This window comes from Nelumbo lutea, chromosome 5, assembly GCF_056320005.1.
Source record: "Nelumbo lutea isolate HS-2025 chromosome 5, American lotus-T2T, whole genome shotgun sequence".
Taxonomy (NCBI): domain Eukaryota; kingdom Viridiplantae; phylum Streptophyta; class Magnoliopsida; order Proteales; family Nelumbonaceae; genus Nelumbo; species Nelumbo lutea.
In genome coordinates, this window is record NC_142688.1 from 7,479,729 (window position 1) to 7,613,216 (window position 133,488).

At 37.5% G+C, this 133,488-nt stretch overlaps 11 protein-coding genes, 1 long non-coding RNA gene, 1 other non-coding gene and 1 pseudogene across 44 annotated transcripts in view; 6 read left to right on the top strand and 8 right to left on the bottom strand.

The window, feature by feature from the left end:
- LOC148850108 (protein SHORT-ROOT pseudogene) overlaps nucleotides 1-1,092 on the bottom strand; it is a 2,439-nt pseudogene extending 1,347 nt beyond the window's left edge. Inside the window, exon 1 of the transcript XR_016098866.1 lies at nucleotides 1-1,092. This exon is cut by the window's left edge and continues 1,347 nt beyond it. The product of XR_016098866.1 is annotated as a protein SHORT-ROOT pseudogene (transcript).
- A 13,829-nt stretch (nucleotides 1,093-14,921) lies between these two features.
- On the bottom strand, nucleotides 14,922-30,135 carry PUB49 (plant U-box 49). Of its 5 annotated transcripts, none has more exons than XM_088947234.1 (11): nucleotides 29,531-30,135; nucleotides 29,332-29,394; nucleotides 29,081-29,184; nucleotides 25,695-25,786; nucleotides 25,502-25,591; nucleotides 25,323-25,398; nucleotides 24,855-25,228; nucleotides 23,261-23,517; nucleotides 22,899-23,187; nucleotides 15,429-15,542; nucleotides 14,922-15,334 (listed from the first exon to the last, which is right to left on the bottom strand). In XM_088947234.1, exons 1-11 carry the CDS (start codon nucleotides 29,656-29,658, stop codon nucleotides 15,125-15,127), a joined length of 1,797 nt encoding a protein of 598 aa, XP_088803360.1. In that variant the 5' UTR covers nucleotides 29,659-30,135; the 3' UTR covers nucleotides 14,922-15,124. The 5 variants fall into 5 exon arrangements, with proteins under 5 accessions (XP_088803360.1, XP_088803359.1, XP_088803361.1 ...); XM_088947233.1 differs by having other exon boundaries at nucleotides 14,922-15,364; XM_088947235.1 differs by having other exon boundaries at nucleotides 14,922-15,364; nucleotides 25,502-25,619; nucleotides 29,531-29,896.
- A 2,516-nt stretch (nucleotides 30,136-32,651) lies between these two features.
- Nucleotides 32,652-39,521, top strand: LOC148850110 (uncharacterized). 23 transcript variants are annotated; one of them, XR_016099263.1, is made up of 7 exons: nucleotides 32,883-33,369; nucleotides 35,635-35,782; nucleotides 36,216-36,286; nucleotides 36,389-36,604; nucleotides 37,128-37,385; nucleotides 39,173-39,303; nucleotides 39,410-39,521. XR_016099263.1 is itself a non-coding variant. In XM_088944752.1 (5 exons), the coding sequence occupies exons 1-4, from the start codon at nucleotides 33,124-33,126 to the stop codon at nucleotides 36,602-36,604; spliced, it is 681 nt and encodes a 226-aa protein (XP_088800878.1). In that variant the 5' UTR covers nucleotides 32,652-33,123; the 3' UTR covers nucleotides 37,131-37,785. The 23 variants fall into 23 exon arrangements, 8 of the variants coding, with proteins under 8 accessions (XP_088800878.1, XP_088800870.1, XP_088800872.1 ...); XR_016099255.1 differs by having other exon boundaries at nucleotides 36,389-36,592; XR_016099257.1 differs by having other exon boundaries at nucleotides 36,389-36,592; nucleotides 37,131-37,385.
- Nucleotides 39,522-40,262: 741 nt separating this feature from the next.
- On the bottom strand, nucleotides 40,263-40,334 carry TRNAG-UCC (transfer RNA glycine (anticodon UCC)). The gene has a single exon. It is a non-coding gene; the product is annotated as a tRNA-Gly (tRNA).
- A 93-nt stretch (nucleotides 40,335-40,427) lies between these two features.
- On the top strand, nucleotides 40,428-49,888 carry LOC148850112 (Pentatricopeptide repeat (PPR) superfamily protein). 3 transcript variants are annotated; one of them, XM_088944756.1, is made up of 3 exons: nucleotides 40,428-42,944; nucleotides 45,555-45,700; nucleotides 48,368-49,888. In XM_088944756.1, the coding sequence occupies exon 1, from the start codon at nucleotides 40,466-40,468 to the stop codon at nucleotides 42,839-42,841; it is 2,376 nt and encodes a 791-aa protein (XP_088800882.1). In that variant the 5' UTR covers nucleotides 40,428-40,465; the 3' UTR covers nucleotides 42,842-42,944; nucleotides 45,555-45,700; nucleotides 48,368-49,888. The 3 variants fall into 3 exon arrangements, with proteins under 3 accessions (XP_088800882.1, XP_088800880.1, XP_088800881.1); XM_088944754.1 differs by having other exon boundaries at nucleotides 48,405-49,888; XM_088944755.1 differs by lacking the exon at nucleotides 48,368-49,888 and adding an exon at nucleotides 46,985-47,358.
- Nucleotides 48,225-52,129, bottom strand: LOC148850113 (endo-1,4-beta-xylanase 5-like). Its single transcript, XM_088944159.1, has 7 exons — nucleotides 52,060-52,129; nucleotides 50,646-50,692; nucleotides 50,324-50,546; nucleotides 50,055-50,218; nucleotides 49,747-49,845; nucleotides 48,870-49,652; nucleotides 48,225-48,714 (listed from the first exon to the last, which is right to left on the bottom strand). The coding sequence occupies exons 1-7, from the start codon at nucleotides 52,127-52,129 to the stop codon at nucleotides 48,364-48,366; spliced, it is 1,737 nt and encodes a 578-aa protein (XP_088800285.1). The 3' UTR covers nucleotides 48,225-48,363.
- Nucleotides 52,130-58,304: 6,175 nt separating this feature from the next.
- On the bottom strand, nucleotides 58,305-61,144 carry LOC148850114 (endo-1,4-beta-xylanase 5-like). Its single transcript, XM_088946690.1, has 6 exons — nucleotides 60,686-61,144; nucleotides 60,365-60,587; nucleotides 60,083-60,246; nucleotides 59,902-60,000; nucleotides 59,024-59,806; nucleotides 58,305-58,906 (listed from the first exon to the last, which is right to left on the bottom strand). Exons 3-6 carry the CDS (start codon nucleotides 60,137-60,139, stop codon nucleotides 58,553-58,555), a joined length of 1,293 nt encoding a protein of 430 aa, XP_088802816.1. The 5' UTR covers nucleotides 60,140-60,246; nucleotides 60,365-60,587; nucleotides 60,686-61,144; the 3' UTR covers nucleotides 58,305-58,552.
- Nucleotides 61,145-66,343: 5,199 nt separating this feature from the next.
- LOC148850115 (adenylyl-sulfate kinase 3-like) lies at nucleotides 66,344-72,088 on the bottom strand. Of its 2 annotated transcripts, none has more exons than XM_088945602.1 (7): nucleotides 69,642-72,088; nucleotides 68,922-69,062; nucleotides 68,035-68,184; nucleotides 67,684-67,802; nucleotides 67,439-67,523; nucleotides 66,949-66,990; nucleotides 66,344-66,761 (listed from the first exon to the last, which is right to left on the bottom strand). In XM_088945602.1, the coding sequence occupies exons 1-7, from the start codon at nucleotides 69,955-69,957 to the stop codon at nucleotides 66,721-66,723; spliced, it is 894 nt and encodes a 297-aa protein (XP_088801728.1). In that variant the 5' UTR covers nucleotides 69,958-72,088; the 3' UTR covers nucleotides 66,344-66,720. The 2 variants fall into 2 exon arrangements, with proteins under 2 accessions (XP_088801728.1, XP_088801727.1); XM_088945601.1 differs by having other exon boundaries at nucleotides 66,944-66,990.
- Nucleotides 72,089-82,540: 10,452 nt separating this feature from the next.
- LOC148850116 (Galactose oxidase/kelch repeat superfamily protein) lies at nucleotides 82,541-84,170 on the top strand. Its single transcript, XM_088943567.1, has one exon. It carries the CDS (start codon nucleotides 82,599-82,601, stop codon nucleotides 83,727-83,729), a length of 1,131 nt encoding a protein of 376 aa, XP_088799693.1. The 5' UTR covers nucleotides 82,541-82,598; the 3' UTR covers nucleotides 83,730-84,170.
- A 2,296-nt stretch (nucleotides 84,171-86,466) lies between these two features.
- Nucleotides 86,467-87,916, top strand: LOC148850117 (uncharacterized). The gene is made up of 2 exons (XR_016098971.1): nucleotides 86,467-87,302; nucleotides 87,419-87,916. It is a non-coding gene; the product is annotated as an uncharacterized LOC148850117 (long non-coding RNA).
- A 1,362-nt stretch (nucleotides 87,917-89,278) lies between these two features.
- VDAC2 (voltage dependent anion channel 2) lies at nucleotides 89,279-94,407 on the bottom strand. The gene is made up of 6 exons (XM_088946585.1): nucleotides 94,114-94,407; nucleotides 93,943-94,010; nucleotides 90,723-90,833; nucleotides 90,530-90,616; nucleotides 90,229-90,437; nucleotides 89,279-89,856 (listed from the first exon to the last, which is right to left on the bottom strand). Exons 1-6 carry the CDS (start codon nucleotides 94,160-94,162, stop codon nucleotides 89,550-89,552), a joined length of 831 nt encoding a protein of 276 aa, XP_088802711.1. The 5' UTR covers nucleotides 94,163-94,407; the 3' UTR covers nucleotides 89,279-89,549.
- A 4,210-nt stretch (nucleotides 94,408-98,617) lies between these two features.
- Nucleotides 98,618-106,836, top strand: LOC148850119 (cyclin-like protein). Its single transcript, XM_088946588.1, has 4 exons — nucleotides 98,618-98,907; nucleotides 101,865-102,135; nucleotides 103,177-103,237; nucleotides 105,916-106,836. The coding sequence occupies exons 1-4, from the start codon at nucleotides 98,840-98,842 to the stop codon at nucleotides 106,521-106,523; spliced, it is 1,008 nt and encodes a 335-aa protein (XP_088802714.1). The 5' UTR covers nucleotides 98,618-98,839; the 3' UTR covers nucleotides 106,524-106,836.
- A 573-nt stretch (nucleotides 106,837-107,409) lies between these two features.
- Nucleotides 107,410-110,908, bottom strand: LOC148850120 (pentatricopeptide repeat-containing protein At2g33680-like). 2 transcript variants are annotated; one of them, XM_088946586.1, is made up of 2 exons: nucleotides 110,292-110,908; nucleotides 107,410-110,197 (listed from the first exon to the last, which is right to left on the bottom strand). In XM_088946586.1, the coding sequence occupies exons 1-2, from the start codon at nucleotides 110,700-110,702 to the stop codon at nucleotides 108,908-108,910; spliced, it is 1,701 nt and encodes a 566-aa protein (XP_088802712.1). In that variant the 5' UTR covers nucleotides 110,703-110,908; the 3' UTR covers nucleotides 107,410-108,907. The 2 variants fall into 2 exon arrangements, with proteins under 2 accessions (XP_088802712.1, XP_088802713.1); XM_088946587.1 differs by having other exon boundaries at nucleotides 107,410-110,114; nucleotides 110,292-110,602.
- Nucleotides 110,909-116,512: 5,604 nt separating this feature from the next.
- Nucleotides 116,513-118,236, top strand: LOC148850121 (uncharacterized). Its single transcript, XM_088942738.1, has 2 exons — nucleotides 116,513-117,731; nucleotides 117,887-118,236. The coding sequence occupies exons 1-2, from the start codon at nucleotides 116,748-116,750 to the stop codon at nucleotides 117,962-117,964; spliced, it is 1,062 nt and encodes a 353-aa protein (XP_088798864.1). The 5' UTR covers nucleotides 116,513-116,747; the 3' UTR covers nucleotides 117,965-118,236.
- The last annotated feature ends 15,252 nt before the right edge of the window (nucleotides 118,237-133,488 follow it).

Genomic DNA, 133,488 nt, shown 5'->3' on the forward strand with positions numbered 1-133,488 from the left:
AGGCTTGGAGGAAGTATGAAGCGAGCTTCTGATCAGTGTCACCGTATGGGGAGCTGAGTTCGTTGAGCATCCATATGAGCTGTTGGACACGGGAGCTGTTCTTATCGGCGATCGCCCTAGCGGTCTCGAGGAGGAGGTTGGTTGCCCATTTACCGGACGTCGTAGAGGTGAATTCAAGGTTGAGGTCAGGAGCAGGGGAGAAGGCAAAGTCGGAGGGTTCAAAGCCATGAGTGGTGGTAGTACTCGTGTTAGTAGTGGTGGTATGGCTTGGGGTCGTGGCGGTGGATGGGTAGTGGTGATGCTGTTGATAAGGGAAAAAGTGTTTGGAAGAAGAAGAAGAAAAATCGTCTTCATCCATGAAAAGGTTGCAGCATTCTTCTTCTTGGTGGTGGTACTGCTGGTTTTGTCTAGAAGATCTAGAGCTGCTGGAGGTTCTACTAGAATTGAAGGATTGATCAGATTGAAGACTAACCAGCCTAAACAAGGTATCCATTTAACCAGAGATCCACATCAATAAGCTCTGCAGAATACTTGTGTGTGAAGCCCAGTTCTGCTGAGGAGGAGAGATGGGTCTTTTGTGTTTTAAACAACGAAATGGAAAAGTGAGTGTTTAAAGGAGGATCTTGAATAGGCTGGATATTAGTAGAGTTTTCAGAACACAAATACATAAATAGAATACATACATACGCACACACAGACGCTGAAATAGAGAGAGAATAATTTTCTCGGTGTAATCGATGAGGAATAAGTGCGGTTTCTTTTCTGGTTATTCTTTTGTTGTTGCTGGTCTTTTATAAAAATTTATGAGGGATTGACTGATGTGGGTCTTTCTGTTAAACTTAGAAGGTGGCACGGGAGTACCTGGTTTTAGAATTGTATCTGACAATGGAGAGGAAAGTTAACAAGGTCGAGGTCAAGAGAATGGTTTAGTGGGTTAGCTTTTTATTTAGAGAAAGAGAGTGGGAGCAGGCGTGCCTAATAGATTTATGGGGAGAGGAAGGAGAGAGAGAGAGAGTGAGAGGACGTCAGAAAAGCTGCCGGCGTGCATCATCACCATCAAACCCACCACCACCCCCCTACCCAAACCTTCTCACATTCCTTGCCTCCTAATCACTCTCCAAACTCTGCAAAAAATTCCCCACTTTTCTTTTTTATATACAAAATAAACCATACATGTGTAAACATATAATAATGCTTATGGCTTTTGAATACAAATACCTAATCGTACTTTGTACCATTCTCCCAAAATCAAGGGCATGCTTCATATAAATATGAACTATTGAAACACTCAATACAAGCTATACAAATCATTCCAACACCATCAATCGCTATAAATTGTAGGTAGGGTATTCGGTATTCCCTCTAGGATCTAGGCTCTCTTCTACATTCAAGTCCTCTCTTCCATCTCCCCATCTGAAATCTGAACCAAGTTGGCCTGTCTGTCACCTATGAGGGTTAAGCCTGCAGCTCAATCTTTCATATCTCACCCTCCAATCAACCAACTGTGAAAATGGTTAATTCTCCACAGCTGCTTCATTTGGTGGTTTTTGGAATGAACCCAGTTGCTGCTTTAATAAGGGCAATTAACACTTGGATCACACTACTGAAGAAGCTTTCTTTGTATTATGACATGGTGAGTTCTGTGTATCACATGTGGGAGGAAACCTAGTTAGGGTTTTGTTATAGTTGGTTTTTTTCTTCAATCATTAGCAGTTCAGTATTCCATATTCCAACTCCTTGTCTCTTGTTTGGGAAATTTGTACTGGGTATTGTTCCTTAAATACTATCATATTTGTCAGGGGAGGAGGGTTTTGCCCTTCTTCCAATCCAAGTAAGCCCGGCCCACATGATAAGGGGCAATTTGGTCTCTAAAAAGGACAATGTGAGGACGGCTTCTTGTCTTTCTATCTACTCTTCCAACTCCATGACTATGACCTCTTTCTTCTTTATGTGCAGAAATATTGATTTCCTAATAAGTTCAAATCCACAAACATTTAATTAACCTTATTGCCTATCTTTTTCTTTCAACTTCAAGACCCTTTTGTCTTGGTAAACAGCTAAAGCCTAAGACCTAACCATCTGTCCTTAGATTAGGAGTTGTTGGAAGGATACGTAGGCCTCATCTCACCTGGACACAAATTTTGATTATGGGATCAAAACTAACATGTACAAATGGCCGGAGTTCTATTTGGATTAGGAGACAGACATTGCAACTAGCTTGTTAGGTTTTTCTTTCTTTCTTCTTTCTTTTGTTGGGGGGGGGGGGGATTTAGTTTTTTTCAAACATAATGGGTTTCTTTTAATCCGTTATTTCTATGTGATGATGGGTGGATTTGAATGCTGTCCAAGAATGATGTTTTATTTGTAAACAAGAGGGAATTGAGGTCCCCCCACAAACCAATTCCTGCTTTTCCTAAGTCATGCTTGATTTGAATATTCTTTTTCTATTTTTTATAAGAAGAGGATTAAGTTTAATATTCTTATTAATGGTGTTGATTAGGACTTTATTCAGGGTTGTTAATCCGAGAAGATTATAATCAGATAAAGCCTGGAGAGATCCTTGACACGAATTTGGGCACGTGCCACATGTCCAAAGATCAATCACTGGGTCCATTGCTGCAAAAGAAAATGGGCCCTGCCTTGTGTTCTGCAGCCCATTCCCCGGGTGGCTGCCGATTGAATGGTGTTTGAAGGCACATCTTTTGATCTTTATGCTGTAAAGGCCTCTTCTTGGCTGGGGTTGATGGGGGAGAATCCGCACTTTTCGGGAGTTAAATCAAGAAAGCAGTGGTGAAGGCAAAATGAAAATTGGAAAAGCTGAAACCAGCTCCCTAAACACCTGTCCAAACAGATAGTTTAGATAACTTACAATCAAGGTTCAAAATATTGATACATTTGCTATATCGGTAGAGGTGTATTGGGCAGTATCAGTTTTTTTTAATTTTTTTGTCTTTTTTTTTAATCCAATTCAAAGAAGCTAGTTTAAGATCCATCTATCCTCTAAATCAGTCAAAACCCTAATACACCCTTTGTAAGAATATATCGAAAAACTCCTGATATGATACTTATCGATCCATATCAGCCACTACATATTGATTTTTTGAACCTTGTTTACAATGCATCAGTCCTTTCTCTCTCCCATCCGGATTACAGGAGGGATGGTTGATGCATAATTCTAGGTATTTAAACAGTTAAAATGGTAACGGAATGACTATTGTCTATTTGCTTTTGCGGGTAGGACTCTTATTAATTTTTTCCAAGGCCTACAAAAACCTTTCCAAGCGTTCAATTTCAAAGTAATTAAGCCTACCTTACATCTTTTCAATTGAGAAGTGGCGTCAAGTTGACATGTTCGTTATTAGTTTATTAGCAGAGTTTTTATTAAAGAATGCGTTTTGTAGTTAGGTTCTGAAGAATGTTTTTATTTTCATTTATTTTTGTAATCGTCACAGCAGATAAAAATAAAAATGCGTTCTTGAATTATATCTTTGTTTGGAAAAGTAAAAATTAGTTGCTTTTGTTGTTTTGATACGAGTTTTAGAAACCATCAATATGATGATTTTATAAGCAAAAACAAATTTTGTAATGAAAAGGTAAATTGGGTCAAAATTTTTTTTTCATGAGTAAGACATTGGAGAGCAACTGAGCAACCTGAAGACTCCTTTTCAGTTTTCACCTCCAAATCAAATTTCCACATGCGAGGTCCTTGGCCCGCCATCTAAGAAAGTTTACCAAATGACTAGACTATCTAAACACTATTTTTTGTTTTGTGTGCGAAAGACATGTCTAGGAAGCTTGAGAGAGAATCTATTTGTTGGAAAAATTGAAAATTTGATTGGTTGTAAATTGTCACGTAGAGATTCTTTCCCAATCTTTTAATTTGCAAATGATCATCTCATCTTTGCTAAGACTTATGTAAATATGTGCCTTAAAATCAAAGAGACTATAGATAATTTTGCCAAGGCCTCAAGGCAATTAATGCCTTAATTATTCTAAGTCTGTGCTATGTTTTTCCAGGAACTTTCATTCTAGACTTAGAAAAATTATGCAATATTTCTAAAAATCCCTCTTCAATCCAAAAAAGATTTGTACTTAAAGTGTTCCTCTTATTAATGGAAGAGTGTCCAAAGAAATTTTTAAAAATTTCAAAAAGAGGATTGAGAGAGAACTAATCAGATGGAAAATGAACTCCCTTTCTCTTCCAAACAGGTGAACTCTAGTCAATTCTACTACTTGCATGATGCTCCAATTGATAATGAGATCTTTCAAAACTCCTAATAATATGATTGAGGGACTTGATAAGATGCAGAGAAACTTTATTTAGTCTAAATCACATAATAATAATAATAATAATAATAATAATAATAATAATAATAAAAAAAAAAAAAAAAAAAAAAACAATTCACCTTATTAATTGAAAATGTGTCTATACACCTAAAAGTTGGGGTAATCTTGGGATCAAAAATCTCAAAGGGATGCACAAAATTGGGTTGGCGTATTTTGACTAATTAAGAAAGTTTGTGGGTGAGGATGGTATCAAATAAATACCTTAGCCCCATTCGCTTTTCGGTAAGTTATGTATTCGGGTAAATGTAATTACCTGGGTAAGTTTTTCCTAGGAAACACTTATCCGGGTAAGTGCATTTACCCATGTTCTTTTTATTTCTTAGGTAAATAAGATAATGACCATTTTAACCATAAAAATCCATTATTAAAAGGGGCATTTTTGTCTCATTCAAGTGTTAGCAACTTTCCCCCTATGTGGGAAAGTTATTTACCCACCTAGGAAATTGGTATCACTTGCCCAGGAAAATAAACTTTCTCTAGTCCCTACATAAATCTGAAAAATGAACATGGGATTCTTGGTCAATGGGAACCAAAATCCCATTGACCAACTTTCCCCCCTCCCAAAATCCAAAAAAAGAACACCCCCTAAAAGATAAAATTTTTTGGAGGTCACAACTAAAAGGATGTTTCTTGGGCTTGGAGGGGTGTCCTCTTTTAGAGAGATGTGATTAAGAGCTAGGGTTATTGGTTGGGTCATCAACTATGGTAAAAAGGCTAAAATTTGGATTGATGTTTGGGCCGACAATACCCCTCTTGTTAATGAGGTGGAGCAAGATCACATTGAGAATATGAATCTTATGATCAATGATCATATTGTTAATAAGAAAAACAATTGGAATAAACAATTGATTCGGTCTTTGGTGCCATTTTCGACTTGGTGGAAGATTAAACCTATTATTCTTCCATCTATTCCTTTGGAAGACAAAATGATTTAGAGACTTACTTCAAGTGGTAATTACACAGCGGATCTTGCATACAAGAGTGAGTATTTAGCAAATTTGGAAAATCCTATGCCTGTTAATTTTCTCAAAAGTATTTAGTGAATCCTCTGCCCCCGTATTCTTTTTTCTTGTTTTTAATAATAAACTCCGCACTAAAACGTTTATTATTGATATGGGTGGTAACACTGATATTTCTTGTGCCATTTGTGGTGAAGATGAAGATATAAACTACATTTTTCTTAAATGTTCATGCTAAACAAGTGTGGATGACCATCGGCTCTAATGATGGTTTCCCTAATGCTGATGATAACTCAATTTGAGAATGGTGGATTAAAATTTGACACATCTAATGGTTATTGTAAGCTGTTAACTAAAGAAAAACATACAGTTTTCTTGTGATTCTTTTGGGAAAATAGAAATAATGAAGTTTTTAATAAGAATCTGATCTCCCCTACATTAATTTCCTTATGGATATGAAATCTTGTTTGGGTGAGGATCTTGTTTATGGGAATAATCATGATAAAGAATGGTTGCCTACTCAGTGGAAAAATTCGAGTGAGGGTATTGTTAAGATTAATTTTGATGTTTCATGTGGGTTAAATGGATTATTCTCTATGCACGCATATTGCTAGGAACCATTTTGGCAGGTTCTTGAATGTGAAAGCACGTTCTATTAACGTTGCCGAAGCATGGGTTGGTTGGGAAATTCATAATGCAAGGTTCAAAAAATTAATACGTATTGGTCTATATCGATCGATACATATTATATCGGGAGCTTTTCGACACGCCCTTACAGAGGGTGTGTCAGGGTTTTGACCGGTTCAAGGGTGAATGGACCATAAACCAACCCCTCTGAACTGGATTTGAAAAAAAAAAAACAATTGATACTACCCGATACATTTCTACCGGCATATCAAACATATTGATATTTGATGATTCTAAACTTATCATCAATTGTCTTCTTCAAAAACCTCGCGTGAAGATTGAGGAACATCGTTAAGTAGTGTTATCATCTTGATATGTGGATGATTCATTATATCAGGTACTATTTTGTGTAGTCCCTTCCGTTTTATCCAAAAAAAAGAAAGCAAACCTAGTCCATATCTATGTCTACATGTTATAATCATCAAGTTTTTCATGCATTATAAGGTTCAAAGTTTCACCTTAGGTACTTTCAGCTAAAATTTCAACAATGAAAAGAGGCTGGGAGTTTATGTTATATGAGTTTGTATTGTTTACTTATCAGGTCAAACGGGGAGTCCTAGATGATTTATTTTGTTTCTACCACGTGGAAAGACGATGTGGTATATTTGAAGTTTCCATAATATAGGGGCCTAGGAGACCCTCTGGATTTGCCAAATGTGCAATCCTATAATTCACGTCAGCACTAGACTTCACTTTGTATTAGTGGTTTTCTCCAAAAAGAAGAATATGATTGACAGGTGGCTAGTGGTCGATTTGGGGCTAAATTTTGCCCCCATAAGTAAAGTCGTGCAAGAAAAACATGGAGGGCCCTTTTGAGTTCGCGACTGTATTGCCACGTGACAAGGATAATGCTTCCACAATTCTTATTAGTTATTTTTTTTAATGACTTTGCATTTTGAATTTTTTAGCATTGATGATGTTAGGGGTAGGGGTGCAAATGGAATCGATCTGAGATCCGATTCTATTTGGCTGAATTTGAATCACCCATGCCCAGATTTTTTGATTGGATTGGATTCAGATTCGGATCACTCCTATCTGATTCGAGAAGATCCGATCTGATGTATTATATATTTATAAATAAGTAAATAATATATATATATATATATATTTTTATTTATAAATATATTATTTATATTATATTTTACAAATTTGTTATATTATTTATTTATTTATAAAAACATGTATATATAATGAAAATAATTAAAAAATACTTGTATTTTTTGTTTTTTTATTTAAATTAGTATATTTTATTTTTTTGATAATTTATTAATTTTTAAAGAAAATAAATCAGATCAAATCAGGCCCAGAGATCCAAAGATCCGATAAAATTTGAATTCAAATTGAGTCCTATCATATCTGATCGGATCATATCCGACATGAACAATACTGTTGAATAGGATTCAAATATACCCTTGTTCGAATCTGATTGGGTCCGTTTACATCCCTAAATAGGGGACCGTATAAGAGAGCTTCGGACTACAGTGTTGAACCGTTTGTTGAGATGCCTTGAGTGAGACGCTGCGGACATAACCCATCAAAATAGCTTTACCAGATATCAGATCATGCAAGTCTATTTGTGGTTTTATGGGTTTTTCACTAAACACGGCCTTGTGGCTTTTAGGATGTAGCTTACCTTGTAACAGCAGAAGCCGCTGCGTGAAAAGCCTCCCAAACGCAAACGGGGAATAAATGAATCTGATCCTTGCTGTAAGGCATTTGATAGAGAACTAGAAACTGCATATTCACATGAAATATTCATTAAATGCTTACAAAAAAGAAAAAGAACTAAACCACCTGGAAAGCTGGCCATGTAGCAGGTCGGAAGGTTCAACCGGGCGGTCATCCGGGCAAAAACTGAGAATCAGTTCAACCGCCAGGAATAAATGAAGAATGACTGGTTGAAAACACTGGTGAAGGTGGACTACTTGATAGTTGTTTACAAAATCAAAGAGGTCAGGACTCAGGGTTAATAGCTTTTGGCCTCGGAAGTCAGAACGTGGAAACAATTTCTTAACTTTGCATTTCCCACTTTTTCTCCTTTTTTCCTCGAATCGTATCTTTTAACTTCATTCTATGATGAAATCTATTCTCGACAAGGATGCTTGTCGATGGCAGACATAACCACGCTTGTAATCGATGGTCTCTTTCCAGTCCACAGCTCTTCAAATTACCATATTTGCTGCACTTTTTTCCTGCAATTGTGAAGTCCCGAGGCCTTTTCTTTTCTTTCAATTTTACAAATAGAAATAGGGTTACTTTTCTGGATCGTGGAAAGAAGGGTTTCTGGTTCTAAGTGTTACCTTTTTTTTCTTTTTTATTTAGCACAAAGAATGGACCCATTTTGGCACTGGCTTCCAGGCCTGAGCCCTGACTGTTCCGTCTAAACAAAGATCTCAGTCCCAGAAAAACGCATAGATAAGTTCTTTGGATTCACGTTGCATCTTGAATTCTGTAATGTCAGATCACTTTATATTATTCATGAATTTTATTTCTTGCTTTTTTTTTCGTTTTCTTTTCTGCAACAAAAGTTCGGAAGCGTAATTATGTTCCACGGATTCACACTCCAATAGCAATAGGTGATTTGAAGGCTGCAATGTGTACGTAGAAATAGAATTATATTCCTGAAATTCTTTCGGAGCTCAACTAACGCAATGGGGGAGATCTACTAAGCCAAGCGGCCAGGAGTAGAATGCAGTGTTTTCCAACAGCTGTTTATTCGGAAAATTGGACCATTCGGCCCGGGAACGTCCAGATAACTGGTTCTGTGTTTTTGTTAAAAAACCGTTGGTCTACTGACCCGGGTGGTTGATCAATTCAATGGTTTATATATAAATTTTTTATTTCATTTTTTTTTTATTTTTAGAATTGGAATGAAACATCATTCCAACCATCAACCCAAAAACCAGCAGCCAGAACAATAACCGTTTCGGACCGGTTTTTAGAACCTGGTAGAATGGAATCAATGATCTAGCTCCTCCGATGCACTGTTCAAGGAAGCGCCTCAAGAGATGAAGACTAAAGAAAATTTTATTTTATATTGGTCTGTTTTATTTGTCATTTTTTGACTCAAGACTGAGAGATCCTTCCAAACATTGTACGTTTTATCAATATTGATGGAGGAAGATTTGATCCGACCCCTTGGCCATACGACACGTGAAAGCAACCGAGAGTGACCTGGCAGAAGCGCCAGCTAGGCACGACAGCAAGCCCACAACCCGAGCTCCAAGAAAATAATTCCCGAGCTCCCCCAAAGGGGGAACCTACAACCCGAGCTCCAAGCTGAAGAGTCCTGAGCTCTCCTTTCGAGGTCCTGAGCCTTACAAAAAGCATAAAAGGCAAAGACCCAAACTGCCCACCTAGAGGCAGTTCGGGCCACACTTCTATCTGAGCTCAAGGCTTCACCTCATACACCACTTCGGCTCCAAGTGTCCTGACTGAACAACCGTACTTGACGCCCAGGAGACCCGTACACGGAGGCAGCGCACCTAACTGATTAGGGGTCCGACACATGACAACCGCCATCCAACGGCCACCTGTCACCGCCATCTCAGACGGACAGAAGCGGCCCTGGCAGCTGGCAATGGAGGTTATGACACCCGAACTGGTAATTGGCAAGGAAATGACACCCGATCTAGCAGAGGTATGGAAGTAAGTGTGCAGAGTGATTATAAAAGACCCCCATCTCACAAAAAAGAGAGTATGTGATTCTTGCGCATTCTGGTCTTAGAATTTCTCATTTCCCTTGCCTTTTGAAGAGCACTAACTTGAGTTTCGGAGTGTTCCAACCGGGTTCCTCCCCAGAAGTCTCCATTTTCTTCCTTGTTTCAGGCACCTCCAATCTCGTCAGAAGCGAGATAACCGGCAGTTAGGACCAACCGGATTGTGCAGTATCAAGTATAATTCAGCCTAGCTATTTTCTTAAATATTAATATTCATGAAATTTATATTGCTTCTCCAAGCTATTAATGGTTTAAACATTTTTTGATTTTTCATGGTTTCTTAAGACTGTGTTTGGAAGTGGTGTAAAATTCTATCAATGTAAAAGCTTATCAATGGAGTTCAACACGATAGTTTAAAATCTTTGAATTATTGTGCTTCTCCAATGGAGTTTATATCTGCGTCAGCGCCCCACAAGGAGTCACCCCACAATGCCCTATAATACATCCTGACCTTGTATTGGGAATATCTTCCGATAATAATACGGAAGATAATAAAACATTATTGGGAGAGATATTCTCAATATAAGATTAGGATGTGCTGTGGAGCACCCTCTTGTAGGTCACAGATGTGAACTCTTTCCAATGTACACTGTGATGTACGTGTGGGGCACCTTCTGTATAGTGTACGTGTCATCTTTCCTCCATCGGATCAGCCTAATCAACCCAATTACAACATTTTAAATTTTAATCATCTCTTTATTAAACAGACATGTAGGTGGAATTGCATTACATGATAAAAGCCAACCCCTCAACCCAAGTGCAGGCAAGATTCAATTTGAAGCTTTTGTTGGCAGGAGATCTTACCAACCAGCTGGTTGGCACCTTACACTATAAGTCCAAATCTTAGGATTGGCCTAGGTTGACCTTAACCCAACCCAACCCTCCCCACTTTCACCACTACATATGTGATACTAGTATAAGAACACGCATTATGCATATGTACAAGTAATTATTAATCATATATCATATATAATATTTGGATTTAAGAAATGCATTGAAACCATTAAATATTAGACAAAATTTTCTCAGTATATAAAAACTAATATTGTAGTACATAGGTTTCAAATAGGAAAGTCACGATTGGAGCCAATGACCTCTTGCTTCAAGAGTTATGCCTTATGCGGCATCTGATTCATGGTTCAGAGTGCCGCACTATATGCTACTGTATGTAAGTTTTTTTTTTTTGAGTGAAAGATACACCAAATATAGGAATTAGAGACATCTGTCAGGTTTGAATAATGGCAGTCTAATGGATGTGCACAGAAAAATAGCAAAAAAACAGAGCGTCGATGCTTTGAATCGCTTGGTACTTTGGTAGGTGATTTTTCAAATATCAAGTATATTGTTAATTTGAACCATGAGTTGAGGTACGCCAGCTCTGAACCACAGGACTGTGGGTTTAAGTATTTCATGGGGTGGATATGTGCCTTCTTCTGTAAATCCCAACCGTGTTGGTCCAGCATTGTTGTCCAGTATATTTTCTTTTTGGGGAGTGGAGGGCTGATGTGCCACCTACAAATGGCCCATTTGATGGGGAATCAAGGGGTTTAGCTACATGTTTTTGTCCTTGATTATATTATATCATTTGCTGTACGGGGCCAGTATTCGGATCAACTTGCTTCCGAACATTATTTATATTGTAAATTTAGGTTAGTTTTTTAACCCATTTCATGGATCTTAAATGAAATTATTTTGTTTAGTTGAAAGTAACCGCTATATGATACATTTGGTAAGTACATATCTAAAGAATTTGATCCTCTTTCTTGAAAAAAGTAGGGTAAAATTTTTAAAATATTCTTATAGTTTTGCTAATTGATTATGTGTTTTTTTATTGTATTAAAGCTGGCTGATGCTATCTCTATTATTTCTAACAACTGATTAATTTATCTTTACCATTAGCATCCGTTATTATTCCGTCAAAACCTGTATATATATATATGAGGCCACAGGGTGAGTAAAATTCTTTTAGAATTCAAATACTACCCCTCCCTCGTCCCGAATTCACTTTTGAAAACTGACAAAACACTGTTCATCATCTTCGGTGAACAGAGAATTACCACAAACGAAGGGACCTGGACGAACAATCAGGCCATATTCATCCCCAGGCGATGACACTGGTGACCATATTCGAATTCTAGTTGAACCAAGGGTTTCAGTGATTCATCACTCTTCAATAGAGGTAAAGAAACGATGACATTAGGCTGTCCGTGTTTACCTCTTGCGATGGCAAGTATTATCGCTGCTTCCCTTTCGCGTAAAACCTCTAGATGGTATTGCGCTAGGAATTACAAAATCCCGGCTCCCCTGTCCATCATTCATTTTGAGAACAAAATAAGATTAGGTAAGTCCAATCGTTATTAATTTTTCCCTTGTTATTTTCTTTTGTTTTCCGTTTATTTTTTTTTATTTTTTTTCTTCCGATCATTTTGGTATGAGGTAACAGGTATTGAGTAGTCGTTGGAACTCTTTGCATATCAAGAATTCACTGAAAAACCAGCCCAACTGAGATAAGCCTTTTACACAGATTATAAAAAAAATAAGAGTAAAATAATAACGATGAGGATAATTTAATCAATTTTCAAATAGTAAAGATACATTTAATCAATTAACTAAATTATAAGGATAATTTAAAAATTTTATCCAAAAAAATTTAATGCCATTTATCTAAAAATGAAACCCTTAAATATCAACAAATTAATCAAATTTGAGTCTACCTAACATCTAACATCTATTTGCAAACTACCCCAATAAGTATTCTTCATGTTTCTATCAATAACCTCATGTGAATAACATGATACAAAATGTGGTGCAATCATATCAAATTAAATCACCCACGATGTGACCATATCAAATTAAATCACCTGTCTTGTGCCATATCAAATTAAGTTGCCTAGATGTGGTGTGCCCACAGCTCTTCAGCCTAATGCATCTAAACCATCACCGTATATGGTTATTCTCTTTATTATGAGAAGGTGCTAGGCTACAATTTCAGAAAATCACCTTCATTCTTTTTAACCCTCTCAAGGAATAAGATCTGCACTTAATAAAAATAAAAAGGGGTAAATTACATGAACCCCCTGTCCTACAGGGTCAGTGAGAAAGACCTCCTTAACTTTTTTTTTTTTTTCTTTACGATAAAAATCTCTGAACTTTTGGCAAGACCTCCTAACTGTTAAGTCAGATAACGAACGCATTAAATTATCAAAATACCCATCTGAAATTTCTGTATTTCTTTTTATTGCCCTTCTCTCTTAAATCCTAATCTAACGACCTAACTTCATGCGTTACCTTCATTTTATCGTTCTACAAATCAGGCAAGCGAATCAAACACAAACGGCTTCTCAAAAACCGTAAATCCTAGAAGCAAACCTGCATATCGTAAATTGTTCTACAAATCTGCAAATCACCCCCTCAAGTTGGAAGTTATCGAAGCAAACCCATAAACTACATCTCCCTTCTTATGAAAATGTAAATCAGACACCAGCAGTGGCTTCTCAAAAATCGCAAATCGTAGAAGCAAACCTGCAAAGATACAGATCTCCAAATCGTAAATCGTGAATCATTCTGTAAATCTGCCAATCACGAAGTTATTGGAGCAAATCCATAAACTGCATCTCCCTTCTTATGAAATCCTAAATCAGACACCAGCAGTGTCTTCTCAAAAATCGCAAATCGTAGAAGCAAACTTGCAAATCGTAAATCGTAAATCATAAATGGTTTTGCAAATCACCGCCTCAAGTTGAAGTTGTCGAAGCAAACCCATAAACTGCATCTCCCTTCCTGTGAAATCGTAAATCTTCATCTTCTTTGTATCTTATATTCCTGTCATCGATTCCTATAACAACGGTTCGGAACTTTTCTTTATCTGGCTCCCAGGCTTTACTCTCTACATTCCTCTTTCTCTCTCTGTTTAGGTGTTCGTCGGTTCTCTCAATGCTTTGATTGAAGAAGTTTGGACTTTGGGTACTCTCCCCCAAATCAGATTCAGTCCACCCCCTAGAAATCTTTGCTCCACCCCAGGGGTGGACTGAACGGTTAAAACCCCCAAAAAATACTGTTTTGATAAATCCTTAATTTACAGAACAGGGTTAACCATGAATTGCTGAATGCAGTGTTACCGGTGAACCCCCAAAAAAAATCCCTAATTTACAAAATTCCTAACTTACAGTGTAGGCTTACCATGGATTGTACTTGAATTTTGAATATCCTTGATTGGTGAATGTTTTAGCCGTTTGAGACCATCTAAATCCATTGTACATCATAATAGTAAACGTCTCATCCATGGCTTTTCATATTTTGAGTCACCCTAATGGATGCAACAGTGCCAAAAAGAAATATGGGTGCTGGTTCGAATTGGTTGTTCTCTACAATCATCGATGATTGTTCCCAATCTTCGTCGTAAGTCAGATCACCTTCAACAGTTACTATTTCGTTTCCTTCCTCTATGATGAAGGAAGAGGCCTTTGCGTGGCGAGTGGGAGCAATGAGATGGCTTCGGCCTTCGAGAACAAGGAAGCAAAACAGGAAGTCAACGAAGATGAGATTGAACTTGTCGTGACGGAGGAAAACGAAGATGGTTAGGGCATTCAGGCGAGTATTGATGGTGTTGAGGATGGCATTGACCATGGGGACGATGAAGTGGAGCTCGTACATGGCTGGAACATTCATAGCTCTACGACAGAGACCACATCTCTCTTGATGCCAAGTGAGTGAGGGCTGAAGCAAGTTGCAAGCACCGACGGGACTACCGGATTAGGTGTAGGAGATGGACAACAGAGTGTATAAAAATGATAACAAGTGTAAAATTGTTTGAATAATTATCAAAAGGCTAATTTAGGGATTTAAAACTCTTTAACAGCGAACTGAGAATCTTTTTTTATTATCAAAAGGCTAATTTAGGGATTTAAAACTCTTTAACAGCGAACTGAGTGTTTTTTTTTTATGATCACCAATGGAACACTAATGAAAGGGGGTCTTTGTCAAAATTAATGGGGCGGTTTTGATTGATCAAAACTCTTTCCATACTTCGGGCAGACACGTGCATACATTATAGTGGGAAGTGGAAACTGGGAAATCCCTGCTGTAGTCAGCCTGCTTTCCTTGATGTAAACAAAGCGGAAAACAAATTTTCCGCTCCAAAAGGGGCAAAAATATTCCAGTATGAATAATCGTCCCTTTTTATGTTGGAAACAAATGCATCAAACTGGAATTGCTAAAACAAAGAATTGATAAATGGACAGAAGCTAATACAGATGTATGCTGTACACTCAACACATTATCATATCAAAATACATTGTTCCTAGGGAAAATTTTCATATTCAAGCCATATTATACAATACATAAAAGCAAGGATCAATTCTTTGGTGAATAAGATCTGCAGTACTGCTAATGGTACAAAATCTTTGGGAATTCTTACCAGGCAGAGAAGTCCTTCAATTCCCCCGTAGAAACACCTAATTTCCTTTTCTTGGCTACAACATTTTCCTGCAAACCAGCATCACCAACAGAAGCAGCAGCTTCCACTTGAGCATTCCTTGCTTTCAGATACTTGCCTACACCACCCACAGTTGTTGATCCCATTGTTCCACTACCTGGATTGCTATACCATGAACCTACTTTATCCTGAAATGCAGCAAAAACAAACAAAAACAACTGAAAAAAGATTATCCTGAATATAGATGCCAATACTCTGATACCAAAGTGTTCTAAAACATACATTTTCATCATCGATGGCATTCTTCTCATCTTTACCCTTCTCTTTCTCTTCTTCATCATCAGATTCTGTGTAAGGATTGACAAATACCGTGACGCTATTTATCTTTATTTCTTCCTGCAGGGGGTAGATGGATTAACAGCACATATGAAAATATACAAAAACAAGATGGAATAAGAGAAGATTGACATTATTTGTGTGTAAGCAACTTGAACTCATTGCGAGTTAAACTCTAACACACTACAAATGCAATGAATAAAAGGCAATGCCACTATCAAATGAATAATCACAAAAAGAAACAGGACAGTAAGGAACAGCAGAAATTACAATAAAAAAAGGTTTCATAAATAATTGCACCAATAGGTGCTGTTATTTAGTATTTATAATATTAGGCTTCTATTTCCATAAAACAGATGAAAAGCTTTTACCATTTTCTGTATTTTTTTTCACATTTTTCTTAATTCCCAATTTCAATAAAACTGATAAACTGGGGAATATTCAGAAAGACACCTTTTAACAAAACTGATAATCATGGGTCTTTTGCAGGATGCAAAGTCCAACCTAGGGCACCAAATAACTTGCTACTGTGGCATGTTTAGAGATCCCTCCCAGGAACCTGGGGCAAAGCTGAGCTGGGTTTGATTGTAGTAGGGTATAGACAGTATGGGCTAGGCCCAAGGCATAAACATTTGGGACCAAGCCCAGCCTGGCAATGATAAATTCAGCACTTTTTATGTTCAAAGCCTGTCACCATTAAGGGTCCATATCATAATGACAGGGTCTTTGAACACAAGAAGTCATTAACTCAAATTTTTTGGTCAGGGCCTTCCAGGTCAGACAGGTTTTGATCACCCCTAGCCTGAAGCTATACTCAACCACAACATAGGCCTGGCTCAGGCCTGGGTGAGTGGGTGGTCTTACACAAGCTGTTTAGTTAGTGTCTGAAAATTTTTATGTGATTTTGTGGTTCATACAATCGAATATGATAGGCATAGCAAAATGGAGGAATTTCAAAATCCGACGAGACAGATGGAACAAACATCTATACTATATATATAAAACAAAGCAGTCCACATCAGCATGCTTCTCCTTTCTCCCTTTCCCTTTCCTGCTTCCTCCTTAACTTTCTCTCTCTCTCTTACCCCTTCCCAGCCCTCCCATTAAGCCAAGTCATCAACCCTCCCACTCCCATTAAGCCAAGTCACCAACCCTGTTACCCTTCAAATTGTGATATAACAGGTAACGCAAAACAACGAGGTACGATGCATAGACATGATGGAAATTTACCCAACTAAATTCCTCCCTTCTTCCAATCTACCAAAAACAAACTCATTCCACCCCTCTCTAATCAATACAGAGAAAAGAAACAGCATTGTTCTACAGAACTCATTCCCTTCTACCAAAAATTGCTCCCTGTTTTCCATTCTTCTACCTCTCCTTCTACCGAGTACCGACTGTGAGAGAGAAGATTATCTAGAGAGGAGACAGTGAGAGAGAGCAGACTACCTTCCCTGTTTTTGGTCGTACTTCAGTGAACACAGAAGCTACATCCTCGGTGAGGGAGAGATCAAAGCTCGTCTACAACTTTTTTTGGGTTTATGTTGATGTGTCTTTTTGTCTGTTTTTGAAGATTTAATTATTTACACCTCACAGTGAGCATTAGATCTAACAGACTGGTATGGTATTCTGGAGAGAAATGAAAGAAAGGGGAGAGAGAGAGAGAGAGAGAGAGAGAGAGAGAGAGAGAGAGAGAGAGAGAGGAATAAGAGATTGTAATGGCAGTGTCTACTCTCCTGTTCATGGCAGAATTCAAATATATTAATTTCAATAATAAGAAATCAATCTTTTTGATATCAAGTTCTTATATTAATTCTTTTTTAATTAGTTTTCCTCAGTTTGTTTACTGTTGCTTAAGCTAACATTCAGATTGACCGGTTAGGGAAATAGTGATTCTTATTTTAACCTAAAATGCCCATTTTTTATTTACAGAAAAAAAATGCCTGCCTTTATCAATTATTGCTACATGGTGTTTATTAAGGGAAAGAAGAACATACATCAATCATGCATCATTCATGGCAGGAAGGATTATGTGGCTCTCTATATGGATCAGCAAGTGATGGTCATCTTGCATTGTATCCGTTCATTTCTTTTTTTTTGTTGAAAATGGAGAGTTTTTATCAGAAAGGGTTGAAAATGGAGATTGGAGCCCACTAAGTTAACTGTAATCCACTTGCTGTACAAGACTACTTTGCACGGGCTATTTCTGATTTGTGGTGTGCAGAGACTGTTGGTGGTATTTCTTTCTCTTGGTTGTATTTGTGATTTTGCAGGGAATATCTTTGCCTTTGACCGGAGTTCCTTTCATTTTCTTACGATGGCTGATCGTCATTTGTTGGGAATGGAGGTGGAAGGCTGGCTTGTGGTATTTCTTTCGGGTTGTGTTTGATTGGATTGGACCGGTCTATTGCACTCAGGCGAGATGGGTGTGTGCACATGGAGTTTAGTCTGGGTTTGGTGTTTCTATTTTCTGATGAGGATTGGACTTCTTCGGGTAGCTTCTTCATGTTTTTCTTTGCATGGGTGCTAGAGGCAGAAACAGGGCACTTTGTTCGCTTTTCATTTCTTGCTTTCATAGTTGCTGCTGTCCTACGTTTTTTCATGGCTTTTATAACTTATGTTTAGGTTTTGTCTTACACAAATGTTTTTTTTTTCTTGGAGAGCTTCTAGCAGCAGAGACGGTGCTGCAACCAAGAGAGGAAGGATGGTGACACAGAAGAGTACGGGGGGAGAAAATTTATCTGCATGTCGGCAATTTCTCACTGTTAAAGGATGGTAGACCGGCCGAAGACTGGGTTGTCATGATGATCTATGGGTGGTCAATTCAAAATGAAGTGAATTGCTGCTCACTGTTACTTTTATTTTTGTGATTCTGTCAATCATGACAGTGTCATAGTTGGGCACGATACTAGTGGCCAACTCTCCTACAACTGTTATATGATTCCTATCACAAGCCCATGCTTGCACTGGCTACCTCCTAATTATAGCTTATAAACAACAGAATTTGATGTACTATTTACTTTAAGAGCAAATATGCAAAACAAATTTATGAGGAGAATTGATTATTATGGTAATAAATAATAAGGTATTTAGCATGCCATACCTCAGGAGCAAAAATGTCAAGGAGAATCAATAATAATACAATTGGTGCAGATAAACAGGAACGGAAGTTTGACTTAGATAATGAACATAGTATGTCTTTTCAGGGAAAAAATAAATAATAACGTGGCATATGTGTGTGCCCATGGATTCACAAGCTTGTTGGTTGGTACATAATATCATATTGTGCGAGGTTGTAAGCATAGTCAGTAAGTGTATATATATATATATATACACACACACACACACACACACATGCATACTCCCTCCCTACAATAAAAACTCCATGCAATGAGAGGAAGTTATGAACACTTCTGTTACTTCAAACATCTCAAACAACACATACAAATGATGTTCAAGCATACTAGTGGATTTTCGGTACCAAGAACGAGGAGTAAGTTGGGCCACCCCACCCTTGACAAGTTATGGCATTTAGGTTTTCAGACACAAGGCTTTCTTTTAAATTCTAATCCACAATTATGAATATACTAGTGACTACCAAACAACAATATATGACTTGTTAAAGCAGAAACCAATTTTCAAGCCACCAACCAGCCAAAAAAAAGCTCCAACACTGTCAAGTAGATCGGGAGAAAAAAAACATTACTGAACAAATTTAGTATTTTTATTTTTATATTAATTCCTGTCTCTTTTTTTTTCAATTTCTATTGCAGTTAATATTTATGTTTTATTTCTATTTTTGTAAATAAAATGTACAACTAAAGTAATTCATAACAAAGGAGAAATTGAAGATGCCACCCATAGAATCAGAGCAAGATAGAGAACATGGAGGGGTGCATCTGGGGTCTTACGTTATAGGAGAATACTGCTTTGACTAAAAGGAAGATTTTATAAAATAGTTATAAGGCTTGCTACGTCGTATGGAGCAGTGTTGAGCAGTTAAGAAAAACAACATGTCCAAAAAATGAGTGTGGCAGAAATCCAAATGCTTAGATGGATGAATGATAAAACTATAAAGAATAGGGATAGAAAAGAAGTCATATGAAGGGGACTAGGAGTAGCACCAATAGCCGATAAAGTGAGAGAAAGTAGATTGAGATGGTTTGGTCACATGCATAGAAGACCATCTACAACATGTGTTTGGAAAAGTGACCTGTCATAAATCAAAGGGGATAGAAGAGATAGGAGCAGACCAAAGAGGACTTGGGTGGAAGTAATAAGAAATGAGTTAAGCACCCATAATTCAATGATGGATATTGATGATTTAAGAGAGTTTTTAGGAATCTGTTTTTAATAATTATATAAAATAGCCCCTCCAATGAAATTTTGAAAAAAAAAAACTTAAAAAATAAAAGTGGAAGGTTCAAAGTATCGCTACACCCCTTTTGGTGTATCAAGGTGTATCGATATTTTGAGCCTTGGACAGGATCAGAAATGAAATCATTTAAAGGAACCTAGGAGTAGCTCCAATAGGTGACAAGATAAGAGAAAGTAGACTAAGATGGTTTGATCACGTGCATAGAAGACCATCAACAGCATCATAAGAATAAGTGACTTGTTGCAAGTTGAAGTGGCCAAAAGGACTAGGGGTAGATCAAAAAGGACATGTGTAGAAATAGTTAAAAATGATTTAAGCGCCAATAATTTAACAATTGGTATGGCATTACCGCATTATACAGAATGGAATGGCAAAGCAGCATTATGTGGCCAGCCCCATAGGCCAAAATTGAATGATAAGGCTTGGATGATGATGTAATTGGGACAAGGCTTCGACAACGATGATGATGACGTACAATAAATTATAAACGAATGTATTTTTGAATATAGTAGTCGATCAAGACTACAATCAGTCTTGAATCCCAACTGATTTCGGATTGAGAAAAATAGAAGGAAGAGGAAGAAGAAAGGAGAAAAAGTAGAAGTGCACAAGGGTTTTGAATGAGGCCCGGGTACCTGAATGAGCAAATGCAGATGTGGTAGAGGCTAATGGTGACTGAGATGACTGGGCCGAATTCCCAACCTCCTTTTCCAACTGTATCAGGGCAGCCCGAACAGCAGCTAAGGTATCTAGGGATGTGCCTTTTGTGTCTGATGAAGAAGCAAAATCAATATTCACAGCCATATGAGCATTACCCCTTTTATTCCTCAGTTTTACTGGGACTAAATGAGGGTGGAGCTTCCAACATGTATCTTTCGTATGCTTGGGTTTCTTGCAATGTTCACATACTAGATCCCGTTTGTCTTCCTTCTTCATGTCTCTTTCTGTATCACCCCCAGACTTAGGTTTAACTGCTGCCAGGGCTGGGGGTAAGGGCTGATGTTGCATCATAACCTTCCTCCTGGTCTCTTCACTATGCACCAGGGAGTATGCTTGAGAAAGGGTCACACTGTCTCTTGTCAGTATCTGCTGTCTCACAATGTCATAATCTGAATTCAGGCCAGCCAGAAATTCAAACACCCTATTGGTCTCGACTTGCTTTCTATGGGTCTGTGCATCTTTTGGACTTTCCCACTCAAGAGTCTCCAGATGGTCAATTTCTTGCCACAGTGATTTCAATGTAGAGAAATACACAGAGACTGGTTTCTCTCCTTGTTTAAGGTTATTCACTTCACACTTTAGTTCATAGGCCCTAGCAACATTAAGGGGTTGGGAGTAGGTCTCTTTCATGACATCCCATATTTCCTTGGCTGTCTTTGCCCATAAGTAATTTCGACTTATATGTGGCTGCATCGAGTTGCACAGCCATGTCATAACCAAGTAGTTATCCTGAACCTACTTGATATACATTGGGTCCTCCTTGGAAGGCTCTTTCACATCTCCCAATAGATAGCTAAGTTTTCCCCTTCCCCCGATAGCCATCATGGCTGATTGGACCCATTCCAAGTAATTGGGTCCATCAAATCTCACAATTGTAATTTGAAACGCAGCCTTAGACATACTACCAGAACTGTTGTTCCCAAACACACCTTCTCCCTGATTTTTGAACTCCATTCTTGGTCAAGAATCAGTAGTTAAGAACTATTAGGGTTTCCACACTAGAAAACAGCACTGAAGCAATCGATCACAATCAGAAAACTGTATGAAATCAGTTCAGATCTGATCTGAAACCAAACGGCAATCAGAATATATGCAGTCTGATAACAGTTCTCACTCTCAAAACAAGCTCGAAAGCCAAAACCAGGTCTGAAACTCACTTAGAAAGCACTCTGTAGAGCTGAAGCAGAATTAGGGTTTCAATCATAGGGTTAGGAAGACCCTTGTGAGAACATAAACAGTGCTCAACCACACTTTCCAAGAGAATTCACAGTCAAGTCTAGCCGTAGGGTTAATGACAAACCCTAAAAAAAACTGATCACCTCTGAGAGAAAATAGGAGGGTTCGGCCGCTCCTCCTAGATAGGTCCAACCTATCTTGACTGACAGCAATCTCAAGGGAAAAATAAAGACTTACCCAGAGAATTCTGATCACTACCTTCAATCGTGGCCTGAACCCTAACCTCCTCTGATTCTTCCTGATTACCAAAACATTGTAAGCCGCGACAAGTCTTCGAACAGCTGCTAAACTTTTCTGGTAACCTCCAAGAATCAGCCAACGAACGGTCCTTTGTAAGCTTCCAGCCCTAGATAGTTCTCATGTGGTCGGCTGGACTAGACTCACATGAGAAACCCTAGATAGGCTCTGATACTAAGTAGTCGATCAAGATTACAATCAGTCTTGAATCCCAACTGATTTCGGATTGAGAAAAATAGAAGGAAGAGGAAGAAGAAAGGAGAAGAAGCAGAAGTGCACAAGGGTTTTGAAAGGAGGGACAGATTGAATGAGTCTGCGGCTGCCACTCTCTTAATATTTATAGGTTATGTTCACTAAATGTAGGAAAGAACAGAACTGCCCTTAATACTTACATGGCAAATAAAACAAATAAAAGACTGAAATAAATAACAAGCTGTCTAAGATAACTACCAACTAACACTGACATGACTAACAAAGGTTACACATGCTGTCATACGAACACAGTGGGGACCACAGCCGTGGGGCCCACAGCTGTGGGACCCACATCAGTGTTCTCTACAAATATCAACTCTAAAATTCCCAATTTTGAATGCTAACAAAACTATCTATAAGAAACAAAACCATGTATATGACAACATTGCCTTCCATATGCCAAACTTGAAAATATCTGAATATGCAGAAAGAAACAATGTTAGGGATCAGCACCCTTGAAGACCAATATATCGTAAGGCCAACTTCATGCTAGTTGTTTTTTTAAAGGTTTGATATCATTGAATTGACCAAGACAAACTGCACTGAATAATTTGTTTAGCCATCCTAGAAAGAGGCAAAAAATCATAGCTTACCAAAGGCCGGTCATTGTCATCTACAGGAACCTTTTCCATTGCTGTAAGAGTAGTCAAGCCACCCACAACTACACCAAAAACCGTGTGTTTGAAGTTCAGATGATTTGCGGACTTGTAAAGAATGAAGAACTGAGAACCATTTGTGTGGGGACCACTGTTTGCCATACTGACAATACCCCTTCCTGAGTGAATCAGTTTTGAATTCAGCTCATCTTTGAAAGGTTTTCCCCAAATAGACTCACCACCTCTTCCAGTGCCAGTGGGATCACCCCCCTGGATCATAAAATTCCTGCAAAATAGTGGATGTGATGCTTTAATAGATTTGATAAATAAGTTTCAGTATTTGCAGTTTGTCAACATACCGAATACTCCGATGGAAAGCAACTCCATTATAGTATCCACGTTCACAAAGTGTGATGAAGTTTTCACATGTCCTAGGAGTTATATCACAGTGCAGTTCGATATTCAAATCACCATGTGTAGTATGCAGTTGAATGTAACCTTTCTTCTTTGGATTTTTCTCAACTTTAACATATTCAAATTCATTTTTGGTAACAGGATCATAAGAAGTTGAAGTGAAGGAGCGAGATGCAGCACCAGTAGTGAAACGACTTTTTACCTGGAAAAAAAATACCCAGTACCTTCATGTAAGAACAATAAGATACCAAGCACTGCACTGTTTTTTATATTGGGCTAGATATTTTCATGAGTTTAACAATCTATACAAACTTTAATTTCTCCTGCAACAGTAGCCACTTTACAAGAAATTGACAATTTGACATAAATAATTGCATAAAATTTTTCCACAATCTCAAGATACATCTCAAATGATCTCGATGTTTGCATTAATAGAAGAAACAAGAATATATGAACTTCCAATAAATATATAATTGTATTATTTGATATGCTCAATTTTCATTAAGTGGTGCGACAAATTCCAGGAGCGGGCAACCGTTTCCCAAAGATTACATTTCCTCTATTTGTGCTCATTGGTTGAGGGATACTGGGATAGAGAATCCACAAACAGCCAAAGAGGTGGACAAATTCCACCAAGTGGATGAGATTTGGAATCTTTATGGGAGACCTATCATATTAAAATCCACCAAGTGGATGAGATTTGAAATCCTTGGAGGAGGTAGTCATCCATGAACCTTGGTTGGAGAAGGGATAATATGAGCTGAACTGTATGCAGCATCATGTTGAGTTTTTCAGACACTGCAAGAAAAGGGATCTCTCTTAGAGCTGAACTACTTTACTCTCTTACAAGGTCTAATACTAGCCTACTACTCTGGTTGGAGTAGACTATTCATTGAAGGTGACTGCCCTTCTGCCCAGTGGTAATAAGGTGATGCATTTGGGTGAGGAGAGTATATGCACTCTTCAACAGATCATTTAGGTGAATTCTGCAGTCAGTGAATACTCTAGCTAAAGTGTGGGAAGACAGGACTTTGAAGGGAGGCGGGGGATAGTTCAGGTCCAGGGGGACAGTGAAGCTAAGGGTTTTTCTACATATATAGTGTTTACCAGCTTTAGCTGTTTTCTTTGTTACAGTTATTGTAAGATTATTATTAAACTTCCCTAATAGCAGGAGTGTATCCCTAGACAAAGTAGGATGGAAGAACAGGATTTTTGTAGCCAACCTGAGACTTTTTTTTAATAACAGGGATCATCATTTTAACATCACTCTCTTAGATGAAGCTCAGGATTCTGCAGTACTTAATCTCCATTCCACAATTTGATCATCCAAATACAATTATACAACATGAAAGAATTTAAGCATTTTACAATTCACTAATCACTAGCCAAAAGAAGACGGGAGAATAATAAAGCTAAGAAAACAGATGTACTAATTATAGGTTGATATCTAAAGGGGAAAAAAGATCAATACATTCTTTTTCAAAATCCAATAAAGATTAAAGCTATCAATTAAAAAATATCTTGAGTTGAAAAACTAACCAGTTTTGCATTTACAGGGGTCCGTTCACCTGCCATGTGCATGGCTATCCGTGCAGCAGTCTTGTCACTTGATGCAGCTTTGGCTGCTGCAGCACTTCTTCCATGTACTGAAGCAGATGCAGCATCTACTATACTGTAAGACTGAGTAGGTTTAACCTCTCCATTCATTTTTGACTTGGAATCTTCTTTTATGCGGGACCTTGAAGCTAAAATTGCAGCAAGCGCAGCAGCTCTTTCACTTTGTGCTTTGCTACCACCTCCACCATGCAAAGCAGTTTGCCTCCCCTTCTCAGTCCCAAGCTCCTGAAGCATCTGCTTAATATCCCCAAAGACATTTATGTTGTAGGTTGGATCAGAATTCATTCTCCTTATTTCTGCTCAAACAAGCATCTATGAAGTCAATAGATGGTGTATAAATAAATAAAAGATAAAACTATGCTTAAGAGAGTTTCTAATTGCATAAATCACCTTCATCATCAACTTTCAAACTGTTTTTGACATGATCAAAATCTGAGAGAACCTTGCTATCAAGTGCATTTGGATTCTGCAGAGAAAGCCAATGCAAGAACCGGTTGTAATTGTCCTGACAATGAAGATTAAATTAACAAAAAAACTGAAAATGGAAATTTTCAACTTTAGACATATACCTGAATTGTAATCAGGTCTTCCTTAGTGAATGGTTCATCTGTAAGGAGCTCCTTCCAGTTTTTTGTTTTCAAGTTCAATTCTTTAATGGCCTTGGCAAGAAAACCAAACAATGCTAAACTGTATGGAAGCCATTATGTACAGAAAAGTTGAAATAAAAGCATACTAGCAATGGTCATCAGAAAATGCCCATACCTCATAACAGAAGACATTCCCTGTAGTCTTCACAGCAACTATGTGAGTGAATTCAGTAAATACTTTGTTCAAAACTGGGCAATGGTATTCTCCTGCAGTAAGAAAGAGGAGAGGTCCAGCGGTTATTATACCAAGAGAAGTAATTTAGAAGCCTAATTGGTCTCCAAAGACAAGAAAAAAAAAATACTTGGAACCAAAATATAAAGACGAAGCAAGTAATGCCACATGATTATATAGAAATAGATGACTGAACTAAAGAGTAATAAATTGGTTTAGTACAGTTTGATAAGAAAATTAAAATTCATATCTTCATTAGGCAATATTCACTAGCATAGGTTTCCTCTTGAAATCTACAAGCTTAAATCATAAAATTGTTGTTCATATATTAAGAAGGAGGTCCCATGGTGTATGTTGTTTGTTGATGATACAGTATTAATTAATGAAATTAGAGTAAGATTAAATCAAAAACCATATCTATAAATAGGTGATCTAGAAACAAGAAATTTTATGACAAGTAGGACTAAAACAGAATATGAAATGTAAATAATAGGAGTTTGAATCAGGGAACAACTAGGAATAAGAACCAAGAGACACCTCATTGTGGCCTTCATTACCTTGTGTGACAAAAGAATACCACTAAAACTAAAAGGAAAATTTTATAGAACAGATAAAGCCAAAAATGTTTTATGAAGCAAAATATTGGGCAGTCAAGAAATGACATGTTAAAAACAAATGTAGCAGAGGTATCAATGTCGAGACAGATCCAACTGAGGGGTGGTTCAGTTGGTTTGTTAGCTTGTTCGCTCCAGCATATATTCAGATTTGATTCCCACAACCACTGACTTTTTTTTTTTTGGGTGGGGGGGCTATCAGTGTGGTGTGTATTACCAAATACCAAAAAATAATATTGAGACGGATCAGTGTTTTAAAAGCGCAAGGCGCAAAAAAGGCGCAGGGGTCAATTTGCGCCTGATTTTTGAAGCAAGGCGCAAGAATGCTAAAAAATAAAAAAAAATGTCAGAAAATTCAAAAATAATGCCCAAAAAAAATTAAACATAATATTACTAAAAAAATATAAAGTTAAACTTTAAAATAATGTTTTAAAAAACCTATTATCTAAAATTAAAATACATAAACATAAGATGCAAAGCATATTCAAATGAGAATTTAAAAATAAAATCAAACATATAAAACATTTTCAAGCATGTAAAACCTCTAATCTCTTTTTTCACTCAATTGCAATACTTTACATAGCTAATGTAATGTAAAACATACTACATTCCTGATTCTATGAGCCGCCTTTGTGCCACGCCCCTCGAGGCAAGTCCAAACAAGTCCACATTAGGTCTTAAATTCCTAGTTTTCACACAAAAAAATAATGATTTTATGGTATGTTCAAAAAAAGCAAAAAAACGCCAAATTTTCAAAAGGCGCACGCCTCACCTGTGCGTATCAAGCACACCTTTTAAATCGCTGAGACGGATGAGTGGGAAACTAAAAAATAGGAACAGAAGTAATTCATGGGAAATTGGGAATCTAAGAGTAGCCTTGATAGGTGATAACTGAGATAAAATAGACTAAGGTGATTTGACAATGCACATAGAAGACCATCCTTAGCAACAGTATGAAAAAGTCATCTATTACAAGTTGAAGGGTGGGTGATGTGGGTCTAGAAGGCTATGGGCAGGCCAAAAAGGGCATTGATCGAAGTAGTGAGAGAAGATTTTAGAGCTCAAAGTTAACAATGGATTTTTTTTTATTTTTATCAAAGATAAAGTAAAATTTATTAAAGACAAAAGAAGAGTAAAAGAAAGGTGACCAGTTATCACCCAAGAGAAAAAATATAAAATGAGAAAACAGTAAAACAACCCTTCACCACCCCACTCCCAACACCAACCAAGAGACTCCACTACCCAAAGAATAGACCATAACAAAGGCACCACTCTCCAGGTCAACTATAAGGACTACAACCTTCCCCACAAAAAGACTAAAACCTAACCCAAAACCCCATCTCCAGCAGCAATAGAGCACCAACTCTCACTTGAATCTCCTTAGGATCAACTTTGTTGCTCAAATCCTATAGACATATGAGTCGTTACCTCTTTATTTTTATTAATTGTCATCTTAGTTTTCTTCATCTTCTTGATGGGTCCCATCCCAAATAACCATCCTCTTAATCTTGCAAAAACTTTAGACACCAGAACAATTCCGTTTAAATTCCGCTTTTTGAAACATTTCACTGCAGTAACATTCTTTTCAAGGGTATTCTGGCTCTTAGAACCCTCAACTATCCCTTTGAGATCCAGAATTGCATTCTTCTCAAATGTCTGAGCTGCAACCGATTCCCCATCCCCTTTCTTCCTTGCAAATTTATCTCCTCAGAAAAATAACCCCAAAATTTTACACACTTCCACCTCCTTGTTAACTGCCATTTCCAGATCAACAGAACTTTCAACTTTGTGTTTCATCCAGCATCACACTGTCTTCTTGAAACTCACTTTCTTCAATATAGGTTCACTCTCATCATTTTCATAGAGAGGTTTTTCTATAATTTCTTTAACAATGGATATAGCATGAACAGAGCAGAATGGTGAAACAGGATTCATGTAGCTGAACCCATATAGTTAAGACAAGGCGTTGTTGAGTTGAAGTGCAAAGTATTAATTTTAAAGCAATTAAAAACATTTGAATTTTTTTAACTGGCGCATAACTTACATGCATACAACAGAAAGTGAAAAGCTAAACAAGAAGACATAACGCAAGTAGATCTCCCCTGACAAGCAGGCAGTACCATTGAGGTACAAATCATGGATATCTACCAGTATCAAGAAAGTGAAATAAAGGAAATAAGTTGAGGAGAGGAACATCATGCATATACAATGCTGCCTTGTTATTATGTTTGGTGGTGCAGTGGCAGTGCATTATAATTTCAAAAAGAAAATGCAAATATTAACCAACCTTTTTCCCATTTCTGCAGAAAGTTACAAATTCTCTCCAGATAGAAACCCAGTTCTAAGATTTTCTTTTACCCAATAAATATGTTCCCTTTTCTCCATCCATTTAGCTAAAACCAACTTCAATATGCTTATGCATCAGTTGTATGGATTTGAGGGGTAAACTTCTTTTTATTTACAACCCAAAATCCAAATTTAAAAACCTGTCTCTTTATTTTAACAACAAAAAGGTTTTATTCCCAAGTGATTTTTATTTAAGGAATACCAAAACGTGTTTGTAAAGAAATTTATCCCAAAAACTGTACTGTAAAGAAGCCAAGTGAAGTTTGCACTCACGCAATGTCTGTTAGATGCGATCTTACTTCCCCAATTAAGTCGAACTGCCAGCAAAAAGAAAGAAGAGAATAATAATAGACATTCAAGAGGCCATACCTTCGGAGTTCTTGTGGAAAGTAAGAGGTATAAGATCCTCCTCCTTAAGGGGAGCTCCTGTAACTGGATTCTTTCCATACTTTTTTATGTAAGGGATTATATTCCTGCATTCAAACTTAAACCAAGCTCAAAAAAATATAACGAGAAAAAAAAAAGCACTTTCTGATAATAATTAATAAATATAAGTGGAATTAAAAGGGTAAATCATCACTCTCTAGCTTAGCCTGATACCATGAATCGATAATACTCACATTATGTCGAAAACACTGCCGTCAATTGTACACACTGCATCCTCGAACGGAGTAAATGTGAGACTATATCGAACGATTCCCGCAGAGAGAGAAAACGATATGAAATCAGAAAAGTATGAAAGGATAAAAAAGATGAAATTGAACGAGAATAAAATACCAAAAAGAAAATTAGGGATCCTGATACAGAGAGGGAACGCACGCGCAACAGTAGAAGGGAAGACGCTTGAAGGGTGTACCGCCTTCCTTAGATTTGGCGCCACCCCATTCTGTCGCCCACTCCGTTTTCGTAATGAACATGCGATCTTTGCTGTGTTGTTTCTTTCCCATTGCTCTGTTGGCAGTCTAAGATAAAAGAAATCTGGATTTTGCTCAAGTTGCCCTCTCCGTCTGATTTGTCAATTCTTTTTTCTGCAGATCAACAATAGCTCGAGTATGTCTGTGCCTGCGCCACTGGCGGGGAGGGAAGGTAGAGAAAAGAGGATGTGGATGATCGAAGAAGTAGAGCGAGGGAATTGCAGGATTGCTGAAAAGGTGAAAAGCGCCAGCAGGGCTGCAAATGGTATTTGCTCGAATCCGAATTAGAATTACTTAAGAACCCGTTTGGAGGGGTTCAGCTTTGATTAAGCTGCATTGACTGGACCGCGTTAAAAAAGCTATTGAAATAAGCTTCAACGGAAAGCTGATTAGCTCAATGCGAATTCTAATTTCCTGGGCTTTTGATTAATTAATTCAGCATCTACAGTGTGGGTTCACCTTGCTAAGCCAGGAGGCAGAAGCCGCTGCATCAAAGCCCTCCAAAACGGCGGGTGATCTGAATTCTATTCCATTTATATATGGATCCCTATCCGATCCGATATGATTTTCTGATTTAAATGTATTTTCGCTGCAATATAATCCAAGTTATTTTGTTATTTTCAATTCGCAATTAAAATCTTCCGATAAATCAGATTACGGTAAAGCACTTAAACCTGTCCTGATATTTCACCTAAATACTGACCTCACTTCTCAAATTTGACTCAGAACTCCTCTCGAAGAAAAAATCCAGGATATTGACAGTCAAAACTTGGACTGCTTATTCATATCAACGCTGCATTGCTGTCCACGAAGGAACGGGATCTGTTCCTCACAATTGGGCGCTTCACATGCATACCCGTCTTGTAAAAAATAATTTATAAGTAGGGAAGATGTTTCTAATGCATAGTAGGATGCACGTGTGAGGCGCCCTATGTGAGGAGTGGGTCCAGTCTCGTCCACGAAACTCTGATACATCTTGTGGGTGTGAACTCTGATAACATCTTGTGGCTGTCTCAACCTTAGGACATTCATCATCACTTGGTCAAAATGACCAAACTAACAAATAATAGCACTTTAATTCTCTTATATCATATAAATATGGATAAATTTATTAAACTATTCTTATGGTTTAGTTAATTAATTAAGCGTATTTTTATTGTTTGAAAATTAACTAATGCTATCTTTACTGTTTCTGACAATTGATTAGTATTTCGGCTATCATTAGTTCACATTAACATAAAGACAAAAAATACTATTTTACGATTTATTCTTCTTCAAATTTTTAAAATAAAACAAAGAAAAGAGGAAAGAAATGCTGGTTCATCCAACCCTGTTGGAGCTAGTGAAAGTAGAAAGAATGGCCTAACAGTCTTACAAGCAGATCTGAAAATAATCTTTTGACTGTTATAGGAGAACTTAACGGAAAAATCTCAAATCCAGCCAAGGGGCTCCATGCTCCTTCTTCCACTTCTTATTTTCCTTTTTATTTCTCCCCTGTTATGAAAATAATCTTCCTCATCGTCTTTACACTTAGTGACAAGAGTCTTTTCACCCTCACTGTTGGTTTTTGTTATGATTTCCATTGCCGTACCTCAGCTTCTCCATTTATCTGATCTTGTGAGTCTACCTAATGGATCAAAGATCAAGACTCAGGTTCCAGGAAAGGAGATTGTAGTTTGCTCCTTTAACAGCTTTAAGGTCAACAGTGCAGGGATTTACAGCAATAGTTCGGTAGTGATCGTCGGTATATCGCATCCAATACCAACGAAAAATGGTTTCTTTACTATCGCTTTTTCCATATGAACTTGGAATCCGACCAATTCTACCATCTATGGAGGAGAAATCACACTAGTTCTTAGACATTGGTTCACAGAATCCGACAAAATTTGCTGAGACAGCCACAATTGTTATGCTGTTTAATCTTACACCACCTGTTTTGCCGTCTACAACCTTTTTTGAAATTTTAATCAGAATGTTGAAACTGATTTCTATAGCCCCTGTTGAAATTTTAATCAGAATATTACACCACCTGTTTAACGTTACACCACGAATTGTAAAATTTTAATCAGAATGTTGAACTGCGGTAAGTTCTCCAAGAACGCTGATTTCTATAGCTCCGTGAGAATCAGGACATGGGAGGAGTAATATTGGGTTTTAAAGGAATTTTAAATATCATGTGATTTAAAATGTATACAGGTTTTGGCGAATAACAATGGATGCTAACAGGAAAGTATTAGTCAATTGTCAAAAACAATACGGGTAGTGTCAGTAAATTATTAAATAGTAAAGATACATTTAATTAATTAACTAAACCGTAAGGGTAGTTTAAGAAATTTACCCTATAAATATTATGGTAATTTGCTAAAACCTCCCCTAAAGCTTTTAATTATTGTTAAAACCTTCACAGAAGTTTGGTAATTGTAATCACCTCCAAAAAACTTCTTATAGTTACAAGTAGATTCACTCTCTTAGAATCCTCTAACAATATGCATTTAAAATGTCTAAAATACCCATGCAATTACTTTTGACCAAAATGTTTATTTTTAAAATATTTCTCTTTCATATGGCTACCCTAAACCCTTCCAATCTCTTTTCCAAAATTAATCTATTTTCCAAATTCACCCTCCACATCAATTGCTCAAAGGTAAATTTACAACTTTAAACTCACATTTTTTATTGATTCTAAAATTTACATTGTTTTTCTCTAAAACCCAGCCTTGATTGTAATTGCATAGGTATTTTGGACTTATTTTTACCCCTTGTTAGAGGTTTCTAACATAGGGGATCAAATGCAATTATGCATTTGTTTGGCATCAATGTCGTTGTTCCAAATAATGATGACACATCAGTGCCATATCGGAAAAAAATAAGTAAATGAGCACTTAGAAAATTTTTTTGGGCACCTGTTACTTAAAATACCCCCACCCTACTGCCTACCCTTGAAAAAAGAATAATACCCATTTTTGACAATTATCAAAATATTTATCAAATGTTCATTTAACGTACTTACTTTGTTTGTATCTACTAGGTACGTGTTTGTATGGATGTTTATAATCCCTTGTTACCTCTTGTTCCCTATATGTTACTTAATAATGAAACAATCTCATTAGTTGTAAAATACGAACGACTGCCAAGGTTTGGTCACGTGTGTGGTCAGATGGGACACACTATTGCATCTTGCTCCATTCGGTCTGACATGGAGGAGAACATATCATCAATTCCACAAATCGGGAGTTTATTTCGAAGATGAAGCAAATGTTAATTCCCAAATATCAGGAGTATCTAGAATACTTAATTATTGCATTTTTAAGTTCAGGGACCTAAACGATACCAAGCCTAAAGTACAGAATACTAATATCGAGGGTGTTTTTCGTAAATGAATCACCATCGCTGATGGCAAGAAGCCAAGAAGAGTTTGCACGACCGAAGAAAAAGCACTATCGCGCGCACGCATAGAGGCGAACCGACGAAGGGGATCCTCGCTTTACCAATTTCGTGATGGGAGGTAGAGATTCAGACTCGAGCAGCAGCAGCAGTGGAGAAGAAGACGGGGACGCGGATTGGAGAGCAGCGATCAATTCCATTGCAACCACGGATTTCACTATCACCATCACTAAGGGTTCCACAACTAAGGCCAGCGAGTCAGTGAAGCACATTAATTATTCGACTTCTAACACTGAAGAAGATGGGAATAACGACCACATTAACCAGAAGCCTCAAAATCTGAAGCTCTACCAAATAAAGGTCTCTCTCTCTCTCTCTCTCTCTCTCTCTCCCCCCCCCCCCCCTCCTGTTGGAATAACTCTTGTGGCGTGGAACCCTATCTCTATTCCATTTTTACTAAATCATGTCCCTGTTTTATTGTCTGATATTGTGAAGTTTGTTGATTGTTGCAAAAGAATTGTTTATTTTCTTGGTTACCATTAAACTTACGAAGTTGTTATATTCATAATAAGCGAAGGTATAGATTGTCATATAATTTCCGTGCTTTTTTAACATGTTCGAGTTGGTAAGATTGTAGGACTCGTTTGATTCGATTTCAGCTTTTACGAACTACTACATTCTCCTATTTATTTATTTCGCTTCATCGATATTATTCCTAATTTGTAGACACCAAGAAGACAAATCATGTAAGAAAGGTTTCCTGTAAATTCCCCATCCACCGCGATGTATATGAAAGAAACATAATGACACATTGTAATGATGAACTGGCCTTCACAAGGCATTTTGGAGATTTTAAACCAGCACTAATATTTTCCCCTCCCCATGGAGCGACAAGAATGTATATGAATAATTTGAATATGTTTGAATGCAGATATTCGTGATTTTAAACATACTGGTGAAAGAAATTTATATCGCTTTGTTTTGTTGGGTGGAAACAAAGTTGCAAGAAGAAATGGTTTAAATGGAAATAAAGTTTCAAGAAAGCCGCTTGAAAGAGATATCAAGTCCTTGTTGTTCAGTGGACGTATATGATTGGGGATTTGGGGCTCTTATTTGCAATCACCATTGGCAGAAAATACCAGTGAATGCCAATGATTGACCACCTCCCCTGCTATCAAACTGTTATGTGCCTTAGGAGAACTCACCCTTAAAAGCTAGTTGTTAGAGGGAGGGAACCCAAACACATATATACCCCACAACAGCATCCCATATTACCGATGTGGGATACCTCACATTATCATCTCATACTACCAACATGGGACAAATGAATCGTAAACTCTCCCTTATGGATGCTTCTTTTTTGCTGCTAATCTGTAAGCAATGGCGAAAGAGGACTTCAATAGTCGTGGTTTACACCACGTGTCCTTCCAGAATAATGTGTTCACCATTCCCAATACAAAGCTTTGAACTTGGAGAAATAATCTAGAGTATTCAGAGCCCCTTCCCAAATACTTTGTGCCATAAGAGACTGCAGGATTACCTGTTATCCAGTCAAAGATATCATTTCCATATTTGCTCCTTCTGCCTGGAAAGGTGACCTTTTCTTCTTCAAAAACATCAAAATTTGTTTGGTTGGTTGTAGGAAACTGCAAATAAGGATATGAAAATGGGGACAGAAACTGTCCATATTTCTCTTTGAAGTTGAAATTAAGAGTTTGATAAAGGAAAGATGCTTAGAAATCTAATGAAGATCTTTCAAGTTGGCTATTCTAAGTTGGTATTGGTAATGAAAACGGGCATTTAGTGTGTGCAAGGAATATTCTATTCAATGATGATTGGGCAAACTGAGTACAACGGGAACATTGATCCTTCTTTGATCTATGAAAAAATTTGATTTTAAGTACTCAAAGATGCTCATCATGTATAATGGCCAATGAAGAACTTCAGTGCCCATCAATATTCAATAGAAAGACCACAAAATCAACTGTGTTTTATATATATTTTTTTTGTTTTTTGTTTTCTTTTTGGTGCTAAAGGATTGTTGCCCAATGTTGGTCCTGACCTTATGCTGTCATCTCTTATTTATAATATGCACAAATACATTTATGTCGTAAACATCTTTGCAAATTAATCTATGACATGAATCAATGGGGGTTTGATAGATGCTATCTAGGAATTCCCTGATACATATTGGGTTGTTTAAAGAACCCTATGTCTGGATCCGTTTGGACTTTTATAGTTTTGTTTTTGATATTCTTCTTGGCAGGTAAAGGAATCCTATTAATGCTTTGTAATTTTGTGTAACGTGATTGAATTATAATCCCTGCTCTTGCTAGGATTAACCAAATAGTAGTCTAGTCTGTTTTTACATGAAATGGGCAGTTGAATGGAGGTCAATTATGTAAAGGTGAAATGTCCTGATTCAAGTATCCTCTTTTTTGTTTACCAATCAAAAGTCTTGTAGTCCTGCTTCATCAAGTCAATTCCAGTACATTCCTTGAAGGCATGGGTATTGTGGGGAGAGTCAGTCTATTTCCAGATCACAAACTATTCATTTTGATTCTGAATGATTTATTGCTTGTTGTGTTATATGGTAATCCTAAGCCCTAATGGACATTGCAACAGGCACAGAAGCTTTTAGAAGGCCTCTTAGAAAAGAGCTTGGAGATGGTGAGAGGTCCTATTCCTGTATTGGATGATGATAACCTGGTTGATGAAGGTGGAATCCGACTGTTCAGACAATCACCCCTTGGGATAGTATTTGATCATGTTGGTATGGGTATTTGATCAAATTCAGATATTTCATTTCATCATAGCATCATGCAAGAATTGGGTGGAATTTCTTACTATGACTTTAAACGTTGTTCACCTACTCAATCTGGACATTTCATTTGGTGGGACGTAGTTCAAAAATCATGACCACCTGGTAGTCCTGACTATATGCTATATGAACTTCCAAAACCTCCAACAACTTTTACTTTAGCAACCCAATTGTGACCTTTGACTAAACGAATAAAAACCTCCTGTTAGATTGGTTGGGGTTATCTGTTATCACCCGATGGATCAAGGTTGATTAGTTGGTGATCCATGGTATGGTCTGCGGCACTAAGTACTACCTTGTTGGGTCCATGCACCATCATTCATTTCTTCAACCTTCATTAATAAATTATAAACAAGTGCAACTGTGTGCTATGTGCTGTTGCCAGATGAATTTCAACAACCAAGAAAGAAGCCAAGGATTCTTCCTGGAGAATTGTTTGATGAGAAATCAAAGAAGGTTTCATTCCTATCTTCTTAAATCTTTTCTGCAACTCTACTTCCCCTCCACTAATTTGATTTGATTCTGCCAAACCTAACTCCATTGATCTGTGGTTTCCAGTTCAGGCGCCAAATTCAGTCTGTTGCTGTTGATGGTATAGATATAATGGCTGCAGCAAGAGAGGCATCTCAGAAAGCATTATCTAGATTTGAAGCTAAAGTTGATGCAACCAAAGAAGCAGCCAAACGAGAGGAAGAAAGAGTTGCTGAACTAAAAAGAATTAGGGGGGAGAAATGGCTGCCTTCTGTTGCTAGAGAAATGAGGGTAAATTTCTAGGTTTGTTCGTAAAATCAGGACTGTGTAGCAATTTAGTTCCATGCTTGATTGCAAAGTTGGGCACTGGTCTATTGTTGGGAGCTTGTTGGTTGCAGCTGGTTCTTGGCCTTGCTAGTTAGTAAAACCTACACAGACCATCTAATCCATGCTCAACCTCTTGGATTAATCATGCATGCCCCCCAATAATTGCACTCACATTGATCATCAATGAATCCATGCATCAGACACATAATTTCAATTGGCATGTTCGGAAATGTAAACTCAGTTTGATTTTTTATATTTGCCTTTCAATCGTCCAGTACCATTTTTTAGCAGAAAAATAAAAGAAAAGGTAATGGTCATTGGGGAATTTGGATTAGCTGAATGCTTTAGCTGCTCAGCAGGCTGTGGAACCAATGATGAGGTTCCACGCCAGGGGTAGGGTGGGGTTGGGGTTGAGTATTAATCTGAAGCAGTTTATTCTTTATAGTAACTATATTTCACTATCTGCCTCTTGCTAAGGAGATTCTTTCAATAATTGCAGCAGGTTGCAGGCGATGGCATTGTCAATCTTAACAAAAAATGCCCTAATCACACAAAAGCTACAATTGTCCAGAACATCTGTGCTTGACATTAACTACTTTAAAGTTTCAACCCAGTGCACGGAATTCCCTGATGGATAGGATTAGCATGGTCACTTCATAAGGATTGAGTGGATGACGTACAGACCAAAAAGCTAGGTGGAGCGGAATTGTCTTAATATATGCTACGGGGAAACTGGACAATGGACATTATATGAAAGGTAAGCTGTGTCTCTTTATTATTATCATTATTATTATTTGTTGATGGCTAGGCAACTAGGCAAGCTCTGAATCTAAGGTACCACCTATCATGTTTGAGAGCCAAAGCTATGGATTTGCTGCTTTTGCTGGTGTAGTATTGATTGTAGACTTTGTAGTATATATTTGCTACATCATGTATTACCCAGAGTGGGGTTGGGCGCACCCTTGATTGTTACCTGACAGGGTGTTTTGATTACGACTTAGGTGTAAATCATTTCTAGCCGGGCCTGCCCACGATGCATGTATATATTATGTGTGTATATTCATCCAAATGAATTCAGGAATAGCTTTAATAGCTGATAAAATGTGAAAATAATAGTTGGTCATGTACATAGAAGACCATTGGAACTCCCTTAAAAAGTGATCTATTGAAAGTTGAAGGGGTCAGAAGGACATGATGTCAAGGAGTAAGAAATGATTCAAGTGCTCATAATTTAACATGAATATGCCATTCAAATAGAATGGAATGGTCAATGGTGAAAAAGGATTTATTAGATAATTTAAACTTTATACGTATATTGAATGCCACATGAAAGCCCGGTACAACCCATAATCACCTGCTAAAGTCATTGCCTTGTGTTTTTGTAGATAAATTAATCATATAATAAATAGACGGGTAGAGTAATCAATGAAACGTGCTATTCAGGAATGAGGAGCTCACAACTTGCTTAATGACTTATTCACTAAAGAACAAAGTAATAGTCATTTTGTTAATGTAGCTCTTGTTTTTTTTTTTTTTTTCAGAAAGCAAAATGGTACATATTGATGAACATATGCATCTTTGTCAAAATTAACTGTTGGTTGTTCATATATGATATATCCATTGCCTTGGAAACACCAAATGGCTTAATGATAAGCTTGTCAAGTGGCTCACCCCTAGCAACAATTATTCTTTTGTTTTTTGTAATCGATTTTGGTGTTATAAATTATACATTACATGAGGATTAAGAACAGGGTGCAAATGAAATCCACTGACCTTACCACATAGAGCTTGCATTTTATGAACTTTATCCTGCCTCCATATTCTAAGGGATGCTGGTCACCAAAGCTATTGGTTAGTTGGTCCTTGGTACAACAGCTAGTCATCGGTTACCAACTGATTGTGGGCTTGTGTAGCACTGTAGCCCCACCCAAAAAAAAGCTAGTTAGCGGTTGGCTATTTTTTTTCCCTGCCAAGCTATTGTTTTGTGCTTCTGACAACTGAAATTCAAATCCGCTCTGTGGGGTGGTGTTATGGCCTCCCCAAAAAGAAGAAAATAAAACCCACCCACCAATTTGTATATAGAACCCCATGAAAAGAAGGAATTTTTAAAAAATCTACTCCGACTCTCCGAGGCGTTCCAAAGGACGCATCTAATGAAAAAATAGGACCCACGATATCATGTTCGCAACTCTACCATCAATCAATCATTATTAGCAAAGGTAGCACGGAGCAAAAGGACATAAAATTCATTTACTGAATGAGGGAGGAAGAAGCATCGAGGAAACAACCCACAAAATTCCTCTGGTTGCAAAGCTAATCCACATCATGGCCCCCCCACCCCCCATTATATTTATATGTTCTTCGCTTCTCATTCGCCTCCATTTGGAACGAGAAGCTGAGTGGCTGAGAAACCGCATTTCTCTCTTTTCTTCTTGATATTAAGGTATGGAGGAGTCTACTTTTCAGGGAGAGGTCTGAAACATTATCTGATTATCCTTCTCTTGTTCGGTTCTTTTCATTTGTTTGGCTCGTTTTCTCATCAAGAGACAAGAGACAGAGGTGGAGGTGGTTCTCCGAAGATGGGGATTCTTCTGGAAATTTTTGATGGATTAGCAATGTTTGTTTCTACGCTTTGGGCTCTGCAGGAGAGGCGATTCAATGCCATTTTCGATTCTGTAAGTTCTGCTGCGAGGTCTGCTGTCATGACTATTGTGTTGTGTTCTATTCGTCGGAGGAGAAGATGGAGTGATTTTCTCATATAATTTCTTTGTTCAATTTCAGCAGTACTTGTGTATTTGTTTTTGGTGGTTTGAGACGATGAGAGATATGAGATCGACTTGTTGTAATGCAAAGTTGTCTTGCTAAGAGGTTTAAGAATTCCCTTTTAAGACTATATGCGTATGTGTTACTACTAGCTCCTTGTTCATCAGTTGAAGTTTGTTATTTCTGTGAGAAAATTATAATCTAGTAGAAAACTTTAGATCTGGTTTTCTTTATTCAGATAATGGCATTACCACTATGACAACTATGAGCTGATGACCATGAAGATGATGTAGTAACGTTGCATGGCCTCCCTGTGTAACCAACCAGTGTTAAAAATACCATGGAGAACAGTGGATCTGTTTGGTTTGTAGTTGGAATCGGAATCAGATATTATCCAGAATAGGAATTGGAATAGTTCATTCCCATAGTCTGTTTGGTTCAAATGGGAATGGAAATGAGAATTAAAATCAATAGGAATGAGATTTCATTTTCAAAAAAAAGGTCATTCCTTCAAGTGGGGGAATGCCATTCTAGCAAAAATGAGAATGGAATTCCAATTCTATCCAATCAAACAGTGCCTCAACACTGAATCCTCTGTGCATATAGAACCAACAATCCTCCTATCACGTCAGCTTGACATGTGGGATTCTCGCGTATGGGCATGATGTGTTTCATGATTGACCCAATAATTACAACGTAGCTTTTGGATTTTGGGCTGGCCGAGGCCGAACTCCCAAGTCCCAAATATCACAAACTTGGGGGATGTTTGTTTGGTCGGAGGAAGAATTCATTTCCTAAAGCGTTTACAAAAATATTTCCCTTTTCTTTTACGCAAGCCGATTAAAAGAAGAAAAGGATTGAAAGAAAATGATGCGTTTGCCGGGAGTCGAACCCGGGTCTATTGCTTGGAAGGCAATTATCCTAACCGTTGGACTACAAACGCCTCTTCATTAGGATGGAAAATTAGATTTTTTTAAAGACGAAACTGTTCCCTCATCATATATGGATCTAATTCGGAACTCTGAAGGCCGAGAAAGCATTTCAGGAGTTCAATTTCCAGTAAGTAGCAGTAGCATGGAGACGGCGTCGTCACCACCAAAACCACCGGCGTCGCCGCCAACTGAATCTGAAGTTATCGAAAACGTTACCAACATTCTCACTTCCCCTCAAGCTTCCCTCCAATCCCTTTACCCATACATCCCCCACCTCACTCCATCTCTAATCTCATCCATCCTCTCGTCCGCTTCTCTTTATTCCCGTCCAAGTACTCTCTTATCATTCTTCAAATGGTGCCATTCTCACATTCCCAACTTCTCCCACCAGTCCAACTCCCTCCATTCCCTCCTCAAACTCCTTCCTTCTCTCTTCCACCACAACAAGTTTTCTGACGCCAAGTCCCTCCTCCTCTCTTTCATCGCTTCCGACCGCTTTCACCAGCTCCACCACTCCCTCCTCCACCCTCCTCGCTCCTTCCCTCCCCCTACCAAAGCCCTTCTTGACACCGCTGTCGGTGCTTACGTTCAATCGCAGAAGGTCCACCTTGCCGTTCAGATTTTCAAGAAGATGAAGCGTCTCCACTTCCGGCCCTCCCTCCTCACCTGCAATACTCTCCTCAATTCCTTGGTAAGATACCCATCTTCCCATTCAATTCCTATGTCCCAGGAGATTTTTAATGACGCCATCAGGCTAGGGGTTACCCCAAATACCAAGACTTTTAACATTATGATATATGGCTATTGCTCGCAATTTAGGTTTAAAGATGCAATGGAGTTGTTTAATCGGATGACGGTCCAGTTCAATTGCTTTCCCGATAATATTACATATAACACCATTTTAGATGCATTCTGCAAGAGGGGTCTCTTGAACGAGGCCCGAGATTTGCTTTCTGATATGAAGGATAGAGGACTCTCGCCCGATAGGAATACGTACAATACCTTGGTGTGCGCATATTGTAGGTTGGGATGGTTGAAGGACGCAGTAAAAGCGTTTGAATTGATGACCCAGAGCAAATTTCTGCCAGATGTTTGGACTTATAACATGCTGATTAGTGGGTTCTGCAAGGAAGGTAAGATCGAAGAAGCTTTTAAGCTTAAGGATAAGATGGAGAATTTGAGGTTGCTGCCAGACGTCGTTACTTACAACACTTTGATTAATGGGTGTTTTGAGTGGAGAAACAGTTCTGAGGTATACAAGTTGCTCGAGGAAATGAGTGAGAAAGGGGTGAAGCAAAATGCTATCACCTATAATATAATGCTCAAAAGATTGTGTAAAGAAGGGGCCATGGAAGAAGCAAGCAACACCCTTCGAAAAATGGAGCAAAATGGGTTTTCCCCAGATTGTGTTACTTACAATACTTTGATCCATGGCTACTGCAAAGCCGGTAATATGAGGGAAGCCTACATGATGATGGATGAGATGGCTCGGAAAGGTTTGAAGATGGATACTGTTACCCTAAATACTGTTGTGCACAACCTCTGTAAGGAGAATAAGCTAAGCAAGGCATACGAGTTACTTGAAAGTGCAGTCAGAAGAGGATACACTCTTGATGAAGTTAGCTATGGCACTCTAATTACAGGGTGCTTCAAGGACGAGAACATTGATTTGGCTTTGAAGCTTTGGGATGAGATGAAGGAAAAAGAGATCCTTCCTAGTGTTGTTACCTATAATTCAGTTATCGGAGGCCTTTGCAAATTCGGAAAGACTGAGCAAGCACTAGCCAAGTTGAATGAGCTTATTGAGAGTGGGTTGGTTCCTGATGTAACTACCTACAACACTATCATTCATGGGTATTGCAGGGAAGGAAGTGTAGAGGAAGCTTTTCATTTCTACACCAAAATGGCCGAGGAATCATTCAAGCCGGATATTGTTACATGTAACATTCTTCTTCGTGCACTGTGCAAAGAACAGATGCTAGATAAAGCTCTTAAGTTCTTTAATTTGTGGATCTTAAAGGGCAAAGTTGTTGATGCTGTCACCTACAATACATTGATAACGTTCATGTGCAAAGAGAGGAAAATGGAACAAGCACTGAAGCTTCTTGCAGAAATGGAAGAGAAGAAATTGGGACCCGACCATTTCACATATAATGCCATTTTATGTGGGTTTACAGAGGCTGGCAGAACTGAAGATGCAAAGGAGTTTCTTTCAAAGATGATTGAAACGGGAAAATTACCTGATCAATCATCTGTCTCTGCATTAGAAAAAGTCGTTTCTGCAGGAGAGAAGGGGCAAGAGGTGGTAATTAGTGAAATTCCACAGGGTCCTGATTCAAGTTCTGAAGATTATTCGAAGCACATAGATGACCTGTGTAATGAAGGGAAATACAAAGAAGCAAGGTGCATTTTGGAAGAATCAACGCGGAATGGTATTACAGTAAATAGATCCACTTATATCACTTTGATGGATGGGCTCATTAAGAGGCGTAAAGGCACATCAAAAGTTGCCCAATGAAGCAGGCTGGGATTGAAGGGTTCTCTTTTCCAGTGTCAAGCTGGGTCATCTTTGTCAACGTGTGACAGCAGATGTCAGCCATGTAACTAGAGAAGCAGTTCAGGTATACATTCTTTTCATCTTCCAATATGAAAGAAAATTGTTAGAACTTGTTTGGGTAACATTTTCTGTATATACATCCCCATAGTTTCCTATTTTGAGTGCTTTATTTTTTAATTATGTGGTATACTTTCTTGATTTCTCTAAAACAATTATTATACATGGATGGTGAACCAAGCCTATTTATGGTTTTTTTTCCATTATTATATCCAGAACAGATAGATAGATGGCCCCCAATAACAAAATCAGAGAAGGCCAACATAGGATCCTGTAAGAGGGTGAAAGTTCAGAAGTGATAGATGGAAAGAAGCTCTCAATACTGAAAAGGCCTATTCTTATCATGATACATGATCAATCCCCTACTAGCACAAGTTCTGAATGTTAAGAATAACACCATCCTCACTCCATATCCCATACCGATAGCATCATACTTACCATGCATTGGTGATAGATGAAACATATGGTATTGCTAAAAGCTCAAAACTATGTCTGATGAGACTGAATAAGGAAGGCGGAACCTATGGTGATGAATGTGCTGCATATTCAACATGGTCATGATTGGATTTATATGCAAATGAATCTAATATCAACGCAAACACAATATCATGCAAGTTATAGCAGATTTTTTTTAAAGGCAGTAAAACTTGTTTTCTGGAGATGAGAGGAACCAAAGAATGCTTTCAGTTGAGTTTCCAACAATTGCTCCATGTCATGGATTCTGTGCTGGGCTAGTGCAATGGCAAGGAAAGATTTCTAAGGGAATACTCTTATACAATGGTTTTTCCTTTCCATCCTTTTCTTGGTGCTTGTTGGCCATTACAAGGTTTCAGGTTTATCTTCTCCATCTTTCACCTTTTTGATGGCATATTCCTTGTTATCTATCTATGTGCAGGGGTAAGGCTGCGTACATCTGTCCCTCTCCAGACCCCACATTAGTGGGAGCCTTGTGCACTGGGCTGCCCTTTTTATTCCTTGTTATCTATCTCCATTAAAAGGAAAAAGAACTTGTCATCTGGAGATAAAATCAGAGTTTTCTTTTTGATTAGCAACAAGTTAGAGTTTCTTACTGTCTTTTAAGTTGCATGTTACATGTTTGTTTTGTTTCAAATTCATATAAATATGGTATTGGTGGTCAAATATGGTATATATAAAGAACAGGTGCAGATTTGCTTGATTGCATCCATTATTGAAAAGCATATTTCCCATTTTGCTTCCTGTTACTTCTTGTGCCAGAAACAGTTGAGCTTGATTAATTTGAGAGATGGTGTTCTTTTTTTTTTTTGACAAAAGGTAATGTAATATTAATTCTGAAGAAATACATACACATGGAGGACAAAGAAGACTGCCTTCCCCACACAAACAACATCAGATGTCCCATAAACATTGACAACAGTTGAAGGACGTTTCATTTTTCAAGTGATGGAATGAGAAATGCTTTAGATGAGATTACAAAAGACTATGCGGCTTTATTGATTAAAAAAAAAAAAAAAGACTATGCAGCTTTGTGCTTGTGGCTCTTAAGGAGCCAGCTCCAATTTACTTTTATTTATTTATTTGGTTAGACTGGCAATATATCTCAAGCATCAATTAAAACGTGGTTTGTTTCTTTCGCTATGTCCTTTGCCATTTGCAAGCTTAGTTTAATCAGTCAATGTATCTCGATCTGCTTCTGCCTGTTGTAGTAATCAATACTACAGTTTTCCACTCATCAACTGGCTTATCCACAACATCTTCTCTTGGCATATTTTCGTAATTGTTATCTTTTAGATACACCCTATTGCAACCATCAATCTGCAGGCATGACCAAATGATGATGATAATGATCCCTTGTACAGCTGGATGATGGTACCCCTCACTAAGTATCTCCTTCAAGTACTGGGTTGCCTCAGAGTAAAAGTGAAGCAACCACATTGGTTACCTATGGAAACCCCACTTTAGATAATTATTTGGAAAAGCTTTGGACTTGGATTAAAATACCTGATTTGATCTTTTGCCACGTCCACTTCTGGAAGCCAAAGGTTGCACCTAGAATGCCAACAGAAGCTTGCTTGCAAGGGACTTCTGTCTGGCCAGAAGTAAAATGGACTGAACTCATATCTTCATTACAACAAGCCATTGTTCCTCGGGAACGAACATATCTGTCTAATGATGTGCGAGCAACCAAGTCATGGACTACACTCCAATCTTCTATGTTCCAAGAATCATGGATCCAGGCACATATTTTATAGTTTATGGAAAGAGAAAATTTGTAGTATGCATGTGACGTTAAAACTCCTCTAAAATCTTTACTTTTATTTATTTATTTTGGTTTTCTATATCTTCATAGCCTCTTGAGAGAATCTGTAGTACTCTTATAAGTAGTGGATCTAAGTTGAACAAAATTTTAAGTTTTTTCCATTGTCATTTGCTCTTGTTTTTCTTTTTCTTTTTTGCATCTTGGCCATAAAAAAGAGAATGCTATAAAAAACAAGAAAAGAGAATGTGTTTTGGACATATAGCAATGTTGAAATCAGAATAACCTTTTATATGTTCTTTCTGCAATATATTTTGAGGTATTGAAGATCACTTGTTTGATACATTTAGATGAATCTGATCATGAAGTCTATTGTGATAGGTCCTCATTGGTTAGAAGGCATAAACAGGGCCGTGGATGCTGTTAGTCCTTCAGGAGGCATGATTAAATGCATGGCATGCAAAGAACATCAAGGTTTCAGACGACAATTTGGGATAACATTTCATTATTTTTCTTGTTTATGGCAGGTATATGCTCCAGTCCACTCTATTTAGTTTATAAAACCATTTTCTATGCCTCTGCAGTTGAAAATTTTCTGAGTTTTTAGTGTGCTGTAAATTTTATACATTAAATGAAAGGGAGGGGGGACAAGAAAAACAAAACAATATACTTATCCTTGGTGTTCAAAAAGAAATAAAGTGCAGTATTCAAGCATGCATGTTTAACTGAATCCTATTCTTTCATCTAAGTATTGCTGTCATTAACAGAAAACAAGGGCATTTAGTTGATACAAATAGGGACCAAGGAGAATTTACTCTCTTATAAAGGAAAAGATTTTTGTATATTTTCATAATGTACTATCTGCTTTCTTATGCTATTGATAAAAGAAGGGTAGTTTGTTTGCACTCATCCGGTCTTTTTGAAAGAAGCCAGCTTAATTTGCCATGTGAAACTTCAGAATTTGATGCCATTAAGTTGATTGTTTCCTGTAATAACTTTTCTTTTTATACAATGTGCCCTCTTCATCCACAATTTGTTGGTTCTTCGTGATATCTTAGTAATTTTGCAATCACCTCGTTGGATCTTCCTGTTTCCTACTTAAGTAATGTAAGACCAAATTGAATAAAAAATTTCATCTTTTTTTACTTTTGAAAAAAAAAATGCAGCTCTCAACTTGTTGACCCATATTTCTCTTGTTGCTCTCTTGTTATGTAAAAGTAGAAATTTGAAAAATCCATCAAAAAAAGTTGAAAATTGGAAAAATGAAATTAAATCAGGTGGACAAGGATCTAACTGACATGTCTATAATCCAATCAAATACGGGAAATACCAAACCTGCATGATTCAAAGGTAATTGCAAAAGAATTCCATGCCCTTGGGCTATTTATCACTAAGGTTAGCCTCTGACATGGAGTCTCAACGCTAATTGTAGACCATATCATTGTTTTGTGACTGGATAGCAATTTTCATTGGTTACCCTTGTATATGCAATCCTAAAAATCTAAAACCATTATCAAAAACCTTTTGTAAACCAGGCACTACCGCCCCTCCCCCTTGGGGGGAGGGTATGCAAGTTAATAGCTTGTTTTTCTCTGCCAAGTTGCATATTAGTTAGTTGGGGTTTCTGGAAACCATGTCGAGTGAAATTATTTCATTTCCTCCTAATATTTTGGAGATGAACTCTTGATCTAAACTTTCTGTATTACAGCGATGCTGATAAAATAGAAATGAAGGCATTTTAGGGTCTCAAGAAATGAAACTATTTCAACCTTTTTTTTGTTAAAATACCAATACTGGAATTTTGTTTACAGCCATTGGGACCTGTTGACGCTGAGCTTCATTTACTCCTCCAAAGCCTTATCTTTGTCTTTATGGTTATGGATATTGGGATGATTTCATGGAGTGCAACTCTCAGATTTTTATTGGATTGTGCTGGTAGTTCCTTGGGTCTATGGAAAATTAGTAATTCTTTCAGGGAGATAGGATCATTGTCTTCCTAGAAGGGGTGCTTGGTGTTGTATCTTCTTTTTACTAGAACATCTTATTTAATGATAAAAATTTCTGATTGTGAATCCAGTCTACAATTCTACATGAACTGTGTCTGCCATATTCGTGGCAAGTTGTGATAATAGAGATAACAGAGTACTACTATGATAAGATTAGTTGATTATTTTTGCTCTCAAAACCAAGTTACTGTAATGTTGGTGGTTTAAAGTAACAGTTGCCACCGTCTCCATTCACTGATCCGTGTCCATGCTGAAAAAAGTCTTGAAATAGGGAAGGCAGAATCACGTTAGCGTGCTCTTTGCATACCTAATGCAAGGCATTAATTAAGTACTGGACAGACTAAAATCAGAATTATTTAGTCCAACAGAAAAGATGTGTCTGGGACCCTACAGTGGGCTTCGATCAAAGTAATTGTACTGCTCTGTCCTTTACCTCTTGAGCACCACCACCCAGTGGATGGCCATTGTTATTAATGTTGTTATTTATTTTTATTTTAGTGAATCTATCCAATGACTTTGGAAGTTAGGACATTTCATCAAATTCTCCTTAACTATCATGCTTAAAACTTAGGAAGCTGATTTGTTTGTTGTTTAATATTTGCTCTTTGCCTATAAAATTCTACTTTGAGCTGAAAAGAGAAACATCTTTAAAAATTTTTGAGTTAATAAAGAACTAGAAACTGTCTAGTGGTCCAGATTCAGATGACCCGTTTACATAAGTGAATAGGATTTTAGATAATTCCGTCTATCCTTGAACAGGGTATTGATCTAAAATTCTTGCTATTGAACAGTAATATTGCATCGGTAAGTTTTGATTTAAAATTGTGTCAGATTGAAATCTCTCTGTCCATTGGGTTAGTTTGGAAAGAGTACAAATGCAAATATGTACAGTGCAAATACATGCAAAATAATACAAAATATAAGGTTATGCACTCTACACATTTGCATTTGTATTCCTTCCAAACTAAGCCTTAATGAACAACTCAGCCGAGATCAAGGCAAAACAAAGGTTTGTGAATTGGCAAAATTTGGTCAATTGACATGAAGAAGAGGGAGTTTGGACTTTGGAAACATTATAATATTTTATTGTAACTGCAAAATTTGTCAAACAATTTTTTTTTTATTCCTATTGAATCAAAAGAATAACAGGACCTACTGGCCAGTTTAAGAATGTTTCGTTATGCCTAGGTTTTAACGTCGAGCATTGTTTCTTGAGAAACTCCAGGAGTTGTCACCTTGAAGCTTTGAACCAAAGAGGAATTCATGGAGGGATGAGTAATAGTTACAACATAATCCCCATGGAAGAGCGAGGTCTCGAAGTAGCCATTGCTGTCCGTGAAGCCGGCCAAGGATGCATGAGTCCACTCACCTATCAGCTTGTCCACAACATTGCCTGTGGGAAGATTTTTAAAATTGTTATCCGTCAAACACATTCGGCGACACTGCTCTGGGTACGGCCATGCCCCCCAGATGACGATCCCCTTTATGGCAGGGTGAGAGTGTGCCTCTCTCAGGATTTCTTCCAAGTATTTTGCCTGCACAGACAACCCAAATCTTTGATTAGCTCTTATCATTTAGAAATTAGAACTGTGGTCTTGCCTTACCTTGGTATGTCCTTCAAACACACAAACACAGAGACAGACACATCCTCATGAATGCTTTTCTGCAATCTTACATTCATCAGCATTACCTGATTTGGGCCGCCCTCCACATCCAACTCTGTCATCCAAATGGGCAGCTTTGTAGCGGCAAGAGTATCAAGAGCAGATCTCATGTAAGCAATATCTGGGGTATTGAAATGGCCCTGGAGCCCGATTCCTAGTGGGATCCTTCCCCCTGCGTAGGACTGAATTTCCTTCAATTTCTGAATGTACTTGGCGGGTGACGACGTCCCGTCCCTGCTGTCTTCTATTGTATTGTACTCATTCAAAAACATGATTGCTCTGTCATCGAGCTGGTGTGCCTTCTTATAGAAAGCTGCTGATGCGTTCCGACCCAACCTATCCTCGAAGAAGGAAAAATGGAGGTTCTCATTAACAACATCCCATGCAATAACCTGCCCTTTGTATCTTGACATAATGGAGTTGATCCTCTTCCATGCGGCCTGATTGAGTTGGCTATACGATAGCTTGGGTACCCACCATGGTTGATATTTGGGATCATCCCAGAAGACATTGTGGCCTCGCACTCTGATTCCGTTCTTTCTGGTAAATTGGAGCATGGCATCAGCTACCGAGTAGTTTTCCTTGCCGGGAGAGTTCTCTGTGCTGTACCACTTCATCTCGTTTTCGAAGGTGGTCACCGTGAACCTGGACGTGAACCATTTCTGATACGTAGGACTGTGGAGGATAGTCTGAGCAATGGCAGCACCAAATGGGAAGCTTGGCTTTTTCAGTTGAATGGAGATTTGGGCCCCGGTTAAGGTTTTTCCAGATGAGTCAACCGCTTGGAATTTCACCTTCCTTTTACGTGTCTGCAACATGAATCAATTCATCAGAATTATATTACAACATAGCAAATACCCCAGAGAAATTAACCTGTTTAATTTGTTTTGACAACTCTTTTACCTTCTCAATGCTTTGCTCTTGGTGAGCTCTCCACTGCTCAATGGTAAATGGTTGTAACGAGACACTGTCTACCCATATATCCACCGTTTTGTTTTCGCTCTGAAGACGAGATATGGGAAATTGTAAGAAATTTTAGACTAAAGATTGATCATAGAAAGGAAACAGGAAAGATTCGTTCATTTCCTTCAACTCGTAAACAAAACTATGATAAATTAGTAACATTCAACTTGACCAAAAAGAAAACAATTAATCAGAATCAGAGCTGATCTGATCAGTCTTATGTCCATATAAAGAACTGACAAAAGTACCTCAAAATAGAGTTCAGCCGGGCCTGAAGAGTTAGCAGTTAGGCCACCTTTAAGCATGAACCAGCAGCCAGACTCGGTTATGACTGCACCAGCATGTTTATAACCAATTTTTGTTTTGAAAACAGCTCTCACTGGTACTTTTCCTTCACTCACTCGTATCCATGCTAATATAAGAAAACAAGCAAATACATGTACAATGTTTTGCATTAGATACAAACCCTTTTTCAGTGTTTGTTTTTATTGGGCTCTGTCATTTTATCAAACATTACCAGATAAGGTGTAAAGATTCCCCTTGCGCAAGTAAAACTTCTGTGAGATACTATCATGTGGTTGTTTCCTGCTATGAGCGACGATGAAGCTGTTGCCGCCTTCTGACACTCTTTGTTCAATCTTTGCACTCCCAAAGATAGACCATCCTCTCAAACCATGATTGAACTCTGGGTTAACAATGATACCTCCTTCGTATTGAGGTCTGTGAGGTTCTACTAGACACTGAAAATTTTGGATAAAAGATGAAAGGAAACAAATATTAGAAAACATTAATTGTTTGCAAGACAAAATGCCTGTGAATTCATGTTACAGAAAGCATGCCTCAATGCTTGCCGAATAGTCATAGGATAAACCTTCTGCAATGGACCCTGTAACCACAAAGAAACAGTATATGCAGTAAGTACAAAAGATGAATTTCAACTAACGTAACCTAGGTCTAGATGGTGAAAGAAAGGAGCTACACTGCTCTGTAAATTGATGGGATTGAGGAGAAATATGGGTTATTGGAACTTGGAAGGCTTAGATCAAATGCATTATTTTTTGCATGTAAGAGTCAGCCCACCGGCCCACTTTGTTTGAGCCTGTATGTCTATTCTAGGTCAACGACACTGGACCTATCCAGTTTGTTTTTCTCTCATGTAAGGCCCAGTCCATTTTTGTTTTTGCCTGCATAAAAGGCCTTATCCTGGCTCAAAGAGGCTGGATCTAGGCTATTGGGACCACTCCGAATTTGCTACTCACAAATTGTTCTCACATCTCTGAACATCACTGCCATGTATTAGAAACATCTCCATGATAAGGGAGATATTCCCAATGCACCGCTGTAATGTCCCATGAGCAGCAGATCTGAGCCCACCTAGAGATCATATCAACACCCCGCAGCATACTGTATGGGGTACGGATGTTAACTCCAACAGTAGATCCTGCCAGAGCACATCTGCTGCTGCTGCTGCTGCTACTGCTGAAGCAGCACTCCCTTGCCACTCCCAAATGAAACATGGACAGGGCAGCCATAAAAACATCAAGTGATTTGCTTTTTTGATTTCCATTGTTGTTATGTAGGGGAATTCACATCAGTGACCAAAGAGTGCGCTCCACAGCACATCCCAACCGTGCACTAGGAACATCTCCCAATGACAAGTATGGGAGAAGTTTCCAATGCATGTTGAGATGTACATGTAGCGCGCCAATGTGAACTCCTATGTTTCATTAGTGGGTGACAAGGGACTCCAGTTTGCTGCCTACAAGAAAACTACTCACAATAATGACAATATACTTCATCAAGATCATTTTTCCAAGAATAATAACATACAAGTACAGAAATATTCCTGATGTGTGGCTGATATACATGTATTATGGGTAGATGTGGCAGAAATCTATGACATGCCTAGCCTGGTTTGTTAGTAGAAGACCCAGATCCACCACTTGGGGTTGGATAAGTTGTGGCTCAAATCAGATCTTAAGAGCTGGCTGATGCGAGTGCGAGGACAAATTGGAAAAGAAGAATGCCAATCGGACAGTTAGAAGTTAGAACCATCTGATCAGTAGTGATTTTGGGGGCCCATTTCATGAATGCATTCATGCGGAGTGGTGACGGATGGTGTTAGCATTTCTTTCTTACGTAGCATATCAAGACCTAGTCACCCATTAATTCAAAAACAACTGCAATGTCTATATTTGTAGAGAAGATAAGCTACGTACTTGGCTAGATTTATATATAGTGATATTAACAAACCTGGAAGAAGAAGAAGAAGGCAAAACAGGAATAGAAGCAGATTTTTTCCTCCATCAATAGCACCCTCCATTGTCTCCTTTCAGTGCCCTGAAACTGATTTGAAGCAGTAATTCAAATAGATCCAACTATTAGTTCTTGTCTGACAAACTGACGAACACAAAACCTAAGAAGACACATAAAGGGATAGATGAATAGCTATTGGAGAACAGCCTGTGGACAGAGGGAGCTCGGTTGCATACGACTATCTATAGAAGGAGATGCCTATGAGTGATTTGGAAAAAAAAAAAGTTGAGAAATTAATGGCGAATTAATGATCTTTCCCAAATTGGTTTCTAATTATCTTTTCTTCATTGAGCCAGTTACTGCATTAATCCTTATTCATTAAAGGATTAAGTCTCTAAACTTCAAGACGAGTAGGGATCATGTAAGCACATTTAGTGAGCACACTCAATAAGCACTCAATGCTTGCATGGCTTCCCACTCCAAGTGGACGGTTCATCGCAGAGTTATTTATGACAGCACCCTGGGCACATCCATGGACAGCACCATTTTATGCAAACAAAACTGTGGTAGCATAAAGGCATATCCCACCAAGGATGCAAATCATGGATTCATGTAGGATAATGCAAAGTGCAAATTTGAGCATGTGTGAATTGCAAATTGGAGTAGACGGAATTAGGTTCGAATTGCAAAGTGGAGAAGAATGTGAATTAGATAAAATGTGAAATAGGGTTCAACTATGATGCCAGAAATATTTGATACCGGAAAAACTTACAACCAATAAACCGGTATCATAAAAGTAGGAATTAATCAGGTGGGTTTAAACCAAAATTCACTAAGGGTTGTGATTGATCAAAGCCTTTCTGGTATGATTTCTTTCCTGCATCATAGGTCATTTTCCCTGTGAAAAAAGATTGAAGAAAGGTAGCAAGCATGTATGTAAATGAATATAAACAATAATAAGGGAGAATTCCCGATCAGTACCCTATACTTTAGCTCAAGTGACAATTTGGTCCCCAAACTTTAAAATGTGACAATTCAGTACCTGTCGTTAATCATTTGTTATGTGGACATTTGAAAAGTCAAAAATGCCCTTCGAATTCTCTTTATCAACCATCCAAACACTGACAAAAAACTTAACAATCCCAAATCCTAGATTCTTCTAAACAGTCGCCAACTTTTTTGAATAGATAGGACTAGGATTTGGGACTGTTCAATTTTTTGTCAACGTTTGGATGATTGATAAAGAGAATTAAATGGAATTTGAAGGGTTTTTTTTATTTTTCCAATGTCACTTAACGGCTGATTATCGGATTGGTTAATGACAGGTACTAGATTGTCACATTTTAAAAGTTTAGATACTGAATTGTCGCATTTTAAAGTTCAGGGACCAAATTGTCACTCGAGTCAAAGTAAAAGAAATTTTCCCTAATAATAAATTAACAACATCAAGCAAAATCACTATGTAAGTAAAGGGGAGTATTTGGTTTCGGGCAAGTCTTTTAAACTATCCTTACGTTTTAGGAAATAGACTAAAACTTCCCTTGATATTTGTAAAATCTCATAGAATATCCCTAGTTTTTTTTTTTTTAACAATTGACGCCACCTTTAAACATTAAAGAAAAAATACTGAAAATATCTATTTTGTCCTTCCTTATTCTTCAACTTTCTAAATACATGTCATGCCTTTGACAGTGTGGCAGTAGCAAAGAAAAAGAAAAAGAAAAAGGGTCAAAATTTTCAAAATGTCTATTATGGCTCAGTTTTGAAGAAGTATAAATACAAATACATAGAGTGCAAAATCTTGTATTTTGTATGTATTTGTACTGTAATTTGTACTCTTTCCAAACTGAGCCTAAGGCTGTATTTGTTTGCAATGCAAATAAATTTGTATTGATACAAAATCATGGCAATACAAATGATTTCAGTGTAAATTTTGACCTATTTTTGTTTCAAATTTTATCTTATTTTGTTTGATTGCAGTACAAATGAAGTAAATTAAGACATGAAGTAAAATAAAGTAAATTCTGAAACAAAATTAAACAATAATTTGCGTTTCCATACATTTATATTGATACAAATAAAATTGCACTGCAACCAAACGCAGCCTAAAGCTCAATGAAAGAGCAAGCAAGCATCCATGTTTGTTTAAAAATTTCAGATTTCTAGGAGTGTTTGGTATGAGCAATGGCTAACTTTTTGGTTTATTTCATCTGTGCTGTTCACCCATCTCTACAACAACTCTCTGTTTCAACCAATATATCTTGTCTTTACAAGTACACTGGACCATGGGCACCCAAAGCGAATTGATAGCGCTTGATTTTTTTACAATGAGCTTCAAGGATTGTTGCCAGTTTTCATGGTGATGATGATAAAGCTCTTAGCTTTGTCCTTGGAGTACAAGTTTACATGGATGATAATCTTTTAGACGTCCATCAACTTTCTTATTTTGTTAAGATGTAGATAAGAAGCCAATAATGGCGAGCCCAGATTTCCTATTTACTTTTCTGCCTACTTGTTAATCGTTTTGAATTGCAGCCACACATCTATTAATTCATAATAGGGATGCATAGGTCTAATTCACGGCCGGTTGAGAGTGAATAGGAAATCCCGAGTGAATAATGCCGTGAAGAGCTTGCTCTGAAAAGTTGTCGCTCAACAATAGGCTTGTCTCTTTTGAAAACTGATATGAGGAGAAGTTATTAGTGGTGAGGATTTCTTCACCTTGAGTGATTATAGATTTGACAACCACATTTGATACAATAGAAGGGTTTGTTCAATCTCAAAAGGTTTGACTTTGACCATAGACTTTTGTATGTTGTTGGTATACAAAGGGTAAAATTCGCTTTTACAAAAGTTGTAAGTCACATGCGGTCACATGCAAACAGATTGTTACATTTGTTAATAATAGGGGTAGAATTAGGGATACTTTAAGGGATTTTGTAACAGTAGGGGTTTATAAATCCATTTCTTAATACTTAGCGGTAGTTTAAGAGATTTCTGCTTTGGTTTATTTGGTTAAAAATCAAACCAAGTAAATAAAAACTAATATACATACATATTGTTCACGGGCTGGGTGGCCCGACGGGCCGGCCCGGCCCTTGGATGGGCTTGAACACGCAAATGAGCCCGACCTGTAATAAATTCGAGCCGGGCTCAGAATTTGCCAAAATAGTCCAGCCCGACCTATAGATTAAACCCAAAATCCCTAATATCCTAACCCTTTTCATTCATCTCTTTCCACATTTCCTGTTAGCCGAACTGCCTAGTGCCGAACCTCTCTTCTCTTCACATCCTCTTCACACTCTCAAGCATCTATAGAACTGGCGAACATTCACCAATGCAACAACTCTGGCAGACTGGCGGTGAGTCTTCTCTTTCTCTCTTTATTTCTCTCTCTCGTTCCTCTTCTCACTTCTTCTCTTTCAAATCTCAGACACCGGCGAAACGGTGAACACAGGCACCGGCGACGACGGTGAGTCCCCTCTCTCTCTCTCTCCCTCTCTCTCTCTCTTTCTCTCTCAGACGCAAACTCAGTCACCGGTAGTGAGTTCTTTCTTCTATTAGGTCAGGTTTCGGGCTTTTTATTAGGGCCGGGCTCAGGCTCAGGCCTAACAAAATCATGTTTATGAAGAGTAAAAGCCCGAACCGGCCCATGAATAGGTCTAATGTATATATGTACATAGCATGGAGTATATATATGTATATATAGGGGTGGAGTCAGGGGATCCAAGGGAGCCCATGGCCCCCCCTATAGCCCCACTTGAGATACACTATTTCATGTACATTTCCCCCTCCCCCCACTCCCCCCCCCCCAATGGGTTGGCCCCCCTATGACCATCCATATTTATTCCTCATCCCCAATTCATCTTAGGTTTTGGTCCCCCTGTTGAAAGTTTCCTAGCTCCACCATGGTATGCATAGATACATACTTAGGGGTGTATGTATGTTTGTAATCAAACCAGACTGGTTTTTCAAATCAGGTTTTTTTTTTGGTTAACTAAATTTTAAAATCTGAGAATTGAAACTGATAACCAAAATAAGCAGGAAAAAAAAATTAAGTTTTGATTTCAGATGCATAAGATGTGTGGTGTCAAATCAAATTGATAGGGTGTTGGAACATATTTTAGAGGCAAGTGATCTAGATTCATCGATTTACAATAACTTGATGTGATTAAGTGTTGTTCAAGGAGTCAAGAGTTTAGATTGGTTTCCTCTCCTTTATTCTTAGTTTCATATTTACAATAACTTGGTGAGATCCAAAACTTTATTTTTGTTGAATCCACCTTACACTTGGTGATATTAATGTTGTACTTGTGAGCCAAGGATTATTTTATTAATGTTTGTAAACCTCTAGTTGCAACTAGAGAGGACTGTTGTACCCATTAATTTCTGAATTAGTGGAAGACTTTTATGGACCATAAGTCCCGTGGTTTTTTTCCAATTTTGGAGTTTTCTACGTAAAAATTTCAGGTGTGCTATTGTGTGGTGGTTGCTATTTGTATTTTTTGTTATTTGTCTTAATTGTTTATCTGCTGTTATTGACAAACCCATTTTAACACCCAAACTTAGGGGAAAGTTTCTTGGTGTGATTAAGTGTTGTTCAAGGAGTCAAGAGTTTAGATTGGTTTCCTCTTCCTTTCTTCTTAGTTTCATATTTACAATAACTTGGTGAGATCCAAACCTTTATTTTTGTTGAATCCACCTTACGCTTAGTGATATTAATGTTGTACTTGTGAGCCAAGGATTATTTTCTTAATGTTTGTAAACCTCTAGTTGCAATTAGAGAGGACTGTTGTACCCATTAATTTCTGAATTAGTGGAAGACTTTTATGGACCATAAGTCCCATGGTTTTTTTTTCCAATTTTGGAGTTTTATTTCAGGTGTACTATTGTGTGGTGGTTGCTATTTGTATTTTTTGTTATTTGTCTTAATTGTTTATCTGCTGTTATTGACAAACCCATTTCACACTCATTTCTGCTACTGTAATGTACATTCCCCAACAGGAACCTCTCCACCCTTCTTGCCCTATGTAAACAATATTATCAAGGAGGAAAATTTTAACAAGTTTTCAGTTTTTGGTGAAAGAAATCAATAACCTGTGTTCTTTAACTGATGTGTTCTCTAGATTCAAATCTCTATTTTTTGTTTCAAATATTTGATGGTATGGCTCCTATAGTATTGTTCTCCTTTTGCACCATAAATCAAAACATAATAACATAATAATATTACTCTTTCAAGTAATAGCCGTAGTATTCTCTTCTATTTTCCTCATTTATTGAAAAGAAAAAGATGAATTTTCTTTTCACCTCCATTACATGCTGGGACCTCAACAAACGAATGAAAGAACAAAAGTAAAATGCAGAAAAACTGCATATCTGATTCCCTGAGTTAATAGCGAGTATATACAAATTATAGACCTCCTTTTTGAATCTGGCAGGACTGCACGAAGAAGCTTGTGGGGGTCTGAGGCCCATTGTTCAGTAATAACAAAAACCTGAATATACACCCTAGTTCCCTGGCACGAACACTTCTTCTCACAAGTCATAATATCCAAAAAAATCTGTTCTCACACACAACCCAGAGTTGACATAAGCCGAATCACAACCCTACCATCCCCTTCACAGATATTTAAGCTTCAAAAAAGCTTGTAATACTTTATCAGTTGATATGTCGAGCTAACCCATCCCATTTGAAGATATCATATACCGTCGACAAGTTGAAATTCGGATTCATCAACAAATCTCGACTCTCAAGATTAGAAATATATATTGTACTACATTAACAAAGAAAATCAAAATACAAAGTTCAAAGAACGAAAATTAAAACAAAGAGATGGGACGAGCAAAATCTTTAACAGTTCACCAATCTCTCTGTCACTTTGATTGTGGAAAACCAAAAGAGTTCTTCAAACCCTGTGAACCCATTTCTCTGTATTAGGCTATTAGCAAATAAAGCAACTCAACTACAAAACAATCTCTCCAGAGCTCTTCTCCTTCAAGCTCCTGACACTTCTTCACATAACTCTGTCGGGCCACCACACGGGGTGTACTTAAATAGATTTGGGATATTAATTAGTAGTATAGTAAAACAATAGGGTATATTTAAGTAATTAACCATGTTTTGACAATAAAAAAGGGGGTTAATGCCTTGGGTTGGCCTGCTGTAGCACAAGATGGGACTCTTCTCACATAAGTGGGGACAATTGGTATTGTTTTACTGGGCAATAGAGAGAAGATCAGAGTGAAGGAAGCAGGAAATCCAGACTGCATTTGCTCACTGTCGATCACCAAATGAAAACTTTTTGGTGCTTATACAATGGGAACTTTATTTATCAAAACAAAATTTTCACCATTACAGGGACCCAACATGGTAATGGGATTTCGAAGCATTATATTATTTTATTTAATTAAACTGCAAAATTTGTCGAACACTTTTTTTTTCTCTATTGAAACAACAGAACATGATCTACTGCCGAGACTGAACTATTTGTCATGCGTTGATTTCAACTTTGAGCATTGTTTCTTGAGAAATACGAGGAGTTGTCACCTTGAAGCTTTGGACCAAAGAGGAATTCATGGATGGATGAGTAATAGTTACAACATGATCCCCATGGAAGAGCGAGGTCTCGAAGTAGCCATTGCTATCTGTCAAGCCGGCCAAGTGTGCATGGGTCCACTCACCTATCACCTTGTCCACAACCTCGCCTGTGGGAAGATTTTTAAAATTATTATCCGTCAAGCACATCCTGTAACACCCATCCGGGCGCCATGCCGCCCAGATGATGATCCCCTGTAAGCCAGGGTGAGCGTGTGCCTCTCTCAGGATCTCTTCCAAGTATTTTGCCTGCACATACAGAAAACGCAAAGCTGGTTAGCTTGAGGCGCATGCACACACACACACACACAGAGACAAGCTTAGGAATGCTTTTAATTTGTAAAATCTTACATTCATGAAGTTTACCTGATTTGGGTCGCTTCCCACGTCCAACTCTGTGATCCAAATGGGCAGCTTTGTAGCGGCAAGAGTATCGAGAGCAGCTCTAATGTAAGCAATATCTGGGGTATGGAAATGGCCTTCGAGCCCAATTCCTAGTGACATCCTGCTCCCTGGGAAGGACTGAATTTGTTTCAGTTTCTGAAGGTACATAGCCGGTGTCGACTTCCCGTCCCTGCTGTCTTCTATTGTATTAAAATCATTCAAGAACATGATTGCTCTATCATCGAGCTGATGTGCTCTCTGATAGAAAGCTGCGGATGCGTTCCAACCCAACCTATCTTCAAGGAAGGAAAAATGGAGGTTCTCATTAACAACATCCCAAGCAATAACCTGCCCTTTGTATCTTGACATAATGGAGTTAATCCTCTTCCTTGCGGCCTCACTGAGTTGGCTAGGCGATAGCTTGGGTACCCACCATGGTTGGTATTTGGGATCATCCCAGAAGACATTGTGGCCTCGCACACTGATTCCGTTCTGTTTGGCAAATTGGAGCATGGCATCGGCTACCGAGTAGTCTTCCTTGCCGGGAGAGGACTCAGTGCTGTACCACTTCATCTCGTTTTCAAAGGCGGTCACGGTGAACCTGGACGTGAACCATTTCTGATACGCAGGATTGTTAAGGATAGTCTTAGCAATGGCAGCACCAAATGGGAAGCTCGGCTTTTTTAGTTGAATGGAGACTCGGGCACCGGCTAAGGCATTTCCTAGTGAGTCAACAGCTTGGAATTTCACCTTCTTTTTACGTGTCTGCAACATGAATCAATTCTCTAAGTATATATACAACATAGAAAAAAACAGAGAAATTAACCCATTTAATTTGTTTTGACAGCTCTTTAATTTACCTTCTCAATGCTTTGCTCTTGGTGAGCTTTCCACTGCTCACTGGTAAATGGTTGTAACGAGACGCTGTCTACCCATATATCCACCGTTTTATTTTGGCTCTGAAGACGATATATGGGAAAATGTAAGTACTTGTATTGACTAAAGATCGACCATAGAAAGAACTGCACCTGATAAAAGTACCTCAAAATAGAGTTCAGCCGGGCCAGAAGAGTTAGCAGTTAGGCCACCTTTAAGCATGGACCAGCAGCCAGACTCGGTTATAACTGCACCAGCATGTTTATATCCAGTTTTTGTTTTGAAAACAGCTCTAATTGGCACTTTTCCTTCACTCACTTGTATCCATGCTGTAAGAACACAATCAAATACATGTACAATGTTTCCATTAGATACAATTACACTAATTAGTTACAGACCCTGTCTTAAATTTTGCTTTTATGGGGTTGCCATTTTATCGAACATTACCAGAGAAGGTGTAAAGCTTCCCCCTTCGCAAGTAAATCTTCTGCGAGATGCTATCATGTGGTTGTTTCCTTCCATGAACGACGACGAAGCTGTTGCCTCCTTTTGACACTCTTCTTTCAATCTTTGCACTCTCAAGGATAGACCATCCTCTCAAACCATGAGAGAACTCTGGGTTAGTAATGATACCACCTTCGTATTGAGGTCTGTGAGGTTCTGCTAAGCACTGCAAATTTTGAAGAAGAAACGAAAGCAGATAAATTAATATTAGAAGCATTGTTTGCGTAACAAAATGCCTATGAATTCGAGTTGCAGAACGCATACCGCGATGTTTGCCGAATAGTCGTAGGATAAAGCTTCAACAAGGGACCCTGTAACCACAAAGAAACACCATATGTAGTAACTTAAATCTGTATGGTGAAACAAGGGAGCTACACTACTCTGTAAGTTAATGGGAATGAGGTTGTATATTTTGGGTTATTGGAAATTGGAAGGCTTCAGGCCATGCCAGGATTCTAAGAACGGCCCATTTTGTTTGAGCCTGCATAGCTATCCTGGCTCAATGGAGATCACATCTCCTCCCCACAAGGGCCTGCCCCGCAATGTAGTATATTGAGAACTTCTCCCGATGATAGTACTAGAACCAATGATATCATCATCGGGAGATGTTCCCAATACGTTGTGGGGGCGGCCTATTGTAGGGATTGAGGAAATGTGACTCGGCTCAAAGAGGCTGGACGTAGTTAGTTGGGCTTTCTTTCATGTTAGGCCTGGCTCAAAGCCAGAAATGAGATTCCAATTCCACTCAGCTAAATAATTGAAATCGAAATGACCCATTCTGATTCTGACTCCTATTCCCGCGAAACCAAACGGTCCTTGAAATATCCATATTCCAGGGGGAGTGGATGTTAACAAACAAACAAGCACATCATGAGCTTTTGCTACTTGTTCATAGAACTTGACAAAATGCATTCATGTAAGTTGTTTGTAACTAGCCGATCCGGACCCACCGCTTGGACAAGGTAGGGCTCAGATCAGATCTTAAGACTTGAACGATAGGAAGGCAAATTGGTAAAGAAGAATGTCAGTCGGAAGGTTAGAACCATCTGATCACCATTTATTCTGTGGGACCATTAAGAGACGCTCCAGAAATCAGAAGCTTTTATTGGTATGGGTATGGGAATGGGGGAAGCAGTGAAGGTGCTATAAATCTCCGTGGGATGGGACCATGACCAGCTCTATATTATTCCAAAATACAATAAATATATCCTTTCAAAATTAAAAATAAATAAATAAATCTGCGCACTGGTGAGTAGTACTAGTGACTTGTGATGTTGAGAAAGCAAATGATAGACAGTGGTCCTAGGCACCACTGTGATCGTTATGCTAATCACGTTGACTCAATTTTTTACAGCTCTTTTCTCGTCAAGAAATTCAATCTCTGATCTTCCTCTCATAGCAGAAAATAAAAATAATACCATTCAATTTAGATGGTCAAAAGCCAAGAGTTTCTTTGTTGCGTTTAAAAAACTTAGAAAAAACACAGGAAAACGACAGAAAAATAGCAATACTAACTGTTCCATGAATGCATTCATCTTGTGGTGACGGACGGTTTATAGAGAAAATTAATCGCTACCCACCAATACAAAACAACCGTAATGTCCATATTTCCACAGAAGCAATACTTGGCTAGATTATATATAACGATAAGAACAAACCTGCAAGAAGGAGGCAAAACAGGAACAGAAGCAGATGGTTTCCTCCATCAGCACCCTCCATCGTCACCCACTCGCTCTTTCAGTGCCCTGAAACTGATTTGAAACAGTTACTCAAAAAGATGCAATTACTATGGAGAACAGGCTGTAGAGAGAAAGAGACAGAGACTGAGGGAGCTGGGTTGCATACGACTATCTATATAAGGAGGTATCCTCGAGATTGAATGATTTGGAAAAGGTTGGAAATTAATGGCGTATAAATATGTTCTTTCCAAAATTGGTTTTTAAATGATCTTTTCTTTTGTTCAGCCAGTTGCTTCATTAAAGAACTAAGGCTCTAACCTTTAAGACATGTTTGCATGGCATCCAACTCCAAATGGATGGTTCTTTGCAGAACTTGCATACAAATTTATGTCTACGACAGCACCCGGGGAACATCCATGGGCTTGGACAGTAGCATTTTGTACACAAAACTGAGACATCCGATCAAGTTTATCATTTTCTTGTAGCAGTGTGTAGATAGATGTGTAAATGAAGCGTTTGCAAATTGCGATACAAGGAATTAGGTTCCAAACTTCCAATGCCGAAGCATCAAGGGTATGAATTAGATACAATGCGAAATTAAATAGGGCTGTGAGGGACATGTAGCCAGCATGGAAGGGTAAATTGCAGATTAGTATCCTGAACTTTCGGGTTAGTCTCATTTTAATACCCGAACTTCAAAACATGCAATTGCAATATCTGATCTCAAAAATTACTAATTTAACACGTGTTGTAATTGTATTACATGATCGCATGTGTGGCTTAAATTTTTAAAAAATATGAAAATTATTATCTTTTAATATTTTTTAACCATTTCACCTTTGATTGTATTCCTGAATTACTCATCTTTTCTGGCAATAATGACGGCCTAAACCCCCCTTCGTTATGGGTTGAATAATTGAAAAAAGGATTACAATGACAGTGGCTCTAATTCCCTCGACTCGGGCAATGACATTGTGGTGACGTATTTCTGTGTAGCTTCTCCAATGGGAAGCACTGGTTTTACGACACAAGGCTAGGGTATAGAAGTGTAGAGTGGTGTCCAATCGCAGTGGAAGATGACTTAAACATGGCTATTTTGGAAATGATGTTTATCTCACCTCTTCAAAACTCGAAGGGCATTTTTGCCCTTTCATATGGCATCTAGCGTTGGTTAACAGTTTTGGACTATATTAATAGTTTTTGAGAGTTTAAGTAACTTAGTGACACATTTTGAAGCTCATACAAAGTACCAATCTGCAATTTACCCATAATCACTTGACAAATTGGCTTAACAATACTGCTTAACTAACGACTTACCTTAAAAAGAATATGTTTCCACAATATTATATGAAGGGCGTTTCACCCTCATTCAAACATTCTAGCACTTCAACTCTCTCCGAGAACTCAAATCTCTTTGTTTAACCTCTCCGGGCTTAGGTTGTCTTAGTTACCATTGCCACTTCAACTTCTTTTGGTACTTGTGATGATTAGGCATTAAACAAGTGTTTTGAGCAGTATTGTATTTGGTATTGGGAGAATGACCAATCAGTCCAGATCAGAATTTTATAGCCCCATAGAGAGGGAGAAGGCTAGTAATAGGGGGGGTGGGGGCTGGAATTCAGAATTCTGCATTGTATGTATCCCTACTTTTCCTTTTGAGTTCTAAAAGTGTAAAACCCATAGGTTATTGGACTGTTTCTTCAAATGGGCAGCTAAAAGGAGCCCAGATTTTCTATTCACTTTTCTTACCCATTTTTTACTCGCCATAAATTGCAGCCATACATCTCTCAATTCATAATAGCGATGTATGACTCCAATTCACAGCGGATAGAGAATGGCTATGAAAAGTGAGTAGGAAATCCCCAGTGGTGTTGGTTGAGACTTGAGAGCCTTACGTGCATGATACATTTTCACGAGTGCGGTTAAAATAATAATAATTTCAACCAATATTCTTTTAGTTAAAAGACAAACAAAGAAATTGAAAGCTTTAATTATATTTCAGTCTTTGATGAATGAAATCAAGCTCAGTGCTTTAACTGATGGGTTCTCAAGATTCATATCTCTATAGTTAAAAAATCTGGGTGTGATTTACATTCTATTGTTCCTCTTTTGTTGCATAAAACAAAACATAACAATCATACGCTTTTTACTCTTTTAAGTCTTAAGTAATAACCGTAGAATTTCCCTCATTTAAAGCTGAATTTCCTTTTCCACGTGCAGATAGAATGGAAATTGTATGACGCGTAAAGGGATTGACATGATATAATATATAGAAATGCCGGGATCTCAAAAAAGAATGAAAAATTAGGGTCCATTTTGGTTCACGGCCAGAATCAGAACCAAAATCCCTCATAATCAGAATTGGAATGATCATTCCCATAGGCTATTTGGTTCAGCTGGAACGAGATTTCATTCTTAAGGGGAAGGAATAGTCATTCCCTCAAATGGGGGAATGCCATTCTATTAAGAATCAGGGAATGAGATTCTAATTCTCAATCTTTTTATTCCTGTTGTTACAGAAGATCAGTGCCAAGCCTTACCTACTTTTACCTTATCAGACCCTAGATCTATTTATGGAATTTACATTTGTGCCCCCATAAATGCCCCACAGCACATCTCAACTGTGTGTATTGGAAACATCTCTCAATGATAAAGAGAGATATTCCCAATGCACGCTAAGATGTGCATGTGGGACGCAGATGTGAACTCCTATTTATACGTGATCACGTGGGACAGCATAGCCCGATGGCATGGTTTTAAAAAACAAACCGGAAATAAAACCATTCTAGCCATCGGTTGCCGGATTGACAGTTCGACCATCCGGTTCAAACGGCCAAAAAAATTTAAAAATAATTAAAAAAAGGCCAAAAACCGTTAAACAGATCAACAGATCAACAGTTCGATCACCCGAGTTAATGGATCGTTGATTGATTTAACGATTTTTGGCCAAAGACCAAGTTTGAGGTCAAACAGAACCGATTGCCTGTACGGTTCCCAGGCCAAACGGTCCAACCATCCATATCAACAGCCGTTTGAAAACCATGCCCGATGGTATAATTGAAAAGCCTGTATAGCCTTTTCCTTGAAGTACATGAGCTGCCCTAGGCCCAAGATTAAGCTCAATGATTTGGTCAAATTTAGTGCCCGTTTGGAAAGGCCGAAGGCAACCTCTTCTTGCTTTAAGGACTTGGGATCTGTTTCTCACAGAGCACTCTTGGCACCAACCTCACAGCATGTCCTGGCCACAAATTGAGAACATCTCCCATACAAAGGAGGGATATGCTGTGAGGTCGAAGAGCAAATTCCGTTTCATTCGAAGGGCTGTCCGCATCATCTCTTTAAATAACATAACCAGAGTGCTTCAAACCAGCTAGGCTAAATCTTCAGCCAAGCCCTCCCAAACGGGCCTTTATACTTAGAAAAGTAAGTTTTGGCTCTGTCTCATAATTGTCCAGCCTATTGTCTCCTCTCAACTTCTTGTCCAAGTTTTGTGCCTCCCTTGTCTCTATTTTCACTCATTGCAGTTCAAGGTTCAAAATATTGACTGATACATATGGATTTTCAGGGTCACTGAATAGGTTTCCTGTCAAAATATCAAAAAAAAAAAAAATTGATCAAGTAAACTCTTTGATAGGCAAAATTTGCTTATCCAGAGAGTATTGAGACTTTGAACACTGGTTTGGACTTTGGAGTATGCCACTAACTACCTTGACTGCCTGCCCAGCTATCCTATTTCACACCCATATATGTTAACAGAGGAACCCAGATTTGCTCCTCACAGAGCGTGCCTCCCACCAACCTCACAGTGTTTTCTGCCGTGCATTGAGAACATATCCAGTACTTGAAGTCATCTATGAGAAGGTATTCCCAATGCGGAGCTGCAATGCGCTGTGAGGTTGGTGTGAGGCACACTGTATGGGGAGAAAATCCAATTTCATTATAGAGCTTCTTTCATTGTATGATGATAAAACTTTTCATTGCTCATCTAGGTGAATGTTTGCATTTCAGGTTTCCTTCCCATCATGAGATGGAACTTGGGTTTTTAAACCTAAAAATTTGGTCAATCCTATGATCCATACAATCATAAGCTCAGTCTTAGGACTACTTGTGTACTAAATTTGTACCTCCATAGTGCAGAAGCTCTTGATTATTTGTTCAAACCAAGTAAATCTTGTGCCTTCCGAATGTGCAGTCCTATTCAATAGATGAATATATAGATCAAATGGTAGCATGACTACCTGAATAAAGGAAAGAAAGTTTCTTACAGAAATGATATTTAGACCAATAATCTTACAAACACAACTGTTGATCAGATGCTATATTCTACAAAACCAGTTCCACCTTATTACAATCACAAAGAATAGATCTGTAGGGCACAGAGCAACAGCCAAAGCACACAGCATAAACAATGATATTAATTAATCGATCGATTAATTAATGTAGAATCAGGAAGCAATCTAAGCATGGAGAGCAGGAACCAGCAGTTCCCTAATTTATTGCATTTCACAAAGTTGAATAGCTGCCTCAGTGGACAAGAAATAAGTAATTCAGTAGTAAATGTGTATTTAGGCATGCAGGAATCCCTTTTCCTCTAAGTACATTATCACTTCTTTGGCCATGTCACATGCTGACGAACAGCCTCTCTTTTGCTTCAGTATTATCTGAAAGAGATGACAATTCACTGTCAAATTTCTTGTGAAATACTTGCTGATGAAAAGGCCATAATTTTTGAAGAGAAAATAGATAGAGCATACAAATTTCTAAAAATACATAGCAGCATCCTTTTAGTAGTAGTAGTAGTAGTAGTAGTAGTAGTAATAGTAGAAGTAGTAGAAGTAGAGACCTCACAATCCAAAGGCGGCTCATATGGGTCATCAACACCAGTAAAACCTGTGGCATAATAGTTGAGCACCAGTAAGGAAAAATTAGATTAATATTTGAAAACAGCTTATTTGAGCAATCATATATCCAATCAAAGTGGAAATTAGGTAACTAAAACACTCAGTGCCTCAAAAACAAATGATTGGCCAACTAGTCGTGCTCGAAACTTCAATGCACATTTGGAATGATAATGGATAACAGAACAAAAAGATATTCTTTGAAGTTTTCATGAAATCAATGGGATGATGGCAATAATATGTTGGAGCAAGATGAGGTCAAATAGATGAACAGAATGAAACCTCTAGATGACTGTCTTTAATTTCAAGCATGGTTAATCAACATTAAATTTAAAAAACTGAATCATAAAGGATAAAATACTCAAACAATCTGGGAATAACTTTGAAACAACTAAAAATCACATCCAGTCCTGGTATGGTACAGATTCCCAAAACAATACCTCTGATCTTTCCAGAACGTGCAAGCTTGTACAATCCCTTAGGGTCCCTTGCCTCACATACATGCAGTGGCACATCCAAGAAAACCTATGCAGTGTATGTTTTGTTAGGCCAGTATCATCAGCATTTAGATAATTTAAAGCCTAGAGATAAGATAAAAGTCTCTTTAATTTCCTTCTCTTTTCCAGTGACTAATATTGGAATAAGGCATTATGGTTGAAAAATCACCACACCATAAAGTTCAGACCTCAATAAAATGTCCCTCTGTCATCATTGCACGGCAGGCATCTCGTTCCCTTCTATAGGGAGATATCAAGCTAGTAATGCAAATCACCCCAGCATCCGCAAACAGTTTTGCTACTTCCCCTGAAATCAAATAATATGAAATTAAAATTCATTAGAACAAAAGTTTACTTGAATCCATATTCAAAATCTTGACATCTGTGGTAGTTCTATATACTTTCTCAAGAAGAAAATCCAGAATTCTAGTTTCATTGACAGTCTAAATGCAAAATTGCCACAACATGAATACCTTTTATACAATAAAATTCATAATGAGATGGGGGAAAGAAGAAATCAAGACTCTGAAAATACTCACCAATCCTTCGAATGTTTTCCGCACGGTCTTCTGCTGTGAAACTCAGATCACTGTTTAGGCCATGCCTAACATTGTCACCATCAAGCACATAAGAGAGCTTTCCCCTATTGTGCAAGCCACGGCTCAAGGCACATGCTACACTGCTTTTTCCTGAATTTTGAATATAATGTTGATACTAGCAATCTTTACAAACAGAAACATAAACCACAAACTTCAAAAGAAAAAAGAGGAAATTCCCTTTGTAAAAGAAAGTTGCAGCAACTTGTCTAAACCATTCTTTTTAGCAGTGATTAAAATGTTTAGATGCTTGTTTTCTCTAATTAGTCTTTGGCATTTCTGTTTTGCTTTTGTTCTCAGGTAGTTTATAAATGTAATGACCTCACATCAGGTTCTCATCTCAGATTCCCTCATTGACCTTTGAGTTAACTAAATTTTGTATGATAGAAAAAGTAATGGCATGATCTTCTACCAGTCTTGTTCCATAGTGGGTGTAGGGCCTTAAGGGGAGGATTAAGTTTAATTTGATCGAGTATTCACCTAAGGAATCTCACATGTTCGAGTATGGGCCACATATTTTAAAACTACAAGTGGGAGTTTTATATATTTTCACACCCAGTCAAAATTCCTTACTCAACACGACTGTAGCCTTGATGCATCCCATTGAAGGCTTTATTTGCCCATTTTTCTTTCTTTCTTTCTTCTTTTTTTTTTTTTTTTGAAAGAAGGTAAAGTATGATTGTATTAATAACTGGTCCTGCGTATGAGTAACTGTACAAGCTTCTTTTCACATCGTTAGGAAAATCCAAGGTTTAACTTTAATTTGAGCTTTGTGCGAGTAGAAAAATTCTTAGGGGTGAATGGTGATTACTAAAATTACATCAACAAACCTGAACCGCTGAGACCTGTAATCCATATGACACATCCTTTTTGCTGAAGTAATTTTTGCCTTTCAATCCTCCCAATCGAGCATTCATACCACACAATATTTGTAGAACTTCCAACAGTATATATTGTTTCATGACTTTCCCCTAGCCAAATAGAATATCAACACCTTGTCAGACCCAGAACGAAAAGAGAACCTATGAGCTTGAAACATATAGAGAACCTTGTCAGTAATTAATATTTTCAAGTAATTGGATCTCTTCCATCACCAACAACGTAGAATTCAAAAAAAAAATAAAAAATAAAAAAAAAGAAAAAAAAAAAAAGAAAGAAAGTTTTAGAGAAATTAAAAGTATGAAGTCCTATGAAACAAGTGCCAAAGTACTACCCGGCAAGAAAATTAACAAACAATGCCAACAGAAGACAAGGGATAACAGAGGTTAATAACAACAAGCTCAAGCTCAGAAAAAGAAAAGATGCTTCCAACAACTGTCCAAAACATACTACATGATAGCTGCTGTCTAAGCAACCAAAAATAGTCAACATACTGGAAGTGGCTTCTATTTCCTTTTGCACAACGAAACACACTTCATATCCCATTTGAAGGGAAAGGGAAGAACAAAGAGAGACTCAATGAAATAGTGTTGTGTAATCAAATTACAAAAACTCAGCGCAAATCACTAGCAAGGATCAAATAATGTAGTGTGCAGAACAACAAAGAATACCAGAAGCTCCAGCACAGTCGTCAGTGAAGTCCGCTGGGGAATCCAATCCAGATCCATTCCAGCCTGCAACATTACTGGCGTCACCATTTACATAGGCCGTTTTCCGCTCTTCAATCGCCTTAATTGGCGGAAAGAATGTCGATCTAAGATTGGCAAGGGAGATCCCCGTGGCTTTAATCCTCCGATGAAATCCAACCACATCAGTGTGAGACAAATTCAGAAGCCCTAAATTTAACTTGGATGGCGCCAAGAAAACGAAACGTTCAAGCTCCGGAGTAAGACAACCTCGCAACGTTCTACCTCCAGTCGGTGCCATATTTATAGGGAGCAGCCACCCGAATAAGAAGAAGAAGAAGGTGAAAATTCAATATTTGGAAGAAGCAGGATAGTGAAGAATTATCAGGAAATGAAATAAAAAATCATCAGTACAGTAGCCATCACTCAGGAGTCGGAATCAGTAACGTAGCGGACACGACTCAGTTCAATGGATAATTAGATATATTTTCCAATTGTTCGCGTCTGGAAAGCGAGGGAAGAAGGGAAGATCTAGTAAGAAAAACAGTTGGGCCTTGGGCGACGACGGGTCTTTGTGCGTTTGGATTGGAGTGGACTCGACGGGATTCAGGAAGAGCAGACCGGGGAGATGGAGATTGGAGAAGGCCAGTCCAAACTCCAAAATGTAATTTCTTTGATAGTGAATACTTTATAGTGATAATCCGGGTTTCGGACTCGGAGGAATTTTCCGTTTGAGTTCCAATCATTGTACAACACGTGGCTTTTCAATTTTGTTAAGGCTGAGTGGCTTAAAAGGATGAGTGCTGAGTGGCCGATTGGGGATTGGGCTGGGCCGTACGTGCCTTGTGGTTGCGGATACGTGGCTTTTCAATTTTGTTGATAATAAGGGGGAAAGGCTAAAAAGCTGAGAGTGAACCAAACACGGAACCGATGTACCGTATGGGACAATTGGACGAGAAATATTCTGTTTGGCACATTCTAGAATCTAGATGCACGTTAATAAGCAACTACAGGTGACACGGGATTTCGTCCTCATAAAAAATGGTTGTCACACCGTTTTCAGGCGTGCATTTGGAACATCTCCTTGTATTATGGGAAGATATTTCCAATACAAGATTCTGAATTGTAGGACAAAATTCGGATTCAACACAGGTGTGATATGAGTCAGATCTCACGTCCAAAAAAGAAAAGGTGGCACTTGCTATAATAATGCTTTTAGAAGAGATTAGGCGTATCCCAACGGAGTCGGAAAGCATTCAAAGCATCATGTTTATCCTATATGTTAACCAGAAGGGTTTCTTGCAGAAAAGGGCAAATTTTTATCCTGAATATCAATAAAAGATAATGTTTTTATAAAATAATCAAAATAAAATAACTCTTTTTGAACAATGACACTGTTCATCGTCTTCCTCTTCCTCTCCTTCTCTCTCTGGCTTTTCTTACTGAGATTGAAGCTCTGGTGTAAATATAACATCTGTAATTATTAAGGAAGAAGACCAAGAAAAATGGAATTGACGGGTCTTTATAGCATTGCAGGAATGATTTTCAAGGAAGCCGGTGGTTGGGTATTTGAAGAGGTCATCGGCCTGGAACTTGGAAGAAATGCGTTGGAGGCTCGAGAATCTACTATCTACCAACAAAGCTGCAATTCTGAATGCAGAAGCAACAAGTCCAACAGACCCTGAGGTCATAGATTGGCTGGCCAAGCTTAAAAATGCAGTATATGATGCGGAGGACGTGGTGGGTGATTTTGCTACAAAAGCATTGCAAAAACAATTGAGCGTTATTAATCAAAAAAAAAAAAGAAAAAACAATTGAAGCGTCAAGTGAGCATCAGAACAAAGGTACGCAATAATCTCGCGAGAATAAAGGTACGCAGACTCTTCCCCATATACAAAAGAAAGGTGTCAAGAAAATTGAGAAGAGTTTTGCTGAGATTGCAAACAAGAGAAGAAATTTCAATTTCTCTAATTTCCAGCAGAATTTTAATAATAACAGGAGAAGAAGAGAGGACACTCACTCCTACGTACCTGCATCCGATGTTACCGGAAGGAGTAAAGAGAAAGAGTATATAATAAAATTGTTGAAGATGCCACGACCCAAGAGGTCACCCAGGATCACAGAAAAAGGCTTCCCTTTTGGGTAATTTTCAAACCTCGTCTTCAGCATATACTCGACGTTATCCGGATTGGCTGTAATCGTGTTTCCAAGCAAATGGACATGAGTGGTCTTGCTGGGAGACTTCTTGAGGAGATGGATATACCAGTCGCAGAGATTGTCGAATTCAATCGACCAGCTCGCAGTGAGATAACTACGACAGACGTCACAGTTACACCAGAGCTTCAGTTTCATTCAGAAGAGCAAGAGAGAGAAGGGAGAGAAGGAGAGGACGAAGGAGAAGAAGAGGAAGACGATAAACAGTCTTGCCCTTTCTTGATATTTTTCAGAAAAAGTTACTTTATTTTTGTTATTTTATAAAAATTTTATAAATTTTTTGTCTTGACCTTATTCCTATCTGTTTTGCATTTATATTCATTTATATATTACTAGCGTCGATTCCTACAATAAGGCAAAAAGTCATAGTTTTTAAAAACGAATCGGTGATCGAACCGGTCAGGGGTCCGGTTACTGGTTCGAACAGTCCAACCGTTTGACTTGAACGGTCGGTCCGTTCTAACAAAAAAAAATTAAAAAATTGGAAAACAGTCAAAACCGTTCCAACGGTTCAAACGATTCGAACGGTTAACTAGCCGGTTCAGTGGTTTACTGACCAAAATCAACGGTTTTAAGGGAAAAAGCGGTTTTAAAGGAAAACGAAACTGGTTAGGTTCCCGATTTTTCTGGTCTGACCGTCCGGTCCGCTCCAGTTTTGAAAATAGTGCAAGAAGTGTTAGGGATGCAATTTGGGTGAGTTTAACCCAAGTCTAACTTGGTTCAACCAATGCTTTTGTATAAGTTGGTTTTGAGTTTTTGGGCTTTAAGTTGGGTTTGGGTCAAAAAGCTCAAGCCCAACTTAAACCCAGGTTGGACTTGAGTTAATGCCTCAAGTAGCTCGAGCCAGATATGCTTTCATTTGAGCCTGTTCAACATTTTATGATATGCATATCTATATATTATCAATCTTTTCTACTTAAAATTTGTGATAAAAAGCTAAACACACCCAAGTGCACGCTTAGCTTAAGAAGTTGGGCTAAGCTCAAGTTGGACCTTGGTTAGTAAAATAAGGCTTAATTTCGAGTTGGGCCAAGTTTGAGCTCGAAGTTTTAGACTTAGGGTTGGGCTTGGGTTGAGGGGTTGACTCTCAACCCGACTCAACCTACCCATGTTGCACCCCTGGAAGGAGCATTATGACATTCCAAATTGTATTAGTTTTTATTTTTATTAAGTTGTTTGAATCTTTATTAAATTTTTATTTACTATTAATTTTTGTTAATTTTAAATGGATTATGGGGTTTTAAATTTATAATAATTAACTTTAAAACTAATAATTTTGTTATTTTTAATTTTATCAACAAAATTGTAGTATAATTATATTTTAAAATGAATATCAAAATATAAGATTTATTTTTGAAACTAAAATTTTCTTACTTTTTGGTTGTTTTATTAATAAACACCAATTTGTATTAAGTTTATTTTTAAATAAAGCTTGTATTAATAAAAAATTATTAAAATATTTTTTATTAATTCATATTTTATTTTTATCTATAACTTTTATTACATTATTAACTTAATTAATTAACAAATTTATTGTGTTATTAATTAATTAGTTACCTAATAAAATAAGTTTTATAAATAATTTATAATTAGTTAACTAATTATGTCATTATATTTTATTTAATTAATATTTTTAATTATATAATCATTTTCTAATTTAACTAAATTTCTTAAGCTAATTAATTAATAAAAGTAAGTTAACTAAATAAAAGTAACTGATTTGTTAAGATACTAGTTGAGGGAATGACCTTAACTAAGTCAATGAAATCAATTAAGTTAAAACTTATTTATTTTTGAAGTTTTATGTAATTCATTTTGTTAAAATTTTCCTTTGTCGTAATTTGTCTTACATTACACTTGTGCATTTTCTTTGACTTTTTATAATAATATTATAATTTCCGTGGTATATAGAAGAAGGTGGGCTTTTCTTTTGAATTTTGCTTTGATATGGAGTTGGGGTCTAATTTTGCATTAATCGGGATCAATGCAATGCACAAACTTTGTAAAGAAAAGTTGAAGCAAAAGGATCCCTATAACATTCCCAATTAGTCTACAGCAATCTGACTCCAGTCCAATTAATTAACTTTAAAATTAATATCATTTAATAATTAACTATCTGATTAACTTTATAGGGTATTAATGTAATTATTATTAAATGGATTTGAAATTAATAAACTTTGTAAATTTATTTATTGTAATTTTTTAAGTTCCAATTTATTTTATTAATTGTTTATTTGAAAACATAACTAAATCTATGTTCATCCTTTTAATGATATTTGTATTGATTTTCGTATTATTACTGATTAATCACAAATGATATTTAAAATAATATATTTTTTGTGTTAATATTTTTATTAATTTATAGTTCACTATCATAAATACTAATATAGTGGAATATTAATTAAATTAACTTGTCCAAACCAAGCTAAATCAGGTTCATTATTGGTTCTAAGTTATAACATTGTTGACCATTTGAGCTGGTCGTTTAACTATGAACGAATTGATCTAGCCATAAGTCATATCGAACATGGTATATTGGTATTATTTAATGGACATGTAAGGCACAAATCATCCCAGAGACGGATCATATATACTGGGATTAAATTATTCGCAACCGTGAATAGTACAGTGGTCGTGTTCAATGTGAAATGGGCCAATATTGACCCAATTTTAGTTGCCCTCTTTGCTGTAGTGGTAAAATGGATTATGCATAACCCACATTGTCAGTAGACTCGGTACATATGCATTTTCTCGATGTTTCTAGCAATATATCAAAACCCGTGCATTTCAAAATAATATTATTTGATAGATAGGGATGTTAATGGGTTGAGTTTACCCAATAAAATTGAACCAGCCAAATCAATTATGGTTTGGTTATGTGGTTTTGAATTGGTTAGGATCGAAATTAATTATGTAGATAATAATATAAAGATTTCTTTTTTGTAATTACTAGCAGGAATCCATGCCATATTGGAAAAATATGAAAGATTTAATAATTTTATTTTTTATTTTCTATTATGTACTTTTGTTTTGGAAACAGTGGATAAACTGAGTAATGTGAGGAATAGACGGAGCCACTGTGCCACTAACTCCTGTCTAAGGAACCAAGTGGAACACTGCTGCCTCGTTCAGACCCTTTCCCTGGAATCAAATCTGGGGATTTCTTCTTCATGCTAGCTCCTTACAAAATTTCCATTCGGGAATATGGTAATGAGCTTGGTGTTTAATTATAATGTGTACAACAGATTCACAGTAATGCTAATGCCAAATGAGTTGTTTTTATGATGATGTGATTCGTCTCTAAAATTTTGCTGATCAGCAAATTTGTAATTTCATCAGCAGTGAAAAATGAATGAATTCAGAGTTTAAATCAATACATCATTATTTTAACAGTTCACCTTAAAGGTGTGTTTGGTTTGATAGAAAAACTCAGGCAATGTTTGGTTTGATAAACTTTGTATAGGTTTCCATATTTTCCCTTCCTTTCCCTAGCTTTTCCTTCAAACCAAACACTGTCTAAAGGGAAACAAAGTAGGGGGGAAAGTTGAGAGAAATAGTAAGTTCTTTGATTTGCTCCTTGGTCCTTAGTCCTTACAGGGTTATTAACTAATGATTAAATGTTAGGGTTTTTTTTTATAAATATTACTTAAGTATTTAAAAAACTTCGATATTAGTAAATATATAAAACTAGGTTCTAGTTATAATTAAATTAATCTATAGATTAATTGTTTTTAGTCAAAATTCAATTAATCTAACCCTAAGCTCAATGTTTAAGACTTTAGGTCGGGCTTGGGTTGAATCTCAACCTGATCCAATCCGCTCAAGTTACACCCCAAGAGCAATGTGACATTCGTAATTGGATTGAGTCAAATCGAGTACAATCCATGTATCCATTAATTTTGGGTTTTTAACTATTTTGAGATAAGAATTATTAGCATTGAAGCCAAATGAGCTATGGGGAATGGGCTTTTCCCTTTATGTGTAGCCTAATGAACCAAAAAAAATAAAAGATCTCAGGCCAGATTTTGATAAAGTATTAATAGTTTTTAAAGTTGTCTAACCCAGCCCAACCCATATCCCAACCATAATAACATTTGTCTAGGCCTCAAACTGGGACAAACTTGCCCGTGTTAATTGTAAAACCATAATTTTTTTTACAAATTGAATTTTTTATTTAACTTAAGTCTAATATAAATAAATAAATAAATATATATATATATATATATAAATTTCTTTTTTATATATTTATTATAAATGTTGATATATAAATATTATATAATAATATTTACTATATATGTATATAACTTCTAGGTCGAGCTTAGGAGTTACTTAGCTAGGGCTATCAATGAACTCTGAAAGTTTGGTACTTAATTCGACTCCAAATCTGATTATCTCGAATTTGGATGTTAGAACTTGCATCTGATTAATAATTTGATGGGAGAATGACGGTTCAGCCCAGGGTTAGAATTTTTAGGCACAAAGTATAGTTGGGGTGGGTGCCAGCTCGGAATTGAAGCCAATTCACGGGAGGTGTATAGAGTGGATTTTTTTGACATTTTTAATGTTTATAGCTCTACAGTGGAATTCAAAAATCTGTGTTGGGTCTGCCCATACTTTTTCGTAATTTGATTGGATACAATTTAGCCCCATCCATCTAATTAAAATATAAGTTTAGTAAAAAAGTATTATTTTATGTATGTAGTATAACTATATACATATAGATATTATGTATAATTATATAAAGTTTATAATTAATAAATTTAATAATTTATGTTTATATTCATTTATTATACAATATATACTTAAAAAATAATTAGTTTTTTGAAACCTTTTATCTTTGGTCATTTTAAACGTAATAAGATGATTGCGGATTAAATCCAAATCCAACCTAAAATTTGACATGATAATTGAATGTGGATGTCAATCTAACGATTTCTTCATCAGGTGCAGATATGAGCACAATTGGATTCAATTTGAATCAAATCTGTTTATAGTCATGTTTTCTGCATTATGTGTAGGTGTGTCAATGATACTTGAAACTTTGTGTCTCGATCTAACATTCGATCTTGTTTTCTCGGATTCAAATGCTGTGTTTATGTAATCAAATTGGATTCAAATTTTGAAATCTACGTCCAATTAATAATCGGATTGGATTCAGATTATAAAAAATGCATTTTTATATATTTTATTATATATGAATTTGTATATAAAATAAATTTAGTATGCTATATTTGCATTAATTTATTATATATAAAAGTTGAAAAGTAAATAACTTTTTATTTTTGGGTATTTTAAAAATTAAAATGTAGTTAGATTAAATTCAAATATGATATGTGTTTGTTAGGGTTTGAATTCAATCCAAGGTCTTCAAATTTGATTGATTTTGAATCAAATTTGGATGTAAGTTTTCATTAATTGGATTGAATTCAACCTGTACTGAATCCATTCTGAATTCGATCCATTTACTAGTTGTAGCCAAGTTGGTTAAGTTATAAATAATCATATCTAAGCATAATGAGTCTTATGGCAATTTCTTAATTTTTAATAGTTGTTAGATAAAGCTTGCTAAATTTACTAATATTTTTATTAATTTTAGTTATTAGGATTCAAATTATAATATTTGACAATTTACCAATCAAATACAATTTAAATATAAAACAAATAAATGGAATTTGGATGAGTGTAAAATTCTCTCACTCTCTCATATACAATAGGCTAATAATGGAAGAGGCATATATTTGTGTGTGTGTGTGTGTGTGTGTGTTAATATTGCATTTTTGTATTTTTTTATATTATATCATATTAAACCAAATTTGAACATCTAACATTCTTAATAGATTTGAATTCGAATGGATTTTTTTGAGATCAGATCTTTGGATTAGATTAGATATGAGATTTATAATAACAAATTAGATTCAGATGTACAATGATCCAAATTTAATTCGATCCATTTGCATCCTTAGATTGCAGCATAATCGGGTTAAAGAACGAATGAGAGAGAGAAGGACAAGAAGTCAAGAAGGGGGATAGAGAATGTGGTGTCTTGAAAATTTAAATTTTGTGAGTATAGTAAATTTGGATTCCATGAAGAATTTTAGTTGGAAAATACGTGGGTGTTTGCTTCTTACTTGTGGTTGCAAGTGCAGATGATGCAAAACTCACTGTACAGGTTAGTGTTTTATAAACAGATGTGGGTTGAACTAACCACCAACAATATCGTGACCGTTGTGACGTCGGAAGACTTGGTAGCACCTTAGAAGTCATCAACAACAACTTGGTCCAAGGTCTCTTAAAACTTTCTGAGCTGAGTAGACAACAAAAGAAACACAATTGAGTTATTCCACTTGCTTACTCTGGCAGACATTTATATGTGTCTCTCAAATCTACCAGGTGTCCCATAAATTATCACCACGTGTATGCTAGCCACATAAGCACCCCACCTATATATAGTAAATTCTATAACTTGGTAGTTATGTTTCATTTACGAGTTTTAGGACCTGTTTGTTTGCTCTGAAGTCTGACACTTAAAAGTGTAATAATTATATTAAGATGTATATTGATATTGTGAACTTTTCTTTCCTTTGAACTCTGAATGCAAAGAATGTTATGAACTCTGAATTCTGAATTTTAAAAATGATCAAATATCCATTTTGACCCTATATATGAGAGTTTTTGTTTGTCTTTTGGGGGGTATCATTGGAAAACAAAAAGTTGTATGATTGCACTTTAAGAGATAAGAGGAAATGAACAACCATTTTTCTCTTAAAGTTAAAAGATTTCTCTTAAGAGATTACAATTAAGAGGAAACAAACAAGCCCTTAATTTCTTAAATTACCTCAGACGGCTCGATTACTCTACTGATTTTAACCGCGGAGTTCCAAACTTGTAATATCACCCTGGGCTCTTTGACTTACTTTTCTTTTTGCAAATCTTCACCTTGTCTCCTCAGCTTTGATCACTTCTTGCCGCCAGAGTATTCCGTCACCCTAACAACGGAGACGTATCTAAAATCCAGCCATGCCCAATTGCCGATCCTGGTACTTCTCCCATTTGATTACCTCGCATTCTCTCAACTCTATATCAAGGTTCCTCCAAATGGGACAGATCATGGTAAAAACCTCAAAGCGGAGAAGTTTGAGTCTTTCAGTGTCGAGATTCGGCGATGTAGAAGGATCCTTATCCTCTACTCTCAAGTCTCGGGCTCCTTAAAATCAAATGTTGCTTATATGCTTCCTCAAGCAAGTCAACTATTGTTAAAAAGATGTCTTCTACTATTTTCCCGGCAAGTATCTAGCTGGACTTCTGCTACATGGTTTTTGACTTCAATGATTCAAATAAGAACATTGCAGATAAAGAGCTGAAACATCAAACATTGATAAACCGTGTTGAATTTATTGGTTTTGGATTGGCTAAGGCAATGTTCAGCATTGTGTTCATCCCGTGGACAGGACCGAAACTAGATGAACACCCATTCTGTAGGTTGTGGATGGGGATCGGTATCGTGGACCAGTCCCATCCACACTCCAATTTCTCATCCACGGCAAAATCTCATGGTTAGGGACCTCCACACTTGATTTTTGATCCCCTACTTCACACTTTCCCTTAAAGGCTGAAACCCTATTGTTTGTTTCACATTTTAATATTTTTTGTTAATAAAATATTAATTATTTTACTTAATTTGTTAACTTTTTTTTAATTTTAATGTTTTATCAATAAAATAATATTTAAAATTTTAATTATTTTACTATTGTTTTTATAAAAAAATTAATATTTATTGGTTAATAATAATTCATTGATGCATTTTTCAATATATTTATCATATAAAATGCAAATATTAGATAATGATGATTAACTGTGTAGATCAAGGTTTTCAAACTGCCGTTGACCCAGATGGTCAAATCGTTCGACTTGGGAACCATCCAGGCAAGTGGTTCCGTTTTACCCCAAACCTAGTTTTTGCCAAAAACTGTTGAAAAAGTCAACAACTGGTTGACCCGAGTGGTCGAACCATCGACCTGTTCAACAGTTTTTTATCATTTTTTATTTTTAATTATTTTTTAATTTGTTTGTGAGAACGGGCCGTCCATTTGAACTGGATGATTGGACCGTCGACCTGAAAACCAGTTTGGTCCAGTCCACACCACGCCTATAGAACGCCACTATGGGTGTGGTCCATGTGGACTGGTCCAGTCCACACAATTTGTCCATAGTTCAGAATGGTTGTGGACTGTGGTGTGGTGTGGATTGGTCCCTGCCACAGGGTGTGGTGTGGATCAATCTACACCCACCAGTTTCTCATCCACACTAGAGAACACCCCCTAAGTTTAATGTTAACGAACACTAACGGACATTAACAATAAAAATGATGGGTAAAATACTCTTTTCCTTAAACTAGTGGGGACTTGTGCGATGCACGGGAGTTATTAAGAGAAAGCTAAATAGTAGAAAGGGTCATATAATAAAATACCCCTTATAGTTTCATGGATTTACTAATATCTACCCTATAGTTAGCATTTTACTAAGACACCACTTATAATTTGCAATGGATTTAATCAATCTTCCATTAGATGACAGTAGGAAATGATAGTGTTGACCCTAATGTTTATTTAAATAAATTTAATCAAAAGAAAATAAAAATAAAAGTACCATTTTTACCCTTAATAAGACATGGGCAACCACTCTATTGGCTATATTTGGTCATTTTTTTATACAAAAAAGTGTTAAGGGTATTTTTGGAATAAAAAATCACGGGTCTAATGGCAAAACAAACACTCCTTAATGAAAGGTTGATTAAGTAAATAAGTTGTAAAATATATGGGATGTTTTAGTAAAATGAAAACTATAAGGTAGGTTTAAGTAAATATGTAAAACTATAAGGTGTGTAAGAATGGCAACGGGGCGGGGATCATATTCCCTGTCCCCGACCCCGATTCTGAAATTAACCCCATCCCCGATCCCCGACGGGGATGGGTCCCCATGGGGACCCGAATCCCCAAAATGTTTTTAGATAATAGTATATTTAAATAAATTTATTTAAAATAAACAAAATTTTAAATTATAAATAATGTTTTAAATATGTTTTGATATATATAATATAAATAATATAATAGTATATTTAATATAAAAAGCATTTAATATATATATATATATATAATCGGAGCCAGGGCAGGGCAGGGACCTCAATCCCCATCTCTGACCCCGACCATGACCTCAACTGGGGATTCCTATTAATTTTTGTCCCCGCCCCCGCCCCCGCCCGCCAAAACAATTCCCATCACCAGCCCCATCGGGTTGGGGAAGTCGGATCCCCGTTGGGGATGGGGAAAATTGTCATCCCTAAAAGTGTGTTCTAATAAATGACCCTAATAGAAACACATAGGAGTATACAATTGTTTTATATTTTTAACTTTTTTAATAATTAATAATTATTCATATTTTATATACTACTTTTAATAAAATTTTTATAATACAAAAATAACAATAATTAATTTCAGTTAGGTTTATTTATCAAATTGATGAAAACGACCAATCCGATTAACTCGACCCGAGTTGGTCGTTTTTCTAGTATTTTAGGTTGGCTTTGGTTAAAAATTTTCCCAATTTGACCAAATTGGATCAGTTTCACTTTGGTCATTTGTAAACCGACCAAAATCGAACGACCTAACCATGAATTTTGTAAAAATATTAAACTATTATTAATTTGAATATTATGTTATAATTTTTTTTTATTTTATTGCATAATTTCATTATTTCAACTATTTAAAATATAGTTATGTTAAATATTTCGTTATTTAAAATATTTAGTTATTTAAATATTTAAATAACATATAAAGTATTTAAAAATACTCATTATTTGAATTTAGGATATTTAGTTATTGAAATATTTAAATAATTAAATATTTTTCTATGTAATTATTTAGCTATTTTTAGTATTTTATTATTTAAGATATGTAGTTATTGAAATATTTAAACAATATTTTATTTTTTAATGTTAAATTTCTATTATTTGAATAACATTTAATTTGAATAATCTGGAAAATCATAATTTATATTGTTAGTATATAATTTTGTGATGAATTTTGTAGAAATATAAAACTATTAATAATATGAATATTATTAAATCTATTATAATTATTTTTTGTTTTTTTAATAAATATTTTAAAGTTATTATATAATTGTTAAAATATTTAAATAATTTAAAATTTTTTAATTTAAACTTCCTTTAGATAGGTATAGATAGAAGGTGGCAAAGAGGATAAATAGGAATTAGAGATAATTTGGAGAGAAATTCTCTAATAGATTAGTAATAAATTAGGAGATAAATAAGAATTGAAGATAATTTAGGACAAAGTGGAGGAGGTAGTTTATGATGAAGTTTAGAAGAGAGATTGTTGGGAAAGGAGAGCATATTATTGGTTCTTTAAAAACATCACGTATAATAAAAGAAAAAAGAAAAAGTTCAAAAAAAAAGAAAAGACTTCTTGACGGTTATATATAAGAATTTAGTTGATTAACAAAAAAAAAAATGTCCGTACTTTTCCGTAAAAAGAATTTAGTCGATTATCAAAATAATAAGAATTTAGTCGATTTCCTGTTTTTGTGTGAAACCGGAGACGCGGATAAAACAAACTAATAAAAGTCTTGTACGAAGTATATAATATACAAAGTATCTTCAACAATTACAGTCTCTCGATCAAATTAAATATTTTGATCAAACAGAGTCCTGTCATGATGGTCAATTGTAGCTCCCGGATTCAGATGACTCATCCTCAAATGGAGCCCGCAATCTGGAGCCGGTTGCCGGAAGAACTTCTTGAACGTATACTGGCTTTCCTCCCTTTCAGAATCTTCTTGAATCTCCGATCTACTTGTAAGCGCTTCAATTCTCTCCTCTTCTCTCCATCTTTCATCTCCCTTCATTCTTCTTCTCTCGCAGTCGGACACAGAACCCAAATTCATCCACCCTTCTCTTCTTTTCTTCTACTTTCTCACCCTCAGTTTTACCACCAGGTCATTCTCTATAATTCTTTTCAGGGCCATTGGCGCTCCCTCACACTACCGTCGTCCCACGCAACATCCCACCTGCTCTCCACCTCCAACGGCCTCCTCTGCTTCTCCCTCCCTGATTCATCTGCCTTCCTTGTTCGAAATCTCCTCTCCAGATCCTCCAGACTCATCGAGTTTCCAACCTACCCTTTCTCATTCAAATCGGTCTCTCTCATCTCTTTGCCGTCAAAGGGATACAAGATGCTTGTGCTATCTACCGGGTCATCTTCGAATTCGGCTTTCGTTTACGACTCGAACTCCAATTCATGGAGCCGATTGGAGGGCTTCGACCAGATTCTTAGCGAGAATTCTCACCAGGAAGGGGTATTCTGTAATGGACACCTGTATTTTACAACTCCGGAGCCATTCTCCATCGTGGGTTTTGAATTGGAGACGGGGAAGTGGGCAAGGCCGACGGAAGCGGAGCTGCCGGAGGAGCTCACGTTCGTTCGATTGGTGAAGAGTGGAGAGGGGAAGCTGTATATGATTGGTGGGATAGGGAGCTATGGGATATCGAAAAGAGTAAAGTTATGGGAGTTGGTAGAAGGGAGGGATTGGGTGGAGGTGGAGAGGCTGCCGGAGATGATGTGCAGGAAGTTTACGTCGGTATGCTACCACAACTACGAGCACGTGTATTGCTTCTGGCACGATGGGATGGTATGCATTTGCTGCTACACGTGGCCAGAGATCTTGTATTACAAGGTTTCAAGGCGGACCTGGCATTGGCTGCCTAGATCCCCTTACCTGCCCGAGAAGTGGAGCTGTGGCTTCAGGTGGTTTTCCTTTGTTCCCGATATATATACTTTGGTCTGAATTCTTATAAGTTCAAGTTTCCACTCTGTTATTTCTGCTTGTTCCTGTGCTCGTTTGAGAGAGAGAGAGAGGGAGGGAGGGAGGGAGGTTTCTTCTTCTGTTGGTTTCACTTTTCTTCTGCAGTTACTTTTATTTATCATTGTATACAAAAGTTATTGAGATTGCTTTGAGCTTATATTGTGGTGGACATGATAGTTCCAGTTGAGTGTAATGTAGCAGTAGTTGTTCTCCCTAGCTATTCTATGTTTATGTGATCTGATTGAGCGATTCCCTTGAGATGGGTTTGGGTTATGTAGTTCCTAATTGGCAAATGGCAATGAAGCTGGTCCGACTCTTTGAAGAATGAAGTTGAATGGGAGCCCATATTCTAAATTGAGATATATATCACCCACACATAACACTAATTCATTTGCAGAAAGGAGGATTTACTGGTTCCAGCTAATTCACCTTACTTGTCTTGATTTTGATGTATTGGCAATTGAATTGGGGTCTTGGTTATTGTTGCATTTTAACTGGGTAGCGATTCAAAGTTCATAATTTGTAATTGTCCATTAAAAAAATCAGACTCTGTATTCAGTTCTATTTCTAATTACTAAATGCCAATGGTGCCTGTTATCCTACGCAGTCATGGTCTGAGTTTGACAAACCCAGTCTTCCATAGGATAAAACCATGGAATTAGTTATAAGTCGGTGTCCATTTGGGTTTTCTAATCATAATTCACATACAATAAAATCTATTCAAGTTGTCATTTTCCCAAGTCTAAATGACTAGCAAGAGTTTAAGGGAGGGGTTCTCCTCGGACTTTCTGTATCAAACAAAACTCGCTGATGCAAGGATGAACATCAGAGACTAAATTTATTGACGTATGATGACTAAAGCACCCTTTATATTTTATAATTTATTCACCAAGATACCCTTGTAAGCTGCTGATCACACCAATCACAATGTTCAGCACTTGTGCTTCTTGTTCAAACTTCACCAATATACTTTTCAATTTCCTATTTTTTGACCTTCAGATCAATCATTTCTTTCTCTTCTCTTCTGGTTTTCTTTTGGGAACAGAGGAGAAACAGAGAAATGAGGGGAATAGATGGAGCCTCTCTGCCACTACCTGCCTAAGCACAGCCTAGTGGAAGGTTGGAAATTAAATCATCGAGAACACTTCTTCAATGTATGGTAGATGTTAACAGTCAATAGTGTCCTTAGTCCACACGATTGGAATCACAGAGAAGCTCCATTCTTTTACTACAGAAGGGAGGCAGAGAATACGAATAGTGAAAGGTTTGATTCGACTAGTAAAATTCAAGTTGCTTAATTTACAGAATATCCGTTTGGAAGTATGATGATGAAGTTGGTGTTTAATCATAATACACAGAATAGATTCACAGTAATGCCAAATGAATTGAATTGTTCTTATGATGTATGATGTGATTCGTCTCTAAAATTTTGCCCAGAAAATTTGTAATTTGATTAATAGTGAAAATTAATGGATTCAGGCATGTGTGTTTGGTTTGATAGAAAATTTAGAGGGAAACAGAAAGGAGAGAAATAGGAAGTTCTTTAAGCTACTCCTTGGTCCTCAGTCCTTACAGGATTTATTACAAGCACCATTTATACAAGGCTACAACTGAATGGTTTTACTTTTAGCTAAAGGATGACGGTCTACATTACATTGACCTGATAGAGTAGATGGAACCATCAGCACGTGAGATCAACTGAATCCCCAACCTTTGATGACCATTCTTCTTCGTTTCGTTATATTTAGAAAGAGAAAAAGGAGAGAGGAATAATCTGTATAAATCTGTTTGTTTACAGAAAAAGTAGAAAAATTAAATGAGAGAGAACAATTTATGGAGTTGAGTACCGACACGGAAATCTGGGATGCCAGGAATACCGAATACGTGGAGCCAGGCCTTCCACATCACCCTTTGATCAATGGCCTTATAGATCACTTTTTAATCTTGGTAGAGCTTTTTGGCAAGTTTCTGGTGCAATCCGAAATATCACTTCTACCAAAAATCAGAGCGATCAGATGGTTATAATGCCTTTGACCCAACTCAACTACTCACGTAGAACCATGGTTTTTAAAATCGACCTGGAGACCGAACCGGTCAGGGTCCGGTTAACAGGTCGAATGGTCAGCCCATTCTAGCAAAAATATAAAAAATAAAAAACGTTTGAACATTTCGAATGGTTAATTGCCTGGGTCAGCGGGTTACTGACCAAAATCAATCGTTTCTGGAGAAAATCCGGTTTTGGGGAAAAATGGAACTAATCACCTAACTGGTTCTCTGTTTTCTGGTCTAATCTGGTATTGAAAATCATGCATAGAACCCACGGACGATGATGCTTTCAAAAGTAGAAAATTCTTGCCTTTTAGGTTCTGTTTGTTTTTCAATAAATTACTTATCTGAGTAAAATGCATTTATTCACATAAGTGTTTTTCAAAAAAAAAAATAATTGGACAAGTGCATTTACACATATTCTTTTATTTCCTATATAAATAAGGTAATGACCATTTTAACCATAAATCCATTATTATAAGGCACAATTTTTATCACATTTAAGTATAGGTAATTTTTCTCTTATCCACATAAAAATTACCTAACAAAATAAAATTTTCCCGATCCCTACAAAAAAAATATAAAATTCTTAATTCCCATTACATATTTTCCCCTCTCAAAATACAGAAAAAAAAAACACCCCCTTAGTTCTAGTTACCGCTTATCAAAATTTGTTGAATTACAGTACCGGCAGCGAAGACCGACTTAATGCTTTTGTGATTTTTGGGGGAGAGCTTCCTCTTTGTTGTTTGTGCTTCGTAATTATCAAAAAAAAAGAGAAGAAAAAAATACCTACTCATTTCCGATCCACGACTGACGACGCTAATAAATTTCTGGTTCAACAATTTTATGCCCGGTCAATCAGTCCTGTTAAATTGTGTGCCACAAACGCAAACCTACCCAAAGTACCAATCGGACCGGAATCCACAGATGGCCATGCCATTCATGGTCCCGATTTCCAGTTTCTCTCTTCCCAATTTAGCAACTCCAGTGAAAGCTCACATCGCTGCTGCAGTTTCTTCGTCGCCTTCTTCGTCTTCTCTCAGCACCCCAAGTTCTTCCCTTCCTGTGACAACATCTTCCAACCCTATTTCGTCAAAACCCAATTTCAATTATATCACTAACAGCAGCAGAGGAAGCAGCAATCAAGACGACGGTGATGACAGAAAAACCATGTTACCGACTATATCTGAAATCATGGAATCCTCAAAGACCCAGAACCTTAACCTACAGCTCCAAACACTGGGGCCCTTATTCAGAATTACAGCCATCAACTTGGAAACCAAGAGAGAGCTTGGCAGGGCAGAAGGACTCATAAGACTCTGGTTGGGAGGGAAAATTCTTCACTTGGACTCCATTAGACTGCGCAGAGAGACACTGAGCATGGAGAGATCAATATTCGGCATTGGTTTGTTTATTGGAGCCGTTGCGGTCAGGTATGGCTACGATTGCGGTTGCAGAACAGCAGAACTTCTTGCCATCAATGACACAGATCTCTACCATTCCAAGGTTCTTAGTTGCTGATAACTCCTCTATTCCTTGTCTCTATCTTCACTTCTTCTCTTTGCCATTAGGATTCTTTTTTTTTTTTTCAGATTATTTATTTGTTTTATTCTTAATATCAGCTTGTTAAATTCTACAAAAGAATTGGGTTCAAGGCTGTACACGAAGTAACTGGTTCCTCCATGGGAGACCTCGCCCACATGCTTGTCTGGGGAGGCAAGGGGACTCGAATGGACGCAGATATTGAAGAGCTTTTGATAAAATGGGGAACCAGATTTAAAGCTCGCAGTTAAGTTATCCGCTACACCCTGTGTCCGTATAGGTTAATCGGCTTTATTGAATGCTCATAACCTTGTAACTGCCTTCTCTTTCTTGCCAATGATCAGGCAAGTTGTTCATTCTCCCTCCTCTTTGCTGTATACTGTAAAGACTAAAGGGTTTGGGGTTCAGTTTGTCATGTCTTCCGATCAAATCTTCTGGTCTTCGGAAGAACGTTAATGAACTGATTTATTTCCCTCCAGACTCCACACTTCAAAAACATAATTATTTCCTGATTCCATTGTCTGGAATCATTTCTGCTATGAAGCAGAATTCAACAAAAAGCGGACATTTAGCGTGAACTGGTTTATTTCCTTACTCATTAACATTTGTACTTGTTAGTTTTCTGTTTTTCTAGGCCTTGCATTGATATTACAATGTGGAACAAAACTGATTTAACTGAGAAGAAGCCGGATAACAATGAATCGGGATAAATCCATGGTTAGCTGAGCTTGGGACTCCACTCGAGTGTTTAAACCGGAAATAATTCTTGAATCAGATAAATATTCCAAGTCCTATTTGCTGAAATCATTCATGGACCCTTTCGTAATCAATGAATTCCGAGTTTTTGAGCCAGGGACCCTTCCTTTCCCCCTTGAATCTATACATTCAATGGAGTAAACCAAATGGATATCTTGGCCAAGTAATGCGATGCTTATATGGTGAGGCCCAGATATGCTGAAATCTAAAAGCGTAGAAACACGCTGAGAGCACAGCATCCAGACACACTGGGGGAACATTTGGTTGTATAGATTCAAGCTCGAATAGATCGCAAATTCGCAATGACACCCTAAAATCAGACATATAACTATGACATGCTGCAAGCCAGTCTTTCATAAAAGGGCCAAGTTAGAGGGTGACACATTTCATTTTCATGAAGACACCAACATCAGTAAGAGGGGCAATTTTACTTGTTTCACATTGAGGGGCGTTTTAGCAGGCATTCTCTGGAGTTCAAGATGGGTATTAGAATTAAAGGTGACTTTAGTGTTTTGGGGAATTATTTTTGAGTCAATCCTAAATCATATTGATTTGCCTACGAGATCAACCACTTGCAAATGCTTAAACATTTGCCTTAAGCACAAAATTGAATATAAAAGGGAACTTTCAGGCAAGACATGGGCATTAATGGTGCTAAACCTTTTTCGTATTATGACTTTGTGCTTAGGATGTTCTGACCACCAAGCTTCGCGACAATAGTATTCCTTTCTTTTTCCACTTCCAGATGAGTCTTCCTCAATCCTAGTGTCAAGTCTCAACATAAAGGTCAAGCCATCATTCCAAATTCAATCTATTCTAGTGAAAAATGAAATGGTTTGTACCCCTAATATCAGCAGGGGCTGCAATTTACAGTTTTAATCTGTCATAGCCATAGTAGTACTTTTACAGTTTAAACCGATAATCCCACAGTTTCAAAGCTTTGACTCAAATTCAACTGCCTTGGTTTCCAAGTCAGTATGTGGAAACGCTCCAAAGACAGTTGTAGCAAATCACAAAGTTTCAATGTGTGGGTATAAAAACATTTAACGCAAAGAAGGGTCGGCCTTGATGATTTGGCAAACCATTTCCACCGTGGAACCAAACCACCTCTTATAATTTCACGTGGGTTGGTTTAGTGTTTAACCAAATAGTGTTTGGCGTAACAATGGATACGATGAAATAAATGAAGGACTAACCAAGGGAACATTCTCATCATGTCAAAATTCTATGGAAGTTAAAAAACATTCTCATCATGTCAAAATGGTGGAATGCTTACAGAAAATTGAAGGAATGACAAAACAGACCCAAATATCCAATCAAATAGTCCACAGCCATCCCAGAACCTACAAAGAATATATATCTGTGGAACCATTTATTGCCCGTACTCTAACCACAAATGTGTAGAGAGAATTCATCAGTTGTGTTATCTTTAGCTCTAACCAAGGGAACATTCATTCAAGGCTTAAGAGCCAGGGTAAACCCAAACTTGGGATTCTTTTCCAAGGCTTTGGTGTCAAACTCACCAGAGATTGTCAAGATAGATTTGGGTTTAAGCTCATGTTGAAGGAGGGCCCCAAGTTTCCCATGGTTGTTGAGTCTCGCCTTCACAACTGTCTGTGGATCAACAGCATATAACCCTCCAACTGTGAATGTATTCTCATTTGTGGAGAACCTTCTCGTGATCTCTGCCACTCCAGCACTCTTCTTAAGCAGGTCCAGATGGTGAACATATGATGCTCTGAGTGTGTCACCCTTGTCAGCCCTGGAGAATAAGGGACCAAGTATAAGAAAATAATGCAGTTCTCAAGTAGGATGACTTGCATGTCTGGCGATGCTGCTATCTCTGCTAGAAGTGGGAGGTAAATATGCTACATACGCAAAGTGCTCATGAAGGAAAGATCTCAGGTTGACAAGCATGCAAATGCTTGTTTAAGGGCAGCTGCTTCATGCAAAATATAACAGAGGCTAGGATCATACCCATACTACCCCCTCAACAGACTTTATTGCAGGAACCAGCATCGGGTAATAGCCTTTATATACAGTATGGACACAGCATGGACATGAGAATAAAAATGAAGTCATGATGTAGTTGAACACGTTGCTACTAGTCCGTGTTACATTACATAAGACTTACAGAATTATTGAAGCACTAGACTCTGGCTTTGTCACGCTAATGCCAGCATTATACTTGGTAAAACTACCCAATTTAATCTCATAGCCCGCCTCTACACCAAATGCAAAGCTTGGGGTTCCAATGGTTGCTGAAAGATCAACAGATGGGGACTGGTTCAGAGCAACAGATGTAGCAAAAGTTGCATGGTCATGGAAGTACTGCACTTCCAGCTGTAATAAAAAACAAAATACAGGTCAACAAGAAGTTTGCAATTACAATTTCAATTATCAAAAGTGCTGATTTGAGAAAATAAGATAAGTACCTTGCCTGATCTGTAATCAGGATATTTCAGTGTAGCAATTGTTTTAGTGGATGGAAAAAGGTCTGCGAAAGTGAGAGTGGTTGACAACTGCAAAGAAGAATGCATAAGAAGAAAATAACGATGAGAGAGAGAGAGAGAATAGCATTTTGAAGCAGGCATAAGACAAAAAAGGAAAACTGCATAAGAAACATACATTTGTGTCTGTATCAACTTTGACATCAATGAGAGTGCTCTTGTATTTCCATTGGGCTGCAACATCACCAGATGATAATCCTCCCTTCTTCACAGCAGTTGAAGTGAGGGCCTGGATGTATAAAAGAACTCAGCTGTCACACTCAATCGGTATAGATGTACAAGGTAACCAAATGAGGGGGAGGGGAACCTTAGGAAGCATGAAGTGAAACACAGAAATGAAAGGAAATTTTAACTGCAGTGTTTAATGATCCAAAAATGGGAAATATGTGCTATGGAGAAAGTAAAATGTTGTTATTTGGAACTAGAAAATAACTCCATTTTAGGATTAATAAGCAGAACTATATTGGGAAAGCACAGCAACGTTGTATTTAGTAAACAAAGAAAGATCACCAAAGTAGAGAGCAAAGTAACAATAGCTCCAATACAAGTGTTACCAAGCCCCTTCGCCAATTATCAGCTCATTCCAGCATTATGGCCATCAGTTATTAACACAAGAGTCACATGGAGAAAAGAGAACTTCCAGCTATGTCAACTGCCACAATTGTGCGAGTATAATCAGGATACCCGAAAGTTAAAGCATCCCCAACCATGCCACCATGGGTCCAATAACTTATAAATAGGTCTGAGAATTTGCTTTCAAGAAAGAAAGTCAACATAAACCAAATGTGTTTTTTTTTTTTTGAGAAATGATGAAATATATTAATGGAAAAGAAAGTTACAAGGCTTCTAAAGGAGAGGTTCGCTCAAAACAGCCACTAATAGACATGATAACCAAAACTACCCCTTATCAACAAACATCCTAAAATTAACATCTCTGAAACTGTTTGTTTATGACACTCCAGTTTACTAATGTCTTCTCCACAGCTGCACAAACTTTCATCGGAGGCCAGGCTTTATCTTCAAAAATACGTCTGTTTCTCTCTTTCCAGAGACACCAACAGACCACCAGAGGAATAGCTTTCCAGAGAACCTTACCCCGCTTGGCAAAACGAAATGAGTATTATGGGAGTTTTCTTAATTATATGTAATACGTGAATGGCCAATTTACCGAATTCATAGTCATGTATTATTCACTCAGACTTTAGTGCTTTTAATCGAAACTAGTGATAGTGAATAGACTGACAAGAAATCTTGAAGTCTATCAGAACTCTCCACTGACTGCTTCATATACGTGTATACATATCTATAACAAAATATAAGAAGAATTTTAACCATGTTCTTCTAAAAAATTAGTAATTTTAGTGGGAGTACTTCAACCTCAAAGATCATATAACAACATTTTCTACCATCAAAGCAAGCTCTATTTTATGTGTTATACATATCTCAGTATATCTTAAAGACTTAAACTTTTTGGCACATGCTAGGTATTCCAACAGGGGATGTAATACACCAATATGCATCACTTACAAGGTTAATATTATGCATGATAATAACAATATCCTGAACCATGGTTACAACCACAGCAGCATCACAAGGGCAACTGACCTTGAAGGTGAGTGGTTACAAGCAATTAGTTAGTACAAATAGTAAATACGCAAATTATCAGAGATAATTAATTACAATACTAACTAATACCAAGGGAATGTAATGTTCAACTTGATAATTTGCTAAATCTAGGTGTTGGTAGAGAAGGACTAGTAGTGTCAGTTCGTCTTTAAGTTCCAAGATCCTTCCTTTTTCACAAATACTATAAGAGTTTTTCTTTATACAAAATAAACTAATAATGGTTAAATATTATAAAATTAATTATTTGGCCTCAATAATAACAATAATAATAAAGCATTTCATCATTCTGATGTCAACAATGACTGTCCATTTTTCTATAACAATTTTTCTCTTTGATAAGCAACAAAGATCAAAAGCTTTATTATTAATAATGCAAAATGATAAAAGCCCCTAAACTTGAGAGAGACTCAAGAGACAGAACTATCATACAGCTTGCAGCTTGCTGACACTAGAAATAATATCAACAAAGTTAAGAATCAAAACACAGTCAACCTCTAGGCTGAAACCCAGACATCCCCTTCCCCCTGGTTGATGCCTTCTCACCCCTTCCTTTGAAAAGGAATCAGCAGCTCATTGACTAAGCCACCTAAATGACCTGTTCAACCTAACAAACAAACTATATACACAGATAACAGAATTAAATTCTAAAAACAGCACTGAGGAAATTGACTCCTCAACAGTGGAAAGGGATTTTTTTTTTTACTTCCTGATTTGAGTATAATGAGTTTCTCCATAAATAACTAACATCTTTGCCAAATTAATGCTATTTGAAGATATAAGTAAGTATTCCTTATCCAATTACTCTGCAAAAGGAATGTTCATAAAGATGGAAGCATCATATCAACGATGCAGACTTCATCATTAAATAGGAATTTCTGTACTTGTGACCGTGCATTAAAGATGTCATCAACCAAGTTGAGATATAGAAGGAAGCACACAATAAGTTTGATTATGAAAACACATTCGCAGCATAACTGCATAGTAATATAAGACCACCACCTCCTTTGGAGTGGACACTTGGGCAGTGGTAAGAGGTAGAACTAAGGATTTGGCAAGGGCAGTTAAGGACAATCTAACTACAGATGATCAAATCGAAAGTATTACCTGTGATAATTAGGGTGAGCAATGAGCATTGTGATGAGAATAGATATCAAATTCAGATAAGGAGAATGGTAGTAAGGCGTAGGCCAACAATTTTCCAGTTTTCTTGCATTAGCATCCTTCTCTAAGCTAAAGATTACCAACAAATGACTACTGAGTTTCTGGTATTCTTTGGTGAACAATGATATTAACCCACCAACTGACATTCTAATCTATGATTAGTTTTCTCTCTATCAACAAAATTTATCATTCCTCCTCATTATTAGAACGGAAATAAGCATCGCTCTTACCTACTAAACTTGATGGTAAGTTTACTGAAAAGAAAAGCTATAATAAACCTCAGAACAATAAGTAATGAACAGGAAAAAAAAAACAAAGAAAAAAGAGAAATACGGTATAAAATCGAATCAGGTGCAGTACTAAGAAACATCTGCATATTCCATTTAGTTCCACAAAATGAATATACACAATTCAACGCAACCTATTGAGTTAAGGCCGATGCATATTTATTGAAACCACCTTGATCAAGCAAACCTTAAATGAAGAGTTGAAACTTATAGTAAATGCAAAAATGAGAAACAAAAACAGATCAGAATGTAATCAGTTCATACAACTCCAGCATCACTGTAAGTCGTAACGGTGAATTTCTGATCGGAGCTATAATCCTTAGTTAACAGATCTGCAAGCCAAGACAGAGAACAATCAAAAAATCGAGATTCCAATCGAAATTGAGAGAGAACGAGAACACGGAAAGAAAGAAAGAGTTAAACACGCCATCTCACCTTTGGCCTTCTTTCCGATGTCGGAGAAGAGTCCCGGCCCCTTGCTCATGTTTGCAGGAAGAGAAGAAGAGAGATAGAGGAGAGGACAAGTGCTGGACGGAAACAAAAAAGGGAGCTCTGAAACTCCAAGAAGAGGAGAGAGAGAGAGAGACCGAGCTCAACGGCAGAAAATGAGGGTTTCTTCTGCTGCCACGAAGGTGAATGAATTCGGGTTTATGATAGGAAAATTACTTAAAATTTCCTTCAACTATATTATAATTTCCAAAACTTCCCCCGTCCGTTGAATATTTGATTAAAACCTACCCCAAATAAGTAAATATATATTACTTTAATAAATGACGAAAAGACAACAATACCCCTCATTAGTAAAGTAAATATTGAAATTATATTTTTATTCCTCTTACAATGAAAACGCTGCTTCATTTGCCTTTTAAATCAAACTATAGTTGAAGATCAGAGAGCCGCCGTGGTCGAAGAAGATGATGATTTTTTTTTTCTTATATAAACCAGAGGTCAAAAAAATGAGCTACATAGGGACGTTAGCATTCAGTAAGACACTTAAAAAAGAAGGTAAATAAGAAATAAAACTAAAATTTGAATGAACACAAATAGCAAACCAATAAGAAGGTGGATGGATACAAACCATATGTCTCTCTTTTTGAAGTTAAAATTATGCTTTTGCCATTTGAGCCTCGGTGGATACAGGCCCGATCCTGACCCAATAGGAAGGTGCGCAGAATCGGTTCCTAACTGGACCCGATTATAATTTAGCAAAAATTTTTAACCTGTAATTAGAAAAATGAACCTACTTATTTGTTTTCTTAGGCCTGGGAAAATCCATTTAACACAAAGTTCATCAAGACATCATTCAACACATCGTTCGGAAAAAATTAATAATACGAGAAAAGAAGTGAAGGCACCGTCGAGGTTCCATGTTTTCGGGTAGTCGATCAGCCGCAGAATTACAATTCAACGCATACATGAACAATAAAGTCTGATTTTGAATCGTGTGTATTTATTTACTAAATGTTTATATGTAATTTTTTAATAAAATTCAAAAAAATAATAATGAACTTATTTATTGACATTTAAGCGCCATTAAGCACCACATCAGCAAAACAATGAATATATGTTTATTCATGGGAAGAAGCGTTAAAATGAAACTTCACTCAATGACAGACATGCACATAAATCAATGCTTGTTTTTTTGAATATCTATGCATAAAAATCCTCATGGGGGAAATGATGAAATGGCATATATGTGGCAACGTTTATTTAATAAATGCCCACAGTTCCAAACACATGCAAAATGGTTAGTCAAAAAATATTGGAGAATGTTCCAACACTCCAGTAGGTAAGAGTGGCAATTTCAAAAGGTATAAACGGGGTCAGGAAACAACTTTGTAAAAATAAGCTTGATTGTGGCTTAGGTTTTAGTGACCCAATTTGTTTTAGCAATCACTACTAACTAAATCAGTTTGGAGGTTAGTAAGAGATGAAAATAATCTTTGGGCTAAAGTAATGAGAGCAAAATATTTGAAGCACAGGTCCTTTTTAAATGATGAATTTCATAGAAATGAATCTTGGGGTTAGAAGAGTGTATTAGAAGGGAAAAAAGTCATTTTCAAATAAATGTACTGGATGGTGGGTTCGGGAAGAAGAATTGCCATGTGGGATGACCCGTGGGTTTTTGGGCTGCCAGGCTTTAGAATATGACTCCAGATCACTTGTGCACAAGAACTCTGCCCACATCTACTCATAACACACTACCCCTGTGAATTGGGAACATCTCCCCCTGCATAATACCATGTAGAAGGATGAGATGTTTTCCATGTGTGGATGCGATGTTATGTGGGTAGACGTGGGCAGGAGATCCAAACTCTTAGAATATATAGTCCCAAACCTAGATTGAGGGGGGTGTCTAAGTCGTTGGTCTAGTTGATCTAGAGCCCAAAAGTTGGAATGTTGATCTTGATTCGATAAACTCAATCGTCACACTGCAGGTTGTTGCCCAAATCCCAAGTATCAAGGTTTCTTTAATTGAGAGGGATGATCTTGAAAAATATCGAATGTATAACTATGGGCTAATCATGAAGTCCTACAATACGGAGACTGGATTTGCTCCTCAAACCTAGCACCTCACACGCACATCCTATCATGCATTGGGAACATCTCCCATACTTATTAGTTATTATTCACGGGAGATATTCCCAATGCACGGTGGAAGTGGATGTGGATGTGTGGCGCCCATTTGTGAGGAGCAAATCCCATCTCTACGATACATGCTCAACAGTAGAGATGTTCATTATATGGTTCAAACCACAAATTGAACTGAACCAAATTGAATTTATGATTTGGTTCGATTTATACCTATAAATGGGTTGATTCGGTTTGAGAGTTTTTCTATATTACGGCTTGCGATTTTGGTTTGGTTTATTGAATTTTATAAATTGAACCAAATCATAAACCATAAACTAAAATTTTATATACATATATATATATATGAATATATGATATGTTATAAATTCTTTATTTTTTAATAAAATAATAAATAAAAATCTTAAGTTTTAAGTTTTAAGGGAGCTATTTGGGCTTTCTAATTGGGTTAAACCTAAAAGAATCATAGAATGGTTTAAAGTCCTGATGAGGGCGGATTTGACCCTCCAATGATATTGTGACACATGGCACCTCAGAACAACTAGGTGACACCCGTAACCACTTTGGCAACAACTTGCCTTAGCCAAGTTGATGGTGTCCCACCTGGCGGCCTGGCCCTGGCATGAACTGGCAGCCTGGCCTAGGTACGACCTGGCCCTGGTACGAACTGGCAGCCTGGCCCTAGCGCGATTTGGCAGCCTGGCCCTAGCGCAACTTGGCCATGGTACGAAATGGCAGCCTGGCACAGGCGCAACTTGGTGGCCTAGCCCTGGCCCGAAATGGCAGCCTGGCATAGGCGCGAACTGGCAACCTGGCACAAGCGCGACCTGGCGGCCTGGCCCTGACACGAACTGGTAGCCTGGCACAGGCGCGAGCTGGCAGCCTGACACAGGCGCGACTTGGCGGCCTGCCCCTGGCGCGAACTAGCGGCTTGGCTCAGGTGCTGACCTGACGACCTGCGAGACGTACTCGGTGACAAATTCGACATGCATATCCAAACACTCCCACGATCCTTGGAAGTTGGCCCACGTGCCAAACGATCCGGAGGGTGGTCAACGTGCATGGCGATTACCTTAGGGAATCTCGAACCACTTAGGTGACTTCTCGGAAATCTCGGATATGGTGCGTGAAGCCCACGCCAAATCATGCCTATATAAAGGCACCAACCCCAATGACATGAGGGGGGCAAGTAAGCATATTCTAACTCTCATACTTTGTGATTTTTAGCTCGTAGTCTACTATGAGAGTACTGACTTAAGCATCAGAGCGACCTTGCTGGGTTAGCCACCCCGGGTCCTCAGACATTGATTCCTTGCAGGTCTCTAAAGAACGATGACGCTCAACAATCAATCCGGCTCGCCACCAGGCAGCTCGGCCCACTGGTCAGCTTAACACCTAATAGGCAGCTCGGCCCTCTAGTCAGGTCGTCACCTAACCTGCCTAGCTCGGCCCAGTCAGCTCGTCACCTAACCTGCCTAACTCGGCCCAATCAGTTCGGCACTTAACCTACCCAGCTCGGCCAATTAACTCGACACCTAATCTACCCTCAGCTCGACATCCACGTCCTCATTCAGCAAAAGTTCACTTCGGCCTCTGATTCATCGACCACTTGAAAACAGACTAAATGACGAGATACTTAACACAAAAAATTGATACACAACAAAAAATTGATCCATCAAGTCCCAAATTGTATTAAAAATTGCACCAAATAGTAATAAAAGGTTTGGCTTGATTTCCATACGAAAGGTTAGTTAGATTTAAAAATTTCTCAAACTATAATTTATCGATATAGTTTGAAATCTTTTTTAAAAAATTTCTCAAACTATACTTTACCGATTTAGTCTGAAATTTTCTCCAAATCGCATCTAATCGAACCGTAAACACCCCTATTTACTAATCTTATATTTGAATCTGACTTACAAGCTACCATTTCATCCCTCGTCAGAAGCAGATGTCTCAAATGGCTAGCTGAAGTCATCTTTTTTGAACACATCAGTGATGTTAGATCAATGTCATAGAGTAGTCTTAAATCAATGTTACAGGGGGGCTAGTAGGTGTGCGGACATGCTAGCTAATTTAGCTCTTTATCACTTCATTTTGTTCATGAAATACACTATCACACCCATTTTTAGGTCATTTTGTTTAATATATATTATTTTGATAATTTTTTGTTTAGTTTGCCCTTTTTTTGGCAAGTTTTTTTTTATTTTTATTTTTTTTAGTTGGCAAAGTTTAATTTACGTATACAGTTCAATATCCTATTACAATCCGAACTCGTTTCGAATCCGACAAATATACCCCAAACTCGTTAAAGATCGAATTGATAAGATCTTATTCGAATTCGACTATAAACGGATCAATCTGGATCTACCTGTATCCGATTCGTTCGATCCGTTTGCAGTCCTACGAGCACTGAGTTTAGGTAGGGCAACATACACCACGACTTACGAGCATTCTTTTCGTTGGGTGTGGAGAGGGAGAGGAGCCCTAGCTTTAGTCTGTGCTGGTTGTATTTGTCCAGAGGAAGAAGCAATAGAGCTGCAGAAGGTACAAGGTAACAAGGGAGAAGATGTCTCGACGGGAGGGTCGAGAATCCGAGACCAAACGTCTCCACTCCAAACCTGAAAGAGAGCCCAGGTTTCCTCTTATATTATCTTTCTCCCTCTCTCTGTGTATCAATGTTAGGATGAATTCGATTTGGGGTTTGAATGGAAAAATTCTACGGCCATTCTACTTATTTGTTTATTAGTTTTTCTTAGCTTTTGATAGTTAAGTTAAGGCATGGCATCTGCACGAGTCAATTGAACATCCGACTGTATGTTACAGGAACCCAAATGCACACAAATAGGAAGTTTTCATATGAAACGTAGAAAGGTAGAGCAACCTAAGGACTGGTCATGCCTGTGTGAAACAAAATGATTAAGAAGCATATGAGAATGAAAGTAGTGATGCTTCTAGACTTAGATGGCAATTGTTGGGATTATTCCTTAAAAAGCGAGAAAGAAAAGAAGTGAAAATTTCTAAGAGTTCCACTAGGAAATGGGTTTGGTGCATTTACAAGTTCATAAACAAGAACCGCGTAAAGTAGAATTATATCGAGATAAGGATGACGTAACCGCAAGGTAAAAAGATTTGAAGAAATTGTTTGCTTCCTCCGATAGATCTGCTGTTGGAGACAGCACCGGTACGAGGCTTCGCAATCATATTTGTAATGCGTTAGTGAGTGTAGTATCTATTATCAGTGGGCGGGGGGGATGGTCTGAACTATTTTTTTACAATTTGCATGTTGCTCTATCTCGTCGTTTAAGTGGCAATTTTTGTGATGTTCCTGAGATTCCATCAGTTTTACATAATTAAGGCACGATCGCATCAGGAAAGCATTGAGTTTCTATCAGTTTATTTTTCCATCCTATTTCTTTTACAATAAGTCAATGGATTAAATCTGTTTTACCATATTACCTTTTCTGTTTCTGTAATCACACAGACTCGCAGACACATGTCTGTATCTATATCTTATGACTGCTTAATTACTTAGGTTTCTCTCCTGAATATAATTGCAATTTTACTTACTGGTACTGAATCTCTCCTGTTTCCTCCCGCTTTCTTCCAATTTTCAATTAATATTGGTGATCAGGTGACACTTCACAGTTACCATTTCATTACCTTGGTTCAATAAGTCATATTAGGACTATAAGGGAGGGATTCAAGAGGACATTACTCATAGAATTATGGGGTGGATGCAGTGGATGGGGGTGTCAATTGGACTAGATTTGGTCCAATCCGATCCAGTCCAATGTGAGTCCATTACAAATGGTCCAGGTCCAATCCAATCCAATAAATATTTTGGACCATTTTGGACTGGTCCAATTCAATGTCTGGACCGTCCAATCTGTTCAAGTTTGGTTTAATTTAGATTAATTCTAAACCAAACCTGGTCCATTGACACCTATATACTTATCTTCTATCAATAGACTACACATTGGCTCAATCCAACCCAATCCAATAAAAACTTTGGACCATTAAGTCTGGACTGGTCCAATTCAATATGTCTTGTTGGTCACTCTGTCCAATCCATCCAAATTGATTTTGGTTTGGACGGGGTCCAATCTAAAACCGGTCCATTGACACCCTTAGCAGTGGAGATGTGTGCCTAAAGGTATTGTGCATGCTCAGTGCATATGCCAGTTAAGTTGAAGGGAAAGTTCTATATAGGAAATCAATAAGTGATATAGTAAAATACTTATAAAAAAGAAGTAATACACTAAAATTTCACAGAATTAGCAAAGTTTATAAAAAACAGAATTAGAAAAATTCACTTTTTTTCTTTGAAAAGGTAAAGTAATTTGTATTGATATAAAAAATATTGACAAGATGTCCATGTACAAAGAGGATTTGTACAGTAATCCATTGGACAAGCCATTATATACCAAAAAAAAAAAATCTGTGGACAGGAAGGAAGACCCTAGCTCTCCACCCCCCCCCCCCCCCCCAAAAAAAAAAAAAAAAAAAAAAACCTCTCTGACTGGAAAGTCAAGCTTAATAAAATCAAAAAAGGACACAGCTTCAACAGGGTTTATCTTACTCAAAAACTCAAGCATTCTCTCCAGCCAAATAGCCCACATGATTGCTAAAGGAACCAAGGACCACATGGATCTGCGTTTTTTACTCGTACCATGAGATAATGGGGGCCTATATTCTGCTAGAGGAAATGCAGTGATGGAAAAGATGGTTAGAATTTTCCTTCTTCTGCTCATAAAGAGGGCAAAGGGAGCAATCCAAAACCATACCATGCCTGGAAAAATTATCCTTTGTCAAGCATTTGTCCAGAATTACTACCAAATGAAAAACTTGACCTCTGAAGCAAAATTCACTCCCTTTTCTATTTGTTGGAGACCTTGAAAAGAGATGAATGGCAGAATCCTTGCAGTGAAAAATAATGATGTGCAAATAGTGACTTGGAAAATCAAAAGACCTAACTATTTATCAAAGAAAAAAAATCAAAAGATCCAACTTCTCTTGGGTTTCAATTCTGAAAGGTTATTACTTATGACTTATGAGGGTCTCTGGTTCTCCAACTTCTTTCATGTGTTCAATGCCAAATAGTTAGGATGAGGATTTGGCCAGTTCATCTGAATTGGATTCAATTGCAAAGTTGTCATTTAATGTCAGCATGTACAAGAGCAGCCACTTTGTGCTAAAGAAAAGCCAAAGATTAGGTCCATATCTAGTCTACCCATCCCAAGACCCCAGATAGTTGGGACATCATTGGATAATGGACTGATTACCCTTTATATCTGAGATGCTTTTATTTTCATTTTGCACACCTAGTCCATCTAAGTTCTTGTTATCCTGTGGAAACCCTGTTTCTTCAATTATGTTTTCATCATATTTCTTGCTTGAATGATCCCCAATCTAACATGATTCTACAATTCATTTTCCCCTTGAGTTTTTTTTTTTTTTTTTTTAATTTTTAATTTTTATTTGCATGGACAGTCTCACAGGTATGAACTACATTTTTACTGATCTGTGCATATCACTTAATTTGTCTACTTTTGGTGCCCTTCTAACATAAATGGATGCTTGCTTGATCCTAGTCCCAAGAGACCAAGGAGAGATGGGAAACCAGCTACAGAGAGAACATCAAGTGATCGTAATTTGGATATTATTGACCATAAGGACAGGGATCAAAAGCATCGTAGGCGACTGCAAGATGCTTTACCACTTGAGGCTCCATTAGCACCTGAGTCAAAGGTTGGGGCTGATATTGCAGACAAAGATTTTGACAGGAAGACCAATGAATTTAATGATGGCACCAAACGTTCATCCGATCCAACTGAAGTGCCTCGGTCTCGATCTTATTTTCAGGTTTTGTTTTAATTTGTAAAATATGCCTTAATTTATAACTATTTGCTTATGCCCCTCTCAATTCATGAAATATCCCTTTTTCATAATGGTTTCCTCGTTCCCTTTTCATACTTAGTAGTCAACCAATTCAACTTTGAATTGCTGCTTTGATGCATACATGTCTCCATTTTCTGCTTGTGGTCTTGAGTTAAACTTTTTAGTTACTTGTAATGATGCAAACCATTGCATATGTGCAGTTTCTGCAATTTATGCATGAATACTTCAGGATGAATAGGTATCATTATTATTTTGAGCAATGGTTTTTTTCACGGGATGCCTTAACACTCAGATGTATCTGGTGGATTACAACTAATGTCTCTAATTAACTCAGTTATGTCAGCTTGTATGGTAGAGTTCATGGTGGGGAAACCCAGTCAACCCTCTAGCTTGGACTTATGGACTTGTGCATGTTAAACTGCTTAAATTGTTCTCTGAGATACATACTTTGTAAGTTGATAATTTTGGGAAAAGACTATGACTTAGTTTAACACCTCCAGAATTAATAAGTATCAAATGTCCATGGTAGTCTAAACAATGAGTTTGTGTGTTTGTTTGAGAGTGAATGTTTGTCTTTACTTATTTGATACAACTTAACTGAATAAAGGCTTATCTCAATCATATGAAGTTGAAAGAATTACCTTGTTTGATATGTTCTCAAATTTTCCTATATATTTCCTGTATAAATTAGCTAAACAATTCTTAATCATTTGAGTACCACTGCCATAGATGAAAACACATATACATGATATCCGAAGCAACAGAAGGCTGATATTGCTAGATTAAAGTCAGCATAATCAATTGTTTGTATCCATTGTTTACTTCATCCCTATGTTCAAGTAACTAATGGATACCTGTGTTAGGTCGGATTATCTGGTTATTTTTTCAGTATATATGAACCTTTTTATTTCTGGCCTCATGTAGCGGGATTCTTGTTGGGATCCATGCCTTCGAGTGCTTCCATGTATATAACAATCTTTAGGCCTGCCTATGTCTTATATACAGCACGATGAACGTGGTAGTGCTGGGCAAGGTGGTCGAAACTTCAGCCGCAGAGGAACTACTGGTGCGTTTCCTCAATTTCATTCAAAATTTGTTGTTGTTCCATCTCAGTTCTCTCTTTGACTAGTGATTTGTTTTATTTCTTTTTTATTTATTTTTGCTAAGAAAAAGCAGTGAGGACTTTAATATGTAAATGATATTTGGGCTAAGGTTTAACATGTTGATGTCGGTGGAAATGTTGGTCATCCTAATATAGGAAACATGTTGGAAATATTGTAAAAATTATACACATGGTGGAAGCATTGTAAAATATGCATATAATGATATTTTATAAAATGATAAAAGAAGTACGACACCTTTTTTAAATTATTACCTTTTTTAAATCATTAAAAAGCTAAGAAACTAAGGTTATAGACAAAAGAATACATTCTAAAGTTGTCTTGTAAACCTTAAGATTCAAAGCTTCATGATAGAATGAGTTAAAACAAAATTTCAACTCATAGAAAATGTAAATGGTTATAATATATCAGTGAAATAATCTATTACACAAACAAAAACTAATATTTAACTTCATGTTTCATGTTTAAAATGAATATTGAGATAGCTCAAAGTGGTAATCATGTAAGTTAGGCGGTAAATAACATTGTTATGCCACATATCTACAATATTGCTACCAACTTATGTTAATCTCTTGTACTATACATAGTTCTGGTAATGTTCACTGGGGAAAATGTCGATTCCAGTAAGATTTCATGTCGCTACCCATGTAAGTGGAGATGGAAATATGTTGTCAAAGCTATCTCTTGTACTCCACTTAGTGCTGGTAGTGTTCATTGAGGAATATGTCAATTCTAGTAAAATTTCGTGTTGCTAGCCATGGAAATGGAAATATGCTATTGGAAATATTAGGGACATTTTACACCATGATTTGAACCCATACCATGCTTATACTTGTTCATCAATTGCAATGAGTTTATAGGGTAAATTGTATCGTCCAATTGTGTAGCCATATGAATCCTGGTATTTATGTGGGGATGGGAAGGTACAAGTAAGCTTAGTTGGTTTGTTGACACAGGTGGTTCCAGGCCCACCCAGAAAATAGTTGGTCTTAATTGGATATTGGAGATTGACTGTTCCTTGCAGAAAACTGTTAAAAATAGAAGGAAAATGCGGATTAACTATTCTATAATTTTCAGGGATTATGTGCACATATGTACATAGGTATCTGAGTGGTCAGTTACCCACTGACATGTGAAAATAAGTTCAATCCAGTTCTCCATCTTCTGATTTACTTATTCACCATGTGGCTGGTGCAAGGTTTGGTAATCCTTTTGAATACTTTTGGCATGTGCTGGATGGTGCCTTGAGGTGTGCTGGACTTGAGTGCAAAATGATTTACTCAAAGGGGGGGAATTTTGAGGATTGTATGTAATTTGCTTTTGTTTTTTCCTGTTGGCCCCGTTTTGGAAAGAAGGACACTCCCAAGTCTTTGGGGAGAGAAGTGTAGGGAGGGATCCTTTGCACTGTATTCTTATGTTCTATCTGGAAATTATTTAAGAGGCATGAGATTTTGCTTTTTTGGGGTTCAGTGGCTGAACATGTTCTTTGAGGGGCACTTGTAAAAAATGTTATTTGAGGGGCCATTTGATAATAGCTGAAGTGGATGAACTAAATGACTTATTGCTTTGTCTTTTAGTGAATAAGTTATTAAGGAGGTTGTGAGCTCCTTAATGATTGAAGCTGAAATTGTGTTTATATGTGGGTTATTTCTTTCTCATAATATAGTGCAATCTTATATTTCTATTAGGGAAATTATCTATAACCCCCCCTCAGTTAATAGGCAATGTCTTAAACTTTCCCTTCCTTTTAGATACCTCTAGATAACTCCTTGTCAAGCATATTCTATTAATTGGTTAACAGAATATGTTGTTACTGTAATGCCCCCGTTTTCTTCAGAAAACTTAGCTTGTAGGCTTTTGAGCATTCCAGGTGTTGTTTTTCTCAATATTTTATCTGCAATTGAAAAACTTTTTGAGTATTCCTTTTTGCAACTTCTAATTCTTTTGCTTCTCCGTAGCATTTGTAGTTTTCTCCACATTATCCTTCTTCACCATCCTTGATCGAGTCCCTTTTACTTGTCTACGATCTCCACTTCTTCATGCTCTACTTCTGTTTGTGCTCGTGTCTTCTTCTCTTTGATGATTTGACAAGGAACTTTAGATAAGATCTTCATAGAGTAAATAACTGGGCCTCTAATCTTGACTTTTCTAGGGAATTTTTTGTATGCTCTGTTTTTCCCTGCATGAAAGATGGTTTTAGATGATACATAATGTCAATCAAACTTGGTTTCATCATACACATTTTGATTTTGGTCAAATCTACCTCAGATATGTGTTAACACGTGTCATGTAACCTGTAATATATATTGTTCTAAGCTTATTTTGATATAAAATAACTTTAAAAGGTAACCTGGATTCTTTTTGTTCATTTTTACTTGAATAGGTTTAATGGTTGAACTAGATGGGCTGATTGTTTGACCTGTAACCCAGTGGCTAAAATGATTGTATTGAGTCCAAGTCTGCAACAGTGGTTTCTCTGAATTAGATAACATGCTTTTTCTATTTACTCTCATTATTCCTTCTCTACAGAGCTAATGAAACCCTGGCTTCTCTAACTTAATGGCTTTGGGGTTATCTTGTTTTCTTATTCATTGTGTGCTTTTGTCATTGTTCCTCTTCTTAGAGCGTAGATGGTGGAGAGATCCAAAGGAACAATCTGGTGATAGAGAATCAGACAAGGGTGGGTCAAATGACATGCGGCAGAAAGATGAGAAGACCCAATCTAAAGGAGAAGATAAGAGTGTTTGGCACCACGATGGGTTCTTTCAGTTGGAGGCAGAAGCACCCCCGCAGGCAAAGAAAAGACCTGCATTTAGGGAGAAGAAGATGCCACCAGATTCTGGAGCAGAAGGCATAAAACCAGCAGGGTCTGTCAGGCCTAGCCGTCCCGATCGCCCTGTATCAGGGAGTGAAAATAGGGAGGAAAGAGGAGGGCGTCATTTTCGTGATATGGACAGAGATGAGAGACCACTCACAGGAGACCGGGCCCAACCATATAGGAGTGAAGTACAGAGGTCTGGCATTCCTCCAAGAGAAAGGTTCAGTGGTGGCTCTGGCTTTAGGGGAAGAGACAGATACAGTGGAAGGCATGGGGAACAGAAGCAGTATCGGCATAATACATACCGTGTGGAGAAATGGAAGCATGATCTATTTGATGAAGCTAATAGGAGTCCTACTCCAAAGAATGAAGAGGACCAGATTGCTAAGGTTGAAGCTCTGCTGGCCTTGTAGCAATGCAGTTGCAGGGGTTCCAGTTCCTACGTGTTTGTTACCAATTCTTTTGTGTCTGAGTGAGTGCGTATGGCGTTAACTAAGTTATAAGTTAGAACTATGGCAAGAACTATGAATTTGTCTTGAGTAAACAAAGATTCCCTAGAGATTTTGTGAAGTTTTAACGAGTGATTATTCAATAAGCTCTTTTTCAGTCATGAATCATGACCATGCCTTGAACGTGTTTATCGTTCATTGGCTCCAAAACTGAGAAATAGAATAATTGTGAAACTTTTCTATTTTGGAGTCAAATTATTTATAAAGTTTTATGCAAGACTAGGTAAATCGCCTTCATTGCATGGATGATGAATTTTCAACTTTTAAGCGATGTTTTTTTTTTTTTTAATAAATTTAAGTATCAAAGATTGATAGACTGTAAAACATTTAGAACGGTCCTGGTGCCATAGCAACTATTGTCTTTTGACATCATTAGGCACGTGCCGTAACCACTTAAAACACTTGCATTAAAAGAGCGAAATCACCATCCTTGGTGCTGGAAAAGACGGGAATTATTCGAAACTTGGTAAGCCTAAGTAGTTTATTTGTTAGAAGTTAGAACTAGGAAAAGAACATCAAGTTAGTAACCATTAAGTGGTTACCACATATTTCTGTAGCCTCATAAAGTCCAATTTGACAAGCTCAATGATTCCCCCAACAACACTATATCATATGCTCAATTGGCGCTTACCACAAAATATAAGAGAAAATATAGATATAGTCTCAAAATTGACACAATATGAATAATAAACACATGATATTTGCTGAGAGAAGAAATTTGAATCATAATGAGAAGCAGAAATGCTTGCTTTTCACTTGGCAAGGGCCCTTCACAGGAAGAGAAAAATAAGACTCAAAATTGTTGCAGATACAACAAATACCTGTATTATTGTCTAAAATTTCTTACAAATTGCAAATAAACGAGAATCCAATTCATGCATCGTTTTTTTAGCAAGCAAATCCCACCCATAAATTTAGTGGTCAAAACTTGCATGAATTTTTCTTGATCAGCCTATACTGAGGTAGGTTATATGCCTAAAATGAAACAATGGCCACAAACTAATTGGTACAAACTTTGGGTAAATGGCCTCTTCTGAATGTGGGTCATTCATTTAGTAGGCAAGTGTGGTGAGTTTATTGGATACACTGATTGTTTGATCTGAAAGCTTTGCATATGGTCTGGCATAATAGGATGTGTTTCTCTACATGCCACAACCTCTGGTAAAGGCCTTGATTTAACACAACCATTTGGAAAATTGATAACTATATGCATAATGAGTAGCTATGTAAGACAGTAAAATTGTTTTCAGTGAATTCTAAATCATATCAAGGCAATGAACTTAAAAAAGTTGAACAAACCAAAAGTAGAGATGAAATTAAGGGCCATGCACTGCTTTTCTGTGTAAGTGTATCAATACTCAAAAATATTCAAATGAATGAGAGTGGTAAACTCTCATAACATTATGAACAAAAAGTTACTTGAGTAGTTTGCACTTTGCACATTCAGAAATGACATGAAATTGGTTTTCAACAAAAACTAGGACAGAACTAATTACCTATTGCTGCTTTTTGTACAAGTTATTTATAAAATTTTCTTCACAGCATTCTTTCTCAAGTTATATGCCCATTTACGCACTGCAGAACCAGTACATGAATTTTCAATGGTCTATCAGATGCAGGGCTGGTGGACAAAAGGAAGCCTACCACTTGATTTGTCTTGTCAAAGGGGAGATTTTGTTCTGAATCTGATGATTTCAGTTCATCTGAGCTATTGGCTTCTTGCAATATTACGGTGAAAGAAATTGTTTAGTCCAGGGCAGAAACTTTCTTTGCAAGGTAACTTGGGGGTGGGGGTGGAGAGTAGGGGTGATCATGGGCCAGGCAAGGATTAGCACCTATGATAAGGGCTATAGTCTATGCCCGGGCCTGAAATATAAGCCTGGGCCTTGGTCTGTATGGGCTCGGGCCAGGCTTTGGGCCTATGCCATTAATACATTATATTTAATATATTATATAACATATAAAAGATGTTATAATTTATATAAATATAATACACTATATTATGTGCCGATATAAAATAAAATCTATATACTTAGCTATATACTTTATATATTGCAGGCTGAGCTGTAACTAATCATCCCTACTGGGGAGGGTGAAGGCAGGATTTGATCAGGAAGTGGGAAGTGGGAACTACATCCACTACTTTACCAGATGATCAACTGATACCTTCCGGTGCAGAGCAGATGCTAGTGGAGCAGATGCCTGTGGAAACCATATTTAGTTGTTTCCCTGCAGCGTGGTTCTCTCCATAGGATGTTTTTAGATGCAAGCAGCTGTTGCTTGTATCTTCAGCTTAAGACCTCATTGTTATCGCCAACTTGAAGCCAGCTACACCCAGGTTCCTTTTTCATTCCTCTGTCTTTCATCTCTTTCCTCAGTTTTTGCACATATTCCCACCTCCCTGCGGCTGCAAACACATTTGATAGAAGTACCAAAGCAAGTGGTTCGGTGGGAAAACCTGTTTTCATAATTTTATCTGCAACCTCTATTCCTCTCTCCAACTCTCCCAAATTCGTACAAGCAACTAGAAAGGTCAACCATAACGAGTCTCTATGCTCTGCTGGAGATCCTTGAATGAATTCCTTGGCCTCTTTGAACCTCCTTCCACCAGCCAAGAGGTGCACCATGCAGACCAAATGGTCTCTCTCAGGCTCTATCTCCATCGCATAAAACACGCTCTGCCCAATATCAACAAGCCCTCCATGACTACATGCAGATAAAACACAAGTATACGTTATGTTATTAGGCTTCAACCCTTCTCTTATCATCTCTTGAAAAAGATGGATAACATCCATTGCTCTTCCATGGTGAGCCAATCCTCCCATCATTGTTGTCCATGAAATAAGGCTTCTTTCTTTCATAAGCTCAAAGATTTTAAGTCCATCTTCTAAATTGCCACATTCTGAATACATGTTGATCAAGGAATTCTCCACACGAATTTTGCCATCGAGGCACATTTTTACACCTAACGAGTGGACCTGCTTGCCATAGTCGAGCAAGACTAGATTGGTGCAGATCCCCAGAACTGTAGTCATAGTGATCTCATCTGGTTGTAGTCCGGATTCCATGAAAGCAGCAAAGACTTGCAGTCCTCCTTCTCCTTGACCACTTCCACCATACCCTTCAATTAAAGAGTTCCAAGAAGAGACATCTTTCAGACCTATCTCTGCAAAAACCTCAAGCGCATCTTCCATGTTCTTGAACTTAGAGTACGTTCGTATCATTGTGCACCCAGTGAAACAATTTGAATTTAAACCTGTTTTAATTGCAAGTCCATGGAATTTCTTCCCCTCTGTTTCATCATCCAAAGTGGAACTAATAGCAGCGGAAAGGGAAAAACAACTGATTCTCACTCCTGACTCTCTCATCATACAGAACTTTTCGAGTGCAGTTTGCAAGAAGCCATTTTGTGAGAACCCAGAGACAAGAGAGTTCCAGGAGACCTGGTCTGGTTGGATAATCTCGTTGAAAACCATCTCAGCTTCGAAAGCCCGCCTGCAGGCCATGTAGAGGGAGATGAGAACGTTGGAAACCAAGATATGCGCGAGAAAGCCTCTCTTAAGTGCATGGCAGTGGAGCTAGCAGTAAAAAAAGGAGAAGAAAAAAGAGTCAAATTCAAAATCCAAATGCTCCAAAAATATGGGGGCCAAGCACCGATAGTTGGTGGATCACCTGGATTCCTTGGAACTGGAGCTGTTGTTTGGCACAAGCACTGATAGCGCTGGCATATGTGAATTGGTTGGGAGGAGAAAACGGGTCCTGGGAGACCATGAGCAAGAAAAGCTTAAGAGCATCATCAGCATTGCCGAATTGGTCGTAAGCAGAGATGAGCGCTGTCCAAGAAACAGTGTTCCTTGTCGACATTTCGTCGAACAATCGATGCGCCCAGTCCAACTTGTTGCATTTGGCGTAAAGATTGACGAGGTGATTCCGCACGTACAAGTCGGAGTCCAACAGAGGAACTCGTTTGAGAATATTGGCATGGATTGAACGGCCCATATTAAGAGATCGTTGCTTTGAACATGCGCCAAGTAAGGAGCCCAGGACAGTTGGGGTCCATTCTATAATGGCTGTGGCGGGCATCTTGTTTGTGAATTGTGATTCTGGTTCCTGTTCGATATTCCTGCAGCTGGCAATTCTTGGCCAAGGTGATAAAATTTCTTTCAGTTCCAATTTATCCAAATGCAAGAGAGCAGTTTTTTTTTTCCCTTTTTTGTTTTCACTTTCTTGCCGACACTTGTTTATAAACACTGCTATTGCTAATCACACATTAACATTTGGATGAAAACATTTTCATTTCATTTGGGTTTGGAGGAGCTCATTTTATCCATTTCAAGGCCTTCCGGGTCATTTGATCTCTGATTGAATGTTGGGTATTGGCTTCAATAAATTCCTTAAGGTTGCCACTACCTCCTGAGGAGCAGCTGATAAGTTATTAAATAACTTAGGCTATTTTTACCCATAACCATTAGATTTTCTCACTTGATTTTTATTCTAACATCATTTCCCACCATGGTTTTCAAAACCGGACCGGAAAAACCAGGAATCGACCAAGTGATTAGTTTTGTTTTTCCCTAGAGCCGTTATTTTGCCAAAAACCACTGATTTGGTTAGTAAAATATTGGCCTAGACAGTCGAATCGTTCAAACCATTTGAACCGTTCAACAATTTGACCGTTTTTTTTGTCAGAATAGGCTGTCTGTTCAATTAGGATGGTTGAACCGTTCAACCTGGGAACCCGGATCCTTGACTGATTTATTGTCCGATTCAATTTTAAAAACCTTGTTTCCCACCACCTAGTGAGATCCCATTATGGGTTTTGCATGAGGATCCCCATTTGGTGGTCAATTATTCTCCAAACTTGGCTCACTAAGCATTTTGCTATTATGTGGTGTCAATCCTCTATATTACCACATATTGGGCAGTTGGAGTCTATATTGAGCCATTTATTAGCGAGGTGCTTTCTAGTTGGAAGTTTATTAAAATATTAAGTCGTAGGGCATTGGATTCGTCTAGAGTTTAGTTTTTTTTTTTTTTTTTTTAAGTTTTATAGATGTTTGGTCCAATGTACTCCTAGTCCTTAAGAAGTTGTAGGCAGACTTAACTTTTACCTTCCATCTGAGATCCCTGGTATCTCATGTCATCCACCTGATTGATTATGTGAATCAGTGAATGGCTTTTATTATGTTTATGATTTCTTGGGGTTCAGTTAGTAAGTTTTGAGATATCCCATCTATGATTCTCATGGTCAATAAACTCAACTACTGCTTTATTTAATTTGTATTGATGTTCTCCTCATCTTCTTCTCTAGTACTCAAAAGTTTCCTTGATTGGATTCAGGTCAATCCAGTTATTCACTCAAAATTTACATTTTGAGCCATTGCCAACCCTCCACGTTGTTTCTCTTCCGATCCAATTCTTTTGTTAACTTATTTTTCTCCATGCCGAAGAACAATTTTTTGAGGCCTTGTGGTCCAAGTAGTCATCTTGTTTCAAACATTTGTTTTTAATCACTTGAACCTACAAGTTATTTTGCTCATTCATAACTTTCCACCCTAGTTTCATTAGGTTTGATTGATTTGTTTGGTTCATCTTCTAGGCCCAATCCTCCATTTTTCCTATCTAAGCAAACATTATCCCATTTTGTTAGAGCAAAAATCTTATTATTTTGCTTTTTGCCCCACAATAATTGTTTTTGCAACTTAAAAAGAAAATCTTTAGGCTCAGTTTGGAAGGAGTACAAATACAAATATGCACAGTACAAAATCTTACATTTTGTATTATTTTGTATGTATTTGCACTGTACATATTTGTATTTATACTGCTTCCAAACTAAGCCTTAACCTCAATTCAGAAAGAGTATAAATGCAAATATGTATAGTATAAATACATATAAAATAATACAAAATATAAGATTTTGCACACTACATATTTACATTTGTATTCCTTCCAAACTGAACATTATTAGGTTCAGTTTGGAAAGAATACGAAGACAAATACATACAAAATAGTACAAAATAAAAGGTTTTGCACTCTGTATTTGTACTCATTCCAAACTGAGCCATAGGGATATCAAACATAATTTATAAACAAATGTGTTTATATAAATTAGAGACACCCTCTCCACACTAAGGGACCTTAATGCTTAGCTCCTCAAATATTTGCATGTGATTACATGAAATATTTATAAACAATGTGACTTTTATGGCCTTAATCTTAACATTTATATAAATTTTCCCTTCACATGACCATTTTCATCAATTCACTACCTACATGATTTGCATGTGACTTTCATGTGTGGGTTTATTTATTTTTCAAATCCTAAATTGCCCTTATGTTATTTTTTAATACCATTTTTCCTTTCTAGTTTAATTTTTTAAATACATTAATTTTTACATAACTTTCTCAATAAATGGGATAATGACTCACTCCGTGTGTAAGTGCTATCGAGAAAGTGGTTCTTTCAACACCTTGAACGAGTGGTTTCTTGTCTGCTTGATCTTCAAATACCGTGCTTTACAAATGGGTATTTTTTTGTAATTTTGTCATTGTTGTTGTCGGTCCATAATTCAAATGGATAATTTGATCATTTCACTTTTACCGTTAAGCAAAGTGATGGGATCTGGAAGTATAGAGGGTATTTGTTGCAAAACAAAGTTTTGGGGGCTAACATATTTTAGGGTAAATTACAGATTATTACCCACCTTGTACTTTGGATCTCGTATCCACATGATAGCGTATATGTTTGATTTCATTTATGTTTATTGAGTAAGCGTTTATGGATGGTGCCACATAGATGTTTATTGAGATACACATAACGTATATTTATGTTTATTCAGCAAATGCCTCATTAATTGCATTTGTGTGTATCGAAGATTTGTAGACTTTGGTTTCTGTGTGTCTCTCCTGTTTCAGAAGCTTCATGAAACAAGTAGGCATTTATTGACATTTTGCTGATGTAGTGCCTAATGGCCTGTGTGTCATAAACGCCCTCATTAAATGTATTTCTTGGTTTTGTAATCGCACAAGTACAAAATATTTACTGAATAAACGTAAACAGAACCATATAGCTCGAACATCTCAGAAGATATTCCCAATAAACAGCTGTAGTGTTCAGTGAATAGGATCGTTGTGGGCAGGAGATCTGGATTCCGAGGGTAGAGGCAATTACCCTTCATTCATTTGTGACAAAGGCCCTTTCCGTTACATTCTAACTTTGAAAAAAAATCTCATATGAACTTTCAGATTCCAACAACATTTTCGATTTCCATGAGTTAAATAAATGCATGTTGTATTTGTTGAAATTTCAGGTTTTCGTAGAAATTTTAGTTTTTGTTTTTTGTTACAATTTTCATTTTATAGAAATTTCTTAAGTGGGTATTTTGATAAATTTTCATTCTACTTAATGGAAAGAGGGTCTTTGTCAAAATCTCAAAGTTTGGGGGTAATTGCCATTGTCCATAAAGCCCAGTTTAGGAAGAATACAATATAAATATGTATAATGTAAATACATACAATATAATACAAAAAACAAAATTTTGCACTGTACAAATTTATATTTGTACTCGTTCCAAACTTGGAAAGAGTGCAAATACAAATATATGCTATGCAAAACCTTATATTTTATGTTTATAAACTTGTATTTATACTATACATATTTGTTTTTGTACTCTTTTATAATGAGCCTATAAAGTAGCAGGTAGTAAGGGTTAACATTTTGCAACTCTCACAAAAGGACCTTGGTATATATTTCATTCATACAATAAGCACCCACCAAAGGACGAAAGTTTATTCTCTTTTTGTGCATTAAAGAGGTAGAAAATTTTTTAAAAGAACAAAAAAATATATATATTACAGATCAATTTCCCTTGTCTTGTTTACCACGTGCAACTTTGAGGTGTAGTAGGACCTGTTAAATGCCCCATGTTGTGACAGTTTCGAAGAGCCAAATTTGTTGCGGATCAGCTGGTTAAAGGGCTGTCCACTTCAGCCTCTTTGATTAACTTATCCAAAGTGCCTAGGTAAGATTATTTAACTTATCTGACTTCTTAGGAAGCTAATTAAATGTAATTGAACCAAAGATTTTCTTCAGTTCAGCCCTCCCAAACAGCCCTTGGGCCAATGGCTATTCAGCATCTTATAGCTAAAGCTAACAGTAAAGTGAAGTTCAGATCACCTGCTAACCCTTCCAACTTGCATGATCCGATACCGCACATCCCATTCATGGGGGTCCCAATTTTGTGGTGGATACACATTTTTTGTTGGCAACATATGATTGTTAGGTATTACATTACATGATGGAGATGGACCAGATGGTTGAAAGGTAGATGCAATAAATGAGCATTGAGTTTCCCACATGAAGATGCGTGCTTGGGTCATTTTCTTGGGGTGCAAATCAAAGAAAATTTTCAAACCAAGTCATTCGGTAACCACTATTTGTTACAACCCAAGCCAGGGTTTGATTTTGATTTATCCTCTCTAATGCCTTTCTTTCTCGACATTTTTAAAACCCATTATTAGGTTTTAGGTAATCAACCTTGTACTTGGTAGAATGAAGCATGCTCAAGGTCATGGGTGTCCCCAACTCCTGGAGATGGGGAAGCCGGGTTCACCATAATCACAAGCCCAAGCCCAAAAGACATTAGTTCCCTCCAGTCCTGTTGGGCTTCTGTGGACTATGCGGGGTGTTTTGAATTAGACGTTCCCAAGTCAAGTCACTTTCTCCTTCCTGAGAGTTGAGACTCACACACCACACATGGCAACGTTGTACAACGTTTCCACTCAAGTCTCAAGTGTGGTTACTTCAGGGTTCTGCTTCTTATTTCTTCCATTTGTTTCCATAGAGTTAGTGCTTTGGGGAAGATATATGGTCTGTGGTGGTTGTGGGCCTTGTGGCTTGGATTGGATTGCAGGTGGAAGCACATCCCAAGTCCCAACCATAGCAAGTAGATGCCTAAACCACAAGGCTACGTGTTTGGCTTGGGTAGAAAATAAGAGACATTAAAAAAAAAGTTGATGGAAAAGTTCATAATAACTTCGGCAAAATTCTTTTACAACCTTCCTTTAAATATCTGTTTTTAGCTTAATTTTCTAACAAACCAAACACATCCTAAAAGTACAGCAGACACCAGACAGCCCCTTGGATGGGTGTTTACTAAAGTACCTTGCTTTTTCTTCCTTCACAGCTTCACTCAAGCACAAGCAGCAAGCAGGGGTGGCCTGATGTCCTGGTGGGTGTGTAACAGACCAACCATTTGGGCTCCGGCTTTTTTCTCAAAAGGGAACGTCTTGGGTCTGAGAACAGAATCCCAGATGACGAATTCACATCTGCTCCTACAGCACATCGCAACCGTGTATTGGGAACATCCTCCCAATAACAAGTACGGGAGATGTTCTGGTGGGGCTCAGATGTGAACCAGGTACATGGGCCTAGCCCACTATAACTTGCCACTTGTTCCGTACATCAAGAATCAGGAAGACAGGAATCCCCACTAGTCGCTACAGGATCATCTATCTGGAATTGGATAACACTACAGTCTACACACATTATAACGGTGGGTCCTCATGATGGATCGGAAACAAGGCACCACTGATTACTGTCACTGGTAGGACCGCAGGGGATTTATCTTTATTAAGGGGCTGGGCGCCTGGGCCCCTCCCGGGTCGGTCTTCTACTACGGTTCCTCTTGTCTTTCGGTCCAGACTCAAGAATCAAAGGTCGAGCCTTTATCGAAAGGCAAGCCTTCTTCGCACGCGTATAAAGAGACTTGGCACGAGCTTAAGTTCTCAGGTTCTGTACGGCCAGATCAGCTATCTACGCTACACGTGTCTGACCCAAACCCCGACGACGCTTTCCAAGGTTTTCTCCTTTTTATCTATCTCCCACGCCAAAGAGGAGAGAGAGTACACAATACAACTATCTTCCTTCCGTTTTTTTTTTTGGCGTAGGTGCAGCCGTGCAGTGTGGGGGAGCAATAACCATTGAGCCAAGAGGGGCGATAGAACTTAGAAGAAGCTCTCGCTCAAGCCTCAAGAGAATCTTCAACTTCATTATTTAAGCTGGAGGAATCACGATTCTATATTTCTCGGTGATTGACCCACCATTGATGAAGTAGCTATACTCCGGTGATGGAGGCGGAAATTCCGACTAACTTTAACTACATGGGGCGGAGCTTCGGTGAACTTAGCATTAATGATGACTCATCTTCTGCTTTCAGTGACTGCAACAGCGATCGATCAGGCGAATTCCCCACGGCCTCTGCGCATAGTCGCCGCCTCCTAGTCGCTTGTGCCTCTGGGGATTCCGACGAACTGATCCGTCAGCTTGTCTCCGATCTCGAGTCCGGCTCGCTCTCCCTGCAGAGGCAGGCGGCCACGGAGATAAGACTCCTAGCTAAGAACAAGCAGGAAAACCGCCTCAAGATCGCTCGAGCTGGCGCGATAAGGCCTCTAATTTCACTAATCTCCTCTTCTGATTCTCAGCTTCAAGAGAATGGTGTCACCGCGATATTAAACCTGTCTCTGTGCGACGAGAATAAGGATCTAATTACCGTGTCGGGAGCAATTAAGCCCTTGGTGAGAGCTCTCAAGTCCGGAACAGCGACCGCGAAGGAGAACGCCGCGTGTGCTCTGCTTCGCCTCTCGCAGATCGAGGAGAACAAAGTTGTAATCGGGCGGTCCGGAGCCGTCCCACTTCTTGTTTACCTACTGGAGAATGGTGGTTCTCGCGGGAAAAAGGACGCATTAACGGCTCTTTACTCTCTCTGTTCAGTGAAGGAGAACAAAATCAGGGCGATTCAAGCCGGGATAATGAAACCGCTTGTGGAAATAATGGCGGGTTTCGAGACGGGTATGGTTGACAAAGCGGCTTACGTTTTGAGCACCCTGGTTTCTGTAGCGGAAGGGAAAACTACTTTGGTCGATGAAGGTGGCATCCCTGTACTGGTGGAGATCGTGGAGGTGGGAACGCAGAGACAGAAAGAGATAGCAACGGCGGTTCTTTTACAGATTTGCGAGGACAACTTGATTTATCGTACCATGGTAAGCCGGGAAGGGGCGATACCGCCGTTGGTGGCTTTGTCACAGTCTGGCACCACTCGCGCCAGAGAGAAGGTTCGTGAAAATCATTCATCTGTTTTCGGTTTACCGTTACAGATTCCCGGTTTTCCGTTGACCTATACTATTAGTATAGAAATGAATTTTTGCAAAGAACTTTTGTCAGTTTCTTTACCTCATGGCGGCTTTTGTCGTATTCTTCACTTCTTCAGGCGGAGGCACTTATTGCTCTACTCCGGCAACCGAGATCCGGGAACAACGAGGCGAGGACGTCAGATGTGTCAGACTAGTGAGTCTCAGCCACCGACCACCGTTAAGAAAAATCAAACTACGAGAACACCCATCGATGGGAGAAAGAAAAAGGAAACGGGTTGAAGTAAAAAAGATGTAAATATAAAGCTATCGAGACTGTAAATTCATGATAGTGAAGTTCTGAAGTGGATCTACTGGTCTATGTCTAATGTCTATGATATGTGATTTGATTGAAGTAGTCTTGGAAGGTTGGATTGAGATATTTTTTGTTTTTTTAATATTAATGAGTCAAGTAAGGAGGTATTCTATACGACTCATCCTACTTTTGCCATGTGGAGATGATGTGGCTAATTTGAACCATCCACCAAGTGAATGAGCCTCTGTCACCCTGTGTATAAATTGGCCATCACTTCACCTTCAATTTACCAGTTCACAGCTGCTCTAGAGGCTCTAACCATTAGGGTTACCCGGTGGGTATCCATCCTACTGGGCAGCAGGTTCTTATTGCTAAACTCGACCCTGCCTGACCTGTATAAGAATATGTTTTAAGTGTTTGGATTTAATAATCTTTTGAATTTTATGTTAAGGATATACAATTGATAGTTTATATGTTTTTTTTTTCACGTTTTAATCAAATAATTAAAAATTTTATTGTTTGTTTATATTGTTTTATTTATTGCTTAATAAGAAAAATAATAGAAAGTTGGATAAAGGTTCCCAACTCAACCTGCTCTACCCTTGAAAGCGAGGAGTGTAGGATTATGGAGTGTTTTGCACTTTTGGCCTTAAGAAGTGGGATGGATAGGTCGATGGATCCTAAAAAAAACTTATATTCGTATTTTGGTATTAGTGAGTCTTGTAAAAAAGAATGATCCCCAAATAATTTATTTTACCTAAAGCAAGATAATTCCTTCTTTGGATTTGGGTAAATCACTTATCCATCTATGCCCAAAATTGTTAATATGTGATGAGGTAACAAAGCAATCATAAAAATTGAGAGCAATAAAAGAACACTGGTATGTATCTAGGTAAGTGTTTACTGGGAAATACTTGCCCAAACAAATGCATTTATCTATATAAGTGATTTATTAAGATGCAAACAAGTAGGAATTGAGAGATTTAGGAAGATAAATAAGCTTAGAATTTACAAAACCATTTCCAAACCCGGCCCTGTTGTCATCATGTATTAATATATATTTTTTCAAAGGAAAAGGGCTTTAATTTAATCAGCTTATGTATGGATGTAGAGGGAATAATGCTGATAATGTGACATGATGGGGACTTCTTTTTGGTTTTTGATGATGTGCGATTTGATATTCCTTACTGGTTGCCTAGTTGAACTGCAAGAAAGATATTAGAAAGTTCGGGTTACTTTACCTGGGGTAGGCACTCCAATACTTAAGTTAGCGAACTGGAGATGTGATTACTAGAATGCTAGAATGCTTGAGAGTTAAATTGTGAGTACCTCCTGAGTTTGGAGGTGAGGCTCTTATATAGGTAGGCTACTGTGAACCTCATAAACACATCAGGGATCTCATGACCAACTAATGAATTCCGTGTAAATAGATAAGACTTACCTAGTCGAACCCAAAGTGGGCGGGGTGATACTAAGCTCTTTTGACATGGCATCGTGATCCCAAAAAATTCGGAGACTATAATTTGCTTAAGGAGGAGGTCACTCGACAGGTCGCTAACTAAACTCAAGTCAAGTTGGTAGAAGTGGGTTGCCCCTCATGCCGACCTAACATCTTGTCGGGGCCAGGGTAGTCTGATGGTAGCAAGTCGCTTCATACACCAACCTAAGGTCCCACCTAACTGTTTGTAGTTCGGTTTGTTGGGGCTGTCCTATAGTGACTGATGTAGTTGTGAAGTGTCCAAAGTGGTCTGCATATGTGGTATCGAGGTGTCTTTTACCTGTTCAATGATGCCACACATTATGATATTATCGGTGGACCAAATTACCCCTCATCAGTTTTCTTGCACTTGCACATTGCATGTTGCATGCTTTACGAATTGGGTGCAGTGGTGCACCATACATGTGATATATTCAGCATTTCACCATAGAGTGTAAGCTTTCCAAACTCTAGAACAATGATGATGACACATAGGAAAATTTCTGAAATTAAAAGTTTGAACGATATAAGATTCAATATATGGTAGACATGGACTATGTGGGATTGGGGGGGGGGGGGATTGAAACATGTGATGAGTAGTTGAGTACATATTCTGCAAGAAAACAAATTATATCCTTAATATTGCTTAAAATTAAACCAAAATTGGCTAACGCATGATGGGCTTAGAATTATCAATATAGACTAGAAAATCAATGTTGAGGGCTGTGAATTGTGAAGGAAGAGATTACTTCAATAGAATTAGAACTGCATAGTTGTACAAGATTTACTTTGTATTATTTGGTAGGTGTTTGATATCGATGTAGCTTTCTCAAAAAACGGCACCATATCAGTCTTACACCACAGATCTGTTTTCGAAAAATGTCTGTTGTTTGATTAGCTGTTTTTTTTTTTAAATATTTTCTTAGACTATACCTTAAAAATTATGTAAGGTATGGTCTGAGAAAACTCCTTTTTTAATGTATCAAATAAAAAACCTGAGAAAATATTTTCTGAAAAGATAATATATTTATGCAACACCATTTTATGAAAAAGCGCCTCTCAATAAACAACGATTCCAATTAAAAAAGAAAACTATAAAGGAACTTCCTTTCGGATTCCAATTTAAAATGAAAACCAATTCCAAGCTGTCACCTGTCGGATTCAAGAGAAAACATAAAAAAAAAAAAAAAGAAACAAATTAAAAAAGAAAACTATAAAAGAGTCTTTTTTTTTTTTCTTTTGGTATTTCAAAGGAGTCTATTCTGTCGCCACTCGCGAGAGGTCTAAAGGCGAACTACTGAATTTGTAAGAGATCTTGTTGATGGTAAGTCAATTCTAACTTGTAGTAGGAGAGCGCTTTCTTTGAAATTTACTACTACAATTTATCAATTTAAGGGTTATTGACCAACATGAATGATTTTGTTTTTGTTTTGTTTTTTTTTTTTTTAATCAGTGCCTCATCAATGAAGAAACAAACGACTTATTATTAATTGCCTCTGAACTTACAAGAATTAAAGGCGGCCTATTAATATTTTGTAAATTAATTATCTATTAGAATCTAATAAAAGTAGAAGGAATTATCAACTTGTGTTTATAATTTATGATTAATATTCCTTAACATCTACCAACAAATAAATTTGTAAGACATTTCCCGTGTATTATAATATTATTTGAGGGTACGACATTATTGGGTTTGTATATGACAAATTGACAACTATAATATGTTAATAAAAAAAAGAAACTCCCGTAAAAATGACCATTTTAGCTAATTCTATTGGGATGCACTTAACAGAATATTTCAATTCCACAGCTGGGTTTTCCGATCTCTCTCTCTCTCTATAACTGGATTGTTTGTTGGAGCAATAGGGAAGTCCTGACAAGCAAATGGATCAGAACAGGTGGAATGGTGGGACTTTATACAATCCTTAGACACTATGTACAGTACAGATGGAACAGCGATTAATAGTAAGGGAAAGCCCAAGTAAATAGATGGAACATGCCAAGATCTTCTGATACAAGTAATGTAGGATATGTGAAGACAAATACATAAATTATAGACTATATATGAGAGATATTTTTTGGACTCATCACAGTCACAGCTTAATTAGGAGTTGGGAGTTGGGACTACTCTACTCTTTGTAGGATTTCCTATTCCAAGTAATGCAAAATTTGTTGTTTAGTGATCGAGAAAGAAAAAGAATGATTAATGCAGCTGTTCTCTTATTTTGTTTACTCAGAAATAGAGACATGATTTAAGAAATTAAAGAATAACATCAAACTCGAATCCATCATTTATGTACTCCTTGTCTCTTCAGTGTCTTCATTGATGACAAAAATCAAGAATTTTCTGATACTTGACCCTGCCTAATCTACCACTATCGCATATCCACCCTCAACCCCTTTACAGAATTTGGTTTGAGGATTGATTTGAGATACAACCAAACCAAACACAGATTTTTCTTCTCTTTCGTTTTTATTCGAGTGTCCGGTTTTGCATTGAACTTTGTCATACATTTGCATTCGAGTTTGAGACGAGTGTTCGGTTGTACGTGTGGTCTCATATGCAAGTGTCAACTGCACACTCAGTCACTCAGTTCAGTAAAAACAAGTGCAGCGGATCCCAAGTTCCCAACTCTTTCTTTTTTGGTTGCTCAGTTATTGACTTGATCCATGTTTTTACTATATGCTATACACTTTAATATTTATTATGTATTTTGATGTAATTAGATAGCTTCAAAAGATTATTTAGAACCGTTCTCATTTTTCTTTTTTTTTTTTGTAAAAAATTGTTTAAATGAACTAAATGCTTGAACAAAAAAATCAAACCATTCAACCTGTAATCTCTCTCTATATATTGCTGTGTAGGAATGTCAATGGTCGGGTTAGAGTTTTGATTCTTTGATCCGATTTGGGTTTGGGTTTCAAAATATTTTTGTAGTTTTTTTTTATTTTTAACTCTATATCCTTAAATTTCAAGATTTATTTATACGTTAATTTTAGTTTTCTTTTTTTTTGGGGGGGGGATTTTTAGATTGTTCCATCTCAGAAATCTGATTTGAACTGTAAACCTACAATTCAAAATTATAAGAAGTTTCACCTATAACACTCATACCGGCCCGTGAATTGGCATCAATTAATTCCGAGCTGACATCTACCTCCAACTGTATGGTGGAGTTAAGATTTTTGAGGTATAGTACAGTCTAAAAACCCTTTCTTTTAAATGGGAAAAGTGACACCTTATAACCTATAAAACAATTTTCTAACTTAAATTAATGTACTTTAAGTCTTCAAAATATATTAAAAAATTATGACTGAAATGCTATGGGACGGATTGAGTTGGTATCAGATTAGTATAGGGTCATGTTGGGTTGAAAAGTCATGCAAATATATTTGACGGGATCGGGTTGGGGCACTGGAGGGTCGGATTAGGGTTCAGGCAAACCTCTGCCGAACCCAACCCATTGACATCCCTAATACTGTGCATCATTCAACCATCATGTCAATAGTGAGTTTAAAGAGCTAAAACTGAATAAACTGTGTTGTGTGTGCCACCATGAATGTTTTTTTCTTTTTTTTTTCTTTTTGGTTTTAAGAAAATGTTACATCATCAAAGAAACCAAATATGTTTTTAAGCACGTACTTTCTAAAGTTAAAATATTTTTTGGTTTCCACGAAAAAATATTTTTAGTTTGATTCAGGAAAAATATATAACCATGATGTACCAACTTGCATTTAAATGGATTTAAGTTCAATTTCCGTTTGATCAAAATTAAATCTTTATACAAATATCATGTCGTCCATATCAAATCATACTTAAAAATAAATAAAAAAGTTTTCTTGTTGAAGAAAATTTCTATGCAATCACATGTCTTATGTACTTTCTTTTTTTTTTCATTTTTTTTCAAATGTTTTATGCTTTTGAATTTTATTAAAATCACAATAAAGAAAATAATTCATTTTGGAAAACATTTTTTAGGCTGCGTTCGGAATCTGTGTAAATCAAGAATGGTATAAAACTTTACACAAGTTTGATTTTGTCCACATTTGGAAAGAAAGTGTAATCATGATTGACGTAAAACTCTATTTTGATTCAGTTTTGTACACATTTAGATGGAGTGGAGTTTTACGTTAATAATCATTACAAAAACTATCAGACGAAAACTTTTACATTGATTATTGATGTAAATATTACATTGATTTTATCGATATAAAACTTTACACTCTTCACCTATTGCATTTTTCAAAAAACAATAGTCATTTTTACAATTCAGTGTAAACTGTCAATTTGATTCCGTTAACATTTTATATTGATTCCAAATACAGCCTTAATGATTTGGGTCTAATCGATAGAACCAAATTAAATTGACTGATCGAACTGATTATATCAGCTTTGCTTCTATAATTGGAACAACACCGGTTCTTGTTACTCTGAACTGTTTCAGAATCAAACTGATTATATAGTTAATAATATATAAAAATTTGTCTAAAAAAGTAAATTTTATAAATCATAAGATAATTTTGCTTAAAAACATATTTTATAACCTATTAGCAGCCCAGTATTTTAATTGATTATATTATCAAAATAAAGTTGTAAATTGTTATTATCATTGACAATCATAAGTGTCAATGTCAAGCGAATTGAATATAAGTGGGTCAAAAGTCAGACCCGATTGTCTTAATGAACAATTGATTCGGTTTTAGATCTTTCATATTGTTCCGATTCATAATCGTAAGGAGACTGGTGTACCTATTCCAAAGCAAATCTGATCCATTCACATGTTGGACAGTTTTATATGTTCTTAGCTTCAATTAGAATAATGTATTTTATGAATTTATTGTAAATGAATAAAAATACATATTTGATTCATGTTCCCTTGGTATGTTTCTGTGTAATACCCTTAAACTGGACACTTAATGAGACTCGTATTAGTTTAGAATTGATGTAACCGTTTTTTGTCACGTACCAATGTTTTGTGATGTAATTTTTTTTTTTGGCTAAGTACCTCGTTATTTGACCCGGTGGTGACGTGCCTTAGTGATGAGCTACTTGGTAGCGAACTGCCTGGTGGCGAACTGCCTGGTGACGAGCTCCCTAGTGGCGAGCTCCCTGGTGGTGAATTGCCTGGTGGGGAACTACCTGGTGGCGAACTCCCTACTAGGCGGCCTGTGACTTAGAGAATGGTGGAGCTCCCTAGTGCAGCGCAACCCAACTGCCCTCAGCATGAGGTGGTCTTCTTTCCTTTGTAGGCATTGGGAGCTTTGGTACCTGCGAGAACTCCATTTTTTCCTCCTCTTTGTAGGTGGCGGGAGCTGAGGGACCTGCGAGAACTCCATCTTTTCCTCCTCTTTGTAGGCGGCGCGAGCCGAGGGACCTGCGAGAACTGAATCAGATGACCCGGGGGTATTTTCCCGACAGGGGCACTCCGACGCTTAAGTTAGCACTCTAATTATAGAGAGCTTTGAAGATAATATTGGAGAAACGAGAGAGCTAGAGAGTAGGGATCACCTCCACATTTCCCTCCCTCCCCTTTGGGGGGTGAGGTCTTTATATACAAGAGTTCTCGCGGGTTAGGTGGGTGAAAAGCCTCCAAATGGTAAGACTCGTCACATCCCGTCAGAACCGGGTACGGCGGTGAATTCCTTGAGGTCGTTAGGCTGGCGCTTGTGTCAGGCGGCCAGGTCGGCGCCTGCGTCAGTCGGCGGGTCGGTGTCTGGGCCATGTTGTCAGGTCGGCGCCTGTGTCAGTCGGCGGGTCAGTGTCTGAGCCAGGTCGTCAGGCAGGAGATCTTCCTGCGATACGCCAAACCACTCCTGTACCGAGCTTCTCTACAAGTGACGAGCTGCTGCCTGTGGCAAGCTGCCTATGGCGAGCTGCTGCCTGTGGTGAGCTACTGCCTGTGGCAAGCTGCCTATGGTGAGTTGCCTAGAGGCCATACTTAGTGGGCATGAGGTGCCACGTGTCACAATTCCATTGGAGGGCCAAATCTGCCCTCATCAAGAATGTTCATAGCCAGTGGGTCGGTCTGGGGAGACCTATCCTGATAAGGCTAACACCGTGGTGCCACCAAGTCGGTTGGGGTGACCTGTCTCAACTGCCAGGGTGAGACCCTAGGCACATACAGTGTAGGATTAATTGAATATATGAACTGGACCAGATTTCCAGTATTGCCCTGGACCTTGGAGATTGATGGGCAAAATTGGAAAATTACACCCGACCCCTAGACTCGATTATGATACTGCACTAGGTGTCGGATTGGGGTGTCTTTGATGTACCAATCAGTGAGATCCTTAGCGGGGGTCAAAACCTGGGTATGTTGGGACAGTCTGAGAATTCATCTGAGTGGGTGATCATAGTGACATGATCAACCCCTTTGTCGGACAAAGGTAATGATCAGGGATGCACTCTCACTAATGGAAACCAAAACTGTCGGCAATCGATTTCAATCATTGAGATTTGTTTTGCAAAGTATATTTTATATGAGATATAAAAGTATATATATTATGGTGACTAAAATGTTTGCAAGAAAGTTTTAATTCCCGGGATCCATATAAGTGGAGAGTGCAACACTGTTCCTTGCAGCCGAGGGAGAGGTCATCTCTTGTCGGGCAGTGTATGATCATTATGGGCTGAGAGGTTAAGTGTAAGACCATTGAGGATAATACCTGATGGGCTAATCTTGCATCTGCCCACAGTCCCTGGGTGTTACAAGGTGGCTTGGCCCAAGGACCACTTAGGGTAAGTGTTGGGCCCATAGAGCTCATTTGATGGGTTTCAGGGGGTGCACTGTTCATAGCAGTGTATTCGGCCAGGCTTTGTAACAAAGGCGGGGCCGAACCCATGTGGCTGATGTGTAGATTAATGCTTGGGTCCCACGCCATACAAGGAAGCCCAACTGGGCAGCAGTTAGAAAGATTAAGTGAGCACATAAGCTTAATGGGCCTAAAGCCCATTTCGAACTGGGCTTAATGGGCCTAATGCCCATTAGTTAAATATGGGGCGAATTCTAAGATGGATTAGCAGACAGGATAGGGTCTTAACCCTATCCACTCAGAGAGTCCAGATCTGAATGTGATTCAGATCTAGAAACCTCCTAATGAGATTAGGAGAAAGCTAATCTAATCTGCAGATAAGATAAGGGTTTATCCTTATCACCTAAAGGGATGTCTGATCCAAATTAGATTTGGATAAGCAAGTCCTAATTGGATTAGGAGTTGATCCTTTAGGGTTACAAGAGAAAAAATGGGCGGCAACCTTTGATAGAGATAATTCACATCTTCCTTGAGAGCTGAAAACACAGAAGAAAAAATTAAGCAACCCTGTAGAATTCTTTCTTACCGCCTCCTTGTTCTTGTCGCCCTGTTTGCTAATTCGATTTCCAGTTGTGGGAGAAGTCAAGATTCGATCTTGACATCAGTTTTTTGAGAAAGAATTGATAGGAAGCTGTGCTCACGTGTCATCCTGTTGTTTCTGGCGAATGGCAGAATTCTTGGAGAAGAATACTACTGATTCTGCTCCATCATGCACTATACCATCTTCAGTGGGAGCAGTCTTTGGATCATTCCTTGGGCGTGAACACCTTCGTTGGGAGATATTGTTTCTCCGTATCAGGTATAATCCTCTCCTACTCCTTTTGGTTCAGATCTGGTTCAGTTTATGGTTCAAGAATGATCATTGAAGATATGATTTTCTAAATAGGGAATGCGATTCCTAGTTGAAGGGAGAGAAAAATTTTTGAAATTTGCTCCTTTATTCCGCAAGATTTGGGCGTCCATATGATGGATCTCTCATCACTTCATCACAATCTAGTATATGTTTGGTATCAATGTTGATAAAACGGTGCTATATATGTGTGGGTTCAAGTAGGGATGACAACGAGCCCAATTTTTCATGAACTGTTCAAGTTCAGCTCGGTTTCGAGCCCAATTCACTGGCTCGATTATGAAATGAGTTGTGCTTGAATCTACTAGAACTCGGCTCATGAGGCTTGCGAGCCGGCTCATGTATATAATAATAATAATAATAATAATAATAATAATAATAATAATAATAATAATAATAATATAGAAAATATTGTATATAATAAAAATATTATAATTGTTATTTTTTTAAATATCAAATAAAAAATATTTTTATAAAATATTCTTTTCTCAAAATCGACCGAATCGAACTGAGCTCAAGCTTATAAATTTTTAACTCGAGCTCGAGCCTCGTACTACTCGGCTCGGCTTGGCTCTTATCCATCCCTAGTTGGAAGCATGTTTTATGAGAAAATAGTGTCTTTTTTTTTTATGTTTGGAAACGTTGCTCTCAGGGAAAACAATAACACCTTTTGTTTGGTATCAGTGCTCCATATATGTTTTCAACACTGATACCTAGAAAGTCCACGTCACTGCCATATCATATCCTCATTGACAGTAACGAGCTCTAATATGAGAACGTCAAATTCAGCATTAATCAAAATCACATCTTTTCGATTTTCGAGGTATGACTTGAAGTACCATTTATATAAAAAAAAGATTCCAAATATATTAACATTTCTTGAAATGCCAATTTTTGCAACGTGACGCTCATGATGTATCACCGATTTCTGGAGCAACGGCACCGGTTTCAGACACCGCCCTAATATAACCAGAAGAGATGCAGTGTGAATATTGATATTAATGATTATCGGCAACTAGTCTTGTTTTCATTCCATTGTTGCAAAAGATGGTGCATATGCAACAAGTGGCCATGAACATTCTGTATATTCCCATGCCATCCCAAACTTATTATATTAATTACTCATTGGCCACAATTTTGGGTATTAAAGTTTATGGAAGCTTTTTAATCTTTTTGTAAAAATAAAATAAAAAATTATGTGGTGTTGACACGAGAAAGAATAACAGTTCATGATTGGTATTAACGACGGTGCCGGTGCCGGTGCCGAACTGTTCACGTGGTCATGTAGCAACTACAGGTTGAATCAGGTGGGCAAAATAAATTTTCCCTGTCGCAGCAAACTCAACATAAAATTGCTTCTTCACATGCATGTAGTGTAGTTGTGAGTGCTTGACAAGTTTAATAAATAAATAAAGTCTGTTTTTTATTTTTTATTTTTCTTGGGTTATTTATTAGGATTACTGTCTCCTAACATTCTCGCGCGTCGGCTTCCACAAAATTGCTACCTGTTTGATATTTTAGTTATGAAAACCAAGTATTGTCTGATGGATCCCTACGCAAATGGCCAATGGGAATGGCAGCACCAAACATCTCTCAATCCTCTGATTTTATTGCATTTAATAAAAGAAATAGTTAAAGTCCAAAGAGCCGCTGCGGCTCTGCCTGGTGCAACCATCCTCAACATATGTCAAGGTTGCCAACTTGCCATTGCAAATTTCATATGTAGGCACATGGTTTTATTTTTGAAAAAATAAAATAAAATTCTATTCGAAGAGAAACAAAATATAATAATAATAAAATCAACAAGTTTGGGGCTCAAACCATAAGATGGGTTATTATCCAATTGAGTGAGAAAAGAATGAGCCAAGCGTTCGGATCTCCTGAATATCTCATTCTATGCATCTTCTGCACAACCTCAAGTATGCCAGAGTAAAAGATTTATATGTGCTACGTTTCCATTCTCAAATCTCAATTATTCCGATCTTGGGTGGAGAAACATGTCTATAAAACAGAAGGAGCACCAATTGTGAGAAATTCTTTGAGAAACCCAACCTATTATCGCTTCATGAGTGTTTAAACGCAAGAATTTTTTTACATTTTCGTACAAATTTAATTCCTCTCCATTGCCTTGATGGCATCTCAAGCTAATCACAATATATATTCAAAGGGCATCATTACAGGAACTGTTGCATATCCAAAAAATTTTGATAAATCTGAAACCTGAAGCAAAAACAAATTTACATGAGAATAACATTCAGTTAAATTAGGGATAAATAGGTTGAAACGAAACAAACACCTTTTATACAAGGTAGTGTTGATTTTGAAATCAAGTATAAATTGACGGGGATTGAATTAGAGATTTTGCTTCCATCAAGAGAAGATGACAAGAAGTTACCGAAGATGCCATTGGGTATAGAGATCTCAGGCTTATTTGGTTTATCATCATCTCTCTTTTTCATCTTGGAAGAGTTGTTGGTAGGAGAAACAAAGGTATTATTTTTTTAAACAAACATTCGTTTCATCTGTATTTTTTTTCCGTTTTTTATTTTTCTTGAGAACCTTTGGAAATTTTGATCTTGAAACTTTTTTTCTGTTTTGATATATTTTAAAAATTAAAAATAGGGAAAATTTAAAAAACGGAGGTCTAATTTATATATGTTAAGTTGCTTGTACATATAAATCTTTTCACTCATGTAATGCAAGAATGAGTTGTGTAGGAGATCTAGACTCCCGACCCAACCACTGATTTGATCAGTTGGACCTGTCTGTCTACGATATGGTTGACATGCAACCAAGGTCAACCCAAACAACCATCCCCCAATAAGATTAGGATTCCTTGATAAATATGATATCTTCTTTGTATATAGCAATGACATCCCTGGAAATAAGGTATACATAATATTGGACCCTTCAGCGTTCTCGATTTCTTACTATCTTATCCTTTTTCCCAATCAATGTCTTCTATTTGTTTTGTTGTCAAAGATGGGGTCGAGTGCAATAACATAACTTCGTTTATGTCTGAAGTCGATGGGTCCGACTTGTGACTAGGAGCAGAAAACACATCAAAGGTCTCGAGTGTTATTCTACGGATTGAGACTTCAACGGTCAAGTTAGTTAGGTGCTTAAGAGGGGTTGGATCAGGCTTTAGATGAGGGTTCAAAGCCATGGTTTTCAAAACTAGATAGGACAAAATGATCGGACTAGAAAAACCAGTAATCGGTCAGCCCCCTGGTCCAGTTTTACTAAAAACAAAAAATTATAGAAAATCATTGAAAAGGTCAAAAATCGCTGACCCGAATGGTCGGACCGCTAAACCGTTCGACCCGAGCAGCGGTTCGCGGGTTAGTATTTTGATTTTCAATGTTTTAAATAAAAAACAAAAAATAAAATACGTATTATATCCCAAGTTCCCAACAAATCCCTTTAGTTGTAGGGTTAGAATTTCTAACCCTTCCCGAGTTCCCTCCTCAGTCCTCTCAACCCTCACACCTTGCCGACCGACCACCTACGACGGCCATCACCTCCGGCATCCGACGATGACACACACCGACCTGACGGCGACTAGTGAGCTTGCAGTGGCGAAAAGACACCCTCACTAGCACTTGCAGCGGTTGTCCGACGAATTTGCAGTGGCACTCGGCACTCGGCATTGGGCATTGGCGAGCAAGCCCACTATCAACTTTTTGGAGCAGCACTTGCAGGCTTGCAGTGGCAACTTGCTTGCGACCAAGCCCGACTGCCCGAACCCACCGGGCGGTGAACCCACCTGACACGAAAATGTCTGTCCCATTCATTTTCTTCAAGAACACTAACTGAGCTCTCCTTTTTCTTCTCAGAATTTTGTGCACAGACATCACCAGTTGCATGAAATACTTCAGCCCTTGTTTCTTCTGTATTTTTTGGAAAATTTTCTATATTTTTTGGAAAAAATTCTGTATTTTTTTGATTTTTTTCTGTATTTTATTATTTTTGTATTTAGGTATTTTTATTTCTTCATATGTTGTTCTTTTCCCTGTATTTTTTTTTGTATTTTATTTAAATTTCTATAGTATTTTTTATTATACATAAATATTTTTTGTTTTTTATTTATTTATGACATCACGGGTCAAACGATTTGACCTGATTCATTGAACCGCTGAACCGAAAAACGGTGCCCAAAACAATTCCATTTCCGAGTTGGTTTTAAAAACCATGCTCGAAGCTTAGAGAACAAGAGTTAGCAAAACGGATTTGACTTGAACTTTGCCATGGAGTAGTTGGAGGTACTTAGAGATGGACGGCCAAGATTTCATCCAGCCACTGCCACATGGTGAAATCCGGGGCCTGCTATGTGCGCCTACATCAATTTGGTTTTGCGATGTTGAACCCACATACTAACTTCGGGGAGTTCTCCCCCGGAACATACCTTGGGACTCTCTGCATTTTTATAGATCTTTTAAAGCAGTTTGATTGTATGTTTAGCTTTGGTTCATCCTCCCTTTTAATAATCAATCCAGCAATGGCACCCAAAATTGAACTTTTTTTCTTTTTCATTTTTTTTTATTTTGCAAAAGAAGCATCTTATTGGAGAACAACCTTCCCACTAGATATGTGACATTTGTTATAGGAAATTCAAAAAAAAAAAAAAATCTTTTTGCTTAGACCATGTTTACTTCCTTGTAAAATAGAAAAACAAAATTTTTCGTAGTAGAACAAGGAGAAATATAATTCAAAATATCAGCATGAAAAAGTTTCACATTAATTTTACAGCGAAATGAACGGCGATTAGGCTCTATTTGTAGCCATCTGATTAAAATGCATTTAATTGGATTGAAATGTTTTCTTTTCAATTATATTATTGCCTCCTTTACAGCCAAAACTTTGTTTTCCTCTTTATAAGATGAAAACAAAATCAGCGTTGAAGTAAACAACTAAACATCCACATGGCAAATAATTCAGATTAGTTCTATTTTTGGGTAATCTAATTCAGATTATATATAGTTCAACGTTTGAGTATATCTAACTATTCTTCTTCTGGTAATATTTAAGTTAGGGGCCATGTCCAACCATGGATACTGAAACCAAGCAACCGATCTTACGCTGAAAGTTGTAAAATATTTTTTAAGAGGATTTTCTGCTTGGCACAATTTTTTCTACCAGTGGATTGTTGATTGGGTAATTAATTGGTTTTAGACGTAAAAGTGCCTCTATTATTATAATAATAATAATAATAATAATAATAAAAGTGTAAAGAAAGAAAAAGACCTTCTAACGTACGCCTTGAATCCTAGACCTATATATATATATATATATATAAATAAATACATGGGCTTTGAAAAATAAAAAAGAAGGTGTTTGTCTGGCGTAGGGAGACTCATGTTGGTATATGAAAATGGACCTGTTGCCTAACTCTTAACTTTAGCTAAAAAAACATAACAGATAGCAGATGAAAAAGAAAGTGAGGCAAGGGGAGCCCAGATTTCCTACAAACTTTTCCTACCCACTCTTTATCCGCCGTGAATTGGAGCCACACATCTCTTAATTCACGGTAGATAGAAAGTGGGTAGGAAAAGTTTGTAAGAAATCCCGAGTGAGCCATGGGGAAAGGGAAGGAGGAAACAGCCTGCAGGCTTCACACTCAAACGGTGAGAAAGCACAGAATGACCGAATGGCCGGCAGCGCTAGAGCTGTTGGTGCTTATTCCTAACGTCACTACTTCAATGCAACTTCTTACCTTCTTCTTGGTTAGTGGTGAGCAATGTTATTGTTACCAATAGTCGAATGAGCTGCGGCCGCGGTGGTGGTGGTCCATTCCATCGGAATCACACCAAACTGCCGTCAAAATTGACCAGTCAATTGTTGGTGGGTAGCAAGACCGGAATCAACTTCCAAGTCAAATCAGAACAAGAGTAGGGAGAATTATTGGGTGGCTAGCGCCTGGCCCGTTTAACCACCTAATCAATCATACATGGAGAGGAGATGGATTCCGGAGCGGATTGCTGGGTTCTTTTCTTACGTTTTAGGCTGAAGATAAATTCAATTATTTTGAATGGGTCCAGACTGAGGGTCCAGGGTCCAATGCCCTGTAAGTTGGGCACCCATTAAATTCCAAAGCACTCCTACGCTCCCAAATCCCGATCCTGTCCAACCACCACAGCTTCTAGCATCCAAATGATATAGAAATGGAGTAAAAGCTGGAGATCTCGAAGAAGTCATAACAATTTGTATCGGGATATCACTTCAACCCTGTTTCTCTCTATCTGCTTGATGAGAGGAAGCTTTGCTTTCGGTTTGGATGGATAGTACGGGG

Coding starts and splice junctions, on each gene's coding strand:
- PUB49 (XM_088947233.1), bottom strand. CDS start 29,658: ATGGGAAAGAAACAACACAGCAAAGATCGCATGTTCATTACGAAAACG. Junction 25,787..29,080: donor TTTCCACAAGAACTCCGAAG/GTATGGCCTCTT, acceptor TTCTTACTGCAG/GAGAATACCATTGCCCAGTT. Junction 25,229..25,322: donor TTTGAAAGTTGATGATGAAG/GTGATTTATGCA, acceptor TTGTTTGAGCAG/AAATAAGGAGAATGAATTCT.
- LOC148850110 (XM_088944744.1), top strand. CDS start 33,124: ATGGGAGGTAGAGATTCAGACTCGAGCAGCAGCAGCAGTGGAGAAGAA. Junction 36,287..36,388: donor TTGATGAGAAATCAAAGAAG/GTTTCATTCCTA, acceptor TGTGGTTTCCAG/TTCAGGCGCCAAATTCAGTC. Junction 36,593..37,127: donor CTGTTGCTAGAGAAATGAGG/GTAAATTTCTAG, acceptor CAATAATTGCAG/CAGGTTGCAGGCGATGGCAT.
- LOC148850112 (XM_088944756.1), top strand. CDS start 40,466: ATGGAGACGGCGTCGTCACCACCAAAACCACCGGCGTCGCCGCCAACT.
- LOC148850113 (XM_088944159.1), bottom strand. CDS start 52,129: ATGGAGGGTGCTATTGATGGAGGAAAAAATCTGCTTCTATTCCTGTTT. Junction 50,219..50,323: donor GAATCTTTACACCTTATCTG/GTAATGTTTGAT, acceptor TTCTTATATTAG/CATGGATACGAGTGAGTGAA. Junction 49,846..50,054: donor CGGCTGAACTCTATTTTGAG/GTACTTTTGTCA, acceptor TCTCGTCTTCAG/AGCGAAAACAAAACGGTGGA.
- LOC148850114 (XM_088946690.1), bottom strand. CDS start 60,139: ATGCTTAAAGGTGGCCTAACTGCTAACTCTTCTGGCCCGGCTGAACTC. Junction 60,001..60,082: donor CGGCTGAACTCTATTTTGAG/GTACTTTTATCA, acceptor TATCGTCTTCAG/AGCCAAAATAAAACGGTGGA. Junction 58,907..59,023: donor TGGGAAGCGACCCAAATCAG/GTAAACTTCATG, acceptor CTGTATGTGCAG/GCAAAATACTTGGAAGAGAT.
- LOC148850115 (XM_088945601.1), bottom strand. CDS start 69,957: ATGGCACCGACTGGAGGTAGAACGTTGCGAGGTTGTCTTACTCCGGAG. Junction 66,991..67,438: donor ACGTTCTGGAAAGATCAGAG/GTATTGTTTTGG, acceptor ATTATGCCACAG/GTTTTACTGGTGTTGATGAC. Junction 66,762..66,943: donor AGCCGCCTTTGGATTGTGAG/GTCTCTACTTCT, acceptor CATCTCTTTCAG/ATAATACTGAAGCAAAAGAG.
- LOC148850116 (XM_088943567.1), top strand. CDS start 82,599: ATGATGGTCAATTGTAGCTCCCGGATTCAGATGACTCATCCTCAAATG.
- VDAC2 (XM_088946585.1), bottom strand. CDS start 94,162: ATGAGCAAGGGGCCGGGACTCTTCTCCGACATCGGAAAGAAGGCCAAA. Junction 94,011..94,113: donor CATCGGAAAGAAGGCCAAAG/GTGAGATGGCGT, acceptor CTTGGCTTGCAG/ATCTGTTAACTAAGGATTAT. Junction 89,857..90,228: donor TCTAGTGCTTCAATAATTCT/GTAAGTCTTATG, acceptor CTTATTCTCCAG/GGCTGACAAGGGTGACACAC.
- LOC148850119 (XM_088946588.1), top strand. CDS start 98,840: ATGTCTCGACGGGAGGGTCGAGAATCCGAGACCAAACGTCTCCACTCC. Junction 98,908..101,864: donor AAACCTGAAAGAGAGCCCAG/GTTTCCTCTTAT, acceptor GCTTGATCCTAG/TCCCAAGAGACCAAGGAGAG. Junction 102,136..103,176: donor GGTCTCGATCTTATTTTCAG/GTTTTGTTTTAA, acceptor TCTTATATACAG/CACGATGAACGTGGTAGTGC.
- LOC148850120 (XM_088946586.1), bottom strand. CDS start 110,702: ATGCCCGCCACAGCCATTATAGAATGGACCCCAACTGTCCTGGGCTCC. Junction 110,198..110,291: donor TCCAGTTCCAAGGAATCCAG/GTGATCCACCAA, acceptor TTTTACTGCTAG/CTCCACTGCCATGCACTTAA.
- LOC148850121 (XM_088942738.1), top strand. CDS start 116,748: ATGGAGGCGGAAATTCCGACTAACTTTAACTACATGGGGCGGAGCTTC. Junction 117,732..117,886: donor CCACTCGCGCCAGAGAGAAG/GTTCGTGAAAAT, acceptor TCACTTCTTCAG/GCGGAGGCACTTATTGCTCT.